Source organism: Mesoplodon bidens, assembly GCF_964165515.1.
Source record: "Mesoplodon bidens genome assembly, chromosome: 14".
Taxonomy (NCBI): Eukaryota; Metazoa; Chordata; class Mammalia; order Artiodactyla; family Ziphiidae; genus Mesoplodon; species Mesoplodon bidens.
The window spans coordinates 17007646-17150878 of NC_138170.1; the positions used below are offsets into that span (position 1 = coordinate 17007646).

Consider the following 143233-nt stretch of genomic DNA (forward strand, 5'->3'; position numbering starts at 1 on the left):
ATGAATCTCAGTTGCTGTGTGGAACTCAAAAGAGAGAAAAGAGCCTGCCTGCGGGGTCTCTTCGGGCTGGGGCCTTCTACCTTCTCTTCCTCGTCCTCCTCGTCCTCCTCGTCCTCCTCGTCCTCCTCGTCCTCCTCATCCTCAGAGGTGGTCTCGGGTTCCACACTGCCCTCCTCCTCAGGGGTGCTCTCGAATTCCACATTGCCCATCCACTGGGCCATGTTGAGATGAAAGACACGGCAGCTGAAGCCCTCCAGGACGCCGAACTTCACGTGCTGCTGGAGGATCTCCAAGGCGGGGAAGACCCGGCAGCAGGCCATGCACCTGAAGCCGGTCTCCATGGTCACCATCCAGTCCGCTGTCTTGGCCCTGGGTGTCTCCTGGACTGCAGGTGGCCCTGATGGGCTGCCTGGCTCTGCCCTTTCCTCATACTCTTTCTCCTCCCCAGTGGGCTCACTGTCAGACAGGAGGCTTTCGGTGGACACATCAGAAGAGGGCTCAGTGGCTACTGTGCACGCATCCTCAGGAAGGGTCACTTCTTCTATCCTCAGCTGCTTTTCAGGCAACTCCAAGGGTTTCTTTGTCTTCCAGGAGACAGCGACACCCTTGTTCACTTGTACCTGCATGTAGTATATTTTCATGCCCCTTTCCTCTTTGTCTGGGTGCAGATCGTTCTTACAGGGTGAAGAGGGTGAGGTGGAGACACAGTGTGATGGGGGAGCGGTCTCCCCTTTTTCCTGAACCTGGGCTAGGGGTGCTCTAGGCTGGGCAGTGTCTCGATGTGATCTCCGGATTCCTGAAAACGGAATTAAAAACATAATAACATGCATGGGCCATGCCGGAAGCTGAGGGAGCAGGTGTGGTAGACGAGAGAGGGACATTTGCATGACGTAGCTATGTCGTGAGCTTGGTGTCTGTTGGCCGTAGGACGGAGCGGTGTATCTGGTGTCATCTGTGGGCTTTTCATGTGCGTGGGGGGGATACTGGAGCGGTGTCTGTATACAGGGGAGTGGAGTATGGTGGTGAGGGCTGTGGTATGTGAGGGATGCGGCTGGATGCGTGTACGACGAGGAGTGTGAGTTTGGGAATATCGGTGGTGCATTCCTTGTGGAATGGGGCTGTGGTGCTTGGGGTTTCTGTGTGCACTGAGAAGGGCTGTGCCTGGAGGCCGGATGTATGTGTGAGCTGTGTGGACCTGAGCTGGATGGTCCTGCTCTCAGGCTGGAGGTGTATGATGCAGAACTCTATCCTTCTCTGGAAGCAAAGGCAAAGACAAAGCCTACATTTTCCTCTGAAGATGCTTAATCTGGTCCCTCTTCCCTCCACCTCAAGCCCAGACCTTTCCGGCCCCTGCTCCTTGACTTCCCCACCATGGTAGTACCAGGATTCACACACACCCCCAGACTCAGCTGGCATCCACGCCCTCGGAACAGCTCAGCCATCCTGCCCAGGCTCCTCCACAGAGCCCTCATCACCTCTGATGACCCTGGGTTTCCTCTCAGCCTCCCTGGGATCTGTGTGCCTCCTGCCTCACAGCCAAGCACCCCTTCACCTGAGGAGCCCCGCGCCCTTACCAGCGTAGCTGAGCTTGCGCGGAGAAGAAGCACAGGAGAAGAATGTAGAGGCAGAGGAGACCTCCCCTGGCCCTGGGCTGCAGCCTTGGTCCACCACAGTGGTTCCAAGGTGAGGGGGATCCTCTTGTGACTTCGAGATTCCTGAGGGAGGAATGAAAGGCTCAGGGTGGGTTCATCAGTCCTCTGTCCAGAAGTATTTACCGAGTGTCTGGCACGTGTCAGGTGCAGTGAATACACACAGTTGAGAGTGTGGTTCCCAGTGGATACTCCAGTATTTAATTCCAATCTGTACTTACTCTGTCACTGTCTTATCGGTAATGTAGGCCTCGGTGGTGACTGTGAGTATGTGGGAAGAGTGAGTGATGTGTATCAGTTAAGTCTGTGGTAAGTGTGGGGTTGGCATGGGGAGCTCAGTGCAGATGTGTCTTATCTGTGTCTGTGGCCTTTGTGTGCATGGTTTCTGTTCACAAGTCAGGAATTCTGGGACATGTAACTTTTCCTCATTACATGGTGTGGCTTGTATTTATGGTGTGTGTTCATTCACCAAGATTCAGTAAGCAGCTACTCCTATGTATCTGGCACTCTTCCATTGTTCTAGTCTCTGGTAATGCTGCACATTCTAGTAGGGGAAGACACAGACTAAACAAAAATACAATAAATATATAATACCTGAGCTGGTGGTAAGTATATAAGGGTTGCCAGACTAAGCGAAGAAAAATACAGGACACCCAGTTAAATTTCAGTTTCAGATAAACCCAGAATAATTTTTTAGTGTAAGTATTCCCATGCAGTATTTGGTCTTACTTAGTTTTAGGGTAAGTATGGCCCATACAATATTTGGGACATACTGATACTGAAAAGTTACTTGTTGTTGATCTGGAATTCAAATTGAACTGGATAGCCCATATTTTCTCTGGCAACCCTGACATGGGTTAGTGAGACTGTGGTTTACTGTGGTTTCTACAAAGCGGGTCTGCCATTACTCAAGAATGTGTTACAAGTGTGGTGTGTATGACACGTGACTGGTTCTTACAGAGGTATTTAGCGATGGCTGAAGTTAGCTGTGTTTGTGCGAGAGTTGAGGAGATACATATATATATATAGTGTGTGTGTGTGTGTGTGTCCTATATATATAGTGTGTGTGTCTATATACATATCTCATCTCCAGCGTTTGGTGTTGGAGGAGAGGATTGTGATACAGGTGGGTTGTATGAGAACGTAGTACAGGAGGGATCCGTGTATATACCTCCATGTGCTGTGTGTGGTTTACTAAGGAAGCTATATGTGGAGTGTGTGATATTTTTGCTATATCAGAGTGTACATGGGTGTATGAGTTACTGTCTCATAAAACACCCCTAACAAGAATTCTGTATACACTCTTACGTACACCGAGTGTCAGCCAGGTCCAGGCAGGGTGACAAGAACTTTACCACGCAGACTTTATATCTGGGAAGCACTCTACACCCATTCATCCCGCACTTCTCTGCACTACCACACAGACACACACACACACACACACACTCACACACATTCACACACACACACACACACACAGGAACATAGAGCAAAATATTCTGAATGGTCAGGGGCAGTCATTGCCTTCCCCAGCCTGTCCCAGCCACTGCCAGGAAATCTGCCTGCTGTCTAGAGCTCCATTCCCAGGGCCCATCCTACAGTCTCCAGGGCCCTGGGCCTGGTAGGAGCTACTGGGCTCTAATCTGGGGCAGAGGCCTCTAGCTGGAGCTCTGGGGTGACCACCCCTCTCCCAGGGCAAGCTACTCGCCTACATTTAATGCACGCAGGCACCCCGTGGCCCGTGGCTCTCAGAGCTCCCCTCAGGACCCTGAGGCCATTTCTCACCCCCGCCCACGCGGTCTCAGTCTCTGGAAAACCCTTCCCTTCCCTTGATCTCCTTTGGGAAATTCTTCCTGTTGAAGGAATAAGACCTCCTTGCTTTCAATATGACACCATCCCTAGACAAACAATCTTCTTTCAAAGTGCATTCCACTTGTCAAGATATTTCTCAACAGGGCCTTCAACTCATGGGGCTTCTCTTTCCACTTTGGTAAAAGAGGCCAAGCAACTCATGGGTCTCTCTCAGCATCCTTGCATCCTTCACATCCCCCACCTCATGACCCCAGGGAACGATCCAAGAGAATAAGAGAGAAATCGGGGACTGAGAAAAGCTGCACCTCTAGGTCTGTGCAAGCAGGATGCAGCCTGCTATGAGTCCGACAAAGCTCCAGGCCCGGCTGCCCCAGGGGAGAGTCCTCAGACCAGCGGAGCTGACCTCCCATCTCCCAGGGGGCATCTGGCCGTTCTGTGCCGTCTCACACCACAGGGACCCTCCGGATGGATACGGCAGCGTCAGTGAGACAAGGTCTCTCGCTCCCTGCTTCACAGGTGACACGTTCTCAGTCCCCCCCATCCTAGAGAAGGTTTAGTTTGGCAGAAACCCATGTGCCCCAGCATGTTGCCCCCCACATACTTCCTCCGTTCTCGGCAGTTTCCTGGGACTCTTCATTTTCCAGATGTTTCCTCTTTTGTCGCCGTTTCATGGTACCAACTAGAAGTCTCCCTTAGAAGATGCCTCAAGAGATGTCCAACTCCTCCTCTTCCCTACAGGTTGGCCCTTGTTGGCTCTTGGGCAATCCGTTGAAATGATTCAATACAAATAAAAATAGTCAAGTCTCCTAAATGGCTGAAAAATTTGTACCACTTAGTGAACCAGCAGTACTGCCTAGTGCTCACCAGGGCTGTTATGTTTGCAAGGTTGCCAGGCGCACAGTGGAATTCTGTGACCTCAGTGATGACATCAGAGCATTCCGTGGACCTAGGTTGAGCACAGTGTCTGCAATAGCACAGGCCCCATTTTCAAGAACATTTCCTTTCTCCCAGCTGAACCTTTCCCGTGAAAGGGAAAGGTTCATACCATATCTATTATAAATTGTATCATACCATGTCTATTATAAAATTCACATTTTGAGTGGAGATCTTTTAATGTCTTTTCTAGAGAGATTTAATATGAATATTTTCAGTGGTCTCCAGTTTCCCTGTGGATTATTGACATTTTAAACTCTGCACTTCAATTTTCCCTCAATACGTGTAATTTTGTCACAGCTATTTCTGTACTTAAAGATGAGGAACTATATAATTGATTTCTTCATTTTTTTCCCATCTCTTTCCAAGGTACTGCATTTGATTGTGTCTTACGAATGAGTGAAAAATGCTAGTCCTTGAGTCAGGACGTTGGGCCCTTTACCAAGTAACTCAACCTATCTGGGCTTCAGCTTCTGTATGTGCCATCAAGAGGCTTGGACTAGCTGACTTTTCAAATGCCGTGTTTCTTTGATTTACTCTCACTTACTGATCTGCTACTTAAGAAGAGGGTCTGTTCTCATAAAGTAACAACAGTCTTTTCCTAACCTTGGGTTGGGTGGAGTTTAACTGTTCGTACTCAGTTTGTTAGTTATATTGCCTTCTACGTATGCTTAGCTCTAAATAATTTATATGGCTCTTGTGACAATTTTTAGATCTTCTTTTTTTCTTATTTTCTTTTACAGTTTCTAATTTGTTATCGCCAGTGTAGAGGAGCCTGATTGACTTTTAAAATTTATTGATCTTGTATGTGTGTGCCTTGTTGAACCGTCTTATTAGTTCCTGCTAGTTTATCTGTGGGTTCTTTTGGGTCTCCTAGATAAATGAGCATATGAAATGTAAATAATGTGTTCTTTGGATAAAGTTTATTTTCTTGCATCTATATATATAGAAGCAATATGTTGAATTGATTTAAATATTTAAATACTTACATACCTGTTATCACAATCTAACATTCTTGATCTTATTTTCTTTCAATCAATATTATGTTTTCAAGATTTATCCACGTGAATCCATATAGATCTAGGTCTTTGATTTTTGACTGCTTGATATTATTTCATCACATGCATATAGCATCATTTATTTTCCATTCAAGCATTATTGGACAATTGGATTGTTTCCCTCCCTTCTCTAGAACAAACAACATTTCCTAGAATATCCCTGAAGATGTCTGACAGTCGAGAAGGGCCAGGCTGCCCGAAGGATTGCTACTTGCTTTTAGCCACCTTCCAACAGGCCGTCTCCAGCCAGCAATTTGAAGCACAGCTGAAATGAAAACTGCCCCAAATGTGAAGACCTTAGGAGCTTCCTAGAAGGTGGGAGGTTAACGATAGGCATCCTGCTGGGATCCCAGGGGAGTCTGAGCTGGCCTGAAGCTCATCTTCCTCCTCCACCTCTCAAGAGAAATGTGGAGGAAAGAAGATTTCAAAAACTCTGAGCAGGCAGAGGGAGAGATATTGGGGGCCGAAGGTGTAACTGAGGTCTTGGAGTGGGCTGTGAGCACGCAGAGCCTCTAGAGAGCCAGGCTCTGCCTTCTGAGAACTTCTCCCCTAAGGCTGCTCATAATTCAGGTGATACCAGCCATATAGAGCCGACTTGGCCCACACTGTCACAGAAAGCCTTATCAGAATCTCTTCTTCTTCATACACTCTTGTGTCTGTTACTTGGTTATTGCCTTTGGTACTCCACTGATGTGAACCACAGTCGCCAGGGGATGGAGGACACTAGTGACCCATCTTGCTCTGTGGCCTCAGTCCACAGCTTGAGGGTAAGGGAAGAGGCCAAATGAAGGTCAAGAAGGAAAGATGGAGTTTGAAGAGAAGACCTGAGTTAAGGGTGTCTTCTCAAGTCTTGATGACTGAAATGTAGCTCCAGTACCTGAAGTCCTGCTTGTTCTCAAGGCTGACCACGGGGCTGGGTGCACTCAGTGAAGGAACCGTATACACTTAGTATTTCCTTGCTTGCTCACACTTGCCCTCCTCTGACACACCCTCTGCAAGACTGATCTTCCCCTGAAACAACTTTCCACCTGCCACTGTCATCTCAGGAACATTTGCTTCCCCTTCCTAGTGTCCCCCTAGAATGCCATTGCAGCCAATTCATAATTGGATAATCATGCTTCTTACCATAGTCTCAGCAACTTCTGAAAACTTTTATTCACTTTATTCCATAGTCTTCACCCATCAATAATCTTCCTTAACTTCCTAGCTGCAGGTTAAGCCATTCGGAATCATTTCTTTTTCTTTCTCTTCTTTGGCAAATCCTTTCTATCTTTTAAGGTCTTTTTCTTGTCTCTCTACCATCCTGCCTTGCTGAACTTCTTTTTTTTCCGTTTAAGTAACCTTTCAATCTCCTTCCCGAATTTCCTCATAAACATTGAGAGTTTATTCCTCACACGTTAGACAGCGGTTTATGAATGGCCAGGCATAATGGACTCAGAATGAGTTGGCACCCCCGAGGTACCTGTCTTGCTGGGGAGCCACAGGTGAAGGGCTGGCTGCTGGACACATGTTTGCATGGAGTCAGGCTGAGTGGCCTCAGGGTGTTTGCTCTGCACTTGTGTGTGTTTCTCCCTAGTTGGTTTCCTTGTCCAGCCACCTGTGACCTCCCTCCATCCAGCCCAGGGAATCCTTCTCATCACAGGGGTAGGATGTTTATCTCATTTTCCATCACATCCTTTCCCCAAAGTTTGGTTGTGAGTTGTTCCCATTCCAAAGACCTTTCCTCTTGGAAGAGAAAAGAGAAAATCTTGTCTCTCCTTTCCTCTCACTTCACTTCTGCTCTATTATCTCCTCCGTCCAGAATGGCCCCCTGACTCAGATGGGTGTAGATCCAAAGATGGCAAGAACTGCCAGCAATTCTGAGATAATAATACGGATGGATCAGGAAAACGTGAAAACCTTTATCCCGCCACATTAAAAAACATTGCGCTTCCAGTGTATTCAGAGTCTCAGTGTAGAAACACAAATGATGTAGAAATTGAATTACACTCAAGTTTTTCTTTCCTGCTTTCCTGTTTTATTCTAATTCTCCAAGTTAACATGATAAACTATTTGTTAGGTAAACTTTCAGACATTCTCTACCCAGGCACACTTTTCTTTTTTTCACATAAGAGTGTGAACTAGGTCACTTTCAACATGCTGTGATTCTGTGATTCACTGTCTCCCACCGAGTCATCCACTGATAAAGTCATCTGTTTCATGGAGAAATATTTCCAATAGCTAATAGCCAATGTCTGTGGAGTGCTTACTCTGTGTCGGTTTCTTGTAACTACTTTACAGATCATTTGTACAACGTACCCATGGACCAGGTACAATTATGACCCCCAAGTGACAGATAAGTGCAGATAAGTACAAATAAATACAGAGGCCAAGTGACTTGCCCAAGACACTGGAGCAAATCAAAATCCATGCCTCTGTAATCATTTTGCCCTATTGCCTCTGTCTGGGAGGCTTGATGATTTGGCAACTAAAACCTTAAATATCATGTTCCATTTTTATATCTGTGACACAAGCGTGGGGCTGTGATATGGGGTAACTAACCTGACTACTTTTGAAAACACTTATGCACCTGGATGAAAGTAAGCCAGGGACTGCAAGCTATAGATTTAAGGTTTCCTACCAACTTTTAAAAATAGCTTCTTGAATGCAATTTATGTAGTGTCAAGTCTAGGATGTAGTCCAAATAGTAACAGAAAAATGGAGATATGTAGAAAAATACTTAAAGTTGACAAGTATTGGGAGTGTAGTATTTTGGGGGCCAGCGTGTAGACCACAGGAAAACTTGCTGTTTCCATCCCAGAGGGAAGAGCCCTACGTTGCAACTGCCAAGGGCCCTGGGGCAGCAAGTGTGCTCACTGCTTCGTAAAGAAGCATCCTCACTTTGATAGAATCATATGGGAGCCTTACATTTGGTTAGCAGTTCTACGTTTTTGATGTAATAATATTTTCAGGGTGTGGGAGGGTATCAAGCTCTGAAAATACCCTTGGAGAGATTTGCTTATTAAGTTTGGCTTTTTCAGTCTCCCTACTACTTCTTTACTAAACACCAGGCGGTTTCCTTCACTTTTCAGAACCATGTTGTTTTTCCCTTGTCTAATGAACTTTGAAATACTTTTGGATGAGCTATGAAGTTTGGGAAAAAATAAACATCTCTTTAAAATAAGGAAGATAATAACAATGACAAGTAGAAAAAGCTCTAAAACAGAGAATATCCTCCATTCTAGCCAATGACTGGGACTGGAAGGTTCGTGCTCACTGTCCAGGACGTAGAAATAAAAGCAGAGGAGGCGCTGAGGCATCTCCTGGATCTCTATGAGCCTCCATCATTTCTGAAGGGTAGGGTTGACAGATAAAATATAGGCTGTTTAGTTAAATCTGAATGTCAGAGAAACAACAAGTACATTTTTAAGATAAGTATGCCCCAAAGAGTTCATAGGATCTACTTATACTAAAAATAATGACTTATTATTCATGTGAAGTTCAAGTTGAACTGGGTATCCTGTACTTATATTTACTAAATCTGACAGCCCTACTGATGATCCACAATGGAGGCAGTTGAGGAGCGGTACATGCTGGCTCTCGGACAGTCAGAAATGGCTTCAGCAGATCCAGGTACAGTATGAAATTCTTTTTGGATGTAGCTCAGAAGCCATGGCCAGCCCTTGACTGCAAGTACTGCCTCGGGTTTCCCTGAGGTGGGGTAAACCTTCCTCTTAATGGCCTTTTGGTAAGTCTGGAAGACCATATCCAAGGGGAGCCCCAAAGTCAGTTTCATCCTCACAACCATGTTTCCAATTCCTGGAATTGGCTGCATGTGACTCACAAGAGCTGAGGAGGTTTGTGGAAATTGGGAGTGTCATAGCTTGAACCCTTTGTAGGTAAAGTTTTGCTGTTGTGAGAGTTTTAACAGGAGCAATGTGAAAGACTCCAGGTCCCCAGGTAGATAGAAACAATCCTGTTCTACTTCTGTGTATGTGACAAGTCTCTAATAGTTCAGAGAGCAAGGATCTGGTCTTAGAAAGACTGATCCAAGGTTGGATGTTTCTGGGGACAAGGCAAGGTCCTGAGTTTCAAGTTCACCTTTTATGGTTGAGGAGACAATAAGGTGGTCAGAAGGGAAATCATGGAGGAGACCTTGGCTTCCTCCATCGTGCAGGCTTGTATATGTGGTTCTATGTAGATTGTGTTTCAAAGGTGGAGCTTGTTTACAACTATGAACATTCTCCGATGTGCTTTTTGGACCTTCATTCCCAGAGCGAGAGCAGTGCCGAGGCTCTAGAAATGCCGTGGATATTCTGAGCTGTCAGTGGCATTTCCCAGGTACTGTTGCCTTGGTGCCGCTCCTTGAAATGTCCAAAGGGATTATCATCTGTTTTGTGGCGGGTCCTAGCATTGTGAAAGGGAGCTGCTGCACCTGGCTCAGAGGATTTCGGATGTGGTGGGAGGAGTAGTAGTGCTACGACTATAAATTGTATCACAGCATATCTATTCCATCTTGAGAGTGGGGTTGGGGGCTTATGAAGGGGGGCTTTTATTGTACTTTTATACATTGTACCCTTGAAACTAATTCAATGTTTTAAAATTAATTAAGTTATTTTGGGCTGCATTGGGTCTTTGTTGCTGCTAGCGGGCGTTCTCTAGTTGCAGTGAGCGGGGGCTACTCTTGGCTGTGGTGCACGGGCTTCTCATTGCAGTGGCTTCTCTTGTTGCGGAGCATGGGCTCTAGGCACGCAGGCTTCCGTAGTTGTGGCACGTGGGCTCGGTAGATGTGGCACACGGGCTCTAGAGCGCAGGCTCAGTAGTTGTGGCGCGCGGGCTGAGTTACTCCGTGGCACGTGGGATCTTCCCAGACCAGGGCTCGAACCCATGTCCCCTGCATTCGCAGGCATATTCTTAACCACTGCTCCACCAGGGAAGCCCAATAATTCAGTTTTTTATAAAGAGAAGATTCCTAATAGTATTCCAAAATTTTAAAAATATGTAGTTGGATAACACTATGAAAAATTAACTGATATATTCTTTTATTATTTCTCTTTGCTCCCTGGATTTTTTTCCCCATCCAGTCAGCTAGGCACTCTGAGTTCACTGCATTAGGAAGGTAAAGACTCAGCAGAAATGAGGGAGAAAAAAAGAAAATTCTCAGCTTTGGAATGTTCACAACGGAGGCCACAGTAGAACAGGTGAGAATTCTGTGAACAAAAACTAAATGTCGTCTCAAATGCAAAAAAGTATTCTCTGCACTGGGAGGCAGGAGAGGGAGGGAGGGAAGGACTGAAGGAGAGAGATCAGTGTGGCCAGGGACATGGAGACTGTGCTTGAGGACGATAGGCCCAGGAAGAGAATCAGAATCTGGAGAAGATTCAGCCTGCACGTGATCATTGCCTCCAGCCAGCACCCTCATCTCAGACGTTGGGAAATTCAGAGAGAGAGTGGGAGTACGTCAGGAGGGCCACGCGCATAGTCTGTGTGGCAGGGGTTGTGGCCATTCCCTATTTGTGAGGAGTCCCCAGCAATTTGCAGGCCTCTTCTGGAAAATGCTGGTGGACGTCTCTAGTGCTTATGTGAAAGCTTGTTCACAAACCTTGAAAGATACAGATGTAGATGACAGATAGATGCATAGATAGAAAAATGTAATTAAATAAAAGCTCCAGGAAAGGTTTGGAAAATGCCCTTTATTGCATAGGACGCTTCTATCGTCATATGATGTTAGACTGACTGCCGGTCCCTTCATCCTCCTTCAGACCACGGCCTTCTGTCTGCTACTCTCCCGAGGGTCCTTTCTTCTCCCTGGAAGGGATAAAACAAATGAGGTAGAACAGGAAGAGACAAGCAGCACTCCAAGCTCTGCTGGTCAGGGTTACCCTCCAGCGTTGCCTTAATGCTCAGAGCCACACACACCACAGTGAGCTTGGCTCCAGATCAACTACCAGGCAACGAAGGTTCTGGAACATTTCCATATCTCGGGGGACCTCATTTCCACGTGACTCTCTTTCATATTCCCCTTTGTCACAGAAGGCTAGGTCCAGTGGTCCGGGTGAGATCTCGGCTCAGGCCCAAGGCTCTCAGACCTCAAAGGTCTGGTCCTGCCAGGGCCCCTGTCCTCTCTGGAGACCACTCCTGGCTCGCTCTGCCGAGAAGGCGCTGCTGGCAGTACGTCCTCTAAGAGTTGAGGTCCGTCGTGCAGACCCTGAGAAAACTCCTAGGAAAAGGCTCCACCTTCTTGTTTACATCAACAGAGCTCAATGCCTTTGGTAGTGCTGGGTGTGTCCCATTTGATGCAACTGCAGAGCCATTAGGTCAGCCAGCACATGTGTGCGGCCCCTTCCCTTAGACTCCTCTGGGCCCTCGTGACATAGGCTCAGAAGACTGCCAGCCTCAAGCCTTACCTCTTCCAAGGCCACACCGTCTCCAGGATCTTCTGTCCCATGAATCTCAGTTGCTGTGTGGAACTCAAAAGAGAGAAAAGAGCCTGCCTGCGGGGTCTCTTCGGGCTGGGGCCTTCTACCTTCTCTTCCTCGTCCTCCTCGTCCTCCTCGTCCTCCTCGTCCTCCTCGTCCTCCTCATCCTCAGAGGTGGTCTCGGGTTCCACACTGCCCTCCTCCTCAGGGGTGCTCTCGAATTCCACATTGCCCATCCACTGGGCCATGTTGAGATGAAAGACACGGCAGCTGAAGCCCTCCAGGACGCCGAACTTCACGTGCTGCTGGAGGATCTCCAAGGCGGGGAAGACCCGGCAGCAGGCCATGCACCTGAAGCCGGTCTCCATGGTCACCATCCAGTCCGCTGTCTTGGCCCTGGGTGTCTCCTGGACTGCAGGTGGCCCTGATGGGCTGCCTGGCTCTGCCCTTTCCTCATACTCTTTCTCCTCCCCAGTGGGCTCACTGTCAGACAGGAGGCTTTCGGTGGACACATCAGAAGAGGGCTCAGTGGCTACTGTGCACGCATCCTCAGGAAGGGTCACTTCTTCTATCCTCAGCTGCTTTTCAGGCAACTCCAAGGGTTTCTTTGTCTTCCAGGAGACAGCGACACCCTTGTTCACTTGTACCTGCATGTAGTATATTTTCATGCCCCTTTCCTCTTTGTCTGGGTGCAGATCGTTCTTACAGGGTGAAGAGGGTGAGGTGGAGACACAGTGTGATGGGGGAGCGGTCTCCCCTTTTTCCTGAACCTGGGCTAGGGGTGCTCTAGGCTGGGCAGTGTCTCGATGTGATCTCCGGATTCCTGAAAACGGAATTAAAAACATAATAACATGCATGGGCCATGCCGGAAGCTGAGGGAGCAGGTGTGGTAGACGAGAGAGGGACATTTGCATGACGTAGCTATGTCGTGAGCTTGGTGTCTGTTGGCCGTAGGACGGAGCGGTGTATCTGGTGTCATCTGTGGGCTTTTCATGTGCGTGGGGGGGATACTGGAGCGGTGTCTGTATACAGGGGAGTGGAGTATGGTGGTGAGGGCTGTGGTATGTGAGGGATGCGGCTGGATGCGTGTACGACGAGGAGTGTGAGTTTGGGAATATCGGTGGTGCATTCCTTGTGGAATGGGGCTGTGGTGCTTGGGGTTTCTGTGTGCACTGAGAAGGGCTGTGCCTGGAGGCCGGATGTATGTGTGAGCTGTGTGGACCTGAGCTGGATGGTCCTGCTCTCAGGCTGGAGGTGTATGATGCAGAACTCTATCCTTCTCTGGAAGCAAAGGCAAAGACAAAGCCTACATTTTCCTCTGAAGATGCTTAATCTGGTCCCTCTTCCCTCCACCTCAAGCCCAGACCTTTCCGGCCCCTGCTCCTTGACTTCCCCACCATGGTAGTACCAGGATTCACACACACCCCCAGACTCAGCTGGCATCCACGCCCTCGGAACAGCTCAGCCATCCTGCCCAGGCTCCTCCACAGAGCCCTCATCACCTCTGATGACCCTGGGTTTCCTCTCAGCCTCCCTGGGATCTGTGTGCCTCCTGCCTCACAGCCAAGCACCCCTTCACCTGAGGAGCCCCGCGCCCTTACCAGCGTAGCTGAGCTTGCGCGGAGAAGAAGCACAGGAGAAGAATGTAGAGGCAGAGGAGACCTCCCCTGGCCCTGGGCTGCAGCCTTGGTCCACCACAGTGGTTCCAAGGTGAGGGGGATCCTCTTGTGACTTCGAGATTCCTGAGGGAGGAATGAAAGGCTCAGGGTGGGTTCATCAGTCCTCTGTCCAGAAGTATTTACCGAGTGTCTGGCACGTGTCAGGTGCAGTGAATACACACAGTTGAGAGTGTGGTTCCCAGTGGATACTCCAGTATTTAATTCCAATCTGTACTTACTCTGTCACTGTCTTATCGGTAATGTAGGCCTCGGTGGTGACTGTGAGTATGTGGGAAGAGTGAGTGATGTGTATCAGTTAAGTCTGTGGTAAGTGTGGGGTTGGCATGGGGAGCTCAGTGCAGATGTGTCTTATCTGTGTCTGTGGCCTTTGTGTGCATGGTTTCTGTTCACAAGTCAGGAATTCTGGGACATGTAACTTTTCCTCATTACATGGTGTGGCTTGTATTTATGGTGTGTGTTCATTCACCAAGATTCAGTAAGCAGCTACTCCTATGTATCTGGCACTCTTCCATTGTTCTAGTCTCTGGTAATGCTGCACATTCTAGTAGGGGAAGACACAGACTAAACAAAAATACAATAAATATATAATACCTGAGCTGGTGGTAAGTATATAAGGGTTGCCAGACTAAGCGAAGAAAAATACAGGACACCCAGTTAAATTTCAGTTTCAGATAAACCCAGAATAATTTTTTAGTGTAAGTATTCCCATGCAGTATTTGGTCTTACTTAGTTTTAGGGTAAGTATGGCCCATACAATATTTGGGACATACTGATACTGAAAAGTTACTTGTTGTTGATCTGGAATTCAAATTGAACTGGATAGCCCATATTTTCTCTGGCAACCCTGACATGGGTTAGTGAGACTGTGGTTTACTGTGGTTTCTACAAAGCGGGTCTGCCATTACTCAAGAATGTGTTACAAGTGTGGTGTGTATGACACGTGACTGGTTCTTACAGAGGTATTTAGCGATGGCTGAAGTTAGCTGTGTTTGTGCGAGAGTTGAGGAGATACATATATATATATAGTGTGTGTGTGTGTGTGTGTCCTATATATATAGTGTGTGTGTCTATATACATATCTCATCTCCAGCGTTTGGTGTTGGAGGAGAGGATTGTGATACAGGTGGGTTGTATGAGAACGTAGTACAGGAGGGATCCGTGTATATACCTCCATGTGCTGTGTGTGGTTTACTAAGGAAGCTATATGTGGAGTGTGTGATATTTTTGCTATATCAGAGTGTACATGGGTGTATGAGTTACTGTCTCATAAAACACCCCTAACAAGAATTCTGTATACACTCTTACGTACACCGAGTGTCAGCCAGGTCCAGGCAGGGTGACAAGAACTTTACCACGCAGACTTTATATCTGGGAAGCACTCTACACCCATTCATCCCGCACTTCTCTGCACTACCACACAGACACACACACACACACACACACACACATTCACACACACACACACACACACAGGAACATAGAGCAAAATATTCTGAATGGTCAGGGGCAGTCATTGCCTTCCCCAGCCTGTCCCAGCCACTGCCAGGAAATCTGCCTGCTGTCTAGAGCTCCATTCCCAGGGCCCATCCTACAGTCTCCAGGGCCCTGGGCCTGGTAGGAGCTACTGGGCTCTAATCTGGGGCAGAGGCCTCTAGCTGGAGCTCTGGGGTGACCACCCCTCTCCCAGGGCAAGCTACTCGCCTACATTTAATGCACGCAGGCACCCCGTGGCCCGTGGCTCTCAGAGCTCCCCTCAGGACCCTGAGGCCATTTCTCACCCCCGCCCACGCGGTCTCAGTCTCTGGAAAACCCTTCCCTTCCCTTGATCTCCTTTGGGAAATTCTTCCTGTTGAAGGAATAAGACCTCCTTGCTTTCAATATGACACCATCCCTAGACAAACAATCTTCTTTCAAAGTGCATTCCACTTGTCAAGATATTTCTCAACAGGGCCTTCAACTCATGGGGCTTCTCTTTCCACTTTGGTAAAAGAGGCCAAGCAACTCATGGGTCTCTCTCAGCATCCTTGCATCCTTCACATCCCCCACCTCATGACCCCAGGGAACGATCCAAGAGAATAAGAGAGAAATCGGGGACTGAGAAAAGCTGCACCTCTAGGTCTGTGCAAGCAGGATGCAGCCTGCTATGAGTCCGACAAAGCTCCAGGCCCGGCTGCCCCAGGGGAGAGTCCTCAGACCAGCGGAGCTGACCTCCCATCTCCCAGGGGGCATCTGGCCGTTCTGTGCCGTCTCACACCACAGGGACCCTCCGGATGGATACGGCAGCGTCAGTGAGACAAGGTCTCTCGCTCCCTGCTTCACAGGTGACACGTTCTCAGTCCCCCCCATCCTAGAGAAGGTTTAGTTTGGCAGAAACCCATGTGCCCCAGCATGTTGCCCCCCACATACTTCCTCCGTTCTCGGCAGTTTCCTGGGACTCTTCATTTTCCAGATGTTTCCTCTTTTGTCGCCGTTTCATGGTACCAACTAGAAGTCTCCCTTAGAAGATGCCTCAAGAGATGTCCAACTCCTCCTCTTCCCTACAGGTTGGCCCTTGTTGGCTCTTGGGCAATCCGTTGAAATGATTCAATACAAATAAAAATAGTCAAGTCTCCTAAATGGCTGAAAAATTTGTACCACTTAGTGAACCAGCAGTACTGCCTAGTGCTCACCAGGGCTGTTATGTTTGCAAGGTTGCCAGGCGCACAGTGGAATTCTGTGACCTCAGTGATGACATCAGAGCATTCCGTGGACCTAGGTTGAGCACAGTGTCTGCAATAGCACAGGCCCCATTTTCAAGAACATTTCCTTTCTCCCAGCTGAACCTTTCCCGTGAAAGGGAAAGGTTCATACCATATCTATTATAAATTGTATCATACCATGTCTATTATAAAATTCACATTTTGAGTGGAGATCTTTTAATGTCTTTTCTAGAGAGATTTAATATGAATATTTTCAGTGGTCTCCAGTTTCCCTGTGGATTATTGACATTTTAAACTCTGCACTTCAATTTTCCCTCAATACGTGTAATTTTGTCACAGCTATTTCTGTACTTAAAGATGAGGAACTATATAATTGATTTCTTCATTTTTTTCCCATCTCTTTCCAAGGTACTGCATTTGATTGTGTCTTACGAATGAGTGAAAAATGCTAGTCCTTGAGTCAGGACGTTGGGCCCTTTACCAAGTAACTCAACCTATCTGGGCTTCAGCTTCTGTATGTGCCATCAAGAGGCTTGGACTAGCTGACTTTTCAAATGCCGTGTTTCTTTGATTTACTCTCACTTACTGATCTGCTACTTAAGAAGAGGGTCTGTTCTCATAAAGTAACAACAGTCTTTTCCTAACCTTGGGTTGGGTGGAGTTTAACTGTTCGTACTCAGTTTGTTAGTTATATTGCCTTCTACGTATGCTTAGCTCTAAATAATTTATATGGCTCTTGTGACAATTTTTAGATCTTCTTTTTTTCTTATTTTCTTTTACAGTTTCTAATTTGTTATCGCCAGTGTAGAGGAGCCTGATTGACTTTTAAAATTTATTGATCTTGTATGTGTGTGCCTTGTTGAACCGTCTTATTAGTTCCTGCTAGTTTATCTGTGGGTTCTTTTGGGTCTCCTAGATAAATGAGCATATGAAATGTAAATAATGTGTTCTTTGGATAAAGTTTATTTTCTTGCATCTATATATATAGAAGCAATATGTTGAATTGATTTAAATATTTAAATACTTACATACCTGTTATCACAATCTAACATTCTTGATCTTATTTTCTTTCAATCAATATTATGTTTTCAAGATTTATCCACGTGAATCCATATAGATCTAGGTCTTTGATTTTTGACTGCTTGATATTATTTCATCACATGCATATAGCATCATTTATTTTCCATTCAAGCATTATTGGACAATTGGATTGTTTCCCTCCCTTCTCTAGAACAAACAACATTTCCTAGAATATCCCTGAAGATGTCTGACAGTCGAGAAGGGCCAGGCTGCCCGAAGGATTGTTACTTGCTTTTAGCCACCTTCCAACAGGCCGTCTCCAGCCAGCAATTTGAAGCACAGCTGAAATGAAAACTGCCCCAAATGTGAAGACCTTAGGAGCTTCCTAGAAGGTGGGAGGTTAACGATAGGCATCCTGCTGGGATCCCAGGGGAGTCTGAGCTGGCCTGAAGCTCATCTTCCTCCTCCACCTCTCAAGAGAAATGTGGAGGAAAGAAGATTTCAAAAACTCTGAGCAGGCAGAGGGAGAGATATTGGGGGCCGAAGGTGTAACTGAGGTCTTGGAGTGGGCTGTGAGCACGCAGAGCCTCTAGAGAGCCAGGCTCTGCCTTCTGAGAACTTCTCCCCTAAGGCTGCTCATAATTCAGGTGATACCAGCCATATAGAGCCGACTTGGCCCACACTGTCACAGAAAGCCTTATCAGAATCTCTTCTTCTTCATACACTCTTGTGTCTGTTACTTGGTTATTGCCTTTGGTACTCCACTGATGTGAACCACAGTCGCCAGGGGATGGAGGACACTAGTGACCCATCTTGCTCTGTGGCCTCAGTCCACAGCTTGAGGGTAAGGGAAGAGGCCAAATGAAGGTCAAGAAGGAAAGATGGAGTTTGAAGAGAAGACCTGAGTTAAGGGTGTCTTCTCAAGTCTTGATGACTGAAATGTAGCTCCAGTACCTGAAGTCCTGCTTGTTCTCAAGGCTGACCACGGGGCTGGGTGCACTCAGTGAAGGAACCGTATACACTTAGTATTTCCTTGCTTGCTCACACTTGCCCTCCTCTGACACACCCTCTGCAAGACTGATCTTCCCCTGAAACAACTTTCCACCTGCCACTGTCATCTCAGGAACATTTGCTTCCCCTTCCTAGTGTCCCCCTAGAATGCCATTGCAGCCAATTCATAATTGGATAATCATGCTTCTTACCATAGTCTCAGCAACTTCTGAAAACTTTTATTCACTTTATTCCATAGTCTTCACCCATCAATAATCTTCCTTAACTTCCTAGCTGCAGGTTAAGCCATTCGGAATCATTTCTTTTTCTTTCTCTTCTTTGGCAAATCCTTTCTATCTTTTAAGGTCTTTTTCTTGTCTCTCTACCATCCTGCCTTGCTGAACTTCTTTTTTTTCCGTTTAAGTAACCTTTCAATCTCCTTCCCGAATTTCCTCATAAACATTGAGAGTTTATTCCTCACACGTTAGACAGCGGTTTATGAATGGCCAGGCATAATGGACTCAGAATGAGTTGGCACCCCCGAGGTACCTGTCTTGCTGGGGAGCCACAGGTGAAGGGCTGGCTGCTGGACACATGTTTGCATGGAGTCAGGCTGAGTGGCCTCAGGGTGTTTGCTCTGCACTTGTGTGTGTTTCTCCCTAGTTGGTTTCCTTGTCCAGCCACCTGTGACCTCCCTCCATCCAGCCCAGGGAATCCTTCTCATCACAGGGGTAGGATGTTTATCTCATTTTCCATCACATCCTTTCCCCAAAGTTTGGTTGTGAGTTGTTCCCATTCCAAAGACCTTTCCTCTTGGAAGAGAAAAGAGAAAATCTTGTCTCTCCTTTCCTCTCACTTCACTTCTGCTCTATTATCTCCTCCGTCCAGAATGGCCCCCTGACTCAGATGGGTGTAGATCCAAAGATGGCAAGAACTGCCAGCAATTCTGAGATAATAATACGGATGGATCAGGAAAACGTGAAAACCTTTATCCCGCCACATTAAAAAACATTGCGCTTCCAGTGTATTCAGAGTCTCAGTGTAGAAACACAAATGATGTAGAAATTGAATTACACTCAAGTTTTTCTTTCCTGCTTTCCTGTTTTATTCTAATTCTCCAAGTTAACATGATAAACTATTTGTTAGGTAAACTTTCAGACATTCTCTACCCAGGCACACTTTTCTTTTTTTCACATAAGAGTGTGAACTAGGTCACTTTCAACATGCTGTGATTCTGTGATTCACTGTCTCCCACCGAGTCATCCACTGATAAAGTCATCTGTTTCATGGAGAAATATTTCCAATAGCTAATAGCCAATGTCTGTGGAGTGCTTACTCTGTGTCGGTTTCTTGTAACTACTTTACAGATCATTTGTACAACGTACCCATGGACCAGGTACAATTATGACCCCCAAGTGACAGATAAGTGCAGATAAGTACAAATAAATACAGAGGCCAAGTGACTTGCCCAAGACACTGGAGCAAATCAAAATCCATGCCTCTGTAATCATTTTGCCCTATTGCCTCTGTCTGGGAGGCTTGATGATTTGGCAACTAAAACCTTAAATATCATGTTCCATTTTTATATCTGTGACACAAGCGTGGGGCTGTGATATGGGGTAACTAACCTGACTACTTTTGAAAACACTTATGCACCTGGATGAAAGTAAGCCAGGGACTGCAAGCTATAGATTTAAGGTTTCCTACCAACTTTTAAAAATAGCTTCTTGAATGCAATTTATGTAGTGTCAAGTCTAGGATGTAGTCCAAATAGTAACAGAAAAATGGAGATATGTAGAAAAATACTTAAAGTTGACAAGTATTGGGAGTGTAGTATTTTGGGGGCCAGCGTGTAGACCACAGGAAAACTTGCTGTTTCCATCCCAGAGGGAAGAGCCCTACGTTGCAACTGCCAAGGGCCCTGGGGCAGCAAGTGTGCTCACTGCTTCGTAAAGAAGCATCCTCACTTTGATAGAATCATATGGGAGCCTTACATTTGGTTAGCAGTTCTACGTTTTTGATGTAATAATATTTTCAGGGTGTGGGAGGGTATCAAGCTCTGAAAATACCCTTGGAGAGATTTGCTTATTAAGTTTGGCTTTTTCAGTCTCCCTACTACTTCTTTACTAAACACCAGGCGGTTTCCTTCACTTTTCAGAACCATGTTGTTTTTCCCTTGTCTAATGAACTTTGAAATACTTTTGGATGAGCTATGAAGTTTGGGAAAAAATAAACATCTCTTTAAAATAAGGAAGATAATAACAATGACAAGTAGAAAAAGCTCTAAAACAGAGAATATCCTCCATTCTAGCCAATGACTGGGACTGGAAGGTTCGTGCTCACTGTCCAGGACGTAGAAATAAAAGCAGAGGAGGCGCTGAGGCATCTCCTGGATCTCTATGAGCCTCCATCATTTCTGAAGGGTAGGGTTGACAGATAAAATATAGGCTGTTTAGTTAAATCTGAATGTCAGAGAAACAACAAGTACATTTTTAAGATAAGTATGCCCCAAAGAGTTCATAGGATCTACTTATACTAAAAATAATGACTTATTATTCATGTGAAGTTCAAGTTGAACTGGGTATCCTGTACTTATATTTACTAAATCTGACAGCCCTACTGATGATCCACAATGGAGGCAGTTGAGGAGCGGTACATGCTGGCTCTCGGACAGTCAGAAATGGCTTCAGCAGATCCAGGTACAGTATGAAATTCTTTTTGGATGTAGCTCAGAAGCCATGGCCAGCCCTTGACTGCAAGTACTGCCTCGGGTTTCCCTGAGGTGGGGTAAACCTTCCTCTTAATGGCCTTTTGGTAAGTCTGGAAGACCATATCCAAGGGGAGCCCCAAAGTCAGTTTCATCCTCACAACCATGTTTCCAATTCCTGGAATTGGCTGCATGTGACTCACAAGAGCTGAGGAGGTTTGTGGAAATTGGGAGTGTCATAGCTTGAACCCTTTGTAGGTAAAGTTTTGCTGTTGTGAGAGTTTTAACAGGAGCAATGTGAAAGACTCCAGGTCCCCAGGTAGATAGAAACAATCCTGTTCTACTTCTGTGTATGTGACAAGTCTCTAATAGTTCAGAGAGCAAGGATCTGGTCTTAGAAAGACTGATCCAAGGTTGGATGTTTCTGGGGACAAGGCAAGGTCCTGAGTTTCAAGTTCACCTTTTATGGTTGAGGAGACAATAAGGTGGTCAGAAGGGAAATCATGGAGGAGACCTTGGCTTCCTCCATCGTGCAGGCTTGTATATGTGGTTCTATGTAGATTGTGTTTCAAAGGTGGAGCTTGTTTACAACTATGAACATTCTCCGATGTGCTTTTTGGACCTTCATTCCCAGAGCGAGAGCAGTGCCGAGGCTCTAGAAATGCCGTGGATATTCTGAGCTGTCAGTGGCATTTCCCAGGTACTGTTGCCTTGGTGCCGCTCCTTGAAATGTCCAAAGGGATTATCATCTGTTTTGTGGCGGGTCCTAGCATTGTGAAAGGGAGCTGCTGCACCTGGCTCAGAGGATTTCGGATGTGGTGGGAGGAGTAGTAGTGCTACGACTATAAATTGTATCACAGCATATCTATTCCATCTTGAGAGTGGGGTTGGGGGCTTATGAAGGGGGGCTTTTATTGTACTTTTATACATTGTACCCTTGAAACTAATTCAATGTTTTAAAATTAATTAAGTTATTTTGGGCTGCATTGGGTCTTTGTTGCTGCTAGCGGGCGTTCTCTAGTTGCAGTGAGCGGGGGCTACTCTTGGCTGTGGTGCACGGGCTTCTCATTGCAGTGGCTTCTCTTGTTGCGGAGCATGGGCTCTAGGCACGCAGGCTTCCGTAGTTGTGGCACGTGGGCTCGGTAGATGTGGCACACGGGCTCTAGAGCGCAGGCTCAGTAGTTGTGGCGCGCGGGCTGAGTTACTCCGTGGCACGTGGGATCTTCCCAGACCAGGGCTCGAACCCATGTCCCCTGCATTCGCAGGCATATTCTTAACCACTGCTCCACCAGGGAAGCCCAATAATTCAGTTTTTTATAAAGAGAAGATTCCTAATAGTATTCCAAAATTTTAAAAATATGTAGTTGGATAACACTATGAAAAATTAACTGATATATTCTTTTATTATTTCTCTTTGCTCCCTGGATTTTTTTCCCCATCCAGTCAGCTAGGCACTCTGAGTTCACTGCATTAGGAAGGTAAAGACTCAGCAGAAATGAGGGAGAAAAAAAGAAAATTCTCAGCTTTGGAATGTTCACAACGGAGGCCACAGTAGAACAGGTGAGAATTCTGTGAACAAAAACTAAATGTCGTCTCAAATGCAAAAAAGTATTCTCTGCACTGGGAGGCAGGAGAGGGAGGGAGGGAAGGACTGAAGGAGAGAGATCAGTGTGGCCAGGGACATGGAGACTGTGCTTGAGGACGATAGGCCCAGGAAGAGAATCAGAATCTGGAGAAGATTCAGCCTGCACGTGATCATTGCCTCCAGCCAGCACCCTCATCTCAGACGTTGGGAAATTCAGAGAGAGAGTGGGAGTACGTCAGGAGGGCCACGCGCATAGTCTGTGTGGCAGGGGTTGTGGCCATTCCCTATTTGTGAGGAGTCCCCAGCAATTTGCAGGCCTCTTCTGGAAAATGCTGGTGGACGTCTCTAGTGCTTATGTGAAAGCTTGTTCACAAACCTTGAAAGATACAGATGTAGATGACAGATAGATGCATAGATAGAAAAATGTAATTAAATAAAAGCTCCAGGAAAGGTTTGGAAAATGCCCTTTATTGCATAGGACGCTTCTATCGTCATATGATGTTAGACTGAGTGCCGGTCCCTTCATCCTCCTTCAGACCACGGCCTTCTGTCTGCTACTCTCCCGAGGGTCCTTTCTTCTCCCTGGAAGGGATAAAACAAATGAGGTAGAACAGGAAGAGACAAGCAGCACTCCAAGCTCTGCTGGTCAGGGTTACCCTCCAGCGTTGCCTTAATGCTCAGAGCCACACACACCACAGTGAGCTTGGCTCCAGATCAACTACCACGCAACGAAGGTTCTGGAACATTTCCATATCTCGGGGGACCTCATTTCCACGTGACTCTCTTTCATATTCCCCTTTGTCACAGAAGGCTAGGTCCAGTGGTCCGGGTGAGATCTCGGCTCAGGCCCAAGGCTCTCAGACCTCAAAGGTCTGGTCCTGCCAGGGCCCCTGTCCTCTCTGGAGACCACTCCTGGCTCGCTCTGCCGAGAAGGCGCTGCTGGCAGTACGTCCTCTAAGAGTTGAGGTCCGTCGTGCAGACCCTGAGAAAACTCCTAGGAAAAGGCTCCACCTTCTTGTTTACGTCAACAGAGCTCAATGCCTTTGGTAGTGCTGGGTGTGTCCCATTTGATGCAACTGCAGAGCCATTAGGTCAGCCAGCACATGTGTGCGGGCCCCTTCCCTTAGACTCCTCTGGGCCCTCGTGACATAGACTCAGAAGACTGCCAGCCTCAAGCCTTACCTCTTCCAAGGCCACACCGTCTCCAGGATCTTCTGTCCCATGAATCTCAGTTGCTGTGTGGAACTCAAAAGAGAGAAAAGAGCCTGCCTGCGGGGTCTCTTCGGGCTGGGGCCTTCTACCTTCTCTTCCTCGTCCTCCTCGTCCTCCTCGTCCTCCTCGTCCTCCTCGTCCTCCTCGTCCTCCTCATCCTCAGAGGTGGTCTCGGGTTCCACACTGCCCTCCTCCTCAGGGGTGCTCTCGAATTCCACATTGCCCATCCACTGGGCCATGTTGAGATGAAAGACACGGCAGCTGAAGCCCTCCAGGACGCCGAACTTCACGTGCTGCTGGAGGATCTCCAAGGCGGGGAAGACCCGGCAGCAGGCCATGCACCTGAAGCCGGTCTCCATGGTCACCATCCAGTCCGCTGTCTTGGCCCTGGGTGTCTCCTGGACTGCAGGTGGCCCTGATGGGCTGCCTGGCTCTGCCCTTTCCTCATACTCTTTCTCCTCCCCAGTGGGCTCACTGTCAGACAGGAGGCTTTCGGTGGACACATCAGAAGAGGGCTCAGTGGCTACTGTGCACGCATCCTCAGGAAGGGTCACTTCTTCTATCCTCAGCTGCTTTTCAGGCAACTCCAAGGGTTTCTTTGTCTTCCAGGAGACAGCGACACCCTTGTTCACTTGTACCTGCATGTAGTATATTTTCATGCCCCTTTCCTCTTTGTCTGGGTGCAGATCGTTCTTACAGGGTGAAGAGGGTGAGGTGGAGACACAGTGTGATGGGGGAGCGGTCTCCCCTTTTTCCTGAACCTGGGCTAGGGGTGCTCTAGGCTGGGCAGTGTCTCGATGTGATCTCCGGATTCCTGAAAACGGAATTAAAAACATAATAACATGCATGGGCCATGCCGGAAGCTGAGGGAGCAGGTGTGGTAGACGAGAGAGGGACATTTGCATGACGTAGCTATGTCGTGAGCTTGGTGTCTGTTGGCCGTAGGACGGAGCGGTGTATCTGGTGTCATCTGTGGGCTTTTCATGTGCGTGGGGGGGATACTGGAGCGGTGTCTGTATACAGGGGAGTGGAGTATGGTGGTGAGGGCTGTGGTATGTGAGGGATGCGGCTGGATGCGTGTACGACGAGGAGTGTGAGTTTGGGAATATCGGTGGTGCATTCCTTGTGGAATGGGGCTGTGGTGCTTGGGGTTTCTGTGTGCACTGAGAAGGGCTGTGCCTGGAGGCCGGATGTATGTGTGAGCTGTGTGGACCTGAGCTGGATGGTCCTGCTCTCAGGCTGGAGGTGTATGATGCAGAACTCTATCCTTCTCTGGAAGCAAAGGCAAAGACAAAGCCTACATTTTCCTCTGAAGATGCTTAATCTGGTCCCTCTTCCCTCCACCTCAAGCCCAGACCTTTCCGGCCCCTGCTCCTTGACTTCCCCACCATGGTAGTACCAGGATTCACACACACCCCCAGACTCAGCTGGCATCCACGCCCTCGGAACAGCTCAGCCATCCTGCCCAGGCTCCTCCACAGAGCCCTCATCACCTCTGATGACCCTGGGTTTCCTCTCAGCCTCCCTGGGATCTGTGTGCCTCCTGCCTCACAGCCAAGCACCCCTTCACCTGAGGAGCCCCGCGCCCTTACCAGCGTAGCTGAGCTTGCGCGGAGAAGAAGCACAGGAGAAGAATGTAGAGGCAGAGGAGACCTCCCCTGGCCCTGGGCTGCAGCCTTGGTCCACCACAGTGGTTCCAAGGTGAGGGGGATCCTCTTGTGACTTCGAGATTCCTGAGGGAGGAATGAAAGGCTCAGGGTGGGTTCATCAGTCCTCTGTCCAGAAGTATTTACCGAGTGTCTGGCACGTGTCAGGTGCAGTGAATACACACAGTTGAGAGTGTGGTTCCCAGTGGATACTCCAGTATTTAATTCCAATCTGTACTTACTCTGTCACTGTCTTATCGGTAATGTAGGCCTCGGTGGTGACTGTGAGTATGTGGGAAGAGTGAGTGATGTGTATCAGTTAAGTCTGTGGTAAGTGTGGGGTTGGCATGGGGAGCTCAGTGCAGATGTGTCTTATCTGTGTCTGTGGCCTTTGTGTGCATGGTTTCTGTTCACAAGTCAGGAATTCTGGGACATGTAACTTTTCCTCATTACATGGTGTGGCTTGTATTTATGGTGTGTGTTCATTCACCAAGATTCAGTAAGCAGCTACTCCTATGTATCTGGCACTCTTCCATTGTTCTAGTCTCTGGTAATGCTGCACATTCTAGTAGGGGAAGACACAGACTAAACAAAAATACAATAAATATATAATACCTGAGCTGGTGGTAAGTATATAAGGGTTGCCAGACTAAGCGAAGAAAAATACAGGACACCCAGTTAAATTTCAGTTTCAGATAAACCCAGAATAATTTTTTAGTGTAAGTATTCCCATGCAGTATTTGGTCTTACTTAGTTTTAGGGTAAGTATGGCCCATACAATATTTGGGACATACTGATACTGAAAAGTTACTTGTTGTTGATCTGGAATTCAAATTGAACTGGATAGCCCATATTTTCTCTGGCAACCCTGACATGGGTTAGTGAGACTGTGGTTTACTGTGGTTTCTACAAAGCGGGTCTGCCATTACTCAAGAATGTGTTACAAGTGTGGTGTGTATGACACGTGACTGGTTCTTACAGAGGTATTTAGCGATGGCTGAAGTTAGCTGTGTTTGTGCGAGAGTTGAGGAGATACATATATATATATAGTGTGTGTGTGTGTGTGTGTCCTATATATATAGTGTGTGTGTCTATATACATATCTCATCTCCAGCGTTTGGTGTTGGAGGAGAGGATTGTGATACAGGTGGGTTGTATGAGAACGTAGTACAGGAGGGATCCGTGTATATACCTCCATGTGCTGTGTGTGGTTTACTAAGGAAGCTATATGTGGAGTGTGTGATATTTTTGCTATATCAGAGTGTACATGGGTGTATGAGTTACTGTCTCATAAAACACCCCTAACAAGAATTCTGTATACACTCTTACGTACACCGAGTGTCAGCCAGGTCCAGGCAGGGTGACAAGAACTTTACCACGCAGACTTTATATCTGGGAAGCACTCTACACCCATTCATCCCGCACTTCTCTGCACTACCACACAGACACACACACACACACACACACACACACATTCACACACACACACACACACACAGGAACATAGAGCAAAATATTCTGAATGGTCAGGGGCAGTCATTGCCTTCCCCAGCCTGTCCCAGCCACTGCCAGGAAATCTGCCTGCTGTCTAGAGCTCCATTCCCAGGGCCCATCCTACAGTCTCCAGGGCCCTGGGCCTGGTAGGAGCTACTGGGCTCTAATCTGGGGCAGAGGCCTCTAGCTGGAGCTCTGGGGTGACCACCCCTCTCCCAGGGCAAGCTACTCGCCTACATTTAATGCACGCAGGCACCCCGTGGCCCGTGGCTCTCAGAGCTCCCCTCAGGACCCTGAGGCCATTTCTCACCCCCGCCCACGCGGTCTCAGTCTCTGGAAAACCCTTCCCTTCCCTTGATCTCCTTTGGGAAATTCTTCCTGTTGAAGGAATAAGACCTCCTTGCTTTCAATATGACACCATCCCTAGACAAACAATCTTCTTTCAAAGTGCATTCCACTTGTCAAGATATTTCTCAACAGGGCCTTCAACTCATGGGGCTTCTCTTTCCACTTTGGTAAAAGAGGCCAAGCAACTCATGGGTCTCTCTCAGCATCCTTGCATCCTTCACATCCCCCACCTCATGACCCCAGGGAACGATCCAAGAGAATAAGAGAGAAATCGGGGACTGAGAAAAGCTGCACCTCTAGGTCTGTGCAAGCAGGATGCAGCCTGCTATGAGTCCGACAAAGCTCCAGGCCCGGCTGCCCCAGGGGAGAGTCCTCAGACCAGCGGAGCTGACCTCCCATCTCCCAGGGGGCATCTGGCCGTTCTGTGCCGTCTCACACCACAGGGACCCTCCGGATGGATACGGCAGCGTCAGTGAGACAAGGTCTCTCGCTCCCTGCTTCACAGGTGACACGTTCTCAGTCCCCCCCATCCTAGAGAAGGTTTAGTTTGGCAGAAACCCATGTGCCCCAGCATGTTGCCCCCCACATACTTCCTCCGTTCTCGGCAGTTTCCTGGGACTCTTCATTTTCCAGATGTTTCCTCTTTTGTCGCCGTTTCATGGTACCAACTAGAAGTCTCCCTTAGAAGATGCCTCAAGAGATGTCCAACTCCTCCTCTTCCCTACAGGTTGGCCCTTGTTGGCTCTTGGGCAATCCGTTGAAATGATTCAATACAAATAAAAATAGTCAAGTCTCCTAAATGGCTGAAAAATTTGTACCACTTAGTGAACCAGCAGTACTGCCTAGTGCTCACCAGGGCTGTTATGTTTGCAAGGTTGCCAGGCGCACAGTGGAATTCTGTGACCTCAGTGATGACATCAGAGCATTCCGTGGACCTAGGTTGAGCACAGTGTCTGCAATAGCACAGGCCCCATTTTCAAGAACATTTCCTTTCTCCCAGCTGAACCTTTCCCGTGAAAGGGAAAGGTTCATACCATATCTATTATAAATTGTATCATACCATGTCTATTATAAAATTCACATTTTGAGTGGAGATCTTTTAATGTCTTTTCTAGAGAGATTTAATATGAATATTTTCAGTGGTCTCCAGTTTCCCTGTGGATTATTGACATTTTAAACTCTGCACTTCAATTTTCCCTCAATACGTGTAATTTTGTCACAGCTATTTCTGTACTTAAAGATGAGGAACTATATAATTGATTTCTTCATTTTTTTCCCATCTCTTTCCAAGGTACTGCATTTGATTGTGTCTTACGAATGAGTGAAAAATGCTAGTCCTTGAGTCAGGACGTTGGGCCCTTTACCAAGTAACTCAACCTATCTGGGCTTCAGCTTCTGTATGTGCCATCAAGAGGCTTGGACTAGCTGACTTTTCAAATGCCGTGTTTCTTTGATTTACTCTCACTTACTGATCTGCTACTTAAGAAGAGGGTCTGTTCTCATAAAGTAACAACAGTCTTTTCCTAACCTTGGGTTGGGTGGAGTTTAACTGTTCGTACTCAGTTTGTTAGTTATATTGCCTTCTACGTATGCTTAGCTCTAAATAATTTATATGGCTCTTGTGACAATTTTTAGATCTTCTTTTTTTCTTATTTTCTTTTACAGTTTCTAATTTGTTATCGCCAGTGTAGAGGAGCCTGATTGACTTTTAAAATTTATTGATCTTGTATGTGTGTGCCTTGTTGAACCGTCTTATTAGTTCCTGCTAGTTTATCTGTGGGTTCTTTTGGGTCTCCTAGATAAATGAGCATATGAAATGTAAATAATGTGTTCTTTGGATAAAGTTTATTTTCTTGCATCTATATATATAGAAGCAATATGTTGAATTGATTTAAATATTTAAATACTTACATACCTGTTATCACAATCTAACATTCTTGATCTTATTTTCTTTCAATCAATATTATGTTTTCAAGATTTATCCACGTGAATCCATATAGATCTAGGTCTTTGATTTTTGACTGCTTGATATTATTTCATCACATGCATATAGCATCATTTATTTTCCATTCAAGCATTATTGGACAATTGGATTGTTTCCCTCCCTTCTCTAGAACAAACAACATTTCCTAGAATATCCCTGAAGATGTCTGACAGTCGAGAAGGGCCAGGCTGCCCGAAGGATTGCTACTTGCTTTTAGCCACCTTCCAACAGGCCGTCTCCAGCCAGCAATTTGAAGCACAGCTGAAATGAAAACTGCCCCAAATGTGAAGACCTTAGGAGCTTCCTAGAAGGTGGGAGGTTAACGATAGGCATCCTGCTGGGATCCCAGGGGAGTCTGAGCTGGCCTGAAGCTCATCTTCCTCCTCCACCTCTCAAGAGAAATGTGGAGGAAAGAAGATTTCAAAAACTCTGAGCAGGCAGAGGGAGAGATATTGGGGGCCGAAGGTGTAACTGAGGTCTTGGAGTGGGCTGTGAGCACGCAGAGCCTCTAGAGAGCCAGGCTCTGCCTTCTGAGAACTTCTCCCCTAAGGCTGCTCATAATTCAGGTGATACCAGCCATATAGAGCCGACTTGGCCCACACTGTCACAGAAAGCCTTATCAGAATCTCTTCTTCTTCATACACTCTTGTGTCTGTTACTTGGTTATTGCCTTTGGTACTCCACTGATGTGAACCACAGTCGCCAGGGGATGGAGGACACTAGTGACCCATCTTGCTCTGTGGCCTCAGTCCACAGCTTGAGGGTAAGGGAAGAGGCCAAATGAAGGTCAAGAAGGAAAGATGGAGTTTGAAGAGAAGACCTGAGTTAAGGGTGTCTTCTCAAGTCTTGATGACTGAAATGTAGCTCCAGTACCTGAAGTCCTGCTTGTTCTCAAGGCTGACCACGGGGCTGGGTGCACTCAGTGAAGGAACCGTATACACTTAGTATTTCCTTGCTTGCTCACACTTGCCCTCCTCTGACACACCCTCTGCAAGACTGATCTTCCCCTGAAACAACTTTCCACCTGCCACTGTCATCTCAGGAACATTTGCTTCCCCTTCCTAGTGTCCCCCTAGAATGCCATTGCAGCCAATTCATAATTGGATAATCATGCTTCTTACCATAGTCTCAGCAACTTCTGAAAACTTTTATTCACTTTATTCCATAGTCTTCACCCATCAATAATCTTCCTTAACTTCCTAGCTGCAGGTTAAGCCATTCGGAATCATTTCTTTTTCTTTCTCTTCTTTGGCAAATCCTTTCTATCTTTTAAGGTCTTTTTCTTGTCTCTCTACCATCCTGCCTTGCTGAACTTCTTTTTTTTCCGTTTAAGTAACCTTTCAATCTCCTTCCCGAATTTCCTCATAAACATTGAGAGTTTATTCCTCACACGTTAGACAGCGGTTTATGAATGGCCAGGCATAATGGACTCAGAATGAGTTGGCACCCCCGAGGTACCTGTCTTGCTGGGGAGCCACAGGTGAAGGGCTGGCTGCTGGACACATGTTTGCATGGAGTCAGGCTGAGTGGCCTCAGGGTGTTTGCTCTGCACTTGTGTGTGTTTCTCCCTAGTTGGTTTCCTTGTCCAGCCACCTGTGACCTCCCTCCATCCAGCCCAGGGAATCCTTCTCATCACAGGGGTAGGATGTTTATCTCATTTTCCATCACATCCTTTCCCCAAAGTTTGGTTGTGAGTTGTTCCCATTCCAAAGACCTTTCCTCTTGGAAGAGAAAAGAGAAAATCTTGTCTCTCCTTTCCTCTCACTTCACTTCTGCTCTATTATCTCCTCCGTCCAGAATGGCCCCCTGACTCAGATGGGTGTAGATCCAAAGATGGCAAGAACTGCCAGCAATTCTGAGATAATAATACGGATGGATCAGGAAAACGTGAAAACCTTTATCCCGCCACATTAAAAAACATTGCGCTTCCAGTGTATTCAGAGTCTCAGTGTAGAAACACAAATGATGTAGAAATTGAATTACACTCAAGTTTTTCTTTCCTGCTTTCCTGTTTTATTCTAATTCTCCAAGTTAACATGATAAACTATTTGTTAGGTAAACTTTCAGACATTCTCTACCCAGGCACACTTTTCTTTTTTTCACATAAGAGTGTGAACTAGGTCACTTTCAACATGCTGTGATTCTGTGATTCACTGTCTCCCACCGAGTCATCCACTGATAAAGTCATCTGTTTCATGGAGAAATATTTCCAATAGCTAATAGCCAATGTCTGTGGAGTGCTTACTCTGTGTCGGTTTCTTGTAACTACTTTACAGATCATTTGTACAACGTACCCATGGACCAGGTACAATTATGACCCCCAAGTGACAGATAAGTGCAGATAAGTACAAATAAATACAGAGGCCAAGTGACTTGCCCAAGACACTGGAGCAAATCAAAATCCATGCCTCTGTAATCATTTTGCCCTATTGCCTCTGTCTGGGAGGCTTGATGATTTGGCAACTAAAACCTTAAATATCATGTTCCATTTTTATATCTGTGACACAAGCGTGGGGCTGTGATATGGGGTAACTAACCTGACTACTTTTGAAAACACTTATGCACCTGGATGAAAGTAAGCCAGGGACTGCAAGCTATAGATTTAAGGTTTCCTACCAACTTTTAAAAATAGCTTCTTGAATGCAATTTATGTAGTGGCAAGTCTAGGATGTAGTCCAAATAGTAACAGAAAAATGGAGATATGTAGAAAAATACTTAAAGTTGACAAGTATTGGGAGTGTAGTATTTTGGGGGCCAGCGTGTAGACCACAGGAAAACTTGCTGTTTCCATCCCAGAGGGAAGAGCCCTACGTTGCAACTGCCAAGGGCCCTGGGGCAGCAAGTGTGCTCACTGCTTCGTAAAGAAGCATCCTCACTTTGATAGAATCATATGGGAGCCTTACATTTGGTTAGCAGTTCTACGTTTTTGATGTAATAATATTTTCAGGGTGTGGGAGGGTATCAAGCTCTGAAAATACCCTTGGAGAGATTTGCTTATTAAGTTTGGCTTTTTCAGTCTCCCTACTACTTCTTTACTAAACACCAGGCGGTTTCCTTCACTTTTCAGAACCATGTTGTTTTTCCCTTGTCTAATGAACTTTGAAATACTTTTGGATGAGCTATGAAGTTTGGGAAAAAATAAACATCTCTTTAAAATAAGGAAGATAATAACAATGACAAGTAGAAAAAGCTCTAAAACAGAGAATATCCTCCATTCTAGCCAATGACTGGGACTGGAAGGTTCGTGCTCACTGTCCAGGACGTAGAAATAAAAGCAGAGGAGGCGCTGAGGCATCTCCTGGATCTCTATGAGCCTCCATCATTTCTGAAGGGTAGGGTTGACAGATAAAATATAGGCTGTTTAGTTAAATCTGAATGTCAGAGAAACAACAAGTACATTTTTAAGATAAGTATGCCCCAAAGAGTTCATAGGATCTACTTATACTAAAAATAATGACTTATTATTCATGTGAAGTTCAAGTTGAACTGGGTATCCTGTACTTATATTTACTAAATCTGACAGCCCTACTGATGATCCACAATGGAGGCAGTTGAGGAGCGGTACATGCTGGCTCTCGGACAGTCAGAAATGGCTTCAGCAGATCCAGGTACAGTATGAAATTCTTTTTGGATGTAGCTCAGAAGCCATGGCCAGCCCTTGACTGCAAGTACTGCCTCGGGTTTCCCTGAGGTGGGGTAAACCTTCCTCTTAATGGCCTTTTGGTAAGTCTGGAAGACCATATCCAAGGGGAGCCCCAAAGTCAGTTTCATCCTCACAACCATGTTTCCAATTCCTGGAATTGGCTGCATGTGACTCACAAGAGCTGAGGAGGTTTGTGGAAATTGGGAGTGTCATAGCTTGAACCCTTTGTAGGTAAAGTTTTGCTGTTGTGAGAGTTTTAACAGGAGCAATGTGAAAGACTCCAGGTCCCCAGGTAGATAGAAACAATCCTGTTCTACTTCTGTGTATGTGACAAGTCTCTAATAGTTCAGAGAGCAAGGATCTGGTCTTAGAAAGACTGATCCAAGGTTGGATGTTTCTGGGGACAAGGCAAGGTCCTGAGTTTCAAGTTCACCTTTTATGGTTGAGGAGACAATAAGGTGGTCAGAAGGGAAATCATGGAGGAGACCTTGGCTTCCTCCATCGTGCAGGCTTGTATATGTGGTTCTATGTAGATTGTGTTTCAAAGGTGGAGCTTGTTTACAACTATGAACATTCTCCGATGTGCTTTTTGGACCTTCATTCCCAGAGCGAGAGCAGTGCCGAGGCTCTAGAAATGCCGTGGATATTCTGAGCTGTCAGTGGCATTTCCCAGGTACTGTTGCCTTGGTGCCGCTCCTTGAAATGTCCAAAGGGATTATCATCTGTTTTGTGGCGGGTCCTAGCATTGTGAAAGGGAGCTGCTGCACCTGGCTCAGAGGATTTCGGATGTGGTGGGAGGAGTAGTAGTGCTACGACTATAAATTGTATCACAGCATATCTATTCCATCTTGAGAGTGGGGTTGGGGGCTTATGAAGGGGGGCTTTTATTGTACTTTTATACATTGTACCCTTGAAACTAATTCAATGTTTTAAAATTAATTAAGTTATTTTGGGCTGCATTGGGTCTTTGTTGCTGCTAGCGGGCGTTCTCTAGTTGCAGTGAGCGGGGGCTACTCTTGGCTGTGGTGCACGGGCTTCTCATTGCAGTGGCTTCTCTTGTTGCGGAGCATGGGCTCTAGGCACGCAGGCTTCCGTAGTTGTGGCACGTGGGCTCGGTAGATGTGGCACACGGGCTCTAGAGCGCAGGCTCAGTAGTTGTGGCGCGCGGGCTGAGTTACTCCGTGGCACGTGGGATCTTCCCAGACCAGGGCTCGAACCCATGTCCCCTGCATTCGCAGGCATATTCTTAACCACTGCTCCACCAGGGAAGCCCAATAATTCAGTTTTTTATAAAGAGAAGATTCCTAATAGTATTCCAAAATTTTAAAAATATGTAGTTGGATAACACTATGAAAAATTAACTGATATATTCTTTTATTATTTCTCTTTGCTCCCTGGATTTTTTTCCCCATCCAGTCAGCTAGGCACTCTGAGTTCACTGCATTAGGAAGGTAAAGACTCAGCAGAAATGAGGGAGAAAAAAAGAAAATTCTCAGCTTTGGAATGTTCACAACGGAGGCCACAGTAGAACAGGTGAGAATTCTGTGAACAAAAACTAAATGTCGTCTCAAATGCAAAAAAGTATTCTCTGCACTGGGAGGCAGGAGAGGGAGGGAGGGAAGGACTGAAGGAGAGAGATCAGTGTGGCCAGGGACATGGAGACTGTGCTTGAGGACGATAGGCCCAGGAAGAGAATCAGAATCTGGAGAAGATTCAGCCTGCACGTGATCATTGCCTCCAGCCAGCACCCTCATCTCAGACGTTGGGAAATTCAGAGAGAGAGTGGGAGTACGTCAGGAGGGCCACGCGCATAGTCTGTGTGGCAGGGGTTGTGGCCATTCCCTATTTGTGAGGAGTCCCCAGCAATTTGCAGGCCTCTTCTGGAAAATGCTGGTGGACGTCTCTAGTGCTTATGTGAAAGCTTGTTCACAAACCTTGAAAGATACAGATGTAGATGACAGATAGATGCATAGATAGAAAAATGTAATTAAATAAAAGCTCCAGGAAAGGTTTGGAAAATGCCCTTTATTGCATAGGACGCTTCTATCGTCATATGATGTTAGACTGAGTGCCGGTCCCTTCATCCTCCTTCAGACCACGGCCTTCTGTCTGCTACTCTCCCGAGGGTCCTTTCTTCTCCCTGGAAGGGATAAAACAAATGAGGTAGAACAGGAAGAGACAAGCAGCACTCCAAGCTCTGCTGGTCAGGGTTACCCTCCAGCGTTGCCTTAATGCTCAGAGCCACACACACCACAGTGAGCTTGGCTCCAGATCAACTACCACGCAACGAAGGTTCTGGAACATTTCCATATCTCGGGGGACCTCATTTCCACGTGACTCTCTTTCATATTCCCCTTTGTCACAGAAGGCTAGGTCCAGTGGTCCGGGTGAGATCTCGGCTCAGGCCCAAGGCTCTCAGACCTCAAAGGTCTGGTCCTGCCAGGGCCCCTGTCCTCTCTGGAGACCACTCCTGGCTCGCTCTGCCGAGAAGGCGCTGCTGGCAGTACGTCCTCTAAGAGTTGAGGTCCGTCGTGCAGACCCTGAGAAAACTCCTAGGAAAAGGCTCCACCTTCTTGTTTACGTCAACAGAGCTCAATGCCTTTGGTAGTGCTGGGTGTGTCCCATTTGATGCAACTGCAGAGCCATTAGGTCAGCCAGCACATGTGTGCGGGCCCCTTCCCTTAGACTCCTCTGGGCCCTCGTGACATAGACTCAGAAGACTGCCAGCCTCAAGCCTTACCTCTTCCAAGGCCACACCGTCTCCAGGATCTTCTGTCCCATGAATCTCAGTTGCTGTGTGGAACTCAAAAGAGAGAAAAGAGCCTGCCTGCGGGGTCTCTTCGGGCTGGGGCCTTCTACCTTCTCTTCCTCGTCCTCCTCGTCCTCCTCGTCCTCCTCGTCCTCCTCGTCCTCCTCGTCCTCCTCATCCTCAGAGGTGGTCTCGGGTTCCACACTGCCCTCCTCCTCAGGGGTGCTCTCGAATTCCACATTGCCCATCCACTGGGCCATGTTGAGATGAAAGACACGGCAGCTGAAGCCCTCCAGGACGCCGAACTTCACGTGCTGCTGGAGGATCTCCAAGGCGGGGAAGACCCGGCAGCAGGCCATGCACCTGAAGCCGGTCTCCATGGTCACCATCCAGTCCGCTGTCTTGGCCCTGGGTGTCTCCTGGACTGCAGGTGGCCCTGATGGGCTGCCTGGCTCTGCCCTTTCCTCATACTCTTTCTCCTCCCCAGTGGGCTCACTGTCAGACAGGAGGCTTTCGGTGGACACATCAGAAGAGGGCTCAGTGGCTACTGTGCACGCATCCTCAGGAAGGGTCACTTCTTCTATCCTCAGCTGCTTTTCAGGCAACTCCAAGGGTTTCTTTGTCTTCCAGGAGACAGCGACACCCTTGTTCACTTGTACCTGCATGTAGTATATTTTCATGCCCCTTTCCTCTTTGTCTGGGTGCAGATCGTTCTTACAGGGTGAAGAGGGTGAGGTGGAGACACAGTGTGATGGGGGAGCGGTCTCCCCTTTTTCCTGAACCTGGGCTAGGGGTGCTCTAGGCTGGGCAGTGTCTCGATGTGATCTCCGGATTCCTGAAAACGGAATTAAAAACATAATAACATGCATGGGCCATGCCGGAAGCTGAGGGAGCAGGTGTGGTAGACGAGAGAGGGACATTTGCATGACGTAGCTATGTCGTGAGCTTGGTGTCTGTTGGCCGTAGGACGGAGCGGTGTATCTGGTGTCATCTGTGGGCTTTTCATGTGCGTGGGGGGGATACTGGAGCGGTGTCTGTATACAGGGGAGTGGAGTATGGTGGTGAGGGCTGTGGTATGTGAGGGATGCGGCTGGATGCGTGTACGACGAGGAGTGTGAGTTTGGGAATATCGGTGGTGCATTCCTTGTGGAATGGGGCTGTGGTGCTTGGGGTTTCTGTGTGCACTGAGAAGGGCTGTGCCTGGAGGCCGGATGTATGTGTGAGCTGTGTGGACCTGAGCTGGATGGTCCTGCTCTCAGGCTGGAGGTGTATGATGCAGAACTCTATCCTTCTCTGGAAGCAAAGGCAAAGACAAAGCCTACATTTTCCTCTGAAGATGCTTAATCTGGTCCCTCTTCCCTCCACCTCAAGCCCAGACCTTTCCGGCCCCTGCTCCTTGACTTCCCCACCATGGTAGTACCAGGATTCACACACACCCCCAGACTCAGCTGGCATCCACGCCCTCGGAACAGCTCAGCCATCCTGCCCAGGCTCCTCCACAGAGCCCTCATCACCTCTGATGACCCTGGGTTTCCTCTCAGCCTCCCTGGGATCTGTGTGCCTCCTGCCTCACAGCCAAGCACCCCTTCACCTGAGGAGCCCCGCGCCCTTACCAGCGTAGCTGAGCTTGCGCGGAGAAGAAGCACAGGAGAAGAATGTAGAGGCAGAGGAGACCTCCCCTGGCCCTGGGCTGCAGCCTTGGTCCACCACAGTGGTTCCAAGGTGAGGGGGATCCTCTTGTGACTTCGAGATTCCTGAGGGAGGAATGAAAGGCTCAGGGTGGGTTCATCAGTCCTCTGTCCAGAAGTATTTACCGAGTGTCTGGCACGTGTCAGGTGCAGTGAATACACACAGTTGAGAGTGTGGTTCCCAGTGGATACTCCAGTATTTAATTCCAATCTGTACTTACTCTGTCACTGTCTTATCGGTAATGTAGGCCTCGGTGGTGACTGTGAGTATGTGGGAAGAGTGAGTGATGTGTATCAGTTAAGCCTGTGGTAAGTGTGGGGTTGGCATGGGGAGCTCGGTGCAGATGTGTCTTATCTGTGTCTGTGGCCTTTGTGTGCATGGTTTCTGTTCACAAGTCAGGAATTCTGGGACATGTAACTTTTCCTCATTACATGGTGTGGCTTGTATTTATGGTGTGTGTTCATTCACCAAGATTCAGTAAGCAGCTACTCCTATGTATCTGGCACTCTTCCATTGTTCTAGTCTCTGGTAATGCTGCACATTCTAGTAGGGGAAGACACAGACTAAACAAAAATACAATAAATATATAATACCTGAGCTGGTGGTAAGTATATAAGGGTTGCCAGACTAAGCGAAGAAAAATACAGGACACCCAGTTAAATTTCAGTTTCAGATAAACCCAGAATAATTTTTTAGTGTAAGTATTCCCATGCAGTATTTGGTCTTACTTAGTTTTAGGGTAAGTATGGCCCATACAATATTTGGGACATACTGATACTGAAAAGTTACTTGTTGTTGATCTGGAATTCAAATTGAACTGGATAGCCCATATTTTCTCTGGCAACCCTGACATGGGTTAGTGAGACTGTGGTTTACTGTGGTTTCTACAAAGCGGGTCTGCCATTACTCAAGAATGTGTTACAAGTGTGGTGTGTATGACACGTGACTGGTTCTTACAGAGGTATTTAGCGATGGCTGAAGTTAGCTGTGTTTGTGCGAGAGTTGAGGAGATACATATATATATATAGTGTGTGTGTGTGTGTGTCCTATATATATAGTGTGTGTGTCTATATACATATCTCATCTCCAGCGTTTGGTGTTGGAGGAGAGGATTGTGATACAGGTGGGTTGTATGAGAACGTAGTACAGGAGGGATCCGTGTATATACCTCCATGTGCTGTGTGTGGTTTACTAAGGAAGCTATATGTGGAGTGTGTGATATTTTTGCTGTATCAGAGTGTACATGGGTGTATGAGTTACTGTCTCATAAAACACCCCTAACAAGAATTCTGTATACACTCTTACGTACACCGAGTGTCAGCCAGGTCCAGGCAGGGTGACAAGAACTTTACCACGCAGACTTTATATCTGGGAAGCACTCTACACCCATTCATCCCGCACTTCTCTGCACTACCACACAGACACACACACACACACACACACACACACATTCACACACACACACACACACACAGGAACATAGAGCAAAATATTCTGAATGGTCAGGGGCAGTCATTGCCTTCCCCAGCCTGTCCCAGCCACTGCCAGGAAATCTGCCTGCTGTCTAGAGCTCCATTCCCAGGGCCCATCCTACAGTCTCCAGGGCCCTGGGCCTGGTAGGAGCTACTGGGCTCTAATCTGGGGCAGAGGCCTCTAGCTGGAGCTCTGGGGTGACCACCCCTCTCCCAGGGCAAGCTACTCGCCTACATTTAATGCACGCAGGCACCCCGTGGCCCGTGGCTCTCAGAGCTCCCCTCAGGACCCTGAGGCCATTTCTCACCCCCGCCCACGCGGTCTCAGTCTCTGGAAAACCCTTCCCTTCCCTTGATCTCCTTTGGGAAATTCTTCCTGTTGAAGGAATAAGACCTCCTTGCTTTCAATATGACACCATCCCTAGACAAACAATCTTCTTTCAAAGTGCATTCCACTTGTCAAGATATTTCTCAACAGGGCCTTCAACTCATGGGGCTTCTCTTTCCACTTTGGTAAAAGAGGCCAAGCAACTCATGGGTCTCTCTCAGCATCCTTGCATCCTTCACATCCCCCACCTCATGACCCCAGGGAACGATCCAAGAGAATAAGAGAGAAATCGGGGACTGAGAAAAGCTGCACCTCTAGGTCTGTGCAAGCAGGATGCAGCCTGCTATGAGTCCGACAAAGCTCCAGGCCCGGCTGCCCCAGGGGAGAGTCCTCAGACCAGCGGAGCTGACCTCCCATCTCCCAGGGGGCATCTGGCCGTTCTGTGCCGTCTCACACCACAGGGACCCTCCGGATGGATACGGCAGCGTCAGTGAGACAAGGTCTCTCGCTCCCTGCTTCACAGGTGACACGTTCTCAGTCCCCCCCATCCTAGACAAGGTTTAGTTTGGCAGAAACCCATGTGCCCCAGCATGTTGCCCCCCACATACCTCCTCCGTTCTCGGCAGTTTCCTGGGACTCTTCATTTTCCAGATGTTTCCTCTTTTGTCGCCGTTTCATGGTACCAACTAGAAGTCTCCCTTAGAAGATGCCTCAAGAGATGTCCAACTCCTCCTCTTCCCTACAGGTTGGCCCTTGTTGGCTCTTGGGCAATCCGTTGAAATGATTCAATACAAATAAAAATAGTCAAGTCTCCTAAATGGCTGAAAAATTTGTACCACTTAGTGAACCAGCAGTACTGCCTAGTGCTCACCAGGGCTGTTATGTTTGCAAGGTTGCCAGGCGCACAGTGGAATTCTGTGACCTCAGTGATGACATCAGAGCATTCCGTGGACCTAGGTTGAGCACAGTGTCTGCAATAGCACAGGCCCCATTTTCAAGAACATTTCCTTTCTCCCAGCTGAACCTTTCCCGTGAAAGGGAAAGGTTCATACCATATCTATTATAAATTGTATCATACCATGTCTATTATAAAATTCACATTTTGAGTGGAGATCTTTTAATGTCTTTTCTAGAGAGATTTAATATGAATATTTTCAGTGGTCTCCAGTTTCCCTGTGGATTATTGACATTTTAAACTCTGCACTTCAATTTTCCCTCAATACGTGTAATTTTGTCACAGCTATTTCTGTACTTAAAGATGAGGAACTATATAATTGATTTCTTCATTTTTTTCCCATCTCTTTCCAAGGTACTGCATTTGATTGTGTCTTACGAATGAGTGAAAAATGCTAGTCCTTGAGTCAGGACGTTGGGCCCTTTACCAAGTAACTCAACCTATCTGGGCTTCAGCTTCTGTATGTGCGATCAAGAGGCTTGGACTAGCTGACTTTTCAAATGCCGTGTTTCTTTGATTCACTCTCACTTACTGATCTGCTACTTAAGAAGAGGGTCTGTTCTCATAAAGTAACAACAGTCTTTTCCTAACCTTGGGTTGGGTGGAGTTTAACTGTTCGTACTCAGTTTGTTAGTTATATTGCCTTCTACGTATGCTTAGCTCTAAATAATTTATATGGCTCTTGTGACAATTTTTAGATCTTCTTTTTTTCTTATTTTCTTTTACAGTTTCTAATTTGTTATCGCCAGTGTAGAGGAGCCTGATTGACTTTTAAAATTTATTGATCTTGTATGTGTGTGCCTTGTTGAACCGTCTTATTAGTTCCTGCTAGTTTATCTGTGGGTTCTTTTGGGTCTCCTAGATAAATGAGCATATGAAATGTAAATAATGTGTTCTTTGGATAAAGTTTATTTTCTTGCATCTATATATATAGAAGCAATATGTTGAATTGATTTAAATATTTAAATACTTACATACCTGTTATCACAATCTAACATTCTTGATCTTATTTTCTTTCAATCAATATTATGTTTTCAAGATTTATCCACGTGAATCCATATAGATCTAGGTCTTTGATTTTTTTTTTTTTTTTTTTTTTTTTTTTTTTGTGGTACGTGGACCTCTCACTGCTGTGGCCTCTCCCGTTGCAGAGCACAGGCTCTGGACGCGCAGACTCAGCAGCCATGGCCCACGGGCCCAACCGCTCCATGGCACGCGGGATCCTCCTGGACCGGGGCACAAACCCGCATCCCCTACATCGGCAGGCGGACTCCCAACCACTGCGCCACCAGGGAAGCCCTAGGTCTTTGATTTTTGACTGCTTGATATTATTTCATCACATGCATATAGCATCATTTATTTTCCATTCAAGCATTATTGGACAATTGGATTGTTTCCCTCCCTTCTCTAGAACAAACAACATTTCCTAGAATATCCCTGAAGATGTCTGACAGTCGAGAAGGGCCAGGCTGCCCGAAGGATTGCTACTTGCTTTTAGCCACCTTCCAACAGGCCGTCTCCAGCCAGCAATTTGAAGCACAGCTGAAATGAAAACTGCCCCAAATGTGAAGACCTTAGGAGCTTCCTAGAAGGTGGGAGGTTAATGATAGGCATCCTGCTGGGATCCCAGGGGAGTCTGAGCTGGCCTGAAGCTCATCTTCCTCCTCCACCTCTCAAGAGAAATGTGGAGGAAAGAAGCCTTCAAAAACTCTGAGCAGGCAGAGGGAGAGATATTGGGGGCCGAAGGTGTAACTGAGGTCTTGGAGTGGGCTGTGAGCACGCAGAGCCTCTAGAGAGCCAGGCTCTGCCTTCTGAGAACTTCTCCCCTAAGGCTGCTCATAATTCAGGTGATACCAGCCATATAGAGCCGACTTGGCCCACACTGTCACAGAAAGCCTTATCAGAATCTCTTCTTCTTCATACACTCTTGTGTCTGTTACTTGGTTATTGCCTTTGGTACTCCACTGATGTGAACCACAGTCGCCAGGGGATGGAGGACACTAGTGACCCATCTTGCTCTGTGGCCTCAGTCCACAGCTTGAGGGTAAGGGAAGAGGCCAAATGAAGGTCAAGAAGGAAAGATGGAGTTTGAAGAGAAGACCTGAGTTAAGGGTGTCTTCTCAAGTCTTGATGACTGAAATGTAGCTCCAGTACCTGAAGTCCTGCTTGTTCTCAAGGCTGACCACGGGGCTGGGTGCACTCAGTGAAGGAACCATATACACTTAGTATTTCCTTGCTTGCTCACACTTGCCCTCCTCTGACACACCCTCTGCAAGACTGATCTTCCCCTGAAACAACTTTCCACCTGCCACTGTCATCTCAGGAACATTTGCTTCCCCTTCCTAGTGTCCCCCTAGAATGCCATTGCAGCCAATTCATAATTGGATAATCATGCTTCTTACCATAGTCTCAGCAACTTCTGAAAACTTTTATTCACTTTATTCCATAGTCTTCACCCATCAATAATCTTCCTTAACTTCCTAGCTGCAGGTTAAGCCATTCGGAATCATTTCTTTTTCTTTCTCTTCTTTGGCAAATCCTTTCTATCTTTTAAGGTCTTTTTCTTGTCTCTCTACCATCCTGCCTTGCTGAACTTCTTTTTTTTCCGTTTAAGTAACCTTTCAATCTCCTTCCCGAATTTCCTCATAAACATTGAGAGTTTATTCCTCACACGTTAGACAGCGGTTTATGAATGGCCAGGCATAATGGACTCAGAATGAGTTGGCACCCCCGAGGTACCTGTCTTGCTGGGGAGCCACAGGTGAAGGGCTGGCTGCTGGACACATGTTTGCATGGAGTCAGGCTGAGTGGCCTCAGGGTGTTTGCTCTGCACTTGTGTGTGTTTCTCCCTAGTTGGTTTCCTTGTCCAGCCACCTGTGACCTCCCTCCATCCAGCCCAGGGAATCCTTCTCATCACAGGGGTAGGATGTTTATCTCATTTTCCATCACATCCTTTCCCCAAAGTTTGGTTGTGAGTTGTTCCCATTCCAAAGACCTTTCCTCTTGGAAGAGAAAAGAGAAAATCTTGTCTCTCCTTTCCTCTCACTTCACTTCTGCTCTATTATCTCCTCCGTCCAGAATGGCCCCCTGACTCAGATGGGTGTAGATCCAAAGATGGCAAGAACTGCCAGCAATTCTGAGATAATAATACGGATGGATCAGGAAAACGTGAAAACCTTTATCCCGCCACATTAAAAAACATTGCGCTTCCAGTGTATTCAGAGTCTCAGTGTAGAAACACAAATGATGTAGAAATTGAATTACACTCAAGTTTTTCTTTCCTGCTTTCCTGTTTTATTCTAATTCTCCAAGTTAACATGATAAACTATTTGTTAGGTAAACTTTCAGACATTCTCTACCCAGGCACACTTTTCTTTTTTTCACATAAGAGTGTGAACTAGGTCACTTTCAACATGCTGTGATTCTGTGATTCACTGTCTCCCACCGAGTCATCCACTGATAAAGTCATCTGTTTCATGGAGAAATATTTCCAATAGCTAATAGCCAATGTCTGTGGAGTGCTTACTCTGTGTCGGTTTCTTGTAACTACTTTACAGATCATTTGTACAACGTACCCATGGACCAGGTACAATTATGACCCCCAAGTGACAGATAAGTGCAGATAAGTACAAATAAATACAGAGGCCAAGTGACTTGCCCAAGACACTGGAGCAAATCAAAATCCATGCCTCTGTAATCATTTTGCCCTATTGCCTCTGTCTGGGAGGCTTGATGATTTGGCAACTAAAACCTTAAATATCATGTTCCATTTTTATATCTGTGACACAAGCGTGGGGCTGTGATATGGGGTAACTAACCTGACTACTTTTGAAAACACTTATGCACCTGGATGAAAGTAAGCCAGGGACTGCAAGCTATAGATTTAAGGTTTCCTACCAACTTTTAAAAATAGCTTCTTGAATGCAATTTATGTAGTGTCAAGTCTAGGATGTAGTCCAAATAGTAACAGAAAAATGGAGATATGTAGAAAAATACTTAAAGTTGACAAGTATTGGGAGTGTAGTATTTTGGGGGCCAGCGTGTAGACCACAGGAAAACTTGCTGTTTCCATCCCAGAGGGAAGAGCCCTACGTTGCAACTGCCAAGGGCCCTGGGGCAGCAAGTGTGCTCACTGCTTCGTAAAGAAGCATCCTCACTTTGATAGAATCATATGGGAGCCTTACATTTGGTTAGCAGTTCTACGTTTTTGATGTAATAATATTTTCAGGGTGTGGGAGGGTATCAAGCTCTGAAAATACCCTTGGAGAGATTTGCTTATTAAGTTTGGCTTTTTCAGTCTCCCTACTACTTCTTTACTAAACACCAGGCGGTTTCCTTCACTTTTCAGAACCATGTTGTTTTTCCCTTGTCTAATGAACTTTGAAATACTTTTGGATGAGCTATGAAGTTTGGGAAAAAATAAACATCTCTTTAAAATAAGGAAGATAATAACAATGACAAGTAGAAAAAGCTCTAAAACAGAGAATATCCTCCATTCTAGCCAATGACTGGGACTGGAAGGTTCGTGCTCACTGTCCAGGACGTAGAAATAAAAGCTGAGGAGGCGCTGAGGCGTCTCCTGGATCTCTATGAGCCTCCATCATTTCTGAAGGGTAGGGTTGACAGATAAAATATAGGCTGTTTAGTTAAATCTGAATGTCAGAGAAACAACAAGTACATTTTTAAGATAAGTATGCCCCAAAGAGTTCATAGGATCTACTTATACTAAAAATAATGACTTATTATTCATGTGAAGTTCAAGTTGAACTGGGTATCCTGTACTTATATTTACTAAATCTGACAGCCCTACTGATGATCCACAATGGAGGCAGTTGAGGAGCGGTACATGCTGGCTCTCGGACAGTCAGAAATGGCTTCAGCAGATCCAGGTACAGTATGAAATTCTTTTTGGATGTAGCTCAGAAGCCATGGCCAGCCCTTGACTGCAAGTACTGCCTCGGGTTTCCCTGAGGTGGGGTAAACCTTCCTCTTAATGGCCTTTTGGTAAGTCTGGAAGACCATATCCAAGGGGAGCCCCAAAGTCAGTTTCATCCTCACAACCATGTTTCCAATTCCTGGAATTGGCTGCATGTGACTCACAAGAGCTGAGGAGGTTTGTGGAAATTGGGAGTGTCATAGCTTGAACCCTTTGTAGGTAAAGTTTTGCTGTTGTGAGAGTTTTAACAGGAGCAATGTGAAAGACTCCAGGTCCCCAGGTAGATAGAAACAATCCTGTTCTACTTCTGTGTATGTGACAAGTCTCTAATAGTTCAGAGAGCAAGGATCTGGTCTTAGAAAGACTGATCCAAGGTTGGATGTTTCTGGGGACAAGGCAAGGTCCTGAGTTTCAAGTTCACCTTTTATGGTTGAGGAGACAATAAGGTGGTCAGAAGGGAAATCATGGAGGAGACCTTGGCTTCCTCCATCGTGCAGGCTTGTATATGTGGTTCTATGTAGATTGTGTTTCAAAGGTGGAGCTTGTTTACAACTATGAACATTCTCCGATGTGCTTTTTGGACCTTCATTCCCAGAGCGAGAGCAGTGCCGAGGCTCTAGAAATGCCATGGATATTCTGAGCTGTCAGTGGCATTTCCCAGGTACTGTTGCCTTGGTGCCGCTCCTTGAAATGTCCAAAGGGATTATCATCTGTCTTGTGGCGGGTCCTAGCATTGTGAAAGGGAGCTGCTGCACCTGGCTCAGAGGATTTCGGATGTGGTGGGAGGAGTAGTAGTGCTACGACTATAAATTGTATCACAGCATATCTATTCCATCTTGAGAGTGGGGTTGGGGGGTTCTGAAGGGGGGCTTTTATTGTACTTTTATACATTGTACCCTTGAAACTAATTCAATTTTTTAAAATTAATTAAGTTATTTTGGGCTGCATTGTGTCTTTGTTGCTGCTAGCGGGCGTTCTCTAGTTGCAGTGAGCGGGGGCTACTCTTGGCTGTGGTGCACGGGCTTCTCATTGCAGTGGCTTCTCTTGTTGCGGAGCATGGGCTCTAGGCACGCAGGCTTCCGTAGTTGTGGCACGTGGGCTCTGTAGATGTGGCACACGGGCTCTAGAGCGCAGGCTCAGTAGTTGTGGCGCGCGGGCTGAGTTACTCCGTGGCACGTGGGATCTTCCCAGACCAGGGCTCGAACCCATGTCCCCTGCATTCGCAGGCATATTCTTAACCACTGCTCCACCAGGGAAGCCCAATAATTCAGTTTTTTATAAAGAGAAGATTCCTAATAGTATTCCAAAATTTTAAAAATATGTAGTTGGATAACACTATGAAAAATTAACTGATATATTCTTTTATTATTTCTCTTTGCTCCCTGGATTTTTTTCCCCATCCAGTCAGCTAGGCACTCTGAGTTCACTGCATTAGGAAGGTAAAGACTCAGCAGAAATGAGGGAGAAAAAAAGAAAATTCTCAGCTTTGGAATGTTCACAACGGAGGCCACAGTAGAACAGGTGAGAATTCTGTGAACAAAAACTAAATGTCGTCTCAAATGCAAAAAAGTATTCTCTGCACTGGGAGGCAGGAGAGGGAGGGAGGGAAGGACTGAAGGAGAGAGATCAGTGTGGCCAGGGACATGGAGACTGTGCTTGAGGACGATAGGCCCAGGAAGAGAATCAGAATCTGGAGAAGATTCAGCCTGCACGTGATCATTGCCTCCAGCCAGCACCCTCATCTCAGACGTTGGGAAATTCAGAGAGAGAGTGGGAGTACGTCAGGAGGGCCACGCGCATAGTCTGTGTGGCAGGGGTTGTGGCCATTCCCTATTTGTGAGGAGTCCCCAGCAATTTGCAGGCCTCTTCTGGAAAATGCTGGTGGACGTCTCTAGTGCTTATGTGAAAGCTTGTTCACAAACCTTGAAAGATACAGATGTAGATGACAGATAGATGCATAGATAGAAAAATGTAATTAAATAAAAGCTCCAGGAAAGGTTTGGAAAATGCCCTTTATTGCATAGGACGCTTCTATCGTCATATGATGTTAGACTGAGTGCCGGTCCCTTCATCCTCCTTCAGACCACGGCCTTCTGTCTGCTACTCTCCCGAGGGTCCTTTCTTCTCCCTGGAAGGGATAAAACAAATGAGGTAGAACAGGAAGAGACAAGCAGCACTCCAAGCTCTGCTGGTCAGGGTTACCCTCCAGCGTTGCCTTAATGCTCAGAGCCACACACACCACAGTGAGCTTGGCTCCAGATCAACTACCAGGCAACGAAGGTTCTGGAACATTTCCATATCTCGGGGGACCTCATTTCCACGTGACTCTCTTTCATATTCCCCTTTGTCACAGAAGGCTAGGTCCAGTGGTCCGGGTGAGATCTCGGCTCAGGCCCAAGGCTCTCAGACCTCAAAGGTCTGGTCCTGCCAGGGCCCCTGTCCTCTCTGGAGACCACTCCTGGCTCGCTCTGCCGAGAAGGCGCTGCTGGCAGTACGTCCTCTAAGAGTTGAGGTCCGTCGTGCAGACCCTGAGAAAACTCCTAGGAAAAGGCTCCACCTTCTTGTTTACGTCAACAGAGCTCAATGCCTTTGTTAGTGCTGGGTGTGTCCCATTTGATGCAACTGCAGAGCCATTAGGTCAGCCAGCACATGTGTGCGGCCCCTTCCCTTAGACTCCTCTGGGCCCTCGTGACATAGGCTCAGAAGACTGCCAGCCTCAAGCCTTACCTCTTCCAAGGCCACACCGTCTCCAGGATCTTCTGTCCCATGAATCTCAGTTGCTGTGTGGAACTCAAAAGAGAGAAAAGAGCCTGCCTGCGGGGTCTCTTCGGGCTGGGGCCTTCTACCTTCTCTTCCTCGTCCTCCTCGTCCTCCTCGTCCTCCTCGTCCTCCTCGTCCTCCTCATCCTCAGAGGTGGTCTCGGGTTCCACACTGCCCTCCTCCTCAGGGGTGCTCTCGAATTCCACATTGCCCATCCACTGGGCCATGTTGAGATGAAAGACACGGCAGCTGAAGCCCTCCAGGACGCCGAACTTCACGTGCTGCTGGAGGATCTCCAAGGCGGGGAAGACCCGGCAGCAGGCCATGCACCTGAAGCCGGTCTCCATGGTCACCATCCAGTCCGCTGTCTTGGCCCTGGGTGTCTCCTGGACTGCAGGTGGCCCTGATGGGCTGCCTGGCTCTGCCCTTTCCTCATACTCTTTCTCCTCCCCAGTGGGCTCACTGTCAGACAGGAGGCTTTCGGTGGACACATCAGAAGAGGGCTCAGTGGCTACTGTGCACGCATCCTCAGGAAGGGTCACTTCTTCTATCCTCAGCTGCTTTTCAGGCAACTCCAAGGGTTTCTTTGTCTTCCAGGAGACAGCGACACCCTTGTTCACTTGTACCTGCATGTAGTATATTTTCATGCCCCTTTCCTCTTTGTCTGGGTGCAGATCGTTCTTACAGGGTGAAGAGGGTGAGGTGGAGACACAGTGTGATGGGGGAGCGGTCTCCCCTTTTTCCTGAACCTGGGCTAGGGGTGCTCTAGGCTGGGCAGTGTCTCGATGTGATCTCCGGATTCCTGAAAACGGAATTAAAAACATAATAACATGCATGGGCCATGCCGGAAGCTGAGGGAGCAGGTGTGGTAGACGAGAGAGGGACATTTGCATGACGTAGCTATGTCGTGAGCTTGGTGTCTGTTGGCCGTAGGACGGAGCGGTGTATCTGGTGTCATCTGTGGGCTTTTCATGTGCGTGGGGGGGATACTGGAGCGGTGTCTGTATACAGGGGAGTGGAGTATGGTGGTGAGGGCTGTGGTATGTGAGGGATGCGGCTGGATGCGTGTACGACGAGGAGTGTGAGTTTGGGAATATCGGTGGTGCATTCCTTGTGGAATGGGGCTGTGGTGCTTGGGGTTTCTGTGTGCACTGAGAAGGGCTGTGCCTGGAGGCCGGATGTATGTGTGAGCTGTGTGGACCTGAGCTGGATGGTCCTGCTCTCAGGCTGGAGGTGTATGATGCAGAACTCTATCCTTCTCTGGAAGCAAAGGCAAAGACAAAGCCTACATTTTCCTCTGAAGATGCTTAATCTGGTCCCTCTTCCCTCCACCTCAAGCCCAGACCTTTCCGGCCCCTGCTCCTTGACTTCCCCACCATGGTAGTACCAGGATTCACACACACCCCCAGACTCAGCTGGCATCCACGCCCTCGGAACAGCTCAGCCATCCTGCCCAGGCTCCTCCACAGAGCCCTCATCACCTCTGATGACCCTGGGTTTCCTCTCAGCCTCCCTGGGATCTGTGTGCCTCCTGCCTCACAGCCAAGCACCCCTTCACCTGAGGAGCCCCGCGCCCTTACCAGCGTAGCTGAGCTTGCGCGGAGAAGAAGCACAGGAGAAGAATGTAGAGGCAGAGGAGACCTCCCCTGGCCCTGGGCTGCAGCCTTGGTCCACCACAGTGGTTCCAAGGTGAGGGGGATCCTCTTGTGACTTCGAGATTCCTGAGGGAGGAATGAAAGGCTCAGGGTGGGTTCATCAGTCCTCTGTCCAGAAGTATTTACCGAGTGTCTGGCACGTGTCAGGTGCAGTGAATACACACAGTTGAGAGTGTGGTTCCCAGTGGATACTCCAGTATTTAATTCCAATCTGTACTTACTCTGTCACTGTCTTATCGGTAATGTAGGCCTCGGTGGTGACTGTGAGTATGTGGGAAGAGTGAGTGATGTGTATCAGTTAAGTCTGTGGTAAGTGTGGGGTTGGCATGGGGAGCTCAGTGCAGATGTGTCTTATCTGTGTCTGTGGCCTTTGTGTGCATGGTTTCTGTTCACAAGTCAGGAATTCTGGGACATGTAACTTTTCCTCATTACATGGTGTGGCTTGTATTTATGGTGTGTGTTCATTCACCAAGATTCAGTAAGCAGCTACTCCTATGTATCTGGCACTCTTCCATTGTTCTAGTCTCTGGTAATGCTGCACATTCTAGTAGGGGAAGACACAGACTAAACAAAAATACAATAAATATATAATACCTGAGCTGGTGGTAAGTATATAAGGGTTGCCAGACTAAGCGAAGAAAAATACAGGACACCCAGTTAAATTTCAGTTTCAGATAAACCCAGAATAATTTTTTAGTGTAAGTATTCCCATGCAGTATTTGGTCTTACTTAGTTTTAGGGTAAGTATGGCCCATACAATATTTGGGACATACTGATACTGAAAAGTTACTTGTTGTTGATCTGGAATTCAAATTGAACTGGATAGCCCATATTTTCTCTGGCAACCCTGACATGGGTTAGTGAGACTGTGGTTTACTGTGGTTTCTACAAAGCGGGTCTGCCATTACTCAAGAATGTGTTACAAGTGTGGTGTGTATGACACGTGACTGGTTCTTACAGAGGTATTTAGCGATGGCTGAAGTTAGCTGTGTTTGTGCGAGAGTTGAGGAGATACATATATATATATAGTGTGTGTGTGTGTGTGTGTCCTATATATATAGTGTGTGTGTCTATATACATATCTCATCTCCAGCGTTTGGTGTTGGAGGAGAGGATTGTGATACAGGTGGGTTGTATGAGAACGTAGTACAGGAGGGATCCGTGTATATACCTCCATGTGCTGTGTGTGGTTTACTAAGGAAGCTATATGTGGAGTGTGTGATATTTTTGCTATATCAGAGTGTACATGGGTGTATGAGTTACTGTCTCATAAAACACCCCTAACAAGAATTCTGTATACACTCTTACGTACACCGAGTGTCAGCCAGGTCCAGGCAGGGTGACAAGAACTTTACCACGCAGACTTTATATCTGGGAAGCACTCTACACCCATTCATCCCGCACTTCTCTGCACTACCACACAGACACACACACACACACACACACACATTCACACACACACACACACACACAGGAACATAGAGCAAAATATTCTGAATGGTCAGGGGCAGTCATTGCCTTCCCCAGCCTGTCCCAGCCACTGCCAGGAAATCTGCCTGCTGTCTAGAGCTCCATTCCCAGGGCCCATCCTACAGTCTCCAGGGCCCTGGGCCTGGTAGGAGCTACTGGGCTCTAATCTGGGGCAGAGGCCTCTAGCTGGAGCTCTGGGGTGACCACCCCTCTCCCAGGGCAAGCTACTCGCCTACATTTAATGCACGCAGGCACCCCGTGGCCCGTGGCTCTCAGAGCTCCCCTCAGGACCCTGAGGCCATTTCTCACCCCCGCCCACGCGGTCTCAGTCTCTGGAAAACGCTTCCCTTCCCTTGATCTCCTTTGGGAAATTCTTCCTGTTGAAGGAATAAGACCTCCTTGCTTTCAATATGACACCATCCCTAGACAAACAATCTTCTTTCAAAGTGCATTCCACTTGTCAAGATATTTCTCAACAGGGCCTTCAACTCATGGGGCTTCTCTTTCCACTTTGGTAAAAGAGGCCAAGCAACTCATGGGTCTCTCTCAGCATCCTTGCATCCTTCACATCCCCCACCTCATGACCCCAGGGAACGATCCAAGAGAATAAGAGAGAAATCGGGGACTGAGAAAAGCTGCACCTCTAGGTCTGTGCAAGCAGGATGCAGCCTGCTATGAGTCCGACAAAGCTCCAGGCCCGGCTGCCCCAGGGGAGAGTCCTCAGACCAGCGGAGCTGACCTCCCATCTCCCAGGGGGCATCTGGCCGTTCTGTGCCGTCTCACACCACAGGGACCCTCCGGATGGATACGGCAGCGTCAGTGAGACAAGGTCTCTCGCTCCCTGCTTCACAGGTGACACGTTCTCAGTCCCCCCCATCCTAGACAAGGTTTAGTTTGGCAGAAACCCATGTGCCCCAGCATGTTGCCCCCCACATACCTCCTCCGTTCTCGGCAGTTTCCTGGGACTCTTCATTTTCCAGATGTTTCCTCTTTTGTCGCCGTTTCATGGTACCAACTAGAAGTCTCCCTTAGAAGATGCCTCAAGAGATGTCCAACTCCTCCTCTTCCCTACAGGTTGGCCCTTGTTGGCTCTTGGGCAATCCGTTGAAATGATTCAATACAAATAAAAATAGTCAAGTCTCCTAAATGGCTGAAAAATTTGTACCACTTAGTGAACCAGCAGTACTGCCTAGTGCTCACCAGGGCTGTTATGTTTGCAAGGTTGCCAGGCGCACAGTGGAATTCTGTGACCTCAGTGATGACATCAGAGCATTCCGTGGACCTAGGTTGAGCACAGTGTCTGCAATAGCACAGGCCCCATTTTCAAGAACATTTCCTTTCTCCCAGCTGAACCTTTCCCGTGAAAGGGAAAGGTTCATACCATATCTATTATAAATTGTATCATACCATGTCTATTATAAAATTCACATTTTGAGTGGAGATCTTTTAATGTCTTTTCTAGAGAGATTTAATATGAATATTTTCAGTGGTCTCCAGTTTCCCTGTGGATTATTGACATTTTAAACTCTGCACTTCAATTTTCCCTCAATACGTGTAATTTTGTCACAGCTATTTCTGTACTTAAAGATGAGGAACTATATAATTGATTTCTTCATTTTTTTCCCATCTCTTTCCAAGGTACTGCATTTGATTGTGTCTTACGAATGAGTGAAAAATGCTAGTCCTTGAGTCAGGACGTTGGGCCCTTTACCAAGTAACTCAACCTATCTGGGCTTCAGCTTCTGTATGTGCGATCAAGAGGCTTGGACTAGCTGACTTTTCAAATGCCGTGTTTCTTTGATTCACTCTCACTTACTGATCTGCTACTTAAGAAGAGGGTCTGTTCTCATAAAGTAACAACAGTCTTTTCCTAACCTTGGGTTGGGTGGAGTTTAACTGTTCGTACTCAGTTTGTTAGTTATATTGCCTTCTACGTATGCTTAGCTCTAAATAATTTATATGGCTCTTGTGACAATTTTTAGATCTTCTTTTTTTCTTATTTTCTTTTACAGTTTCTAATTTGTTATCGCCAGTGTAGAGGAGCCTGATTGACTTTTAAAATTTATTGATCTTGTATGTGTGTGCCTTGTTGAACCGTCTTATTAGTTCCTGCTAGTTTATCTGTGGGTTCTTTTGGGTCTCCTAGATAAATGAGCATATGAAATGTAAATAATGTGTTCTTTGGATAAAGTTTATTTTCTTGCATCTATATATATAGAAGCAATATGTTGAATTGATTTAAATATTTAAATACTTACATACCTGTTATCACAATCTAACATTCTTGATCTTATTTTCTTTCAATCAATATTATGTTTTCAAGATTTATCCACGTGAATCCATATAGATCTAGGTCTTTGATTTTTGACTGCTTGATATTATTTCATCACATGCATATAGCATCATTTATTTTCCATTCAAGCATTATTGGACAATTGGATTGTTTCCCTCCCTTCTCTAGAACAAACAACATTTCCTAGAATATCCCTGAAGATGTCTGACAGTCGAGAAGGGCCAGGCTGCCCGAAGGATTGCTACTTGCTTTTAGCCACCTTCCAACAGGCCGTCTCCAGCCAGCAATTTGAAGCACAGCTGAAATGAAAACTGCCCCAAATGTGAAGACCTTAGGAGCTTCCTAGAAGGTGGGAGGTTAACGATAGGCATCCTGCTGGGATCCCAGGGGAGTCTGAGCTGGCCTGAAGCTCATCTTCCTCCTCCACCTCTCAAGAGAAATGTGGAGGAAAGAAGATTTCAAAAACTCTGAGCAGGCAGAGGGAGAGATATTGGGGGCCGAAGGTGTAACTGAGGTCTTGGAGTGGGCTGTGAGCACGCAGAGCCTCTAGAGAGCCAGGCTCTGCCTTCTGAGAACTTCTCCCCTAAGGCTGCTCATAATTCAGGTGATACCAGCCATATAGAGCCGACTTGGCCCACACTGTCACAGAAAGCCTTATCAGAATCTCTTCTTCTTCATACACTCTTGTGTCTGTTACTTGGTTATTGCCTTTGGTACTCCACTGATGTGAACCACAGTCGCCAGGGGATGGAGGACACTAGTGACCCATCTTGCTCTGTGGCCTCAGTCCACAGCTTGAGGGTAAGGGAAGAGGCCAAATGAAGGTCAAGAAGGAAAGATGGAGTTTGAAGAGAAGACCTGAGTTAAGGGTGTCTTCTCAAGTCTTGATGACTGAAATGTAGCTCCAGTACCTGAAGTCCTGCTTGTTCTCAAGGCTGACCACGGGGCTGGGTGCACTCAGTGAAGGAACCGTATACACTTAGTATTTCCTTGCTTGCTCACACTTGCCCTCCTCTGACACACCCTCTGCAAGACTGCTCTTCCCCTGAAACAACTTTCCACCTGCCACTGTCATCTCAGGAACATTTGCTTCCCCTTCCTAGTGTCCCCCTAGAATGCCATTGCAGCCAATTCATAATTGGATAATCATGCTTCTTACCATAGTCTCAGCAACTTCTGAAAACTTTTATTCACTTTATTCCATAGTCTTCACCCATCAATAATCTTCCTTAACTTCCTAGCTGCAGGTTAAGCCATTCGGAATCATTTCTTTTTCTTTCTCTTCTTTGGCAAATCCTTTCTATCTTTTAAGGTCTTTTTCTTGTCTCTCTACCATCCTGCCTTGCTGAACTTCTTTTTTTTCCGTTTAAGTAACCTTTCAATCTCCTTCCCGAATTTCCTCATAAACATTGAGAGTTTATTCCTCACACGTTAGACAGCGGTTTATGAATGGCCAGGCATAATGGACTCAGAATGAGTTGGCACCCCCGAGGTACCTGTCTTGCTGGGGAGCCACAGGTGAAGGGCTGGCTGCTGGACACATGTTTGCATGGAGTCAGGCTGAGTGGCCTCAGGGTGTTTGCTCTGCACTTGTGTGTGTTTCTCCCTAGTTGGTTTCCTTGTCCAGCCACCTGTGACCTCCCTCCATCCAGCCCAGGGAATCCTTCTCATCACAGGGGTAGGATGTTTATCTCATTTTCCATCACATCCTTTCCCCAAAGTTTGGTTGTGAGTTGTTCCCATTCCAAAGACCTTTCCTCTTGGAAGAGAAAAGAGAAAATCTTGTCTCTCCTTTCCTCTCACTTCACTTCTGCTCTATTATCTCCTCCGTCCAGAATGGCCCCCTGACTCAGATGGGTGTAGATCCAAAGATGGCAAGAACTGCCAGCAATTCTGAGATAATAATACGGATGGATCAGGAAAACGTGAAAACCTTTATCCCGCCACATTAAAAAACATTGCGCTTCCAGTGTATTCAGAGTCTCAGTGTAGAAACACAAATGATGTAGAAATTGAATTACACTCAAGTTTTTCTTTCCTGCTTTCCTGTTTTATTCTAATTCTCCAAGTTAACATGATAAACTATTTGTTAGGTAAACTTTCAGACATTCTCTACCCAGGCACACTTTTCTTTTTTTCACATAAGAGTGTGAACTAGGTCACTTTCAACATGCTGTGATTCTGTGATTCACTGTCTCCCACCGAGTCATCCACTGATAAAGTCATCTGTTTCATGGAGAAATATTTCCAATAGCTAATAGCCAATGTCTGTGGAGTGCTTACTCTGTGTCGGTTTCTTGTAACTACTTTACAGATCATTTGTACAACGTACCCATGGACCAGGTACAATTATGACCCCCAAGTGACAGATAAGTGCAGATAAGTACAAATAAATACAGAGGCCAAGTGACTTGCCCAAGACACTGGAGCAAATCAAAATCCATGCCTCTGTAATCATTTTGCCCTATTGCCTCTGTCTGGGAGGCTTGATGATTTGGCAACTAAAACCTTAAATATCATGTTCCATTTTTATATCTGTGACACAAGCGTGGGGCTGTGATATGGGGTAACTAACCTGACTACTTTTGAAAACACTTATGCACCTGGATGAAAGTAAGCCAGGGACTGCAAGCTATAGATTTAAGGTTTCCTACCAACTTTTAAAAATAGCTTCTTGAATGCAATTTATGTAGTGTCAAGTCTAGGATGTAGTCCAAATAGTAACAGAAAAATGGAGATATGTAGAAAAATACTTAAAGTTGACAAGTATTGGGAGTGTAGTATTTTGGGGGCCAGCGTGTAGACCACAGGAAAACTTGCTGTTTCCATCCCAGAGGGAAGAGCCCTACGTTGCAACTGCCAAGGGCCCTGGGGCAGCAAGTGTGCTCACTGCTTCGTAAAGAAGCATCCTCACTTTGATAGAATCATATGGGAGCCTTACATTTGGTTAGCAGTTCTACGTTTTTGATGTAATAATATTTTCAGGGTGTGGGAGGGTATCAAGCTCTGAAAATACCCTTGGAGAGATTTGCTTATTAAGTTTGGCTTTTTCAGTCTCCCTACTACTTCTTTACTAAACACCAGGCGGTTTCCTTCACTTTTCAGAACCATGTTGTTTTTCCCTTGTCTAATGAACTTTGAAATACTTTTGGATGAGCTATGAAGTTTGGGAAAAAATAAACATCTCTTTAAAATAAGGAAGATATTAACAATGACAAGTAGAAAAAGCTCTAAAACAGAGAATATCCTCCATTCTAGCCAAAGACTGGGGCTGGAAGGTTCGTGCTCACTGTCCAGGACGTAGAAATAAAAGCTGAGGAGGCGCTGAGGCATCTCCTGGATCTCTATGAGCCTCCATCATTTCTGAAGGGTAGGGTTGACAGATAAAATATAGGCTGTTTAGTTAAATCTGAATGTCAGAGAAACAACAAGTACATTTTTAAGATAAGTATGCCCCAAAGAGTTCATAGGATCTACTTATACTAAAAATAATGACTTATTATTCATGTGAAGTTCAAGTTGAACTGGGTATCCTGTACTTATATTTACTAAATCTGACAGCCCTACTGATGATCCACAATGGAGGCAGTTGAGGAGCGGTACATGCTGGCTCTCGGACAGTCAGAAATGGCTTCAGCAGATCCAGGTACAGTATGAAATTCTTTTTGGATGTAGCTCAGAAGCCATGGCCAGCCCTTGACTGCAAGTACTGCCTCGGGTTTCCCTGAGGTGGGGTAAACCTTCCTCTTAATGGCCTTTTGGTAAGTCTGGAAGACCATATCCAAGGGGAGCCCCAAAGTCAGTTTCATCCTCACAACCATGTTTCCAATTCCTGGAATTGGCTGCATGTGACTCACAAGAGCTGAGGAGGTTTGTGGAAATTGGGAGTGTCATAGCTTGAACCCTTTGTAGGTAAAGTTTTGCTGTTGTGAGAGTTTTAACAGGAGCAATGTGAAAGACTCCAGGTCCCCAGGTAGATAGAAACAATCCTGTTCTACTTCTGTGTATGTGACAAGTCTCTAATAGTTCAGAGAGCAAGGATCTGGTCTTAGAAAGACTGATCCAAGGTTGGATGTTTCTGGGGACAAGGCAAGGTCCTGAGTTTCAAGTTCACCTTTTATGGTTGAGGAGACAATAAGGTGGTCAGAAGGGAAATCATGGAGGAGACCTTGGCTTCCTCCATCGTGCAGGCTTGTATATGTGGTTCTATGTAGATTGTGTTTCAAAGGTGGAGCTTGTTTACAACTATGAACATTCTCCGATGTGCTTTTTGGACCTTCATTCCCAGAGCGAGAGCAGTGCCGAGGCTCTAGAAATGCCATGGATATTCTGAGCTGTCAGTGGCATTTCCCAGGTACTGTTGCCTTGGTGTCGCTCCTTGAAATGTCCAAAGGGATTATCATCTGTCTTGTGGCGGGTCCTAGCATTGTGAAAGGGAGCTGCTGCACCTGGCTCAGAGGATTTCGGATGTGGTGGGAGGAGTAGTAGTGCTACGACTATAAATTGTATCACAGCATATCTATTCCATCTTGAGAGTGGGGTTGGGGGGTTCTGAAGGGGGGCTTTTATTGTACTTTTATACATTGTACCCTTGAAACTAATTCAATTTTTTAAAATTAATTAAGTTATTTTGGGCTGCATTGGGTCTTTGTTGCTGCTAGCAGGCGTTCTCTAGTTGCAGTGAGTGGGGGCTACTCTTGGCTGTGGTGCACGGGCTTCTCATTGCAGTGGCTTCTCTTGTTGCGGAGCATGGGCTCTAGGCACGCAGGCTTCCGTAGTTGTGGCACGTGGGCTCGGTAGATGTGGCACACGGGCTCTAGAGCGCAGGCTCAGTAGTTGTGGCGCGCGGGCTGAGTTACTCCGTGGCACGTGGGATCTTCCCAGACCAGGGCTCGAACCCATGTCCCCTGCATTCGCAGGCATATTCTTAACCACTGCTCCACCAGGGAAGCCCAATAATTCAGTTTTTTATAAAGAGAAGATTCCTAATAGTATTCCAAAATTTTAAAAATATGTAGTTGGATAACACTATGAAAAATTAACTGATATATTCTTTTATTATTTCTCTTTGCTCCCTGGATTTTTTTCCCCATCCAGTCAGCTAGGCACTCTGAGTTCACTGCATTAGGAAGGTAAAGACTCAGCAGAAATGAGGGAGAAAAAAAGAAAATTCTCAGCTTTGGAATGTTCACAACGGAGGCCACAGTAGAACAGGTGAGAATTCTGTGAACAAAAACTAAATGTCGTCTCAAATGCAAAAAAGTATTCTCTGCACTGGGAGGCAGGAGAGGGAGGGAGGGAAGGGCTGAAGGAGAGAGATCAGTGTGGCCAGGGACATGGAGACTGTGCTTGAGGACGATAGGCCCAGGAAGAGAATCAGAATCTGGAGAAGATTCAGCCTGCACGTGATCATTGCCTCCAGCCAGCACCCTCATCTCAGACGTTGGGAAATTCAGAGAGAGAGTGGGAGTACGTCAGGAGGGCCACGCGCATAGTCTGTGTGGCAGGGGTTGTGGCCATTCCCTATTTGTGAGGAGTCCCCAGCAATTTGCAGGCCTCTTCTGGAAAATGCTGGCTGACGTCTCAAGCGCTTATGTGAAAGCTTGTTCACAAACCTTGAAAGATACAGATGTAGATGACTGATAGACAGATTCATAGATAGAAAAATGTAATTAACTAAAACATCCATGAAAGGTTTAGAAAATGCCCTTTATTGCATAGGACGCTTCTATTTCATATGATGTTAGACTGACTGCCGGTCCCTTCATCCTCCTTCAGACCACGGCATTCTGTCTGCTACTCTCCCGAGGGTCCTTTCTTCTCCCTGGAAGGGATAAAACAAATGAGGTAGAACAGGAAGAGACAAGAAGCACTCCAAGCTCTGCTGGTCAGGGTTACCCTCCAGCGTTGCCTTAATGCTCAGAGCCACACACACCACAGTGAGCTTGGCTCCAGATCAACTACCAGGCAACGAAGGTTCTGGAACATTTCCATATCTCGGGGGACCTCATTTCCACGTGAATCTCTTTCATATTCCCCTTTGTCACAGAAGGCTAGGTCCAGTGGTCCGGGTGAGATCTCGGCTCAGGCCCAAGGCTCTCAGACCTCAAAGTTCTGGTCCTGCCAGGGCCCCTGTCCTCTCTGGAGACCACTCCTGGCTCTCTCTGCCGAGAAGGTGCTGCTGGCAGTACGTCCTCTAAGAGTTGAGGTCCGTCGTGCAGACCCTGAGAAAACTCCTAGGAAAAGGCTCCACCTTCTTGTTTACGTCAACAGAGCTCAATGCCTTTGTTAGTGCTGGGTGTGTCCCATTTGATGCAACTGCAGAGCCATTAGGTCAGCCAGCACATGTGTGCGGCCCCTTCCCTTAGACTCCTCTGGGCCCTCGTGACATAGGCTCAGAAGACTGCCAGCCTCAAGCCTTACCTCTTCCAAGGCCACACCGTCTTCAGGATCTTCTGTCCCATGAATCTCAGTTGCTGTGTGGAACTCAAAAGAGAGAAAAGAGCCTGCCTGCGGGGTCTCTTCGGGCTGGGGCCTTCTACCTTCTCTTCCTCGTCCTCCTCGTCCTCCTCGTCCTCCTCGTCCTCCTCGTCCTCCTCGTCCTCCTCATCCTCAGAGGTGGTCTCGGGTTCCACACTGCCCTCCTCCTCAGGGGTGCTCTCGAATTTCACATTGCCCATCCTCTGGGCCATGTTGAGATGAAAGACACGGCAGCTGAAGCCCTCCGGGACGCCGAACTTCACGTGCTACTGGAGGATCTCCAAGGCGGGGAAGACCCGGCAGCAGGCCATGCACCTGAAGCCGGTCTCCATAGTCACCATCCAGTCCGCTGTCTTGGCCCTGGGTGTCTCCTGGACTGCAGGTGGCCCTGATGGGCAGCCTGGCTCTGCCCTTTCCTCATACTCTTTCTCCTCCCCAGTGGGCTCACTGTCAGACAGGAGGCTTTCGGTGGACACATCAGAAGAGGGCTCAGTGGCTACTGTGCACGCATCCTCAGGAAGGGTCACTTCTTCTATCCTCAGCTGCTTTTCAGGCAACTCCAAGGGTTTCTTTGTCTTCCAGGAGACAGCGACACCCTTGTTCACTTGTACCTGCATGTAGTATATTTTCATGCCCCTTTCCTCTTTGTCTGGGTGCAGATAGTTCTTACAGGGTGAAGAGGGTGAGGAGGAGACACAGTGTGATGGGGGAGCGGTCTCCCCTTTTTCCTGAACCTGGGCTAGGGGTGCTGTAGGCTGGGCAGTGTCTCGATGTGATCTCCGGATTCCTGAAAATGGAAATTAAATACATAATAACAGGGCCTCCCTGGTGGCGCAGTGGTTGAGAGTCCGCCTGCCGATGCAGGGGACACGGGTTCGTGCCCCGGTCTGGGAGGATCCCATATGCCGCGGAGCGGCTGGGCCCGTGAGCCATGGCCGCTGGGCCTGCGCGTCCGGAGCCTGTGCTCCGCAACGGGAGAGGCCGCGACAGTGAGAGGCCCGCGTACCGCAAAAAGAAAAAAAAAACAAACATAATAACATGCATGGGCCATGCCGGAAGCTGAGGGAACAGGTGTGGTAGACGAGAGAGGGATATTTGCATGACGTAGCTATGTCGTGAGCTTGGTGTCTGTTGGCCGTAGGACGGAGTGGTGTATCTGGTGTCATCTGTGGGCTTTTCATGTGCGTGGGGGGGATACTGGAGCGGTGTCTGTATACAGGGGTGTGGAGTATGGTGGTGAGGGCTGTGGTATGTGAGGAATGCGGCTGGATGCGTGTACGACGAGGAGTGTGAGTTTGGGAATATCGGTGGTGCATTCCTTGTGGAATGGGGCTGTGGTGCAGGAGGAGAGTACTGTGGAGCACGTGCTTGGGGTTGATGTGCACTGAGAAGGGCTGTGCCTGGAGGGCGCGTGTATGTGTGAGCTGTGTGGACCTGAGCTGGATGGTCCTGCTCTCAGGCTGGAGGTGTATGATGCAGAACTCTGTCCTTCTCTGGAAGCAAAGGCAAAGACAAAGCCTACATTTTCCTCTGAAGATGCTTAATCTGGTCCCTCTTCCCTCCACCTCAAGCCCAGACCTTTCCGGCCCCTGCTCCTTGACTTCCCCACCATGGTAGTACCAGGATTCACACACACCCCCAGACTCAGCTGGGATCCACGCCCTCAGAACAGCTCAGCCATCCTGCCCAGGCTCCCCCACAGAGCCCTCATCACCTCTGATGACCCTGGGTTTCCTCTCAGCCTCCCTGGGATCTGTGTGCCTCCTGCCTCACAACCAAGCACCCTCTCACCTGAGGAGTCCCGCTCCCTTACCAGCGTAGATGAGCTTGCATGGAGAAGAAGCACAGGAGAAGAATGTAGAGGCAGAGGAGACCTCCCCTGGCCCTGGGCTGCAGCCTTGGGCCACCACAGTGGATCCAAGGTGAGGGGGATCCTCTTGTGACTTCGAGATTCCTGAGGGAGGAATGAAAGGCTTAGGGTGGGTTCATCAGTCCTCTGTCCAGAAGTATTTACCGAGTGTCTGGCACGTGTCAGGTGCAGTGAATACACACAGTTGAGACTGTGGTTCCCAGTGGATACTCCAGTATGTAATTCAAATCAGTACTTACTCTGTCACTGTCTTGTCGGTAATGTAGGCCTCGGTGGTGACTGTGAGTATGTGGGAAGAGTGAGTGATGTGTATCAGTTAAGTCTGTGGTAAGTGTGGGGTTGGCATGGGGAGCTCGGTGCAGATGTGTCTTATCTGTGTCTGTGGCCTTTGTGTGCATGGTTTCTGTTCACAAGTCAGGAATTCTGGGACATGTAACTTTTCCTCATTACATGGTGTGGCTTGTATTTATGGTGTGTGTTCATTCACCAAGATTCAGTAAGCAGCTACTCCTATGTATCTGGCACTCTTCCATTGTTCTAGTCTCTGGTAATGCTGCACATTCTAGTAGGGGAAGACACAGACTAAACAAAAATGCAATAAATATATAATACCTGAGCTGGTGGTAAGTATATAAGGGTTGCCAGACTAAGCGAAGAAAAATACAGGGCACCCAGTTAAATTTCAGTTTCAGATAAACCCAGAATAATTTTTTAGTGTAAGTATTCCCATGCAGTATTTGGTCTTACTTAGTTTTAGTGTAAATATGGCCCATACAATATTTGGGACATACTGATACTGAAAAATTACTTGTTGTTTATCTGGAATTCAAATTGAACTGGATAGCCCATATTTTCTCTGGCAACCCTGACTTGGGTTAGTGAGACTGTGGTTTACTGTGGTTTGTACAAAGCGGGTCTGGCATTACTCAAGAATGTGTTACAAGTGTGGTGTGTATGACACGTGACTGGTTCTTACAGAGGTATTTAGCGATGGCTGAAGTTAGTTGTGTTTGTGCGAGAGTTGAGGAGATACATATATATATATATATATATATATATATATATATAGTGTGTGTGTGTGTGTGTCCTATATATATAGTGTGTGTGTCTATATACATATCTCATCTCCAGCGTTTCGTGCTGGAGGAGAGGATTGTGATACAGGTGGGTTGTATGAGAACGTAGTACAGGAGGGATCCGTGTATATGCCTCCATGTGCTGTGTGTGGTTTACTAAGGAAGCTATATGTGGGGTGTGTGATATTTTTGCTGTATCAGAGTGTACATGGGTGTATGAGTTACTGTCTCATAAAACACCCCTAACAAGAATTCTGTATACACTCTTACGTACACCGAGTGTTAGCCAGGTCCAGGCAGGGTGACAAGAACTTTACCACGCAGACTTTATATCTGGTAAGCACTCTACCCCCATTCATCCCGCACTTCTCTGCACTACCACACACACACACACACACACACACACACACACACACACACACTCACACACACTCACACACACACACACACACACACAGGGACATAGAGCAAAATATTCTGAATGGTCAGGGGCAGTCATTGCCTTCCCCAGCCTGTCCCAGCCACTGCCAGGAAATCTGCCTGCTGTCTAGAGCTCCATTCCCAGGGCCCAGCCTACAGTCTCCAGGGCCCTGGGCCTGGTAGGAGCTACTGGGCTCTAATCTGGGGCAGAGGCCTCTAGCTGGAGCTCTGGGGTGACCACCCCTCTCCCAGGGCAAGCTACTCGCCTACATTTAATGCACGCAGGCACCCCGTGGCCCGTGGCTCTCAGAGCTCCCCTCAGGACCCTGAGGCCATTTCTCACCCCCGCCCACGCGGTCTCAGTCTCTGGAAAACCCTTCCCTTCCCTTGATCTCCTTTGGGAAATTCTTCCTGTTGAAGGAATAAGACCTCCTTTCTTTCAATATGACACCATCCCTAGACAAACAATCTTCTTTCAAAGTGCATTCCACTTGTCAAGATATTTCTCAACAGGGCCTTCAACTCATGGGGCTTCTCTTTCCACTTTGGTAAAAGAGGCCAAGCAACTCATGGGTCTCTCTCAGCATCCTTGCATCCTTCACATCCCCCACCTCATGACCCCAGGGAACGATCCAAGAGAATAAGAGAGAAATCGGGGACTGAGAAAAGCTGCACCTCTAGGTCTGTGCAAGCAGGATGCAGCCTGCTATGAGTCCGACAAAGCTCCAGGCCCGGCTGCCCCAGGGGAGAGTCCTCAGACCAGCGGAGCTGACCTCCCATCTCCCAGGGGGCATCTGGCCGTTCTCACACCACAGGGACCCTCCGGATGGATACGGCAGCGTCAGTGAGACAAGGTCTCTCGCTCCCTGCTTCACAGGTGACACGTTCTCAGTCCCCCCCATCCTAGACAAGGTTTAGTTTGGCAGAAACCCATGTGCCCCAGCATGTTGCCCCCCACATACCTCCTCCGTTCTCGGCAGTTTCCTGGGACTCTTCATTTTCCAGATGTTTCCTCTTTTGTCGCCGTTTCATGGTACCAACTAGAAGTCTCCCTTAGAAGATGCCTCAAGAGATGTCCAACTCCTCCTCTTCCCTACAGGTTGGCCCTTGTTGGCTCTTGGGCAATCCGTTGAAATGATTCAATACAAACAAAAATAGTCAAGTCTCCTAAATGGCTGAAAAACTTGTACCACTTAGTGAACCAGCAGTACTGCCTAGTGCTCACCAGGGCTGTTATGTTTGCAAGGTTGCCAGGCGCATAGCGGAATTCTGTGACCTCAGTGATGACATCAGAGCATTCGGTGGACCTAGGTTGAGCACAGTGTCTGCAATAGCACAGGCCCCATTTTCAAGAATATTTCCTTTTTCCCAGCCGAACCTTTCCCGTGAAAGGGAAAGGTTCATACCATATCTATTATTAATTGTATCATACCATGTCTATTATAAAATTCACATTTTAATTGGAGATCTTTTAATGTCTTTTCTAGAGGGATTTAATATGAATATTTTAAATGGTCTCCAGTTTCCCTGTGGATTACTGACATTTTAAACTCTGCACTTCAATTTTCCCTCAATACGTGTAATTTTGTCACGGCTATTTCTGTACTTAAAGATGAGGAACTATATAATTGATATCTTCATTTTTTTCCCCATCTCTTTCCAAGGTACTGCATTTGATTGTGTCTTATGAATGAGTGAAAAATGCTACTCCTTGAGTGGACATTGGGCCCTTTACCAAGTAACTCAACCTATCTGGGCTTCAGCTTCTGTATGTGCGATCAAGAGGCTTGGACTAGCTGACTTTTCAAATGCTGTGTTTCTTTGATTCACTCTCACTTACTGATCTGCTACTTAAGAAGAGGGTCTGTTCTCATAAAGTAACAACAGTCTTTTCCTAACCTTGGGTTGGGTGGAGTTTAACTGTTCGTACTCAGTTTGTTAGTTATATTGCCTTCTACGTATGCTTAGCTCTAAATAATTTATATGGCTCTTGTGACAATTTTTAGATCTTCTTTTTTTCTTATTTTCTTTTACAGTTTCTAATTTGTTATCGCCAGTGTAGAGGAGCCTGATTGATTTTTAAAATTTATTGATCTTGTATGTGTGTGCCTTGTTCAACCGTCTTATTGGTTACTGCTAGTTTATCTGTGGGTTCTTTTGGGTCTCCTAGATAAATGAGCATATTAAATGTAAATAATGTGTTCTTTGGATAAAGTTTATTTTATTTTATTTTTTTTATTAGTTTCTGCTTTATAACAAAGTGAATCAGTTATACATATACATCTGTTCCCATAGCCCTTATCTCATGCATCTCCCTCCCTCCCACCCTCCCCATCCCATCCCTCCAGGCGGTCATAAAGAAAGGATTTCTAGTAAAAAAAAAAAAAAAAAAAAAAAAAAAAAGCTAGATGCATGGAGGTTCCCTGTGGGAAAGAGCTTGGGAGCATGGGTTTTGGGCATACCTGTTTCTAAGGCAGACAGTTCTATATATGGAATGAAAAAATACAAATTTTGAAGTTGTATACAGAAATGGTATCTAAAGCTATGGGAATGAAAGAGGTTGCTTATGGTGAATGTATAGTGTGAGACAAAGCAACTACAACACTTTGGAGCTGGGCAGCGCAGGGGGAGCTGGCTAAGGGGAATTAAGAGTTGGCAGAGTTGGTGGAAAACCAAGACAGGATAATGTCAAGATTGCCCACAAAAGTCTTTAAGGTGGAGGCAGTCAGCTGAAAGTGTAGATGAGGACTTGAAAGGTTCACTGGATCTAGCACCATGAATGGCACTAGTGACCTTAGCAAAACCACTTTTTTCTTTAATAGGGTCTTGGCTCAAATATTTACAGACTGGTTTTTCACCTCCATGAATGTCCAACAGGACATTTGATAGTGTGTTGGACGCTGAATTTGGGATGTCCTTCATTGTATGTGATGCCCCATGCATTGCAGGATGTCAAATGTCATAGCACAATCCAGTCATTGAGATGATAACAAACGCAAACATTAATTACTCTGATTGAGAACTATTGCTGCTAAGACATCAGAGAATTGGAATCCCAAAATCCAAGGCAAGCCATAGTTTTAGCAGCACACCTGGGAATGGAAATCCACAGTCTTCCTGGAAGGGGTGGAATGGAACAAGTTTAATCAGGACAACAGCCTCACTTAGGTGTTTATTTGTTTTATGGAAGAATTCTACAAGCAGAATCCTAAAGTGAACATTTTTCAGAGTTCTGCCGTTGTTTCTGATGAGAAACTTTCCATATAAAAATAATATAGTTCCGGAGAAATAAGGATGTTAGGAGACCTTAGATTCAACATACCTATAAAATAAGACCTATAATACATGCATTGGTATTGCATCTAATGGTGTTGTCATTGATGCCAGTAACAATAGTTATCATTTACTGAGCTGTTGTGTAAGTGGCTTAGTTGAGATTCCCTAGAAGCTGCTTGAGACAAGGACCCAGATGCACATGATTTTTGAGAGTGTGCTCTTTAAGGTAAGCCTGTAAGGGAGTCAGGGAAGCAGAAGGAATCATCGAAGAATGAGCGCTCAGATAAATTCATGGCCTGACTCACAGGGTGCTCTGGAGGGATTATACTGCAGAGTTGTCCCACTGTCCCACTTTGAGGCAAGAGGTGGGACTATCGTAGCCCTAGGCCAGTCAGGCATTGGTTGCCGCCTCCAAGCCAAAGTCGTTAGGCTGGTGGGCAGGGAGGCAGGGTGAATCACTCTGGTGTGCCTGTGCCTGCTAGCTCCTTCATTCACACCAGCTGGAGAATGGATGATGAATTAAGGGTAAAGGGGACCTGGGTGGGGTGCTCACAGTCTTTATTACAATGCCAGACACCTAACATATATTATTTCCCTTTTATTTTGAAACAATCTCAAATTTACAGCAAAGTTGCAAGCATAGTACAAATGGCTTTCCCTCTCCTCCCAACCATTTGAGAGTAAGTAGCTGACCTAATTCTCCATCATCCTTGAGTACTTTTTTAATGATTTACAGAATTTTATTATTTAAAAAAATTTTTTTAATTGAGATATAATTGACATATGACATTATATTAGTTCCAGGTGTGCAACATAATGATTTCATATATATTGCAAAGTGATCACTGTAAGAAGTTAACATCTATCAACACATAGTTATTTTTTTTCCTTGTGATGAGAACTTTTAAGATATATTCACTTAGCAACTTTCAAGTATACAGTACAGTATTTTTATAGTCACCATGCTGTACATTTACATCCCCAGGACTTACTTATCTTATAACTGAAAGTTTGTACATTTTAATCATCTTCACCCATTTTGCTCACCCTGCAAAAAGCACTTTTGGTGGAATAACAGGACAGAATCCATGTTGGAGTAGGTTGGAAAACAAATGGGAAGTGAGGAAGTGGATACTGGATGTGTAGCAACTCCACAAAGAAGCTCAACTCTGAAGGGGAGTAGACAGCATGAGAGATGGAAGATGAGATGGAGGTCGTCTTTGAGTGTCAGCAGAAGGATCGAGTGGAGAAGCTGAAGAAGTAGGAGAGGGGTTAAGGATGACCACAGGATGGAAGTCTAGGAGCAGGGAGGACGGATCTATTCTTGAAATACACTTCGGTAGGAAATTAGGGGGGAAAAAATTGTACCACCTCAGATTCCAGAGAAATGGAATTTAGAAAGATGTAATATAAGCAAAGGGCAACAGAATTGCGTGGCTCTTTTTAATGATAGCTTGGAAAACTCCTACTGGGACTAACTCTGCACGGAATCCATTCCCACCTGCATAATCCAAGAAAGACTAATTACTCAGAGTGACTTCAATCAAGAGGGTAATAGTAAGTAAATAAGGAGCCACTGTGTCTTTATTGTAGCTTTATATGGAGCCCTGGTCATCGTATCGGCATCACCAAATTGTGAACACTGGAGCTTCTTACTCCAAGATGCAAGTCTTGATGGTTTCTATTCTAAGCCAAAAGAGAGATTGATTTCTGTGGAAGACTGAAACAGATGACCACAAATTCTTTGGGCTCCTTTCATCAAGAGGTGGGGTCCATTTCTCCACCCCTTGACTCTGGGCTGCCTTTGCTGGTGCTTTGGACAACAGAATGTGGCCAAAGTGCTCCTTCCAAGGTTAGCCCTGAACGGAGGTGCCCCATCAGCCAGCCAGCACCAGCCGCCAAGGGCGTGAATAAGGCCGTCCTGGACCACCCCGCTCAGCCAGCCTGTGCTGAATGAAGGAAGCCACGTGAGCAAGCCTTGACCATATAAATGTTAGAATAAATCGTTGTGTTAAGCCACTGGCGTTTGAGGCAGTTTGTTACGCAGCTGTAGTTACCTGGAACTTTGCCTGTCGGGGGAATTTCCCATCTGGCTAAGCCACAAGAATTTTCTTGCCAGCTGCACCGAGGGACACCCCAAGTGGTAACGTTCATTGCCCTCAGTGTGTTTGTTCTCCGACCCACTTCTTCCTACCTGTTACCATCTCTGTATTGGGAATACCAGCGTTTATTCCTTTAAATGCCATTTATCTTTTAAAACCGATTTTAGTTTCGTCCCCTTCCAAGTGGAGTTGCCTGCCCTTTGGACTATGAGACGTGCAAAGCCCCGCGCAATGCCTGGATGTTCAGTAAAGAACATCCGACCCGACTGCTCTAGGTACCAAGGGGGCGCCTCTCCAGACTGACTCAACCCCGCTCCTACCTGTTCCCCGCTAACGCTCTGGGCTGCCACGCAGGGAACCTCCATCTGCCCTGGGGCTCTAGGACTTTCGATATTATTGATACTATTATTCGAACGTGGGCGGCGTCCCTGCCTCTCCTCTGGTTCGGCGCCAGCTCGGCCGGTCGGAAGGACCCTCCGGCACCCCCCGGCCCCGCCCCCACACAGCGCTTCCGGTGCCCCGCCCCCCGCGGGCCGGGGTGACGGGCGGGTCGGCTGCGTGCGCAGCAGGACGGGACTGTGGGTCGCACGCGTCCTTCCCCCACGGGCCCGCGCGCTGCTTGGCCGCGACCGGAAGCCTCAGGTGCGTGAAACCGGAGGCGGGGCAAGGCGGGGCGGGGCAGGCAGCGTGGGCCCCGAGGACAGGCAGCGGGCGGGGACCTGAGACCCTGGGGCGGTGCGCACGGCTGGCGCTGCACGCCCTGAAGTGTCCGGTCAGAGCTTGGGAAGACCTAGCTCCACGGTTAGGAACGGATTATCCGGAACACTGGAGGGTCAAAGAATTAGACATGTTGGGTGCCAGCCCTGTGCGCGCCCACCGAGAACCAAAAAGGCGAAATCAAACAGGCACACGGCTGTCCTGAGACTGGATAAGTTATGTACTAAGAGGTGGCAAGATGGCAAGATAAAACTTGGGGAGGATGTTTTGAAGGAGCTGGGCCTGCCTAGGAGGGTAGGTGGGGTCCTGTTATTTTTTGCTTTCTGTTCGATGATGGAGAAGCAGGTTTGGTAAATGCAAAGTGGTGGTAGAAGTGTCCCCCCCACCCCGGAACATGGAAATATGATTGTCCTCTGATTAAAAAACGATAAAAATTAATAATTAAAAGGTAAGAGTAGAGATGGGCCAAGTTAAAGAGACAAAATTTTATCAGGCCTTCAGGACTTGACAGTATCCTGACAACTAAAAAAGACTGTACATCATGCAGCTGGAGGTCTGACCTGTTTTTGAAGCATGGAGTAACAGAGAGGTGCGCCTGACCGGATGAATCCAGGCCTCCTCTGGGAGAGACAGGGTGTCCTGGCGTTAACAGTGGGATCTCTCCGGAGCCCAGGAGCTGAGAGGCGCTTTCCTCAAGGCTCATTCCACCAGACAGTGAAGTCGTATAACTCCATCCTTTTGTCCGGATTCAGTATTCACCAAGCAAACTTATGATGAGAGGGTAGTTGGACAGGCCGATCTGAATATCCGGTTGATAGCCTATAGTTCTCTTTGTAAATTAATAAATTGGCATTCAGGTTTTCTCAGACATCCCTGTGTTCCCACTTTCTCTCACTCTGTGTGTGATTCTTTCTTGTCCTACGAGGCTCAGTGGAAATGTTACATCCTCACAGGGTCCTATTTGTTTATGTGTTCAGGTGCCTAGAACAGTTTCTGGCACATAGTAGGCGCTCAGCCTAACTCCCTCGACTTTCAGTCTGCTTCTCTCTTTTTTTTTTAATTGGAGTATAGTTGCTTTACAATGTTGTGTTAGTCTATGCTGTACAGAAAAGTGAATCCGCTATACGTATCCATATATCCCCTCTTTTTTGGATTTCCTTCCTATTTAGGTCACCAAAGAGCACTGAGTAGAGTTCCCTGTGCTATACAGTCGGTTCTCATTAGTTATCTGTTTTATACATAGTAGTGTATATATCTCAGTCCCAATCTATCCCACCCCCCCTTTCCCCCTTGGTGTCCATAGGTTTGTTCTCTACATCTCTGTTGATATTTCTGCTTTGCAAATAAGGTCATCTGTACCATTTTTCTAGATTCCACATATATACGTTAATATACGATATTTGTTTTTCTCTTTCTGACTTACTCTCAGTCTGCTTTTTTGGTCACTTTTTTGATGAAGCCTAGCCTGACAACCCTATATGAAATTGCAGCCTGGGGACTTCGCTGGCGGTTCAGTGGTTAAGGCTTGGTGCTTCCACTGCAGGGGGCATGGGTTCAATCCTTTGTAGGGGAACAAAGATCCCACATGCCTCGGGGCCAAAATGAATGAATGAATAAATAAATAAATAATAAATTAAATTAAATTAAATAGCAGCCCAGTTCCTCTCACATACACGTTTCCTACGTTCCCTTTCCTTTTTCATATGGTCCTCATCACCTTCCTGGATTTGGTTTACTGATGAATCCCAAGTGCCAAGAACAATGTCTGTTGCATAGTAGATGCAAGCTCTCTTGAATTAATATCTTTGCTGTGTTTCACTCACACCGTATCCACAATGCCTGGATGAATACAGATATTTTGAGCACTATTAATACATTAATTGGATCAATTCTGGAGCCCTTAGTTACCATCTTTTCAGCTCTGTGCCATTGGCTGCTGGTAGCCAAAGACTCTTAAGTTCAGTGCAGTCAAAATGGACCAGTTATCTTCACCCCATATCTCCTCTTCCTATGAAATCTGTCCTAGGAAATGTCACCTCTTTCCACCCATTTCCCAGGCCAGAAGTCAGGGTATGCATAAAATTAATAAAAGAGGTAACATCCTGTGTACTTTCTATGTGCCAGGCACTCTTATAAGCACTTTACATGTATTAGTTCATTTAATCCTGATATGAGTCCTGTCATTACCCACATATTACAGATAAGGGATCTGCGGCACAGAAAAGTCAACTAATCTGCCTTAGCTGGGAAGAGACAGAGTTGGGATTTGAATGCTGGCTCGTAATCATACCATAAAGGACCCTTGACTTCTTTCTCTCACCCTCACTGAACCAATTACCAAATAGCAAGATTCTCCCTGCTTAAATCTCTAGGCAATGTCTCTGAAGTATACATCTGTAAAACTCTTCAGCACCTCCTCATCACCCTCAGGGTGAAGTTCAAGTATTTAACATGGATCTTTTTGGCTGGAGGCTTGTGGGATCTTATTCCCGGACCAGGGATCAAACCCATGCCCGCTGCAGTGAAGGCACAGAGTCCTAACCACTGGACCACCAGGGAAGTCCCTAACGTGTATTTTAAGTCTCTTCATAATCTGATCTCTACTTCTGCCTCCTTATCTCTTGCAGCTCCCCATTCCTGCACTCTTAAATACCAGCCAATTGAATTAAATTCTTCGAATTCTTTGAATGGGTCTTCTTTTCCTCCAAGCTATTGTACTTTGTTGGAATACTTTTCCTTACCCCTTCTATGTCTCAACTTCAATGTCACTTCCAATCATGAGAAGGTTAAATGGCCTTCTAATGTACTTACCCTGTCATAGCACTTATGACACCGTATTTTAATTATCACCTTCCTTGGTTTTTAGTGTCTCCCACTAGATAGTGAGTTCCTTGAAGGCAAGGACCAGTCTGTGACCTTAATGTTCTCATGTCCATCCCTTCTCAGTGTCTGCTACCCTCGTTCAGGCCCTCATTATCTCTAACTGGGACAACTGCATGGGTCGGTTAAACCGTCTCCCTGCCCCTAGTCTATCTGTTTTTAATCCATGCTCAACACTGCCAGCAGAAGCAGTTTTGTATAATGGCTGACTTAACACTTTCCCACTTAAAACACCTCACTAGATCCAGCTGCTTTTAGAAAAAGGCCAAATGCTTTAGAATTACATGAATTTGTCTCCTCCCCTTCTTTATTCTACCTTGTGCCTAGTAGGCACTCCATAAACATTTGTTCAGCGAAGGAGGGACTGTATCAAATTTGGTCAAACAGAACCAAGAACAAAGAGTTTAACCAAAGAAACGGCATCTGGCTGCAGAGGCTTCCTAGGACAGCACAGCCAAAGATTTCGGTGGAGCTGGAAGACTGGTAGTGGAACTCCTTTGAGGAGGGAGTCCCCAAGACATGCCTTACTGTTGGAGGACTCTCTGTCTTTGCATTTGCCTGGAACATGCTACTCCCATCAACGTGGTAAAAAACATCAGATTTCGAGACTCAGTTCAAGTATCCCTTCCTCTGTTACACCTCTCCTGACCTTTCTAGATAGAGTGTAAATTGGTTCAGCTTTTCTGTAGCATAATTTATCAAGATATGTCAAGAGTGATGAAAATATGAAGACTTGTTACCCTAGGAATTGTGCATCTAGGATATAACTACAAAAGAATGTGGCCTAGTTCTGGGCTTTAATAACCCAGTCCTTCCCAGGTCTTTAACCTAAAGGAAAATTATGACCATTCTAAGAAATGAAATCGGAATAGAATGGTTTCTTTACAACCATAACTAGTCAAAATACTTCATTATTATAGCTAGTATTTTCAGCCTTTTCATCAGCACTGCTAACACAAATAATGTGTAAAGTGTCAAAACATAATAAAATTGTTCCTAGCCTTTCTATTTATCCTTGCTACTCTGACCACCTCTCCCCTGACTTCAGGGGGTCCATCCTAATTTAATATTGATCTAAATAAAACAGGCTGCCAGTAAACATGTATCTCAAAGTTAAATAGGAATTATTTTTAAAGTACTACAAGGACATAATTAAAGCTTTTCAGACAGATGTTCATGAATACATTGTTAATAACATAGAAAAACTAGAGACAATCTAAACTTACAAACTGAGAGATTGGTTGAGTAAACGGTGGTGTTATCTTGACAATGGAATGTAACACAACATTAAAACGGATGTAAAAATAGGTTTAACATTGAATGAAATGAGTATGGTTCCACTTTTGGTGGGGAAAAGTGTGTGTGTGTATTTTACACATGCACATAAAAAAAATGGGTACACACTGAAGTGTTAATTGGGATTATCTCCGGGTGGTCATGTTATATGGTTTCTTTTATTTTGCTCTTTTTGCTTGTCTGTATTTTCTCATTTTTCTCAAATAATGTGTATTACCTGTGAATTCAAAATAATTTGTTTGTCTTTGAGATATATTACATAATGTATTTTCAGCTTTATTATTTGAAAAATCTGTGCCCTTATTCCACTTCAACTAAAACAGTTTGAGGTTTGTCTCATTTATTTCCTTTGAGTACTCTGTTGTACAATTTTTGCTAAAGACTAATGATAAGGCTAAAAGGCAAGAAAAGCAACCAGACTGGATACTTAAATAAGTTTGGATTAAATAACCAAGAACTGATAGCTACAAACTAGAATTTAATTTTCTTTTTCTCAATCATTAATTTGTTTGTCTTCCATTTTTAAAAGCATGCTGATCCCATTTTCAATGAAGAATTGCTTCCAGTTACTTTGTAACCTCAAGGTCCCAGCAGCTGGTTTTAAAGACACAGTTAAAAGTGGACTCATTTTGCAGTCAGTTTCCAATGATGTTTACCAAAACCTGGCTGTAGAAGACTGGATCCATGACCATATGAATCTAGAAGCCAAGCCGGTTCTTTTCTTTTGGAGGAATTCTCCCTCTGTTGTAATTGGTCGGCATCAGAACCCTTGGCAGGAATGTAACCTGAATCTGATGAGAGAAGAAGGTGTAAAACTAGCTCGGAGGAGAAGTGGAGGAGGAACAGTCTACCATGATATGGGTAACATCAACTTGACTTTTTTTACAACCAAAAAAAAGTACAATAGGATGGAGAATCTAAAATTAGTTGTTAAAGCTCTGAAGGCTGTCCAGCCGCAGCTGGATGTGCAGGCTACCAAAAGGTTTGACCTTTTACTTGATGGACAGTTTAAAATCTCAGGAACAGCTTCCAAGATTGGCCAGACCGCTGCTTATCACCACTGCACTTTGCTATGCAGTACCAATGGGACCTTCTTGTCATCTTTGCTGAAGAGCCCTTACCAAGGGATCAGGAGCACTGCCACTGCGAGCACACCTGCCTTAGTAAAAAATCTTATGGAAAAAGATCCCACTCTGACCTGTGAAGTAGTGATAAATGCTATTGCCACAGAGTATGCTGCATCTCATCAAATCGATAATCACATTCACCTAATAAACCCAACAGACGAGACACTGTTTCCTGGAATAAACAGCATAGCCAAAGAACTACAGGCCTGGGAGTGGATATATGGCAAAACTCCAAAGTTCAGTGTAAACACTTCCTTCAATGTGTTATATGAACATTCACACTTGGAAATTAAAGTATTCCTAGACATAAAGAACGGAAGAATTGAAATCTGTAATATTGAAGCACCTGACCATTGGTTGCCGCTGGAAATACGTGACAAGTTAAATTCAGGTTTTATTGGTAGTAAATTTTGCCCAATTGAAACGACTGTGCTTACAAGTATATTACATAGAACATGTCCAGAAGATGATGAACTACACAGTAAATGGAATATGCTCTGTGAAAAAATTAAGGGAATAATGTGATTCCAAGTAAATTTCTTAATATTGACAATTTCAATGAGAGAATTTAAAATGTTTACAGTACATTGTATGTCTCTTAAAATAAAAAAGATCTAGTCTCCTTCAGTAACTTCTCCCTATTTGAAATTGTCTATCACCTATCCTAGTCCATATTTTCCATTGACCTCTAAGATACTCTCTCTCTGTCTTTATTGATTTTAATACCTGGCTGCATCTGTATTTCACCTCCTTTCTCTGTTACCATCTTGGGGTTGTATACCATATGGGACACTCTGACCTCAGAGTTAGTTCTCTTTCTTACCACTAGGGAATATAACCCCAGCTTCTTGCCACCTGATACCTTAAACTCTAAAATTCTCCCATTTCATTGTTTCCTTATCCTTCCATCCTCTCCCATTAAATCAAGCTTATTGCACTTTTCTAAGCCAATAACTTTTCCTCAGTCTCTTGCTTCAACTCCATTTCTTACCAGCATTCTCATTTGTTTCTCTTGACCTATCATAGCCACCCTTTTTTTTTTCCAACAATTGATTTCCACTCCTATACCCAGATGGCAGGCAATGCTAGAAGAAAATACACATCATCTATAGTTTTCAACTTGTATTTCTTTGTTCTGTTGGTGCCAGATTCGACTCACCCGTTGACTCCCCCTCATTCTTCAGAGGCCTTATTCATAAATGTTCCCACTCTTCCTAAGCTCAGAATTCCATTACTCTTGATCTGGTCACAAACCTTGATTTATAACTTGAGAGAGTGGAGGCTTTCAGAAATGAGCTCCTTCAGCGCCCCTGTGTTCTCTACTTCAACTTTTCTCATTTCATTCAATCTCAAAGAATTGGCTTGAGAATTGGCTTGTGGCTTTTTCCTCTCCAGCTTGTTTGTGCTTTGTATGTACTATCAGTTATTTATCTCCTTTATCTTGCCTAACTCTCTCTCGACTTTTACTGGATCTTTAGCCTTAGTGAATAGACATGCTCATGTCTCCCCTTTCCCGAAGACTCCTGCTCAAGGCTTTACTCTGTTTATCTCCTACTCTGTTTATCTCCATCATTTCATTGCCAAACTTCTTCAAAGGGTACCACCACTGCCAACCATTTCCTGTCTCTACAGTTCACTCACATACTCCTCTTATTTCTACAGTAGTTCCTACATGTTTATTGAGTGTCTACTCAGGTACTTTGCTAGTTGTTGGATGTTCGTGGTGAGTGAAAGCGACATGCTCACTGAGCTTAAGAACTGACAGTTTATAGTAGTGGTTTCAAACTTTTTAAAAACTGGAGTAGGGCTTCCCTGGTGGCGCAGTGGTTGGGAGTCTGCCTGCCGATGCAGGGGATGCGGGTTCGTGTCCCAGTCCGGGAAGATCCCGCATGCCGCGGAGTGGCTGGGCCCGTGGGCCGTAGCCGCTGGGCCTGTGCGTCTGGAGTCTGTGCTCCACAATGGGAGAGGCCAGAACAGTGAGAGGCCCGTGTACAGAAAAAAAAAAAAAAAAAAAAAAAAAAACTGGAGTAAAAAATGTATTTTGTACTGTGCACCAGCACACACATATGTTGCCTATACCTAACAAGTTTCACAATACGATGCTTATCCTTTACTACTTACTTATCTGATATTTTATATTCAATTTTATTTCTTTAAAAATTGACTTTATGACCCATTAATAGGTCAAGACTTGAGTTTTTTAAAACTAGGGAAAGAAATCAGTAAATGCTTACAAAATGAGAAAAGTATGAAAGAAAAGTCCAGGCAGTTAGACAATACGGGCTCCCTAGCTAGAGCGATCAGGGACCTGACATTGAAGCTGAGCCCTGAGGAATGAGAAGTGGAGCAGGCAGGAGAGTAATACGGATTTACCGGTTATCTATTGCTACGTAACAAGCCACTCCAAAACTTGGTAGCTTAAAATAACAAGTCATTTATTCAGTCCAAGATCAAGGTGACAGCAGGTTTGGTTTCTTCTTCTTTTTAAAAAAAATTGTTTTTTAATTTGGCCACACCTGGCAGCTTGTGGGATCGTAGCTCCCTGACCAGGAATTGAACCCGGGCCCTAACAGTGAAAGCGCCAAGTCCTAACCACTGGACCGACAGGGAATTCCCAGGTTTGATTTCTTCTGAGGCCTGTCTCCTTGACTTACAGGTGGCAACTTCTTGCTGTGCCCTCACATAGTCTTTCCTCTGTGTGCGTATCTGTGTCCAGATGTCCATTTCTTATAAGGACACCAGTCATGTTGGATTAGGGCCACCCTTAAGACATCATTTTAACTTATTTCTTTGAAGACCTTATTTCCAAATATGGTTACATTCTGAGGTACCAGGGGCTGGGATTTCAACGTGTGAATTTCTTGGGGGGGGGGGCTGCGGTTTGCACAATTCAACACATAACAGGGGTTTCAGGACTCAGAGACCTTCAGACATCTTCGCCTGAAACAACCAGTGTTTGGCTATCACATTAATTTCAGTCCTCTTAGGAGATCTTCTCCTTTCATGTATCTCAGTGGATCCAGATCTCATCCTTGTTTCTGAGTGGCTGTGGGGAGCAGGGGTGGACATACAGGGTTTTGCTGCAGCTGGTTATTTCAAAATGGGAGCAGGGTAAGGGAAGGGGATTTTTCAAGTTGCTCCTGGGACAAACACAGGTGCCAGGCTAGCTGTTCTTCATTTGAGGCAGGTTTCATGGGCAGGCCCCATTGTTCTTTGCAATATTAAATACCAAGTAAACAAAATTCTGAAGGGGTTGTTCATGGGCCCGTTTTTAAGCACTACATTTGTCACAACAACTGAAAATTATTTTCTAAGAAAGGTATAAAAACCCTGACATGATGTGCTTGGTGCCATAAAGCAGCCATGATTTTCTGATACCCTTTGTTTCTCGAGAGAGAGGACGACATCAGGTGAAGGCTTCAGGTTCCAAAAGGGAAATCTGACGGGCACTCCTGGAACACATGGATTAAAGGCATGTTTTGCAGGTCGATTCTGCAGAACTTTCTGTATGTCTGCATATGAGGATGAAGGGGAGGGAGGAATCAAGAATGACTCCTAGATTTCTTACTTAAGCAACTAGACGGATGGGGGTACACGGGAGCAGTGGGGGAGTGTGTATCCAAAGTTCAGTTGGGACCTGTTATGTTTGAAATGCTTGTGTTTCTGAGATGCCAGGTGAAATACCAAATAGGCAGCTGAATATGTGAGATTAGAATTCCAAGAAGTCTTGGCTTAATACTTGACAGCATATAAATAGTATCGTATATCATGAAAATGGATAATTGTGGACTTTTGTAATTCATCTAAAGTTTAAAGGGTTTAGCATCCAAGACCCCCATGTTTGGGGAATCCTCCAACTTACAAATCTTGGTGGGAGGTGGAGCCCACCTTTTGGAGGAGGCCGTCAAGGGGATGTGACCGCCAGCTGTCCTTCAAACTGGACCCAGGCAATCAGAGGCTCCTAACCTCCTCCCCTGTCCTTGGAATGTATGTTCTGCCCACTGTTCCTGTACCAGGAGTCCACCAGGTCTGGCTTAACTCAAGCTTTCCCCTGTTGCCATGCAAAGCAGGCTGCCACCATAAGGGCATTAGAGAAGCTGAGTACCATTTATGGATACCCTTGTCCAACAGACAGTGACTGGGCAGTCACATTTTAAAGGTCATGATATGCAAGTGTAAAACAAAGAATGTTGCCCACCATCCAGCTCTACAAGGCTCAAGTCATTAGCCACTGCAGTCGCTGACTGATGGTGCACCCTGAAAGGAATTCAGGACGAAAAACAGGATGAGAACGTATATGCTTTGGAAAAACGGGCCCCTTAGATAGTTAGATACATCTCAGGAAGATTTTTAAAAGGAATTCAGGATGAAAAACAGGATGAGAATATATATGCTTTGGAAAAACGGGCCCCTTAGATAGTTAGATATATCTCAGGAAGATTTTTAGAGAACCCAGATTCTTGCATCTTCGCATACACAGAAAAAGCACTAACATCAGTAACTAATATATCTGTTCCTCATGACCAGCACTAACCTTCTACTGAGATGTATACTTGACTGCACGGTTTCCCTGGCCAAAATTGCATATATACTGGCTTCTTCCCCTGTGTCTTGGGGAGCAGTCCCCTCTGGGCTACCAAGAGGCTGTTTCCCAAGCTATAGTCCTCACTAAGTTTTCCGAATAAAACTGAAACTAACAACTCTTATGTTGTGCCTTTTTCTTTCAGTCAACATAAGATTGGGTGAAGGAACATGACACTGATGGAGGTTCTGTCTCTCCTACAAGCTACAACCAGCAGAGTCGGTAGAAAGGAAGAATGAAACATTAAAGCAGCAGATTGAATTACTCACAGGTAAAACCCACCTTGGCCAGACGGACTAAAGTACTATCCCAGGCTTTAAGATACCTGAGTGATCAACCAGTAGGGCCTGCTGCCCCACAGGCCAGATGGGAGACCCTTGCTCAGACACACGATACCCACATTAAGGTATGGAAATTGCAGGAGACAGCCATTTCCCTCTCACTGTGGATCTACGAGCTATGCTGCGGAGAACACCAAGCCCCATCACACCTGGGAAGGGAGTTTGCAATGGGATTTGTAATGGGACATCCCACCAAGATGGGTGAGTTACTTTGCATCCCTGTTTGAGGAGGAATGACTCATTCTCCACTGGGATGCTGATGTTCTGCTGCAAACCAGACCCATCCAGGTACTACACCTGGAACAGGACACACATCTTTGAAAAAGGGGAGAAGGTGGGAGTCCTGGCCTGGCAGGTCCTGCCCTGTCCATCTCCTCACACCTGATAGTGCTTCCTCCCCTAGCCAACATGGAAGGTACACACAACTAGGTCAAGTTCCTAAAGCTGCAGCCACATTAACATCTAATTATCAGGCCACAAGTGTAATTCTTTTTTACTTATTTATTAATTTTTTTTCCCCATAAGTGTAATTCTTATAGGGGAAGACTTCCCCATACAAGTTCCTACTAAAAAAAAGGTTACTACCTAGTACCTAGTTTAGGAGAGAACTCCAATATTTAAAAGGTAGGGTGGAGGAGAAGCAAAGTGTGTTACATGGAAGTTGAGATTCAAGAAGGGAGCGGCCAGGGACTTCACTGGTGGTGCAGTGGTTACGAATCCGCCTGCCAATGCAGGGGACTTGGGTTCGAGCCCTGGTCCAGGAAGATTCCACATGCTGTGGAGCACCTAAGCCCGTGCGCCACAACTACTGAGCCTGTGCTCTAGAGCCCGCGAGCCACGACTACTGAAGCCCGTGCACCTAGAGCCTGTGCTCCGCAACAAGAGAAGCCACCGCAATGAGAAGCCTGCTCGCTGCAACGAAGAGTAGCCCCCACTCGCTGTAACGAAGAGTAGCCCCCACTCGCCATAACTAGAGAAAGCCCGTGTGCAGCAGCGAAGACCCAATGCAGCCAAAAATAAATAAAATGAAATACAAATAAATTTTAAAATGCTGTGAATTCAGAACACAATGATAAAAAAAAATTACAAAAAAAAAAAAAAAGGAGTGGCCAGCTGGGTCTAATACTCCTGAAACAAGTAACACGAGGGTTAAAAAGTGTCCATTGGATATGGTGGTATGGAGGTCACTGCTGACCTTGATAAGAGCAATTTCAGTGGAGTGACTGGGTAGCCGGATAGAAGTGAATTGAAGTGTGAATAGGTGGTGAGGAAAGGGGAAAAAACTGGATAGAGAACTCCAAGAAATTTGTTCATGAAGAACAAAGAAACAGGGTGTATCTGGATGGGAATGTATGTACCGCAGGAACCACCCAGTAGAGAGAGATTGCTCAAAGGACCAAATCCTTGGTCAGGTCAAACTTGCTGAAAATGTGGCAATATTCCTTATATGTTAGGACTATTAACCCTTTTCCTATATGTTGTAAATTTGATCTCATATGTTTTTAACTTTTTTATGGTTCCCTTTATTCAAGTTTTAAATATTTATATGATCATTTGCTCTTTACTTTCCTTGATAATTCCTGGGTTTTGTGTTATGCTTAGTACATTCAGTGGAGTTAAAAAAAAAGTGTTTGGATATTTCATTTCATTAGCTCTTTAACCCATTTAGAATAATTTCTCTATGTGGCATAAGGTAGAGATCTAATGTTACCTTTTGCAAACTTTTATTGGCTAGTCTACTCGTTTCCCACTAATTTGAAAGACCTTTATTATCTATTATGTGCCTATATATATATATATATATATATATAAATGTAAATAGGTAAATGTCTGCTAAAGACACAATTGTAACGAAATTATCGGTGGTTATTTTTTTCTGGTTGTTAGACCCACAAGCCCATCTGTCTCTTAAGAGTACTCTAATTCATGATTTTTCTTCCTGGACTCTACATTCTCAGGGACAAGATTAAAGCATCCAATTCATCTTCTTAATAGGTGCTCATTACGTGTTGATTCACTCTCCAACAGGCAAATAGAGAAAATCTGGTAAAATGTTTAAATTAACCATATGACTTGAAGCACTATAACTCTACTGAGTAATATATTTATAAAAATACTTAGGATTGGTCACACAACTGAACAATGAATCCATAAATTAGTAGGAATGTAAAAGTTTATTGTTAAATTCATACGTTATAGGAATGATCTGTCCAAAGTAAAAAAAAAATCGAATATTCATTTAAAATAGAAATATATAATGTAAATTAGGCTACTACCCATCATATTTTTTTTGTGTGCTTATTATGAAAAATGTCCACTGTCGTTTCATGACATGGTCTTAAATCAAAATCACAATATCCAAGGGAAAAACGACTCTAAGAAGAGAAGAAAAGAAATTTTTTTAACAAAAAGGACCAAAGCCATTTTGTTAAAATAAAAAGAGTGCTACACAGTCGCTCATAAGACTATATCCTACCTGTGGTTTCTTAAAATAATCAAGTCCCCTTCCGATCTTAATCATCCATCCATTGTTGAACCTATTGAAATTAGTATATAGTATTACACTCCAGACATTTAAGTCAGACAATGACCAAAGCTATAATGTATTAAGTGTCAGCTAAATTTCCCCCTAACAAATAAAATCACTTCCTCCAGTGGCAAGAGTTGAACCAAACCTGGGTTTACCTATGGGCTGTGTCTACAGTGAAACAAAACGTCCATTAGCTGATAAAGAGTTTAACAATTCAATTAAACCTTCCTCCTGAATTTCACCTTGCTGATAAAGCTTCCCAGTTCCGCTAAGAAGTGGCTTCCAAGTGTACTCAGGCAGACTGTGGTGATGTTTCAGGGGTTCCCCTGCCTAGAGGTGGGGGACATAAGCAGGGGGAGACCTGGCAGGCATGACACAACGTCCTGTCATGCCTACTAGAATATTTAAAAGACCATGAGAAGTAAAACCACATTAAATAAATATTAGTATCACTAGAAAAGGAAATTATCCCAATGCCATAACACTGTGTATAGCTGAATGACAGAAAAGTACTTCCTCTTCTCACATGACACAGAACATGTAAATTTTATTCCATTAGGAAGTAGGAAACTCACATACAGGACAAAATAAGCCAGATTTTTTTTTTTCTTCAAAAGTGAAAAGATATGAAAATTGAGCTTTATTTAAATCTTTAATATTTAAATTGAATATTGTATGTAATTATATATAACTTATTATGAGAAATAAAAATAAGTATTTTTCAACTGCATAAAAATTAAAATATTACTATACACTAACCTAATTTCCCGGTCGTGTATCAAAGAAGAGTATTCTAATTCCAACTGCACTCCATGATTCCTGAGTGACTCTCTTATTTCTTCCAGGCCACTACTTTGCTGTTCTTTCCCACTGCCCTGTTAATAGGAAAAATACAACTTTTTGCCTCAGTTATTAATATTTTAAATTATTCCTAAACTATGCAATGTGTATCATAGGTAAATTAAAATGAAAAGATTCTATACTAGTTTCATTGTCCATTATTGCAAACAAGCAACCAAAGAAGATGAAGTAGTTTAAGAGCAACTGTTTTTATCAAAATAATTGTTTTTTTCTCTAACGTGAACATAACACAACTCTGTCCTATCTCCTAAAATGTATTTTATTACATTAGCATTCTGTGGCTTGGCAAATCTGTAAATATATATATATATATTTTTTTTTTGCGGTACGCGGGCTTCTCACTGTTGTGGCCTCTCCCGCTGCGGAACACAGGCTCCGGACGCGCAGGCTCAGTGACCATGGCTCACGGGCCCAGCCGCTCCACGGCATGTGGGATCTTCCTGGACCGGGGCACGAACCCGTGTCCCCTGCATCGGCAGGCGGACTCTCAACCACTGCGCCACCAGGGAAGCCCTGTGTAAATATTTTTTATAATTTCTAGAGATGCATGCTTTTTCATAGTAAATTCTTCAGCATGGCACAGGACTCGTTTACTATTAAACCCAGATATCTTTAGTTTTTCTGTAAAAGGAAGTGAAAGTGAATAAACCTATATTCAATTAAAGAATAAATAAAATGTATTTTAATGGTGCTGTTTCGTTACTCAGATGGGGCTTCCTTCTTCTCAAATTAATCCTAGAAATATGAATTCTTTAGAAGCATTCCTATTTAAATCAAAATCAAGATGACAGAAATTGTCAATAATGCAGACAGTGTGATTGCCTCATAGAATATCCAAGAAACTGAGAAACTACTTGAACAAGAGAGTTTAGCAAAGTGGCCAAATACAAGATATGACATACTGAAATCAACAGCATTTTTCCCAAGGTGTTTTATGCTGGTTGTTAGAGAATAAGTTCATTCCCAGTGAAACAGCTCTAGCTGAAGCATGATATCCAGGTTTGCCTCGAACTACACCCTGCAACTGAGTAAAGTTCATGACGTTAAGAGACAGTAAATGCCTTCAGATACCTACTTCATCCAGAGAGGTGAGGAGATGAATAGTTTTTATCTTACATGTTCTCTTAACCAGCATCTCACAAAATCGAAGGAAGTTATACAGCTGAAAGACATTAGGAGGCGTTATTACTAACTTGTACATTTAAAACAATAACGTTTCATCGTACGGGAGTACATTTCACCTACCTGATGAGTGTGTCTAATGTAAGGATCTTCTATCCAAACTTCCGTAACTGTTTCATTCAGGTATTCTTGAAAAAGTGACTCATAACTGAAACCTGTTGCGTTCTCTTCTATTTTAATTTGCTTGTGATATTTTCCAGCTACAAAACACAAGCTTCAATAATAAAATCAGGGACTACTTCCTTTCTTTTTATACATACTATATTTATATCCAGTAATAAATCAGCATCAGATACAAGTTAATTTTTTTTTAACTCATGCAGTCAGCAACATTTTCGAATGCCTGCTCCATGCCAGGCACACTGCAAGATGCTACACACGCAAACGTAAATTCCATGTGGGATTTTTTGCCTTCATGGAGGCCGGGCAAGTGGGAAAGTCCAGAGATTTGAAACAGGTTCTTGAACTAAATCCTATAGACCAGGCAGTTTATTCAACAGGGAACCATATGTATAAAGATATCTAATATTCCTGCCACCATGAGTAGAACCACAAGCTATGATTCAGTGGCCATCTGGTCCTTCTCTTCAGATTTAAGTCTTTTTATGTCTTGCAACTGAATAGCTGAAGTATTAAATATATAAATGCAATATAATATGGAGTCTAGGAGTCTTTCTTAGAACTTGTGTAGAGACTGCGTTAAGCAGAAATTTATAGTACTTCTTAATAACCCAAGCCAAAGCCTAGAATGCGACAGCGTCAGCAGGGTAGTTCCATTGTTTTTGTTTATTCAAAATGGCTAATTATTGAATAAGTTATCGAAGACCTTTACGGTTTTTTTAAAAATATGACCCTTAATGGTAGTTCCTAATTTATATGGTGGTTACACTTTTAAACCTTGTTTGAAAACCAGTAGTTTGGATTCTGTTCCTAATATTTCCAAAGATAGAACGTTACCAACCGTGCATCGGTTTTCAAGCCAAGCTAGCCACACAGGTTAATTTAACCCACAGTATTCAAACCACAATGCTGATGGTACTATATTTCATCCAAGTTTTAGAGGGAAATTGCATTGTAGATTCAATTTGGGGTGAAGGAAACAATTTTATTCCCACTCAACAGAGGACCTCAATGGGGGTAGTCAGGGTGTGCGCTAGTACAGAATACCAGGAAGAGGTGGGGAGAGGGCTGGAGTAAAGAGCAGCTGAGGGCCGGGGGCACTGGGTTTTTTGAGGGCAGTAGTTCCACTGACTGTAGAAAGCAGCAGCTGTGCCCTTCAGGTGGCAATGGCCATTTGTTTCTATATGTTTGTAAACTGGATCCTCATGAGTAGAGAACCAATTATAAATAGGGAACCATACCTCCTGCACCTCTAATCATTAGAAATACCTAACTCCTGAACTGTTTTGACGCACAACGAAAATCTCAAAGAAGTCCCGGGAGTTTCTTGAGCTACTTTAATATTTTGGTCATTTTATAAAGGGAAATACAAATAAAATACAGGATTTATATTCAGTATTCCTCTGTAGTATTATTGAAACTGGAGTCTACACATGAGCTTCACGGGGATCTATGAACTCCTTAAAATGGCATGCCAAGTTCTGCAGTACGTCGAGCTGTCCTCAGATTCTCAGGAGGGTATCTGACCCCCACCTTCCCCCGACCAGGGAAGAAAAAGGTTAAGAACAGCTCATGTGCAGACCAAAGGAAACGCAGAGTAGACCTGCAAGCTCCAAAGGGCACAGCCAGAAACACTGGGTGAAATGGGCTTTATCACAATAGCACATACACACACTCTCCAAAACAGCCTCTTTACCTTCTTTTTCTTGATCCAAGTATTTCTTTATGTTTTCTGCTCTATCCATGTAGTCAGAAATTCTTTTTCTGAGATTACATTTCTTTGTTACATCTTTGGTGCCTACAAATTTAAAAAATACACTTTCAAGTTTCAAAACAGGCTTCCCATTTGGTACAAGCAGTATTTCCCATTTCCCAAGTTTTCCACGGATTTCCTGTCCTTTGGCATGGTCTGTCTTGGTCCTAAAATGCACAGATAATAGGCCCAAATTTAGCTTGATCATGTAGGGCCTTCATTTTTTTCACTAAGCATTTGAAGCAGCTTTATTTAGGAGTGGGGACTCAGACACCGTGTCTCACTGCTGAGACTTCAAATCTGGTGAGGAAACAAAGGTGGCTTATTACATGTCACTGAGTCTGAGCACTATTTTGTCCTAATTACCCATAAGTTTGAAATCTAAGCATAATCAAAAGAGAGCAAACAATATCTATCTATCTTTCTTCCACAAAACTAGCTTCTGTTCCAGACTTCCCCTTTATGGTTTATGCTGAATCATTTTCCCAGCCACCCCAAAAATGGAAGGTATTTTTGAATATACATTATCAAATAAAGTCTTACTCCAAGCCCCACCCCCAATCAGTCACCAAATCAATTCCTGGCTCCTTCCTTCCTCCCTTTTAATATTGCTTTTATTTTCCATTATAATTTCATTTTTAAACCCTGAGTTTTTTTTTTTTTTTTTTTTTTTTTTTTTTTTTTGCTGTACGCGGGCCTCTCACTGCTGTGGCCTCTCCCGCTGCGGAGCACAGGCTCCGGACACACAGGCTCCGCGGCCATGGCTCGCGGGCCCAGCCGCTGCGCGGCATGTGGGATCTTCCGGGATAGGGGCACGAACCCGTGTCCCCTGCATCGGCAGGCGGACTCTCAACCACTGCGCCACCAGGGAAGCCCCTAAACCCTGAGTTTTAAAACATTTTATTTTGAATTAACTATGTATTTATGGAAAAGCTACAAAAATGGCACAGAATCCCTTCACCCAGATGCCCCTAGTATTAACATATCACACAACCATGGTACAGTTATCAGAGTAAGTAACTTAATATTGACACGACACTATTAGCTCATCTACAAACCTAAAGAAAGTTAGTGGGAAAATTCGTTTTCTGGTCCAGGATCCCACATACCATGTAGTTGTTATGTCTCTTTAGCCTCCTACGATCTGTAACAGTTCTTTTAGTGTGTCTCTGCCTTTTATGATCTTGACATTTAGGAAGAGTACGTGGTCAGTTATTTTGTAGAATGTCTCTCATTTGGGGCTGTTGTGTTTTCTCATGATTAGACAGACTGAGGTTATGCATTTTTTTAGCAAGAAAATCATAGAAGTGTTGCACCCTTCTCAGTGGGTACATGATGTTGATGTGTCTTATTCCTGGTGACGCTGACTTTGATCACTTGGTTAAGGTGGAGTTCACAGATTTCTCCACTGGAAAAATCACTATTTTCTCTTTTGTATGGAATCGCTATCTTGTGGGAAGATATCCTGTCTCTCTCCACTCTTCATCCGCTAATTTTAGCATCCGTTGATGGTCTTTGCCTGCAACAATTTTTACTGCAGTGTTTGCCAAATGGTGATTTTCTATTTCCATCATTCCTTTTTAATTTATTAATTGGAATTCCACTGTAAGGAAGAGCTGCCTCTGCTCTCCCATCTACTTACCTATTCAACTATTGATTTATATCAATATGGACTCATGGATATATCTTTTATTCTATGGGTTGTAATCCAATACTATCAATATTTTCTTGCTCAAATTTTCTTGCTCAAATTTTAAGAGTTCCATCATGTTGGCTCTTTGTCCTTTTGACATAACCCCTCATTTTTTGAGCACTTCCTTACTTTTTGGTGCAAAATGTTTTATTTTCCCTGCCCCAGCCCTGGAATCAACCATTTCTCCAAGGAGCCCTGGTTCCTTTTATTGGAGAATGGTATCAAGAAATCATATTTTGGGTACTAACTGTGCTCACTGCTACTCAGGGAGTCTTATCACTACCTCTAGACCCTTTCCGTCAATGCAGGTAGAAAGTACGTGGAGGTTTACTAACACACACATACAACTCTATTTCTATGTCTGTCCATCTGTATCTATATTAAAAAACCATGAATTCATGCTGATAACTTTGATCCCACAGGGTTCATTCTAACCTTCCTCCTTTCCTTACCTGTAACTTCTTTTATTATCCACAATATATTTACTGGCTTGTTCAAGCCTAGTATAGACATAAAATAGTTTGAGAATTCCTAACCCATACCATTGTGAGAAAATAATTTACCAATTAAAATAATACAATGTTTGTATACTGTTCACTTTGTCTTTAACTTTACAGAATACAGCCAAAATACTATTTTCCAAAGATGCTCAGGTTACCTATTTCTTTCGCTCTCCCTTATGTATAACAATTGAATAACTTAGAGAAGTTATTCACTCCCTCCTCATCCTGCTACCCTACTCCCATTTCTCCCTTCTATCCACCTCTTTCCCACCCACCGCATATTAATTTCATTAGTTTCTGGTTTTATCCTTCCTGTGTTTCTTTTCAACAAATGAGTAGACACGTGAAAATCTTCTTATATCTTTGTCTTTACATGCAGGTTACCATACTATAGCTACTCTTTGTCCTTTGCAGTTTTCACTAAACAGTATATCCTGGGAATCACTCCGTATCACTTCACAAAGATCTTCCTCAACCCTCTTTACAGCAGTATAGTACTCCATTGTTTGGCTGTACCATGGTTTATGCAACCACTCTCCTACCCAGGGGCATTTAAGTTGTTTCCAACACTTTGTTGATATCCATATAATTACTGAAATCTTTCCCTTTCAAGTTCTTCTACTGCCAAAATTAATATCATTTAGACCCCCACTTTCTCATGCCTATACTACAGTAGCATAAGAAAATCCTAATATACCCATATATCATCCATAAATCTCTTGTGGAGAATCCTGTTTTTTTGTCCTAAGGTGATATGAGAACTCATACTCTTCCACTACGTTGATATATGTGCCTCTAAACTCAAAAACTTTGAACTTTTTGTCAGGATTCAGCACTTTACAGATTCTTTACAAAGAGGCAGTATGAAAAGTGGTTAACAGCAAAGCATCTGGAGTCAGTCTGTTCTAGTTCAAAACTTGCTTTGTCACTTTTGCCTATGTGACCTTGACCAGTTATTCAACCTCTCTGCAACCTCATCTGTAGCACAGAAAGAGTAACAGTACCTTAGAGCGTTGTGGAGATGATTAATTATGAAAGAGACTTGCATGTAGGAAATACTCAATAAATGTTGTCAATATGATTATCATCTACATAATTTTTTCCATACACCTCCCTCTCAGCTTCCTTTAGAACATTTTATCTAACATCTCTTTTCTTAAGCTCTACTGTTACTTTGCTCCTGCCTATAAATATACTCTATATTCCCTGTCCTCTACAAATATAGTACTCCTTTCTTTTTTTTTTTTTTTTTTTTTTTTTTTTTTAATTTTATTATTTGGCTGCGTTGGGTCTTAGTTGTGGCGCAGGGGCTCAGTCGCCCCGCAGCATGTGGGATCTTACTTCCCCGACCAGGGATCGAACCCACGTCCCCTGCACTGGAAGGCAGACCCCCAACCACTGGACCACCAGGGAAGTCCCAGTACTCCTTTCTTAATCATCATCCTTGATCGGAGTTTGATACTATAGACCCATTCTTCAAACATGCCTTGGTTTTCCAGGCTTGAAATCATACAGCCATCTTCAATTCCCATTCCAACATCTAATCACGTGCCAGTGCCAGTAATTCAATGTCCAAACTGTCCCCTCCCTTTCCTAATACTGGTGTCACCCCCCTGGTTCATTCAGGCCCTTATCACCTCTCATCTTGACTTCTGCAGGAGCTCCTTAATTGGTCTGCTTGACTTCAGTCTTCAGGTTAATGTCTCTCCTATACTCTTGCCATATGCACTCATTTGCTCAAGAAATATTTACTGAGAACTTACCACATGCCAGGCATTGTTCTAAGCACTGGAGACGTAGCAGTTAAGTCCTCCCCTATCATTCAAATGAGAGGAAAGACAACAATAAAAATAAATTGGTAGGACTTCCCTGGTGGCACAGTGGTTAAGAATCCGCCTGCCATGCACAGGACACGGGTTCAATCCCTGGCCCGGGAAGATCCCACATGCCACGGAGCAACTAAGCTCATGCGCCACAACTACCGAGCCTGCGCTCTAGAGCCCACGAGTCACAACTACTGAGCCCGCGTGCCACAACTACTGAAGCCCACGTGCCTAGAGGCCGTGCTCCACAACAAGAGAAGCCACCACAATGAAGCCCGCGCGCTGTAACAAAGAGTAGCCCCCGCTTGTCGCAACTAGAGAAAGCCCACGCGCAGTAACAAAGACCCAACGCAGCCAAATAAATAAACAAATAAATAAGCAATGGGAAATTCACAATAGTCACAAGGTAGAAGCAATCTAAGTGTTCACTGACAGATGAATGGATTTAAAGTAAATAAATAAATAAATTGGTAAAACACGTATGTTAGATTGTGGTAAGTGCTATTAAATAAAATAAAGCAAGGAAGAAGGATAAGGGAGTCCTGGGATGGGGGTTGTAATTTTACACTGGGGGTCAGAGAATGTCCTCACAAATAAGGTGATATTTGTGTAAAGACCTGGAAGAGGAGCGGGAGTAGGTCATGCAAATATCTGGGAGAAAAGCATATTCCTAAGAGAGCCGAGCCCTGAAATGCAACTTTAATTACGTCACTCCTTTGTAAAAACTTTAAATGGTTTCTCCTTGTCAATGGAATGAGTTAAAATCTCCTGGCAGTCAAGGCCCTCTGCAGTGTGCTCCAAGCCCCAGTCTACCTTTAATCTTTACTTCTCACTCTTTCTCCACAGACCTATGCCAAAGCGAACTGAACCACTTACTTGGTAAAACAGTACGGACAGAATTGGAACACTTTCAGCTGAATTTCTGAAATTCTACTCATCCCTCCAAAACCCCTATCAAAAACCACCCACACCTTTCCATCCCCCAATGACTGTTAACTGTTTAAATCCTCATTGCACTTGTCCATATGGCTCCTGGCACTTCTTCCCTGTGTTAGAGTTATTTGCATTTACATCTTAACCTGCAAGATCACGTCACTGTCTCTCTAAGCCCCACAGGATCAGTGGAGCACACAGGCGCAGAACTCCTGTGATGATGCTGCTTCAGCGTCGAACAATGTACACCATCTCTCTTTCTGAGAGTCAGTAGAGACTTTAAAGCCTTGGCTTTCAACTGTGACTCTACCAATTGTGGCAGAACTGGAAAGCGAACTTTATTTTTTATGCTGTAAAACGAGGATAACATCACCTCCTACTTCATAAGGCAATTGTAAGAATGAATTGAGATCATGCTTTTAACGTGCTCTGCACACTGCCTGGCACTCAGCACTTACAAATGATGTTACTCTCATTATCATCACCATCATCACCGTCATCATCATCATCATCATCATATGGTCCCTGCCCAAGGTAGAGTTTTACCATTCTGAGAAAAGTGCTGAACATTGAAAAGCAGCCTCTACTATCTCAAAGCTTCTGAAACAAATCAGAGACACTCAGGCTAAAAAGCACAGAGGGGAGATCTGAGGCCAGACTAAGAACCCCAGGGGCTGGGGAGCAGGGGCTGGTCTTAAGTCAATTTAATACATAATTACTAGGTGTTTACTACCTGCCAGGGATTGTATTGGGTGTTAAGGGTTATCTGTGTACCTCTCAACATTGAATAACCATGTAACACAAAGTCTTAGCTGTCTCCTCTCACAATCCTATACATTTCTCACGCCGAATTTCAGTATACCCATTTCTCATAAAAAAAAAATCTTGTTTTTAAACTTTTAATGAAGGGACTTCCCTGGCGGTCCAGTGGTTAAGAGTATGGAAGCGCGGGTTCGACCCCTGGTCCGGGAACTAAGATCCCACATGCTGCGGGTCACGGCCAAAAAAAAAAAAAAATTTAATGAAAATGTTTAATGAGAAAAGGAAAAGGGTGTAACGAACACCCTTATTACCCACCACCTAGATTTAAAAATTGTTAGCATTTTGCCATATTTGCTTCAACTTTCTTTTAAAGTAAAATCAAATTCAGACATCATGACAATTCTTCCCCAAACACTTCTTCAGGCTACATCTCTAAAATTAAGAACAGATTTCGAAAAATACCATACTGCCTAACAAAGTTAATTTTAATGCTACCCAATCCATATTCAACCTTTCCAACTTGATCCCAAAATGTCTTTTACAGCTCATTCAAACCCAAATCCTTTCAAGGCTTATCTATTACATTTGGTTATGTCTCTTAAAATTCTAGGATAGTAACCCCTCTTTTATTGACGACATCAATCTACTAAAGATATCAAAGAAATCAGTCCACCTGTCCTGTAGACTACCCTACGTTCTGTATTTTAAGGCTTTCTCGCTGTGCACAGTAAGCGTTTTAATCTTTCACTGCCGCCCAGACACAGCAGATTGCAGCTCCTTTTCCTCTAGTCCTCCCTCCGCGGCTCACTGCTCACCTTTCAGAACCTGCAGGAGCATATCAATCCCCTCCTGGTAACACACCAGAGCCTGCGGGTACCGGGACTCGGACTCTAGTTCCAACGCCCGCTTTATCACAGTGACTGCAGCTGTGCTTCCGGAGTCCTGGCCCAGGAGAGACCCCGCCATAATGCCAGAAACTCCCTTCCGCCCCAACCTCCCCCTAGGCGGGCAGTTCTGCAGCGCTCCCGGGAGCGGTCACGAGACTCCAGTGCGCCTGCGCTCTCTTTTTATGGCGCCTGAGTGGGAGGGACTCGGCCGGAACTAAAATGCCAGGGTGTGTGCACTGTGAAGGCCGGGTTTGAGTGTGGCACTCTGGGTCCTTTCTCTGCTCCGGTTCCCCTGAGTGGTGAGCTTCGGGCTGAAAGACATTTAGGAATTGCTGGTGAGTGGGGAATGAGTGGCCGAAAGTAGTGCATTTTTGCCAGGAGTACATATCTGGGAACCCTGTGCAGATGCGGATTTATTTTCTCCATTCAATTCTGTGTTTACGGGTCACAGTAACCTGAATGGAACTACGTCGAGGTACTGTCCCTTGGGCTCCCGAAAAGCCACTGGCCGGCTGGATCCCGTTTCCCAGTTTGTGGAGTCCCGGGACGCGGCATGTGGAGCCCCGCCTCCTGGAGCTCGAGGGCAGAGCCGCCTCGGCTGGGCAGTCTGGCGGGAAAGGGAGTTCAAGTATGTTTTAACATTTAATGTGCTTCTGCTTTATGCATAACTTCGGCTTTCCTCTGGGGTCAGCCTAACTTGAATTGTTGATGGAGATACAAAATTGCCTAATTTAAAAATTGCCGCATTTTAGAACGTAAATCCTCTGAAGTTGGCAGTTAAAATATTTACCGTTTTACTAAAAGCCGTGATTTTGCAACCGCGTTTTGATCGACACCTACCCAGAGCTGCTTTTTCCGCGGTTTTTTGTTTAGTTTTGTTTATTCCAAGAGGCACTTCGGACGCCTACCTAGAAGGCATTAGGAGTTCAAAGAGACATTTCTTGCCTTCAGAGTTGTCGATTTATTGAAAGGGAAATCCTATGTTCTGCATTTTCAGTAGTGCCCCCCCCATTTACCATTATGTCTCTTTAGAAAAGGAATTAGTTTTTTTTATTTTTTATTTTTTTATTTTTTTATTTTTGCGGTATGCGGGCCTCTCACTGTTGTGGCCTCTCCCGTTGCGGAGCACAGGCTCCGGACGCGCAGGCCCAGCGGCCATGGCTCACGGGCCCAGCCGCTCCGCTGCATATGGGATCCTCCCAGACCGGGGCACGAACCCGTATCCCCTGCATCCGCAGGCGGACTCTCAACCACTGCGCCACCAGGGAGGCCCAGTTTTTTTTAAATAACAGTTACACGCATGGTCATTGTAAAAGAGTAACAACAAACCTATCAGACATTACCGGGGTGTGGGACGTCGGGGAGGGGCGGAAATAGCCCTGGTAGCCAACCCTCCTCTCCCTGGGTATGCTAACGTTTCTCTGATAGCCTTCCAGAGTTCTTCTCTGTTCACACACACATTCACAGACATCTTTTTTTTTTTTAATTAATGGAAGTGGGATCATACTTCTCATATGGTGCATTTATTTTCCTGCTTTTGTCTTTGCAAGAGAAACTTAATTGTACGGTGAAAGACAGTATAATTGCTTCAAGGTCCAAGAGTTATGTGCCTAATTATTAAGAATAACCGTTATTGAAACTTACAACTTTTGACTGTCACACATTCTGAAGTATGTAAATGACACTTCATTCATTCAGCAAAAATTAATTGAGTGGCTGCTACGTGGCAGTGCTGCTTTAGGTAGATGCTTGGGATACATCTGTGAATAGACAGAGCAAGCCTAAAACAAAAGAAAATTTTAAAATCTTTGCGCTTGTGGAACCAACATGCTGTTGGGTGGGAACAGACAGTAAACCACAAACCTAACAAAAAATTAAATTATGTTAGAAGATGTTAAATGCTATGGAAAGAAAATCAAGGAGAGTAAGAGAGATTGGGAGTGCTGACAATTGTAGTGTGGGTCAAAATGTTAAATAATGGAATCAGGGTAGAACTCATTGAGAAGATGAGATTTAGGCCAGAAATTGTAGGATGTAAGAGAGTTAACTATGTGGATAGCAGGGGCATTCCAGGAGAGGGAACAGTCAGTCAAGGGAGTATGCCTGCCTGGCAGGTTCCAGGACCTGCAACGGGGCCAGTGTGTGTAGCGATTGAGCAAGAGTATGGAGGTGAAATCCTCAAGGCGCGGGTTTAGCACTGGCTGTCACTCTGATTGAAATGGAGAGGCATTGGAGCTTTTTAGTCTTGTAATAAATAAACTTTTAATTTTGGAATAACTACATTTATGGAAACGCTATGAAAATAGTATGGAGTTCCTACATACCCCCCACACCAAGTTTCCCCTTTTACTAACATCTTACATTAGTATGGTACATTCGTTATAATTGATGAGCCAGTATTGATACATTATCAACTAAAGGTCATACTTCATTCAGATTTTCTTAGTTTTTACCTGATGTCCTTTTACTGTTCCAGAATCCCATCCAAGATACCACATTATGTTTAGTTGTCAAATGCCTCTCTTGACTATGACAGTTTGACTATGACTTTCCTTGGTTTTGATGACCTTGACAGTTTCGAGGCAGTCAGGGATTTGAGGAGGTCCTAGTCAAGTATTTTGTACAATGTTCTTCAATTGGAGTTTGTCTCATATTATTCTGTTAGAGAAGTGTTAGGGGTTTTTGGAAGGAAGACATAGAGGTGAAGTGCCATCGTCATTCCATCATATCAAGGATACATGCTATCAACTTGACTTTTATCACAATTGATGTTAATCTTGATCACCTCCATGACATAATGTTTGTTAAATTCCTCTAATATAATGGTATTTCCCCCCCTTTCTATACTATATTCTGGTAGCAAGTGTTTAAGTATAGCCCATGCCTCAGGGTTGATAGCTTTACTCCACCTCTTTGAGAGGCGAGTATCTACATAAATTATTTGAAATTCTTCTGTAAGGGAGATTTGTTTCTTCTCCCTCATTAATTAATTTATTCATCTATTTATATCAGTATGGACTCATGGTTAGTTTATGTTTTGGATTATAAACCAATACTTTGTTACTTATTTTGTTGCTCATATTATTTCAGCTGTAGCCACTGGGTAGCTCTTTTATTTGGCTTCTGGTCCCTTTGACATACCCACATCATTTTGATTTTTTGAGTAGTTCCTTTCTAGCACTAGGTGCTCCAGACTCATCATTATATATTCCCTGCTACAGCCATATAATCAGCCATTTCTCCAAGGAGTCCTGGTTGTTTTTTTTAGAGAATGCCATTAGAAACTAAGATCTGGGCACTGGGCATGCTCATCGCTACTGGGATGCCATTGCCTTTAGGTCCTCTCAGCTAACAGAGCTAACCCATGTGTGTATATGTATCTATAATTATTTCTATATCCAGCATATCTATATTAAGCTAAACATGAGTTCCAACATTAATCCTCTGTCATTGGATCACATGGATCATTGTAGTCTTCCTCTCTGGCCTGTGTGTAACCTCCTACTCTAATAATGAGAAACCTGGCTCATTGGAAGGTTTTGAGCTGAGGAGTTGACATTATCTGATTTCGGACTTAATGAGATGATTGCTGCTGTGGAGAAAAGACCTTGGGGAAGTTAGAATAGAAGCAGGAAGGCCAGTTAGGAGGCTCTTGTTGAAATCTAAGTGATAAGAGAAAGATTTAACAAAGAGTGAAGCTAAATAAGTTGGGTTAGTACCTAACGCTTAACTTGGGAGGAATGAGTATGGTAGAGAAAATAATTTAGCGTTGTCTATTTGATTGGAGGGCCGGAGGATTAAGCGTCTCTTCTAAAGAAGCCTTGATACAAGGGATCTAAACAACCGGCCAAGAAAACTGGATGATTTGAACTAGAAATTGCTCTGCTGTATTGTAATGTTTGAGGTCTGAAGTCTGAATGGCAGTTATGAAATTCTGATGTACTTCTGAATTCTGAGTTGAGCGGACCATGGATCTAACCCATTAACTGATTCAGACATTCATCAACAAACACTGGGTGCCTACTCTCCATCAGATGGTGTACCAGATGCTGAGAGTAGAAGACGAACAAGACAAAATTCTTGTTTTCAGGGCGCTAAGGATATAGTAGTTAACTCTTCTAAAACTGATACGTAATTAGTTTTGAGGGACTGGTTCGGTTGCTGAGACTTTTTCTGAAGTCAGGCCCTCCTAATGGGACATCTCGCATTGATTCCAGTAGCTTCATTGCTTTGTCCACACCACAGGAAAGACCTGCAGAGCTTGAGTGAGCCAGAATCTGGTGGGCACTGAAATACAGCACTTGCCCTATTTTGGCATGTTAGCGTATTCTTATTATAGCTTTGTAATAATTTAATGATATTATAATAGTAAAAACTACCATTTATTGAGGGCTTCTTATGTGCCAAGTACTGTTTTAGGTGTTTTCAGAGTAATTCATTTGCAAGATAGGTATTATTTTCTTTCTGTTCTTTGAGGGAAAAAATTGAAACATACAAATTAAGTAACCTGTCCAAAATATACATGTAGTTCATGAACTTAATCTTTCTGCATTCAGTTTAAGTTTAAGTCAGTAGGCTATAATTGTTTTTTGTCTAAATAAACATGACTTTTAGTTTATAAATGCAATGCATGTTCGTTAAGAATAGTCTAAAAATATAAATAAGCAAAAGAGAACATTCTTCTTTATTTAACAGAAGGGTGTTATGATTTAGTGAAAATGTGCTGTATTAGGTATTAGGAGGTTTGGGTTCCAGACCATATACTCTCTTGAAAGCTGGATGCCCTTCGGTAAATGATTGAACTCTCTGGGATTCATTTTCCTCATAAATAAAGTAAGAGCGTTGTCAGTTCTAATTAGGAGTTTGGATTTCTTCAGTCTCTTCCAGCTTTTCAATTTTTTTTTGATTCTATAGCAAAGCATTCTTTATATCTGCCCTTGCTGTTGAAGATTTTTTAAATGATAGTAACCTCCATTGCCTATTTTTGTTGAATCAGCCTAGGGTGTAATTTAACTCTTTGGTGAAAATGGGATATGGTTAATGTATAATTACTTCCTATGGTTTTCTTGAACTCTCAATAAAACATCTATTGTAACTTAATTCTTGTCCTTTGTGTATTAAAACAATCAAGATTTTGCTGTTAAACTTCATCCAGTTTTTCAGTTCGAGCTATCCATTTCTAAGACATACCTGACCCACAGATCTGTTTTCTACTTCTCACAGCCCCTAAGGAGAACAGTCACCACACTCATGGCAGGGATTTTGCGCTCAATAGTTCAGAGGCCCCCAGGCAGACTACAAGTAAGTATTTCTTTTCAAGAATTATCTTTTTTTTTCCTATTCCTTAAGAACTTTTTCTCTCTTTTCTAATTAACAAAACATACAGGCAAGTTAAAAATTTAAGTTTCTTTATATATATATATATATATATATATATATATATATACATATATATATATATGTATATATACTTTTTTAACGTCAAGGGTTAATTTTATTTGTGGTATATCTGCTGTTTTATCCCTAAAGATCTGAAATCACAAAAGACCTTTTCCTGGAGACAATGCTGGTAAAAAATGTCTAGTGTTGATTCCCCATGGCCCACCTTAATCTTTTGAAAGTTTTAGATGTTTTTTTTCCTTCAGTTATGAAAAGTCCATTTTCAGTAATAGAAAATTAGAAAAATGTAGAAAAGCAGAAAGAAGAGAAACAATTTCCCAGAGACCATTAATGTTTGTACTTTCATGTATTTCCTTCCAGTCTTTCTTTTAGAAATTTCAGTGGTGCAGCCTAATCTATTCATGAGGTCCAGAGTCTAGATAGGACCTGCTGCTGCCTTTAGATAATAATAATGCCAGGTGCTTTACGCACTTACCTTAACCTCAGATTAATCCTGGGTGGTAAGTATTATTTCCTTTTTATAGCCGAGGAAACCGACCTCCGAGAGGATAAGTATCTCATATGTCACAGCTGGTACGTACAGAGCATGATTAGAGGCCCAATGTTCCTGATATGTCAAAGCCCATGTCCTTCACCAGTCTCCCCCTAACCCCCAATTCCCTCCTGCTTATTTTCCCATTGTTTATACCATCTCTGCAGTACAGGGAGGGCATGAAGGGAATGATTATTTCCCACCCAGAGGAGTTTACTGGTATGAAGGATTAGCAGTGAATCCTTTTTCTTCGGCAGCCTGAGAGAAACACAACTGGAAGATTGTAGAAAGGGAACAAGAGATAGGAAATAGGAGTTGATGGCATTCTTGGGACTAGAAAGAAAACTGGAAACTCATTTTGGCTTTCTTTTACACTGTATTGCTGAAGCTGAATTATTGTATGTTGTCTAGAGCACACTGACAAACTACAACCTACAAGCCAAATTCAGCCCACCACCTATTTTTGTAAAAGTTTTATTGAAACATAGCCACACCAATTTGTTTACATATTGTCGACAACTGCTTTCACCCTCCTGTGGCAGAGCTGAGACTTGGCTGTGGAAACTGTGTAGCCCCAGAGCTGGAAATATTTACTGTCTGGTTCTTTATGGAAGAATATTGCCAACTGCTGGTCTAGAAGTTTATATTTAATGTGCTTTTTCTTTATGTTAGTGGTAAGATGAGATGTATTCATTCAGCTAGGGGGCTGAGATAAATGTTTAATAATTACAGGTTAGGTGAGAACAGATTTTGTCACCTAAAAATTGGTAGGTTATGATTTCTGTACTAGATAGAGTTCTAAAAATCAAATGTTTTATGGCATATTTTAGATGATGACAAAAGGTGTGGAGCCCCTTGTTTGTACAGATTGGATTCGTCACAAATTTACGAAGTCAAGAATTCCAGATAAAGTAAGTTTTTACGTTACTGTTTTTGAAAAACATGTTACTGTTACCGAGTCCAAGCTCATTCTGCTCACCGCAGGACAGGCCAATAAATTGGGAGATGAGGTGTTAGGGCAAGGAATAGCGACTCTTATTTGGAAAGCCGGCAGACAGAGAAGATGGCAGACTAGTGTACCCAAAAACCATCGTATTGAGGTCTGGATGCCAGTTTCTTTTATAGAACAGACGGGGAGGAGGTGAGGAAGTAAAGTAAAAAGACCATTTGTCTTGGAAAATCTCCTCCCTCAACCTGCATGGGGAAGGGATGTGTTAATTTCTTCTTTTCTGTAGCCATTCACAGGTGGACAGGGTCAGAATATCTGTCTGTGAGCTGAACAAAGGCCTTTTAGTTTAACAGGCAGAGGGGCAGGGTTCCTTGTGGCAGGCCATTATCTATGCTTACAGCTATAACAAAAGCAATGAAACGCAAAGGTTAAAGTAAAAGAAACAGAACCAACATGGAGTCAGAATTCTCTCTTCCCTGTTACATTATGTTTTGAAGGTACCGATTTTTGTAATATTGAAAACTTTCACATTAAATTATTTGTGGGTATAGGTAGAAGCGTAGAGTTTAAAATGTAGGATTTATGTGGGAGGGATAAATTGGAAGATTGGGGTTGACATATACACACTACTATATATAAAATAGATAACTAATAAGAACCTACTGTATAACACAGGGAACTCTACTTAATACTCTATAATGGCCTATACGGGAAAAGAATCTAAAAAAAGGAGTGACTATATGTATATGTATAACTGATTCATTTTGCTGTGCACCTGGTATTAGCACAACATTGTAAATCAACTGTACTCCAATAAAAATTTTAAAAATAAAAAAAATTATTTTTAATTAAACATAGTAGGATTTATGTAAATGATTATTAAAAATAAATATGTGCCACTGACCTTTTAAGTACTGGGTTTTGGTCTCAGAATCTGTTTAGTCCTGCTTATGGCTTCTCCCTTGATATTTTGTGTTTTCATATCACCATTGTCCTGAGACAACAGTGTTTCTTCCTCCTGCTCAGACTGTCTGTGTGGCTCTTGGTTTTCACTTTCTCTATCAGCCATTGCTAATTTGGATCTTCTCTGCTAGATTTGTGTCTACCTATCATTCTTTTAGAAAACACTGACTAAGCCCTCAATAGATTTCTGTTTTGTTTTGATTTCTCCAGTTTTTTTGTACTGTGGTAAAATACATGCAACATAAAATTTAAACACTTTTAAGTGTACATTTCAGTGGTATTAAGTACATTCATATTGTCTTGTGACCATCACAGCCACCATCTCCAGAATGCTTCATCTTGCAAAACTGGAACTCTGTACTCATTAAACATTAACTCCTCATACCTTCTCCCCCCAGTCCCTGGTAACCACCATTCTCCACTGATTTTTTTAAAAGCTAAAATAGTACTATCATTGACTATTTAGATACCTTTAATGTGCTTGATGTTCTTTTATCAGAAATCTCTTTTTTTTCAAGTCATCGTCCACAACTGCATTGTCTTATATGTTTTCATGTTTCTTAGACTGTAAACTTCTGGAAGAAATGATAGATACATATGTTAGCATTTGTTTAACATGTCGGGGGAGTGATTTTGATCGCTGGTTATAGTGAGCCTGAAAACTTTTAAACTTTATAGAAATGACTCTGAGATTTGCATCTCCAGCCCTTTGCCTATCTTCTGAACTTACTCCTATATTCTCCTGTAGTTTCTAGACCTTGCTGCTTAGATAACCTGTAGGTATTTCAAGTTATCCAAAATTAGACTAATTGTCTTACAAATGAGGTTGTCCTCCAAACAACCAAACTAAAAGAGGGTGCTTGTCCTGTATTAGTGATGTCAGTTAATGCTACCATCCTCTACCTGATTTCCCAGACTAGAAGCCTCTAAGTCAATCTCAACCCTATCTTCTCCCTCACCCACCACAAATCCATCTATTTTATTACCTAAAGTCCCCAAATCAGCCTCTTTCTGTTACAGCTGCTGTAATTCAGACTCTTAAACCATGGCTCTAAGTGTTTCCTGAGTTTCCTTGTATCAGTCTCCACCTCCAGTTCATTTGAAAGAGTTTTCTTTCTGAATCTATTTTTGAAATGTCATTTTGCTTCAAACCTCCAATAGCCTTATATCCATTCTGGAAATTTCTATAGACTCAGCATAGTTAAGCTTAGTTTAACTTCTCCCCGTGCATTGCTTTTCCTATTTTTTTCTACCTTAGTCACACAGAACCACTTACTTTTCCTGAATGTTTCATGTTCCTCACACTGTTTCTTTAATTCGTCTCTCCTTTTCTTTGGCACACCTACCCCATCAAAATCTCTAGAAAAATACCCTTCATCCTACCCACCTGGAGGCAAATACTGCTAACACCCTCCACATACTTTTCTGTTAAATATTTTTGAAGATGTGCATCATCTTGGCTATAATGCTTCTCCAGCTGCTTTCATCATTTAGCAATGTAATGTGAACCCTCTGTGGATAAGTTAATGATTGAATAATATCTTTTTTGATTAAAGTACCGTCTTTTTTTTTTGGCCTTTCTCAGTCTGATTCCCCAGAGGTATGACTCTTGACCTAATGTTTTTGACACCTTTATACATATAAGGATAAATATATATATATGTATATATATGTATACACATACACACATACACACACATATATATATAATTGTTAGAATCATATTTAGAATTTAGGGGAGAGACCTTCAAGATGGAGGAGGAGTAACACGTGGAGATCACCTTCCTCCCCACAAATACATCAGAAATACATCTACATGTGGAACAACTCCTACGGAACACCTACTGCACACTGGCAGAAGACCTCAGACTTCCCAAAAGGCAAGAAGCTCCCCACGTAACTGGCTGTGTGGCTGACAGGGTCTTCGTGCTCCGGCCAGGTGTCAGGCCTGTACCTCTGAGTTGGGAGAGCCGAGTTCAGGACATTGGTCCACCAGAGACCTCCTGGCTCCACGTAATATCAAACGGCGAAAGCTCTCCCAGAGATCTCAATCTCAAACCGAACACCCAGCTCCACTCAACGACCAGCAAGCTACAGTGCTGGACACCCTATGCCAAACATCTAGCAAGACAGGAACACAACTGCACCCATTAGCAGAGAGGCTGCCTAAAATCATAATAAGGTCACAGACACCCCAAAACACACCAGCAGACATGGTCCTGCCCGCCAGAAAGACAAGATCCAGCCTCATCCACCAGAACACAGGCAACAGTCCCCTCCACCAGGAAGCCTACACAACCCACTGAACCAACCTTAGCCACTGGGGGCAGACACCAAAAACAACAGGAACTATGAACCTGCAGCCTGTGAAAAGGAGACCCCAAACACAGTAAGTTAAGCAAAATGAGAAGACACAGAAACACACAGAAGATGAAGGAGCAAGGTGAAAACCCACCAGACCAAACAAATGAAGAGGAAATAGGCAGTCTGCCTGAAAAAGGATTCAGAGTAATGATAGTAAAGATGATGCAAAATCTTGGAAGTAGAATAGAGAAAATACAAGAAACATTTAACAAGGACCTAGAAGAACTAAAGAGCAAACAAACAAGATGAACAACACAATAAATGAAATTAAAAATTCTCCAGAAGGAATCAATGGCGGAATAACTGAGGCAGAAGAACACATAAGTGACCTGGAAGATAAAATAGTGGAAATAACTACTGCAGAGCAGAATAAAGAAAAAAGACTGAAAAGAATTGAGGACAGTCTCAAAGACCTCTGGGACAACATTAAACTCACCAACATTCAAATTATAGGGGTCCCAGAAGAAGAAGAGAAAACAAAAGGGACTGAGAAAATATTTGAAGAGATTATAGTTGAAAACGTCCCTAATATGGGAAAGGAAATAGTCAGTCAAGTCCAGGAAGCGCAGAGAGTCCCATACAGGATAAATCCAAGGAGAAACACGCCAAGACACAAATTAATCAAAATATCAAAAATTAAATACAAAGAAAAAAAAAGCAGCAAGGGAAAAACAACAAATAACATACAAGGGAATCCCCATAAGGTTCAACAGAAACTCTGCAAGCCAGAAGGGAGTGTCAGGACATATTTAAAGTGATGAAAGGGAAAAACCTACAACCAAGATTATTCTATCCAGCAAAGATTTCATTAAGATTCGACAGAGAAATTGAAGCCTTTACAGACAAGCAAAAGCTAAGAGAACTCAGCACCACCAAACCAGCTTTACAACAAATGCTAAAGGAACTTCTCTAGGCAGGAAACACAAGAAAAGAAAAAGACCTATAATAACAAACCCAAAACAATTAAGAAAATGGTAATAGGAACATACGTATCGATAACTATCTTAAATGTAAATGGATTAAATGCTCCAACCAAAAGACACAGGCTGGCTGAATGGTTACAGAAACAAGACCCGTATATATACTGTCTACAAGAGACCTACTTCAGACCTAGGGACACATACAGACTGAAAGTGAGGGGATGGAAAAAGATATTCCATGGAAATGGAAATCAAAAGAAAGCTGGAGTAGCAATTCTCATATCAGACAAAATAGACTTTAAAATAAAGACTATTGGGGGGCTTCCCTGGTGGCACAGTGGTTGAGAGTCCGCCTGCCAATGCAGGGGACACAGGTTCATGCCCTGGTCTGGGAAGATCCCACATGCCACGGAGCGGCTGGGCCCGTGAGCCATGGCCACTGAGCCTGCGCATCCGGAGCCTGTGCTCCACAACGGGAGAGGCCACAACAGTGAGAGGCCCACGTAAAATTAATTAATTAATTAATTTAAAATAATAGTAAAATAAAATAAAATGAAGACTATCATAAGAGACAAAGAAGGACACTACATAATGATCAACGGATCAATCCAAGAAGAAGATATAACAAGTGTAAATATTTATGCACCCACCATAGGAGCACCTCAATACATAAAGCAAATAGTAACATCCATAAAAGGAGAAATCGACAGTAACACAATCATAGTAGGGGACTTTAACACCCCACTTTCACCAATGGACAGATCATCCAAAATGAAAATAAATAAGGAAACACAAGCTTTAAATTATACATTAAACAAGATGGACTTAATTGATATTTATAGGACATTCCATCCAAAAACAACAGAATACACTTTCTTCTCAAGTGCTCATGGCACATTCTCCAGGATAGATCATATATTGGGTCACAAATCAAGCCTTGGTAAATTTAAGAAAATTGAAATTGTATCAGTATCTTTTCTGACCACAAAGCTATGAGATTAGATATCAATTACAAGAAGAAATCTAAAAAATACAAACACATGGAGGCCAAACATTACACTACTTAATAACCAAGAGATCACTGAACAAATTAAAGAGGAAATCAAAAAATACCTAGAAACAAATGATAATGAAAACACGACCCAAAACCTATGGGATGCAGCAAAAGCAGTTCTAAGAGGGAAGTTTATAACAATACAATCCTACCTCAAGAAACAAGAAACATCTCAAATAAACAACCTAACCTTACACCTAAAGCAATTAGAGAAAGAAGAGCAAAAAAACCCCAAAGTTAGCAGAAGGAAAGAAATCATAAATATCAGATCAGAAATAAATGAAAAAGAAATAAAGGAAACAGTAGCAAATGCAGTAAAACTAAAAGCTGGTTCTTTGAGAAGATAAACAAAATTGATAAACCATTAGCCAGACTCATCAAGAAAAAAAGGGAAAAGACTCAAATCAACAGAATTAGAAATGAAAAAGAAGTAACAACTCACACTGCAGAAATACAAAGGATCATGAGGGATTGCTATAAGCAACTCTATGCCGATAAAATGGACAACCTGGAAGAAATGGACAAATTCTTAGAAAGGTATAACCTTCCAAGACTGAACCAGGAAGAAATAGAAAATATGAACAGGCCAACCACAAGTAATGAAATTGAAACTGTGATTAAAAACCTTACAACAAACAAAAGTCCAGGACCAGATGGCTTCACAGGTGAATTCTATCAAACATTTAGAGAAGAGCTAACACCTATCCTTCTCAAACTCTTCCAAAAATTGCGGAGGAAGGAACATTCCGAAATTCATTCTATGAGGCCGCCATCACCCTGATACCAAAACCAGACAAAGATATTACAAAAAAAGAAAATTAAAGACCAATATCACTGATGAACGTAGACGCAAAAATCCTCAACAAAGTACTAGCAAACAGAATCCAACAACACATTAAAAGGATTATACACCATGATCAAGTGGGATTATCCCAGGGATGCAAGGATTCTTCAGTATATGCAAATCAACCAGTGTGATACACCATATTAACTAATTGAAGGATAAAGACCATATGCTCATCTCAATAGATGCAGAAAAAGCTTTTGACAAAATTCAACACCCATTTATGATAAAAATCCTCCAGTAAGTAGGCATAGAGGGAACTTACCTCAACATAATAAAGGCCATATATGACAAGCCCACAGCCAACATCATTCTCAGTGGTGAAAAACTGAAACCATTTCCTCTAAGATCAGGAACAAGACAAGGTTGTCCACTCTCACCACTATTATTCAACATAGTTTTGGAAGTTTTAGCTACAGCAATCAGAGAAGAAAAAGAAATAAAAGGAATCCAAATGTAAAAGAAGTAAAGCTGTCACTGTTTACAGATGACATGATACTATACATAGAGAATCCTAAACATGCTACCAGAAAACTACTAGAACTAATCAATGAATTTGGTAGAGTAGCAGGATACAAAATTAATGCACAGAAATTTCTGGCATTCCTGTACACTAATGATGAAAAATCTGAAAGAGAAATTAAGGAGACACTCCCATTTACCATTGCAACAAAAAGAATAAAATACCATGGAATAAACCTACCTAAGGAGACAAAAGACCTGTACGCAGAAAACTATAAGACACTGTTGAAAGAATTTAAAGATGATACAAACAGATGGAGAGATATACCATGTTCTTAGAATGGAAGAATCAGTATTGTGAAAATGACTGTACTACTCAAAGCAATCTACAGATTCAATGCAATCCCTATCAAACTACCACTGGCATTTTTCACAGAACTAGAACAAAAAATTTCACAATTTGTATGGAAACACAAAAGACCCCGAGTAGCCAAAGCAATCTTGAGAACGAAAAATGGAGCTGGAGGAATCAGGCTCCTGGGCCTTAGACTATACTACAAAGCTACAGTAATCAAGACAATATGGTACTGGCACAAAAACAGAAATATAGATCAATGACACAGCATAGAAAGCCCAGAGATAAACCCACGCACATATGGTCACCTTATTTTTGATAAAGGAGGCAAGAGTATACAATGGAGAAAAGACAGCCTCTTCAATAAGTGGTGCTGGGAAAACTGGACAGGTACATGTAAAAGAATGAAATCAGAATACTCCCTAACACCATACACAAAAATAAACTCAAAATGGATTAAACGCCTAAATGTAAGGCCAGACACTATAAAACTCTTAGAGGAAAACATAGGCAGAACACTGTATGACATAAATCACAGCAAGATCCTTTTTGACCCACCTCCTAGAGAAATGGACATAAAAACAAAACTAAAGAAATGGGACCTAATGAAACTTAAAAGCTTTTGCACAGCAATGGAAAATATAAACAAGATGAAAAGGCAACCCTCAGAACGGGAGAAAATATTTGCAAACGAAGCAGCTGACAAAGGATTAATCTCCAAAATATACAAGCAGCTCATGCAGCGCAATATCAAAAAAAACAAACAACCCAATCCAGAAATGGGCAGAAGACCTAAGTAGACATTTCTCCAAAGAAGGTATACAGATTGCCAGCAAACACATGAAAGAATGCTCAACATCGCTAATCCTTAGAGAAATGCAAATCAAAACTACAATGAGGTATCACCTCACACCAGTCATAATGGCCATCATCAAAAAAATCTACAAACAATAAATGCTGGAGAGGGTGTGGAGGAAATGGAACCATCTTGTGCTGTTGGTGGGAATGTAAATTGATACAGTCACTATGGAGAACAGTATGGAGGTTCCTTAAAAAACTAAAAGTAGAACTACCATATGACCCACCAATCCTACTACTGGGCATATAACCTGAGAAAACCATAATTCAAAAAGAGTCACGTACCACATTGTTCATCGCAGCTCTATGTACAATAGCCAGGATATTGATGCAACCTAAGTGTCCATCAATAGGTGAATGGATAAAGAAGATGTGGCACATATATACAATGGAATATTACTCAGCCATAACGAGAAACGAAATTGAGTTATTTGTAATGAGGTGGATGGACCTAGAGACTGTCATGCAGAGTGAAGTAAGTCAGAAAGAGAAAAACAAATACTATATGCTAAAACATATATATGGAATCTAAAAAAAAACAGGGGTTTTGAAGAACCTAGGGGCAGGACAGGAATAACTGCGCAGACATAGGAAATGGACTTGAGGATGTGGGGAGTGGGAGGGGTAAGCTGAGGTGAAGTGAGTGGCATGGACATATATACACTACCAAATGTAAAATAGATAGCTACTGGGAAGCAGCTGCATAGCACAGGGAGATCAGCTCGGTGGTTTGTGACCCCCTAGATGGGTGGGATAGGGAGGATGGGAGGGAAATGCAAGAGGGAGGAGATATGGGGATATATGTATATGTATAGCTGATTCACTTTCTTATAAAGCAGAAACTAACCATTGTAAAGCAATTATACTGCAATAAAGATGTTAAAAACAATAAAAAGTAAAATTTAGGATCATATTCTTAGAATTAGTAGTTACAGAATATATCATATATACACACTCATCATGGTGTAGATGAAAGAAATACAAGATCCTGTTACACAGTGGTGTGGAAATTTGGTTTTTTTGCTCAATATATTATGACCATCCTTCAATGTTAGTACTTACAAAGATAGTAAACCTTATTTGTTTTAATGGTAGCATTATAGCCAGTAGGATTCATCATAATTTATTTGCATCGTATTTTATTTAGTTATATTATTTTTAGTTTTATTTAGAATGTATGCATCATAATTTATTTAGCTATTCTCTTGAGGAATATAGATCTGGCCTTTAAAATTTTCAGTATTGGGCTTCCCTGGTGGCGCAGTGGTTGAGAGTCCGCCTGCCGATGCAGGGGACACAGGTTCATGCCCCGGTCCGGGAAGATCCCACATGCCGCGGAGCGGCTGGGCTCGTGAGCCATGGCCGCTGAGCCTGCGCGTCCGGAGCCTGTGCTCCACAACGGGAGAGGCCACAACAGTGAGAGGCCCGCTTACCGCAAAAAAAAAAAAAAAAATTCAGTATTACAAATAGTGTTACACATACATCCTTATTCGGGGTTGCAGTGAATACGTACTTTTTATAATACTCATGTGTTATTGTCATTGTAAGTTTTTGTTTGTCCCCCTACTTGAATGGGGGAGGGAATGCAGCCCAAGGCCCAGCTCATAGAATGCAATATATTCTCTTGACATTTGAACTCTTTAGTGTCATCTGGTTGCTCCTGCTTTTCTCTTAATAAAAGCAAAACATAACAAACCCTTGCCTGTGTGGTATTTTTCTTAGAGTTTGAAATTCTTAGACTCCATCTATCTGAGTAATCAGCCTGGTAGAAATGTTCAATTTGAGGGTTAGGATTATAGAGCTATTAGGGATGAGATCATTATGTAGTTGTTTGAAGTTTTTTTAAGGAAAAAACAATAAAGGAGGTACATAGAAGCTGTGTAAATTGAAAATTCACGGTTTATAATTCTTCCTTTCCAGGTTTTTCAGCCTTCACCTGAAGATCATGAAAAATATGGTGGGGATCCACAGCAACCTCATAAACTGCATATTGTTACCAGAATAAAAAGTACAAAAAGACGTCCATATTGGGAGAAAGATATAATAAAGATGCTTGGGTTACAAAAAGTATGTAATTATTTTAGTCATCTTTAGTGTTGTTTAAATTTGCTTTAAATTTTCCACTTTTAAAACTTTGTTTAAATGTATTATTTCATGTAATATATTTGGAAGTTTGATTTAGACAGAATGAGCCTACATCTTAACCTTTTCCTGTAACATAGGACCATCTGTGCTTTTGAAATTGATCCATAACGTTGTTTCCTTTGTTTGTAGGCACATACTCCTCAAGTTCACAAGAATATCCCTTCGGTGAATGCAAAACTGAAAGTGGTTAAACATTTGATAAGGTTTGTTGTTTGTTATTCCATCAGTTTCTTAAGACGTGTTACCTAGTATAACTCTAAAAGCATTCCCTTATGTCACAGAATCAAGCCCCTGAAGCTGCCACAAGGTCTCCCAACAGAGGAGGACATGTCCAGCACGTGCCTCAAGAGCACTGGAGAGCTGGTGGTGGGGTGGCTTCAGAACCCCACAGACCAGGAAGTGAATAAGTCCTGATGGCCTCACGGCTTCAGAGTAAAAAGTGCAAGTCATTTCTATTTAAAGATGGTGAGAAAGTGTTCTCATTAAAATATGTTTTAAATTCTAGTCATTTTCACTGGCTAAACATGGTGTGATTCTTCCTTAGGTAGGCTTGGAGGTTTTAGTGCTATTAATTGGTTTAATTCTTTCCCCTTTCCCTCCAGTAGTTTCACTGGAAAATGGGTAAGGATGGCAGTGTTTGAACATGTGGGTTCAGATGTCACCTTAGCAATCGTCGTTACCTTTTTTTAAAAATTGTTTTCTCGTTTAATTGAATTCAACACATTCTATGAGTGGCCCTTTGAGTGAAGAGTGTGTTATGTGTTGGAGAAATCCAGAGCTGACCAGAATGCGGTCCCTGCCCTAAAGGAGCTTAGTCTGTTCCCCTGGAGAACAGAGATTCAGCCAGAAGCATTAGACACTGGGTGCAGCTGGACCGGCTGCTCCGTGCTGTGGTGTCTATAAATACGTATGTGGACTTGGCTTCATTTTTTCCTTAAATTTAATACCCAAAATAGTATCTGTTTTCTAATTATAAATCTCATTTGGCCTAACCTTTATTGATGTTCCTTGAATTCCTAGAAACCTCTGCCAGCAGTTGAGGTTGCTATTTAAAAGAAAAAAGAGAAGGGAAAAGTCATTTAGGGAAAGTTGTTTTATTTCCTTTTATTCTATTTCAGATACCTGGAGGGGTGGGGAGAAGTAAGAATTTTAAGAGAGGTTCAGTACTGGGAAATTCTGTGGCAGCTACCTAAAGATGATGCTGAGGACTCAGGATTCTATTGCCCTTTGTTTTCCTTGTCTCGTAAAATTTGGCTCAGGCAGCAGTGACATTGGCATACTCACTGCTTGTGGTCCCAGCATCTGTCCTGTCATAGAGTTTTGGCATCAAGGAGAAGTGCTGTGTGAAGTGAAGCCAGATATCATTAATTAATAAGCTTCAAGGCAATCACACTTTCAATTCCACAATTATTGAATATCCAGTATATGTACGGCCTGGAGAGGAGATAAAGCAGAAGGACACTAACTTCGAAGGGCTGGGTCTAACTGGAGAGAGACCTGTGTGCCTCAACAGAAGCTGTCCTTGCTGGAGTTGGATTGAGGCCAGCTGTATAAATATTGATAAAAGCAGCCCCTGCTAATGTTTTGCTGCCTCTTTTACTAGGCTAATATTAATGTTTAAAACGGGGAAAAGACCATTGGTTAATTTTTACCCAAAGAGTCTAATAAAGTTTTGGTAAGTAATTTTAACCTCTGCTGCTCATGACTAGAGGAAAATATCTGAATGATAAGTTGGATATTTAGAAATGAAATTGCCCAGAAGAGGAAAAGCCTGTAGGGAGATGAGCATAGGCTAGAGCATTTGTTTTCTGTTGTCACGTAACGTATTAACCACAGTCTCAGCCGCTTAAAACCACACGTGCTCATCACCCTGCTGTTTCTCTGGGTCAGGACTCTGGGCACAGCTTAGCTCGCTGATCTGCTTAGGGTCTCACAAGGCTTCAAGAAAGACATCAGCCAAAGCTGGGTTCTCCTCAGGTCCTTGACAGGGCAGGTATCTGCTTCCAAGCTTTCCCAGGTTGTTGGCAGAAGTCATTTCCTTATGGTTATAAAATTCATGGCAAGTTGCTTCTTCAAAACCAACACTGGAGTGAGAGACTTTAGCAAGATGGGTGCTACCCTCTTAGGTAATCATATAAAATGCAGTGGCCTAGATTCTGTCTTCTTTGTTGCATTCCATTGGTTGGAAGCAAGTCACAGGTCCAGCCCACACTCAAGGAAGAGGGGAATTCCACAAAGGTGTGACCACCAGGGGCCAGGATCAGGGAGGCCTCTGTAAAGTCGACCTGCCAAGCCCAGTTAGTCCATCCTTAAGTTGGACCCAGGGGATTCCCCAGAATGGTACTCCTTTGCCTCCCATCATTTCAAACCTTACAAGGACTTCTTCTGTCCTGTCTTTGTGTCTCAGAGAATTGCTTTATTTCAGAAGGTTTTTCTGGCCACTCCTTGGTGACCATTGGCCTTTGGTCAGGCTCAGGGGAGACAAAAAGTTACCCAAGCACTATTTTTAAGGGCCATTCCAGTTCTCAAGTTCTTCTCAATCTAAATGGTGCCTCTTTCAGGCCAAACACGTGTTTTCTTCATCTTTTCTTGTTAACAATACTAACTAGTATGCTTATCATTCTGTCACAGTTTCACCAAGGACAATTTGGAATTGCGCTGGCCATTTTAGGGAGCTTTTGACACAAGCAACATTGTATGTTTGGGAGGTACTTTAGAACAAAAAAGAACAAAAAGTGAAGAAACCTCCATGAAGACATTATTTGTCTTGTTTTTCTTTTAAAAAAAAAGACCATTTTATTTAATGTAGAGGATATTTAATATCCTGTCCTTCCTTTCTATACTTTGAGAAGTATTAAGTACTGGCTTTTTGATCACACAGCTTGATAAAAATATCAGGGGTCCAAGTTACTGTCTAAACCATCTGTCGCTCTCTTTTTATGTATTTGTGTCAAAATCTGTTTTATACATTTAAACTTTTCTCAGCTTTAAGACGTTGGTAAACAATTAATTAATTAAAACTGGAGGTCTGGACAGTTTCTAAATAAGAAACTGATACAAAACATTAGTCACTAAATAAAATTTTTACCCTTATTTCTCAGAACGGCAATCCATTAACAAACGATGAAAATGCCTTTGAATAATATTATTTATGTTTCTTTTTCCCTCAAAATTATTAAAATGGTATGAAATGAGTACTCATGGAGAAAAAAATAGCCAAACAATTCATTTTCTGTTCTCTAATTTTCTTTATTTTCTGGAGAAAAGAAAAATAGTTGATCACTTCAGTTAAAGAGAATATAAACAGTTAATTATACCAGGCACAGTAATTACAGAGAAATACAAATAGGTATTTAACATAATGGATATGATTTTCTGCTTATTAACATGGTAAATTTAGTGATATGTACATTTTTATTTAATATACTGATAAATTATGTTTTTTTTATTTTATTTTTTTTATTAGTTTCTGCTAATTTACAGGGATGTGGGAACAGATGTAAATTATGTTTTAAATCTATAGGTATTCAATATAAGCTTTAAATGTCTTAAATATATTTACACATACCTAAGTACTTGCATATAAAGGTATATTAGTAATTACTACAATCTGTGCATGAATAATGTAAAATAAAAGTAAAAATAGAATTTGGGTAAACTAAGGCATTTTTCATCAAATTATTTCCTATTTTGGGGTACTTATCACATATCTTGTCTTCTATAAAAACTAGTCTTGATTTTGCCTTTCCCAAAATCATACCTAGATTCAAAATAATAACATTGTTAGGATGAATTTTATGCCTACACTATCTGTGGATTTTCTAAAGTGGCCATTAGATGGCATAAATAAAGATTTGCTGTTAACCACATAAAAGTAAGGGCAATTTGAATGATTAAGTTTGTCCAAAGTTTCTTCAAACTTCAATTCTATTGCGAGAATTTTTGTCTACCAAGCTTATTTTCTTTTAATTAATTTATTTATTTATACTTTGGCTGCATTGGGTCTTCGTTGCTGCACGCGGGCTTTCTCCATGTGCGGCGAGCAGGGGCTACTCTTCATTGTGGTGCGTGGGCTTCTCATTGCGGTGGCTTCTCTTGTTGCAGAGCACGGGCTCTAGTCTCACGGGCTTCAGTAGTTGTGGCACGTGGGCTCAGTGGTTGTGGGTCGCGGGCTCTAGAGTGCAGGCTCAGTAGTTGTGGTGCACAGGCTTAGTTGCTCCACGGCATATGGGATCTTCCCGGACCAGGGCTCGAACTGTCCCCTGCATTGGCAGGCGGATTCTTAACCACTGTGCCGCCAGGGAAGTCCCTACCAAACTTAATATTAAAACAATCCTGACAAATTAAAAAAGGAGTTGATCTTCCTAGGTTAGTTATATACAAGTAAGGTCTATTAAATATCTTTCAATTAATATGTTTTTCAAGTTAAAAGAAACATAGTCCTTGGACACAAAGACTGGTACAATAAAACTATCTTCCAAAAGTTTCCTCCATTGTTCTGGATTCACAAATCCTCCCCTTGCCTCACCCCCTTTCCTTTTATTATAAATCTGAACAGGCACTAGGGAACTGCTTCAGTTAAATGGAAATCACCAGAGGCCCTTTGCTTATTTCAGTCTTTCTTTAGCTCCAGTAGCCAAAACATATATATATCCATCTTGTCTAAGAACCACAGCAGTGACAACAAAAGTGTGAAAACTTCAGCTGGTTTAGTTCTAGGGTCTCCACTCATCTTAATGGTTTCCCATGCTGTGCTGTATAGATTCTTCCATTGACAGTAAGCTCTCAGCATCTTTCAGCTAGTCACCTAACCTATGAAGTACTGGTGCTTTTCTGTCATGCATCACTGCCCCTCTCTAAACCCAGCCACCCCCTTCCCTCTCCCACAAAGGGACAGCCCATAATTGCTTGCCTCAGGGAGCTATCCATACCCTGCACTGACCTTCTGAAGACTCCCTTGGATAACTCTGATTTAATTGTGTATGTAGATTACTCATACTTAGAAAGTAAAATTAAAAGTGTCATCAGACTCAATTTACCCTTGAATTATAAGGTTTTCTCAAAAATTGTACCCATTCAATACCCTCTCCCAGATCTGCCAAATAACAAAAGTAAAATATACTGATAGGATAGGTGGATGATTTGGAGATAGTCCATGACATTGAAATGCTTTAGAAACAAATGCCCATCACACGAGCCCCTATAAAATTGACAGTGAATTAAAGAGCTTTGACATGCTTTTCTATATGTAAGGAGGTGACCATGATAAAAAGTGACATTTAGCAAATAGTGTGATATTAAAAATATCAAAAAGTAGTGATATTACCCATAAAGCAGAGAAAAATTGGCAACAGTATTGAACCAGCATTAGTAGGGTAATTTTAAAGATACCACTGAGGAGTTTTCCACTGCACATCCTACCTGCCAACAACACAATCCTGACAAGACTGGACAGGATGCTCAAGGCCCCTTTGAACACCTTGATTTCCTCTAAGCTGGTGGAGGGTGGTTTGTACTTCTTGCTGCATTTATGAACTACAGGGCAAGCACAACTGTGGATATTAGGATAAACAAAAAATCCATCCGATTCTCTAAAAGACCCAGCTGGATTCTGGGACATGCTTTCATTGCCTGGGTTTTATAATCTGGGACCCTGGCTTTAAGTCTTTTCACAAGACTCATGATCCTTTTGTTTCTGGTCATTGCCTGTGTTACAGTTGGTCAGTGTATCCTGTCCAACAACTTATATGCTGCCGTGCAGTCGTTGGCACATCAGATAACTCAACAACTCATCCTACAACTAACCCTAGTCCAACAAAGACTATGCCCTCTGGACATCCTCCTGGTCTTAACTGACAAAATCTTGACCAGTGAAAATCTGGACGTCGTGGATTAATGCTTTGTGGTCTGACTTTGTCTGCCCTTGACTGAGAGGGGCATTAGAAAAGAGCAGCTCTGACAGCCAGGAGCTGGCCTGGAAAGCCTTGGTGTGTCTAGGAGACGGCTCAGCACTGACAGGTGTTTCCTACTGAACGTAAGCAATTTCACAGGTCACCAACATCAGATGAAGCTGTTCTGTGACTGATGGATCAAGGCGAAAACAAGCTCACTCCATAATCACATCCGAGCGCAGACGAAAACACAAGCAGTGTTCAAGCTGGAAAAATGAGGCACATCCCCTATTCTGGGTAATGTGGGGCCTGCTGCTCCTCGTCACACAGCTTTAGCCTCGCTTCATTCCTCTCACCTTCTAGATGAGATTCATGAAGACACCAATCATAGAGCCATCTCTCTTTTCCTGACAGCATCCACTCCAGAGCAAACCGTGCTGCTTTGAACACTCGTCAAAATCATCTAATAAGAGCTCAGATCCTTTAAAGTCCATCCCAAAGAACTTTTCATGAGATGCAATAAAGGGAACTTATCCAGCTCCAGGTGTGTCTGGTGGTCTGTGGCCAGCCTGCACTCCCGATACTAATTCTTGTGGCTCTCAGGTCTAAGCTGCTGAGGATCATTCTACTCAGCCTCGACCTCCTTATAGTATCTCTTTGCTCCTTCCTTCACCACAGGTAACCCAGTCTGCTGGTTTCCCAGCCTGGAGAGCTTGCCAGAAAAAAACTCAAGTGGATTTGTTATAAAGCAGAAACTAACACACCATTGTAAAGCAATTATACTCCAATAAAGATGTAAAAAAAAAAAAAAAAAAAAACCTCAGGTGGCACCAGTCCTGCTTTCTCTTCTGTGCAGGAGGTCATCATTTCCCTGCTTTCTGTGTTCCTTTTTCCCAGGAAGGCTGGTACAATTCCAGGGCCTCAGGACAGCTTGGCCTGACATGTCAAGGGAATCTCTAGGGAAGAGAATGTGGGATAAAGCCTTGGGGGTGAGAAATGGGGTGCGGGAAACAGGACAGGAGAAACCGTCAGGTGCCGCTACCCCTGCCAGGACACCTTGCCCTTGTTCCGCCCTAACTGAGGCTTGTACCCTGTCCCCTGCAGCCCCAGGGAGTCCCGGGCAAGCTCCTTGATAAGGGCAACTGTCAGCAACTGTGTGTCGTTATCCTAGCTGTGAGGTGTTTTCATATATGTACATGTAGGTCTTCCAAAGCTGGCATTCTGCTATTTGGGGAGCTTGGAGAAGATACTGCATCCTCTGTGCCCACTTCAGTGTTCACGGTCCTCTTTCTGAGCCCCCATAACCCCAGCCTCCACCTTCTCAGAGGGCACTACAAGGTCTCCCAGCCTCTGCTGGAGTGCCTTCCACAGGCCCGTTTCCCTTCACTGCAACCGTCCAGGCTCCCTGTAGGTCTCCCTCACTGTCTCCCTCCTCACCGGCGGGCCCTGCCCCCTACCACACTTTTCCACCGCATCACTGGCTCTTGTTCTGCCACCAGGGCCCTCTCTGTCAAGGCCCCTCCATTCTCACTGGCATTCCCACCCCCAAGGCTGGCCTTACCACTTTGCTCAGGAGTCCCCTGGCCACTGTGTCCTCATAATCGTCACTTGTCCTCTTTCACTCCCACTCAGCCCCACCGGCTTCTTCGTCTTGGCCACCAGGGTCTTCTCTGTCCTTAGACCCACCTCCTCCCCACTTCCCCCCCTTGTTCATCATCAACCTTGGGCTTCTTTCTGACACCAGAGCCCTTCTGGCCCCTGGACCGCAGTCCTAGTGGACCATCTCCCCAGCTCCCACCAGAGCACGCTCTTGTTCCCCAACTAGATACCACTTTGTCTCTGGGGGTCTATTCTGTAACCCCACGTTCATAGCAGCATTATTTAACAATAGCCAAAACATGGAAACAAGCTAAGTGTCTATCAATGGATGAATGGATAAACCAAATGAAGCATAGATATACATATATATATATACATACATTATATATATATTCAATATATATATATTATTCAGCCATAAAGAGAAGGAAATTCTGTCATTTCCAACAACATGAATGGACCTTGACAGCATTATGCTAAGTGAAATAAGTCAGACAAAGACTAATACTATATGATCCCACTTATGTGGAATCTAAAAAGAAACCTCATAGAAAAAGAGACCAGATTTGTTGTTACCATAGGCAAGAGGTGGGGGAGTGGGAATTGGATGAAAGTGGTCAAAAGGCCTAAACTTCCAGTTGTAAGACAAATACTAGGGAAGTAATGTACAATGTGAGGACTATAGTTAACACTGCTGTGTGATGCATTCTGAAAGTTGGTAAGAAAGTAGATCCTAAAAATTCTCATCACGTTAAATTCTTTTTTGTGTGTGCATCCGTATGAGATGATGGATGTTAACTAAACTTTTTAAGCATTCCACAATATGTGTAAGTCAGATCATTATGCTGTACACCTTAAACATACAGTGTTGTAGGTCAATTGTATCTTAATAAAACTGGAAAAAAACTGAACTAAAATGAATAAAAGAAAAAAAGAAATGCAGTCATCGAATTAAGGCCTTGAGTCTTCAGGAATACCCAGGGAAGGGTCAGCTGTTCAGAAGAGTTACCTCCAAGCCACGCTCCGCTCTCCTCAGGTCATCAGTTCAGTCTGATGGGGGAAGCAAGTGGGAAAGTGATGGTTCTCAGGGAGCAGCAGCCTGTCTGGAGCACAGAGGGAGGTGGTGCCCCAGAGAGGGAGGTGGTGCCCCAGGGAGGGAGCTGGGATTGGGTAGAAGAGGTGCAGGGCAGAGCCCCTGAAAGAGGGCACCTGGAAAGGCACATTTTGCCCACTTAAAACTTGCCACAGAGTATGCGTTGGGATCATTTTTGTGCTATAAAATAAAACAGCCCCTTAATCTCCTGTGATGTTTTACAGCCAAAATCCAACAGCCAACTGAACCAGTCTGCACGGCTTTGCTGTCCTACCTGCATCAGCCTGAATCCCAATCCGTTTCCTGTATCTCCCCAGGCATCTCTGAGGGCCCACCCAGCATGGCTCTCCCAGGAGATGATGGCTGCAATGCTCTTTGAGTCCACACAAAACCATTTCCCAGCTTCTTGGATGCTGGCTTTGTTGGCTAACATCCTTCGAAGATCCTTTGCTTCAGTCTTTCGGAGGCAGTGACCCCTGAGGACAGGAGAAGAGAGAGGGTGCTGTCTTCAAAATGGAGCTTGCATACCCAAGGGAGAGAGCGTGGTACACTGGGGTGAGGGAAATAAGTACTGGAAATTCTGTTTCCATTTGTTTTTTCATCGAATCCTTCAAATTTATCTTTTTGTAATATTTCATAATGTATGTAAAATATCAGAGTACAGGAAATTTGTAAAATGAACAAATATATCCGTGTATCCTTAAAAAATTCTTCACTAGTAGTGATGTGCAATTAAGAAAGTTTTGATATATGTGCCCTATGTAATCTGCTTTGAAGAGCCCATCTACATGAGGGCACTGAAGGAAACATACTGTCACCATTACTAGCAATAAAAACAATGATAACTACTGTTTCTGGGCACTGAATCAGTTGCTTTATATTTATTTCCTCATTCAGTTCCCATGATAAAAGTTCAGCATGTTTTCTTCAGAGTCATCACCCTGGGGAGGATCCTACTTAGTCCACCAGGTTGGAAATTCTTCCTTTGGGCCAGTGTGGTGTCCATCTGAGTTAAATCAGGCTCATTAAACCTCTACATTTGAATAAAAACAACGTTGCCCGGGTTAATCACCTGGTTCTTTGCGTGTTAGCTTTTTGCAACATGTGACTCCAGAGAACTTTTGGGGGGTTCCAGATATCACATCTACCTTCACAGGTAATCTGCCTTCATGGGTGATATTTTAACATTGCTTCCTAGGCAATTCCAAAAGAAGAATGTTTTAAATTATGCTGGAAATTTCCAGGGTGACTGATCGAAGGGGTGGGGGAGGACAAGGTTTCTTTGCGTTTATAAGCTCTTGAAATTTTACATTTCAGAATTAGCCACAACGTTATACATGTCTGAAACCTAGTAGGCCTTTATTTTACATACAAAATGAAGGAGGTGTACAAGGGAAGAAAAGATGCAGAGAAAGAAATAATTTCCAACCAACATTTGATTGATCCCTTGCGTTACTGCAGACGTTTAATCAGCCACGTACCTTATGGGGTCAACTAGAAATTGTGAGGGCAGAAGTGGGAATCGGTGAATCCATGATGCAGACAGAACACTGTTACTACACACATAGGACATCACGGGGATTAAGGGCACATGCTCCAGAGCCTGGCATCCCTGGGTTCAAACCCTAGTACTGGCTGTGGGAACTTGGCAAGTAATTTAACTTTGCTGTGTCTTATCCATTTTCTCATCCATTAAATGAGGATGATAATAGCATTTTTATCATGGGAATTAAATGAGGAAATAAATGTAAAGCAACTGATTCAGTCCCCAGAGATAATAGCTATCATTGTTTTTATTGCTAGTAATGGTGACAGTATGTTTCCTTCAGAAATGAACACAGTCACTTAACCTTTTTATACCATTTGACCTCTGCCCCTAGCATATTAAGGACCAGGCTATCAGTGAATCCAGGCTGCTGGGGAGAACCTTGGACTGGCCCCTACTTTTGCCAACGTGTTGAGGAAGGCAATGAATCTTAAGATTCCTTGACGTCCTAGCTTGGGAAGTAGGCCTCCTTACTCTCCCGACTATTAGCACCTGGGAGGCAGACGACACCTGCTAGCACTGGGCTTGCCCCCAGAGTAGGGCTCATTTCCTGAGCGGTTATGCAATTGAATTAGATCCATAACCCTGCCATGTCCATAAGAATTTGATCTCACGGGAAAGACTTGATTTGAAAGTTTTACGAACTGGACTCATATCTGTGTGCTGATTTGGGGTGTTCGGTGCCTAAAATGTTTATGCCCCTGTGCAAACACGATAGTTACTATTCACACCTGAGATCATTTTTCCCTCTCTTTGGGAGGTTATCACTGATGCTCCCTTAATCTCGAACTTGGTGTAGATCACCAAAACACCCATCCAGTTCCCTCCGTCTCAAACACCAGCTGAAAATTAGGCAGAGAAATGAGAGTGTGTGTTGGCCGGGGCAGAGTTGCTCTCCTCAGGGCCGAACTTGCCTACTGGGAATTCCAGCAAAGTGGTCACATGGAGGTTTCTGGACCCAACTCCAGACCCCCACATTGCACCAGAAGGGAACAGGCCAAGACTTTGAGGCCAGGCCCAGAAAAGGGAAGAAGCTGCACACAGAACGAAGAACGTCTAAGCGAAATGGTCCATATCGTGCCTAAAGCAGCTATGGCCCAGTTTTCTTCATCATCATGAGTTTTAATCATTGAATGTACTTTGCCATTAAGGAGGTCCTCTATTGGTCTCTCCTGTTGTTTCAACAGCAGCTTTGTGTGCAAAGAGGTCTTATTAGTAAAGGTATGCAGATGGATTCACTCATTGAATATTGATCAATGCTGGTAAATTAATCTTATTCCCTAATGGATGTACTCCATACTCTGGTCTAATTCATGTCCTCTGACCACCCCCCCACCGCCGTGCTGAGCCACCTCCCACAGAGCACGCACTCTCGGGTGAACCTTCGGCTCTTGGCTCTTCTTTGAGCAGAAGGCTTCTCTCTTTTCAGAATGCATCTTCCATACTCTGAAGATACCTGTGGCTCTCACAACCTCCCCCTCCAACTCTGCTCTCACTGTGGGTACTGGACCTCAGGACCTTTCAGAGGTCTTCACTGGTGATGACAGTCAAGACGTCCTGAGATCTCCACAGAGTGGACACTCTCCCCAGATACCCCAAGAAGACCCCAAGACCCAGAACCATCCACAGACTCCACAGCCTCATGCTCCTCACCTGTCTTCAAAGTATGCTGAGAAGGAGACAAAATGAGAACAGACCCTATCTCTTAGCACTACTCTGTAAATAAGAGCATAGATAGATAGACAGATAAAAACTAAAACAACCCATGCACTGCACCTAGGGGAAAGTCTTTGTAAGCACCATGGTGTTGAGCAGCTGTGAGGAAAGCTGTGTTTTCTTCACCCATAAACCCCACAACAATACCTTCAGAACTGTATTGCGTTTAAGTTGTATCTTCTTCCCCTAAGATACTCTGACAAAACATTCTAGAATCCAGGACAACCCCAAGATCAGTTCATTATATTCTTGCAAGAAAATCAAAGTAAAAATGTGTGTACATAATCAAATTTAACCTAATTATTATGCTTTTATAAATTTCATAAAGTATAAGGACACATATTGGAACACACTGTTCTATCTGATCATTTTTATTTTAGATCCGTGGACACAAAGCTCAAAGGACACCTGAGCAGGGACTCTTCTCTTTAGAGAGAACTTCAAACAATCCTCAAAGATGTAAGTGATAAGGAATTTTTGTTCTTTACTTGTGAAAATGCTAATCCAGACTCTCTGGCTCCAATTCCTTAAGTTGGAAATAACACATAATAACAATAACTTAACTAAGAGTTCACTTTGTAAAACATCTTCGTCTTCATTTTAGAATCCAGTGTGGGAAAGAGACAGGAAGTAGTGACAGAAGGCTGGGAAATGGAGGCAGCGGGAGGGGACGCCAAGCCCATGGCAGAGCCTTAGCAATGGAGAGGTTGGTGTAGACCCAAGAATTCAGAAGGGGCGGACGACCTGGGGAACAGGTGGGGGAGCATAGATCCTGCAGAAGGAAGGACCAGGATGTGAGCAACGGAGTGAAGGACATGGTTGGAGAGAAATTTAGGCAGGAGAGAAGAGGATGTGGTTAGGAATGGAGCCATGTAGAGCCACGAAGAGAAGCCAAACCCATAGCTTTTCATGGCGTCAGCTTGGTGTGATCAAACAGGTGAGACGACATGCTCACAGCCATGGCTCCTAGAACACTCCATATAGTTTGGCCAGTTTCAAATTACAGCGAACAGCCTACAGCGACTTACTTCATTCTTTAAAAATGAGAAAAGCTATTTTTCCTACATTCAAAATGGATTTGGCAAAGCCAAGCCCTGGAGTGGGGTTGCTACTCTTTGCTGCTCTTAAATTAGAGCTTGTCAATCAAGTAGGAGTTCACCCCCAGACAACCAGCAAAGAAAGACAAGCAGGTGGAACAGAAATGAGCAGCAAACCGTCCATACCCAGACTCCGCTCGCTCCCTGTGTGCAGCTCATCTCAGGAGGCCAGAGCCTGCGGGTCAGGCAGGCGTTTCAAGCTCAAAGGCACAATCAGAAACCACGCCTCTCCCATCCCTTTCTGCCCTTCATATTTTCAAAGCTTCATCCAAGTTTTAACTTTTCATCTTACTAAAAGTAAACAGCATAGCTTTTTTGAGGAACCTATTGAGTGAACCCAAGCAGCAGGAATGTCCACGTGGCATGATAATTCCTTTGAGACTTTAATTTGTGTTTTGTTTTTTGTGTTTTCTGTCCCTCATTGGCCAGGCCTTCCTTTGTGTTCCTTTGACTGAGGTCAGCCTCTGTTCCAGGTATTTGTTTTTAAAAGCGTGAAGTTATTAAGGGGTATTAAGCTAGAGGGAGGGAAGACAAGTGTTTTAAAGAGTGGAGAAAAGAGAGGCTCTGCACCGCACACCCAAGCAGGCGCCTTCCTACATCCCTAGACATTTCAGGATGCTCAGCTGATTTCCATCTGCCAGGATCTGCATCTCAGTGTCAACGGTCTCATTCCCTTGGAAGTTCAGAAAAGTGTGCCACCTATTTGCATGGCAGACCAAAGGAGCAAAGAATTAAGCTGCTCTCCTCCCAACAGGCAGATACCCCAGTCAATGGCTCTTAGAAGTTGATGTATAAATACCCCAGCTTCTTGGCCCTTGTGTATAATAATTCTGCAGTGTGTTTTGCACAATCCCTTAATGTTTGCTTGGAGGATTGAGCTCCAGTGCCCACTGTGGTAGCCGGCTTGATGATACACTTTTTATTGGCTTTCTTCCCTTCCCTGTATCCCCCAGCCACTTCATATCAGCATTCCGTGAACCTCTCAAATGAACCACCTGCACCTGAACTTGTTTCAGGGTCTGCTTCTATGGGAACCAAACTAAGACACCTTAAATATTGACTCTCCTCTAGAACATCTGGTATCTCAGTCATAAAAAGAATACTGGGGGAATAGATTCAGAGTATGAGTCATCATACTATTTCTTGTTTTTCAAATTATTTGGAAATTATCTCACCTGGGTGTACTTTTTTGCTTTAGTAGTGACATTGAAGGAGTTGGCAATTAGATGGAGTACATGCTGTGGTTTCTCCCACCAGAGATATCATTCTTGAGCGAAGTGAACATCTAAAGAATGTCCTGGATTGCCCACATGCAGAGATAATAATCAAAATATTTAACCAGTTCAGCATGGTCCTCAACCAATCATAAAAGATGCTGGTCTACATGCTGCAGGGCTGCCTCACCACCTGACCATAGGCTCTGCCCAGTGAAACACAGGGGTCCCAGTTCTGCCTGGGTCAAATCTGCAGGTAGGGTTGAGAGGTCACTGAGCAGAGAAGGGTTTACTTGGCTTTCTCCAAGGGGGCTCAGAGGTAGGTGGGTATGATTTTGATTCCTCCTCAGAAAAAGAAGTGACGTGTAGAAACATTTATTGAACATCTCTGAAGGGAGCTAAAGGTCCAGCAGGGGCCACATCGGCAGGGACTTTGAGAGCTTTACATTCCAATGTATTATTTGTGTTTTCTTCTGAGTATGGAAGTAAAGCCACAAACTGCATCAGGTTTCCTTCTGGAAGAATGTCTCTTCTCCATTGTGGGTGGTCTGGGCAAGACCAAAAAGCAAAGCAGCCAGCCTGTAGGTGTGTATATGATCCAAGGTAAGTCCATAAGTCTCTCCTGGAACTATAAAAGTGAAGCAGAATGATGAAAGGATGGGAGAAAATGTCATTGGTTTTCATTTACACAGTGAGAGTGCTCATTCATTCATGCAGTAGGGATGCTATAAAGTATGGTCAACTGCTTCCTGCTACCCAGACCCCAGAGTTGCCTGGTTACTCTTCTTGTCCTTGACCCTCTCATTGGCTCTGTGAGCCTTTTGATAGCCTTTCGGTAATTTCCTTTTACTGCTTAAAATTTCCAGAGCTGGTTAATTTTACTTACACCTAAAGAACCATAACAAAATTGGCTCCTATATGCTTATCTTCAGCCATGTTTGGTGGAGAATGGACCTCTTGAAAGATTGTGTGGCAGCAACTACTGAAAAGGGAAGAAAAGAAGCCAGTCCCTGGATCTTTAGCAAACAAGAGGAAGAAGACACAAGAGGTAGGTGTGGGCCTGAGGGACACAGTGTACGTCCCTTGAGGAAGATCAGCTTCACCACAGTTGGCTCTCAGGTACCCAGGGAGCTAGAATTCCACCCTGGGTTCTCCATGGCCTCCCAGGTTGACTGGCTTGGGAGTCAGGCATTCCTCACAAGCAAAGCCCTAGTAGCTTGAGCAGATACTAGGAAAAAGACAAAGGCTCAGATCAGGCTCTCTTCTTGTTAGCAATTCTGGTAAGACAGGGAGTAGGTGGGCATTGAAATCATGGGCTAGGACTTCCCTGGAAGTCCAATGGTTAAGACTCCATGCTTCCACTGCAGGGGGGTATGGGTTTGATCCCTGGTTGGGGAACTAAGATCCCACATGCCGTGTGGTATAACCAAGAAAAAAAAAAAAAGTAAAGAAATCATGGACTAAAATGAGTCCTTGCTGCAATATGTAGACTTACTCTTAAGAATATGCTAAGAATATGTCACTTACTATGATATTTACTGCACAATAATTATGCATATGTTTATGCATATTTCATGGGAACCGTAATGTGAACTGGGTGGATTTTCCTTTTTTATGCTTATTTGCATGAAGAAAAGTGAGAAATGAATTTTCTGTCATAAGTGCAACCATTCCTTTGCCAGTGTTGGGTACAACACAACCATATCAAACCCTCAAAGAAGAGCCATCTGAGCACCTGCCAACGTGGCCCACCCACAGAGCTTTGCCTAGAAGCCATGTCTCTTATAGAATTTAGCTCGAGCTATAATATCACTGATGAAGTCACTGTCTATGTCCACGGGGGTGGCAATGGCTTCAGTTCCTGACTTGAAGGCTGAGAGACCACCTGAAATGAAACCATAGGTTCAGATTAAAAGATTAACTTTCAGCAGAAATAAGATATGAGCATTCCCGGGATGTCAGCCCTCCAGGGAAATCTTCCAAAGCAGACAGTCCCAGATCCTCTTTCCCCCTTTCCTCTCCTCCTGAAAGGATCCATTTCCTCAAGAATCACTGAAAAAATTCCAGATTGGTTTCCTTCTCTTTCTCTTTTTCTGAAGACTTTTGTTTTTCTTGCTGCAAAAGTCAGATTTGTTTCTTATTTAGTGCAGGCCTGGCAAAACTAGATCCCCAGTAAATCTTCAGTCTAAAACTGCTTGTAACATTCTCTCAGTCATTCAAGAACTCACTCATTTATTCATTCATTCATTCATTCAATAAAATTTTTTAAGCACCTACTATGGACCAGGATGTGTGCCACACTGAGTGCACGGTGCACAGTGATGCTCAAGACATACTCATTCCTTTCTAGGTGTATGTGTGCAATATGCATGTTTGTTCATAGGTGTATTATCCCCTAGAAGGTTAATCTTCAGTAGTTACTCATGTGTTTACCATAATTGTGCTCTGCTCGGATGTCTAGAGGTAAAGACCCCTGGTCCTGATCCCTGCCTTCAAGGACTTTGAAATAGAAAATAGAAACTGTTTATTTGAAATTAAGGCCATAAAATGTAAAACTGTTTATTTGAAATTAAGGCCATAAAAGGAGAGAGGTATATACATACCATGGGCCTATAGGAGGCAGACTTAATAAGAATTGGTATGGCTGGATGTGAAGGGAGAAGGAACCAGAGAACCTAAGAAAAAAATGTTTTTTCTGGCTGGGATGACTGGGTATATTATAGTGCCTTTCGCAGAGATAGAAAATACAGAAGAAAAAGCAAATTTATAGTGGGAGGCTAGTGAGTTAGTTCAGTCTGGGAGATGCTGAACCTGAGGGGGTCTGTGATCAGCCGAGTAGGGATTTCCACCTGGACACATCATGGTACCTAAAGCCCTGGTGTCACTGAGGATGCTCAGAGAGTGAAAACTTGTTCAAAAAATTCAGAAAGTGGGTAACAGCTTCTTGCACCAGGGGAAAAAAACCCATCAGAGGAAGGCAAACATATTCTTTTAAACAATCGCACTAACTCTCAAGGTATCACTCAATGGCTCAATAACAAATGAGATGTAATAAGAACCCCCAACGTCTGGCAGAAGGGGAATGGAAATTGGGAATGAAGAACACTCTAAGGAACTCAGTGCTTCAGAGAACACTAGGGGTCCTCCCAGGCCCACTGCTGACCCTATGGACACAGGCCCAGGGAGGCCCAAGGTACACCCGGCCTTCTGGGCTCTCACTCACTGCTCTTCTAAACAAAGCACTGGTCTACCTTTGAGGTATTGAGCCACACTCCACGTGGGGAATATTTTCTGGATTGCCTTAATTCTGTCTGTGAGAATCCCAACAGCCTGCAAAAGGTGTTCTTTGCTGTCCCAGGTACCAACAGGTTGATGGATTTTTTTTTTTATCAAGCTAGAAAATTCAGATAAGAAGGTCAACATCTGGATGGAGCAACACATTTTTCTGCTGTCCTGATTTCTCCTCTTTATGTTCAAGGTCATAGACACTGGCCTTATCCCCTTTCTTTATTCCCACAGAATCAATTCTAAAAGTCCTTTCACAGAAAAGAGAATCAGAGAAACACAGTAGGATTTGGGAGAAGTGGATGTGGCATAGTTTTAGTTAAGCACTCAAATATAAAAAAAAAAAGAAAAAGTTGTTTCAAAACAAATAATGAGCACCCAAAGTCTAGATATTTGCAGTCAAAAATAACTGGAAGGCTAGAAGTCTGGGTTTCTCAGACAATTTAAAATAAAGCCTGGGGGAGTTCCCTGGCAGTCCAGTGGTTGGGACTCAGTGCTTTCACTGCCGGGGCCTGGGTTCAATCCCTAGTGGGGGAACTAAGGTCCCTCAAGCCGTGTGGCATGGAATAGAATAGAATAGGGGAAAACCTGGAAGCAAATATCCTGATAATTTGGGTCCCCTTCCTCCAATTTGCCTAAAGGACAAGTTGGTTCAAATAGGGTTTCATTATAATGTTTTGATCTACATGGATAAAATTTACTATTTCATGAACCTCAAAGGGATACCTGTAATAGTACCCTTTATAAGATTTTCTCAATTTAAGTACATTGTATAATATTCATTACAAATTATAATTACAAAACTCATAAGATACTTAAAAAAAGATATCCAATAACTGGTATATCTTGACACCTTACAGAAATCCCAGTGGCAATTATGCAAATACCAGTGTTTTGAAGCCTAGGATAAATGCAGATAGATTGCCAGTTTGGGTTAGCTTCTGTGAGGAAGCATGAAGTGGGGCTGATTGAAAGTTTCTAGCTGAGTACCTGCATCAAGCCAAATTTAAGTCCTTTGTGGTCCCAGGCGTCTTGCCAGACGGTTCCGCCATGGCTTTCTCTGGAACTGATGGCTGCAATGAGAGTAGGGTCCATGCAGTGCCTCAGCCCGACTTCTTTGATTAGAATTTGGTAAGACGTGAAGACCTTCAAATCCATCTCAGCAAACATTTCAGAACCACGGATGCCTACACCAATAGAAAATAAACTGTTTCCTCCACTCCAGAAGAGACCCCTTTTTCAAAGTTTAATAAGTTAGCCACAGGTCCTGACTGTGGCCCACAGGCTTGGGACAACCATTTTAGGACATTTTTTGATCTCTGATTGCATAAATCTGGAGAGGTCCTCCGCCCCAGATGGATACCACTTCTGCTTTCTTTCTTGCTCTCTCTTCGGCCATATCTGGTGCATTGGGAAAAGTCTTGGACTAGAAAGCAGCCAACCTATGTTTGAGTTTGGTTCTGACACTACCTAGCCCTGGGCCCTTGGGAAGTCTCTCCTCCTTGCTGAGCCTCGGTTGTCTGATCTGTCAATTGGGAAGGTAGGATTAGATTGACCTTGTAGTTGCTTCTAGCTCTGACATGCTAATACTGAGACAACATGAAGAAAACTTCAGAACAGAATTACACAAGAGAGGACATACAGAGAGCGTTGCTTAAAATGTTCATGCTGTAACCTGAAATAGACACAACAACAAACGAGAAAACAAAGCCAGAATTTGATACTTTATTTAAGCAATCATTTCAATATGTAGAAATAAACACATCTCTACCAGGTTTGGAAAGGATGAAGGGAAAATGAAAAGAAGCAGCTTGATAGGGGAGTCAGGGTTCTGTTTTTCTCTCTCTCTCTCTCTTTTTTTTTTTTTTTTTGCGATATGCGGGCCTCTCACTGTTGTGGCCTCTCCCGCCGCGGAGCACAGGCTCCGGACACGCAGGCCCAGCAGCCATGGCTCACGGGCCCAGCCACTCCGCGGCATGCGGGATCCTCCTGGACCGGGGCACGAACCCATGTCCCCTGCATCGGCAGGCGGACTCTCAACCACTGTGCCACCAGGAAAGCCCTCTCTCATTTTTAATTTTGATATTACTGCTATAATAATGAACTTCTCAAAATTAAGCTACTTCCTAAGAAAGAATCTGAAAATGATGAAAGGGGGCTAGCCAAAGGCTTGCCTGGCTTTACACTCACTGCAGGCAATCAACCTGGTGATATCACAGGTAGCACCAGAGGTCTCCATGGTCATGATGTCACTGTAGCAACCATGGTACAGGCGGGAATGTGGGCGAGGGTTCATTGAATGGGTGAAGGAGCGTGAGCCCCTGGAAGTGCCTGCGGGGCACAATGATCATTCACATGAAGCCTGCGAGAAAATACTGCTCGGAGTTGCTCTCATGAACATCACTCAACCAACAGCAAAGCCATAGGCTTAATCCTCCCCAAGCCCCTCCCCAAGCCCCTCCCCCAAGACCCCCAGAATGGCTCACCAGACAAAACAGAAGATTCCCCCTTCCCACTCCAACCTTAAAAAGTTTAATACAGCACTTAATTCTAAATGTTGTGTAAAGTATTATGACAGTCAGTTCTTATAGGTCTCAAAAACATTTGCTGCAATCTTGATCAGGGTGAAAATTGCCAGTAGAGCTTTTGTTTCTTGTTTTGGGTTTTTTTTTTTTTTTTTTTTTTTTTTTTACGGTACGCGGGCCTCTCACTGTTGTGGCCTCTCCCGTTGCGGAGCACAGGCTCCGACGCGCAGGCTCAGCGGCCATGGCTCACAGGCCTAGCCGCTCCGCGGCATGTGGGATCTTCCCGGATCGGGACACGAGCCCGTGTCCCCTGCATCGGCAGGCGGACTCTCAACCACTGCGCCACCAGGGAAGCCCTGGGTTTTTTAATAATTGTATACCCACACATACATACATATACATGAAATATTTTTATTGTTGTTAGCTTTACAAAAACAGGGTCATATTATTCACACTTTTCATTTTTTTAATTTAATTTTATTTATTTTTTTATACAGCAAGTTCTTATTAGTCATCCATTTTATACACATCAGTGTATACATGTCAATCCCAATCACCCAGTTCATCCCACCCCCACCCCCACCTCCCGCTGCTTTCCTGCCTTGGTGTCCATACGTTTGTTCCCTACATCTGTGTCTCAATTTCTGCCCTGCAAGCAGGTTCATCTGTACCATTTTTCTAGGTTCACATATATGCATTAATATACAATATTTGTTTTTCTCTTTCTGACTTACTTCACTCTGTATGACAGTCTCTAGATTCATCCATGTCTCTACAAATGACCCAATTTCATTCCTTTTTATGGCTGAGTAATATTCCATTGTATATATGTACCACATCTTTTTTATCCATTCATCTGTCGATGGGCATTTAGGTTGCTTCCATGACCTGGCTCTTGTAAATAGTGCAGCAGTGAACATTGGGGTGCATGTGTCTTTTTGAATTATGGTTTCCTCTGGGTATATGCCCAGTAGTGGGATTGCTGGGTCACATGATAATTCTATTTGTAGTTTTTTAAGGAACCTCCATACTGTTCTCCATAGTGGCTGTATCAATTTACATCCCACCAACAGTGAAAGAGGGTTCCCTTTTCTCCACACCCTCTCCAGCATTTGTTGTTTGTAGATTTTCTGATGATGCCCATTCTAACTGGTGTGAGGTGATACCTCATTGTAGTTTTTTTTTTTTACATCTTTCTTGGAGTATAATTGCTTTACAATGGTGTGTTAGTTTCTGCTTTATAACAAAGTGAATCAGTTATACATGCACATATGTTCCCATATCTCTTCCCTCTTGCATCTCCCTCCCTCCCACTCTCCCTATCCCACCCCTCTAGGTGGACACAAAGCACCGAGCTGATCTCCCTGTGCTATGCGGCTGCTTCCCACTAGCTATCTACCTTACATTTGGTAGTGTATATATGTCCATGCCTCTCTCTCGCTTTGTCACAGCTTACCCTTCCCCCTCCCCATATCCTCAAGTCCATTCTCTAGTAGGTCTGTGTCTTTATTCCTGTCTTACCCCTAGGTTCTTCATGGCATTTTTTTTCTTAAATTCCATAGATATGTGTTAGCATACGGTATTTGTCTTTCTCTTTCTGACTTACTTCACTCTGTATGACAGACTCTAGGTCTATCCACCTCATTTCAGATAGCTCAATTTCATTTCTTTTTATGGCTGAGTAATATTCCATTGTATATATATGCCACATCTTCTTTATCCATTCATCCGATGACGGACACTTAGGTTGTTTCCATCTCTGGGCTATTGTAAATAGAGCTGCAATGAACATTTTGGTGCATGACTCTTTTTGAATTATGGTTTTCTCAGGGTATATGCCCAGTAGTGGGATTGCTGGGTCATATGGTATTTCTATTTGTAGTTTTTTAAGGAACCTCCATACTGTTCTCCATAGTGGCTGTACCAATTCACATTCCCACCAGCAGTGCAAGAATGTTCCCTTTTCTCCACACCCTCTCCAGCATTTATTGTTTCTAGATTTTTTGTTGATGGCCATTCTGACCGGTGTGAGATGATATCTCATTGTAGTTTTGATTTGCATTTCTCTAATGATTAATGATGTTGAGCATTCTTTCATGTGTTTGTTGGCAGTCTGTGTATCTTCTTTGGAGAAATGTCTATTTAAGTCTTCTGCCCATTTTTGGATTGGGTTGTTTGTTTTTTTTGTTATTGAGCTGCATGAGCTGCTTATAAATTTTGGAGATTAATCCTTTGTCAGTTGCTTCATTTGCAAATATTTTCTCCCATTCTGAGAGTTGTCTTTTGGTCTTGTTTATGGTTTCCTTTGCTGTGCAAAAGCTTTGAAGTTTCATTAGGTCCCATTTGTTTATTTTTGTTTTTATGTCCATTTCTCTAGGAGGTGGGTCAAAAAGGATCTTGCTGTGATTTATGTCCTAGAGTGTTCTGCCTATGTTTTCCTCTAAGAGTTTGATAGTTTCTGGCCTTACATTTAGGTCTTTAATCCATTTTGAGCTTATTTTTGTGTATGGTGTTAGGGAGTGACCTAATCTCATACTTTTACATGTACCTGTCCAGTTTTCCCAGCACCACTTATTGAAGAGGCTGTCTTTTCTCCACTGTACATTCCTGCCTCCTTTATTAAAGATAAGGCGACCATGTGTGCGTGGGTTTATCTCTGGGTTTTCTATCCTGTTCCATTGATCTATCTTTCTGTTTTTGTGCCAGTACCATACTATCTTGATTACTGTAGCTTTGTAGTATAGTCTGAAGTCAAGGAGCCTGATTCCTCCAGCTCCGTTTTTCGTTCTCAAGATTGTTGTGGCTATCTGGGGTCTTTTGTGTTTCCATACAAATTGTGAAATTTTTTGTTCTAGTTCTGTGAAAAATGCCAGGGATTGCATTGAATCTGTAGATTGCTTTGGGTAGTAGAGTCATTTTCACAATGTTGATTCTTCCAATCCAAGAACATGGTATATCTCTCCATCTATTTGTATCATCTTTAATTTCTTTCATCAGTGTCTTATAATTTTCTGCATACAGGTCTTTTGTCTCCTTAGGTAGGTTTATTCCTAGCTATTTTATTCTTTTTGTTGCAATGGTAAATGGGAGTGTTTTCTTGATTTCACTTTCAGATTTTTCATCATTAATGTATAGGAATGCCAGAGATTTCTGTGCATTAATTTTGTATCCTGCAACCTTATCAAATTCATTGATTAGTTCTAGTAGTTTTCTGGTGGCATCTTTAGGAGTTTCTGTGTATAGTATCATGTCATCTGCAAACAGTGACAGTTTTATTTCTTCTTTTCCAATTTGTATTCCTTTTATTTCTTTTTCTTCTCTGATTGCTGTCTAGGATTTCCAAAACTATGTTGAATAAGAGTGGTGAGAGTGGACATCCTTGTCTTGTTCCTGATCTTTGTGGAAATGCTTTCAGTTTTTCACCATCCCACTGTCTTTTAGAGATCACACACCTGGTCTCAGGACTTAATGAAGCTCAGGTTCTTTATGTCTCATCGCAGAAAGAATTCAGTGAGAGGCAAAGTGATAGGTTATAATTAGATTTATTTAGAGAGGTACACATTCCCTAGACAGAACGTGGCCCATCTCAAAAGGTGAGAATGGCCACAGGGCATGGGGTCATCTCAGAAAGTGAGAGCAGCCCTGGGAGAAACACACTCCATGGAGTGTGGGCCATCTCAGAAGATGAGAGGCCCCAAAATATGGGGTGGTTAATTTTTATGGGCTGGGTAATTTCATAGGCTAATGAGTGAGAAGATTATTCCAATTATTTTGGAGAAAAGGCAGAGATTTCCAGGAATTGGGCCACTGCCCACTTTTTGGCCTTTTATGGTTGGCCTTAGAACAGTCATGGCACCCCTGGGTATGTCATTTAGCTAATGTATTACAATGAACATATAATGAGGCTCAAAGTCTGCTGGAAGTCGAACCTTCTGCCATCTTGGACCTCGTTGGTTCTAACCAGTTTTTGTCGTGTCCTCAGTGGCTATGTCATTTTTATAAAGGTTGTGCCCTTCCCTCTTTTTGCAAAACTATTCCCCCCAGCAGATGGGACTGGCTACCCTCTTACCCTTTTTCTCATCAAAAGTTTTCAATTAAAATTTGAAACTATGATTTTTATCAAAGAAATCAGTGATAGAGTTGCCACATAAAATAACCATATGCCCAGTTGTATTTGAATTTCAAATAGACAACACATAATATTTTAGTATAAATGTCTTCTAAATATTGCATGGGACTTACACTAAAAAAAATCATTTTTTATCTGGAATTCAAATTTAACTGGGATTCTGATATTTTTATTTGCTAAGTCTGACAATGCAAGCCAGTGAGACACAGGATTCATTTCACAGAAGTCCACATTACAGCTCACATCCGTGGAAATACCTTTAAAGAGACACAGCCTTTTATTTGCACACACCAGACCACAAAATGCAGATAATAATTCTTTAATGTGATTCATGTTATTTTGATGACATTTGGGTCAAACTCAGATTCAGAATTACTGGCCTCATTGGCTAATTTTATCTGTGTAACAACTGAAGCTGCCTGCATGATAATGATCTTGGGTCTGAGCTGAAGCGTTGGAAGCCCTGTCTTTTGAAGTATTTGGCTTGTGCAAGGACATCATTGCAGAAGCCACAGCTCAGGTCCTGACTGCTTCAGGTGTAGTCACAGAGTCCACCTGGAATTTGTGAGATGGGTTAATGCCAAGCCCACAGCCCCTCGCTGTGGCAGGGTGCTCAGCAGTTAACTCAGATTCTCTTTCCTAGTTGCTTTTTAGGAGGCAACTCAGGTTTGGGAGAATCTGGTGCAATGAATTATGTTTGTACCTTTTAACTCCATGCTGGGAAACCAACCCATGGGTTACACAAAGCTCTCAGGTGCTGGTCAGTGGTCCAGGTTGGAAACCTCCTCAGGATTTCTTTGATTCTAACAGTCAGGACCTCAGTCATCTGGGAAACCTGGGCCTTGCTGATCCAGGAGGTGGGGCATGAAGGCCAGGGTCCTGTGAGGAGAGAGGCAGAGGGTAATGCAGCTTTCTGGGATCAGGGCTACTTTTTCATTTCCCTTTTTCTCTCCTCCCCTTTGGCAGAACCATTGCCACCTTCAATCTCCCTGAGGATAAATAGTAAAGCTACAAGTTTAGGCAAAGGGAGGGACGAGCAGACATTTCACAGCTGTTTTCAGGGTAATGGTGAGAGGCAGAGTTGGAAACCAGAGGTGACAGATGTAGCGTAGGGACCAGTCTGATGCCCTCTTTCAGTGCTGTAAGCATAAACCTTCTAAACAGGTCAGAAAGGGGATTTTCTATCTGGACTTGTAACTCTCCTTTCAGATAATCTGAATGTCTAAAGGTAACTTTTCTACACTTTCTTGTACACCATGTGGGTTTCACCATATGTAGGAGAAATGTCTGACTCTGGGGAGTTCTTTCTTCATCATCAAAGGAGATGGACTCATCCTTTACAAAGGAAGCAGAATAGGGCAGGAGAAATGATGCCTGCCCTGACATCACCAATGATGTCCTCGGTCCCAGTACTGCATTTTCCAGCTGCAGGGTGACTTTGCGGCAATGACTTTTTCCTCGCAAATCCACTTCCTCGCTTGTAAAGGGCAGATGACTTGCCTCCCCCACCGACTTCATCTCATCAGTTTATTGGATGGGTCCCCACATCAAAATAAGGTAAAGTATTTGAAAGTACTTTTAAATTGTCAAGCGTCATGTACTTTGAGAAGCCAATTTAAAGATCATTGAGGAGTACGTTTTCCTAAAACCTTAAAGTATGAGTGCAATACTTATAGGTTTCTCCACAGCGACAACAGTGTGAAATTCATAGGAAAAAACATGTCCTCGTTACGTCCCTTGCATCACCAATTCAGCCAGCAGAGAGTTAATTCGGCAGTGGGGTTAATGAACGACCCGTTCCCTGGAAGTTTCTATCAGGCAGAAAATGATACCAGGCAGAATTAGTGCAAAACTGAAATTGATCCTCATAACTAAGAATTGTGCAGAAATAAGACAAGAGAAAGGGAATTCACTATTTGTTGAGAATCTACCAGATACCAAGTGCTTCTTCACATTATTTCATTGAATCTTCATAACAATTCTCTGAGATGGCATTTTATAGATGAGGAAACTGAGACCTAGGGAGAGTAAATGATTTATCCAAGGTCACATGGTTACAAAATAACAGAGCAAGGATTCAATCTGTGATCTCTCTCTCTTGCACCATCGCCTTACTGGAAATCCAGAATAGGCTTTGGTTGCTGACAGCCTGGAAACACAGCATAATTTACTTTGAAAAGAAATTGTGGCTCTAAACGAAGCAGAAATGTTGCTGATCACATCTCCCAGGTGGAGCTGTGGTTCTCACAACTCCAGGGAGCATCTTTTACTCCGTATTCTATGGAGTGGTGCTCCAGGGGTGCCATCAGCAATAACGAATGTGAAGGAGTCCCTTGGGGTTGTGACAAGCCACACGTCATGATTGGTGGCAGGTTACCTGCACCACCCTGGCTCCATCGCCCATACTGTCCGCATTGACCAGGACGTTGCCACCATGAGACTCCTGGACAAGACACCAGCGATCACGGCAGGGTCCATGCAGTACTTTAGGCCAACTGTACACATGATGGGTTGATATCACAGGAGGTATGGCATGTCTATTTCAGCCGGCCTTTCAGAAGCACGAACTCTTAAAGCAAACACAGAAGGAAGGAGGCAGCTTGGTGTGACTTGTGCTGAGACAGGAGTTCAAGAAGAGAGAGAAAATACACTCCAGGGACCTGGTCAGTGGTCTAGGACTGAGAAGCCCAAGTTTTGGTCTGAAATCCCTTGTGGCCATTGCTAGACCTGAGATTATGATTCTCCTCCTTTGAGCTTGCATCCACATCCCCTGAGGAGTGTCCTTTGTGCTCCTCAGCCGGGCTCTCAGGGGCTGCTCTGGCCCACCCTGGAAAACTCCATGGGCACAGACACCATCAGCTCCATCCTAAGCATCCCAGAGTGACCCAATAAAATGTACCTGTCCATCAGCTACCATGTGACAGAATATGAGAGAAAAGTTCTCCCAACTCTTCAAGGAGTCCTTGGAGAGTTTCCCTGGCAGGTTTCCTCATTCCTGCCCACCTTTCTGCCCTAAAGTGACACCCAGAATCATGTGAGCTTAAACTTTTATGAAATAACGAGAAATGGCAAAATGAAGACCAGTACTAATTTACCTGGCTAGCCCACTTTCCTGGTTTCACAAGCACTCTCATCCACCTTACATCAAACAAAGCTGTCAACACTGTAAAGTAAGTGCTATTCTCACCCTTCCAGTGGATGCTCAGGAGACCTGAGTGACTTGTTGAAGTCCCAGAGCTAACACTCAGACAAGCTCTGTGGACCCCACGTCCAGTGCTCTCGCCATCACTCCGCTGCGTGGGGCTGTGGGAAGTAGTGGGAACCTAAAGGATATGCTGAGAGGATCAAAACTGTGGGGAAGGACAGGGAGGCTTGGGGTGGCATCTCAAGGGAAGGGACAAAATCCTGTGGAAGCCACGCTTGCCAAAGGAGTCACCTTCTGAGAGAAAGAGGAAGAAGAGGAGGAGGGCAAGGTGGACAGTGAGATGATCAATACCACAGTATTTCAGGCCTCGACATCTTCCAATCCCGCAAGAAGCCCCAGGGGTGTAGAGGGTCTGGAGGTCTCCATAGCGTCCCCAACTGCTGCTTTCAGATGAGCCTACAAATGGAGAAAATGTCAGCCTAAGACATTGAACTAGTAGTTCTGATCCTGCTTCTATCCATCATGAAGTGATGTTAATAAAAATAACTGGGGCTTCCCTGGTAGCACAGTTGTTGAGAGTCCGCCTGCCGATGCAGGTGATACGGGTTCGTGCCCCGGTCCGGGAAGATCCCACATGCCGAGGAGCGGCTGGGCCCGTGAGCCATGGCCACTGAGCCTGCGCGTCCGGAGCCTGTGCTCCACAACGGGAGAGGCCACAACAGTGAGAGGCCCACGTACCGCAAAAAAAATATAATAATGATAATAACTATACTAAAATCAATGACAAGAGGAACTCAATTTGCCATGGAAACACTTTTGAAATTTACAGTATGGCAACTAAGTGATCACAGATACTAACTTCTTACCTCCTCTTCCATGGACTCAAGAACAGTTGGAGCAGTTATACTACTTGCAAAGCTCTGGGGCTGAAGAGTGCTTTTGGGTGGGTGTCTTAGAATCAAAGCAGAGATTCTGTGTTCCCTGTAAACTAGTCCTCATCTTGTGTCTTAGGTGAGCTCGGCACTTCTCCCTCAAATACTCCTAACTCATTGGTCTGGTGAGATACTTGTGTTTGCTCTGGAGAGACATGTAGTATGAAGCCTGGTCCTCCCTGGGATCTCAACCCAGACCCAAAGTAAAGGCACAGCTGGTAAACTGGGACTTGGAGTTGGCTTCCCCTGCTCTTGTGTGCACTTCTAGGTGGGAGCCTAAGACAACAAAGCGGGGAGGATACGTTGTGAGGTCCAGGACCAGGTCTCTATGCCGGGGCTCCCTCTTTCCCCTTCTTCCCTTTCTCTCTTTGCCCTTCCATCTCTCTCCCTAACTTTCATTGTCATTCTAGTCACTGAAGAGGAGGGCATTGTCTAGAATTTATAATTCACACCACAAGGAGGGCACATGAGCCAGCAACAAGTTACCTACAGGTGGCAGGAAGCTGCCCCTTGACAGAATCATCTCACTATTATCAGCCTGTAAGGACTTCTTATTAGATTACTCTTTTTGATTAATTTAATCTTTGACTAAATTAGATTATATCCTCAAATCTTAATGATATGCAGATCTTTGTAAATATACCTGTTGCACATCATCATCTGTGTACTGTAGGTTTATGTAAATGCATTTTAAAGTTCTGTTTTCTTACTAAGAGCTTCATGGGATTGACATCTGAAAATACTGGTATTTTGGAGTAAATACTTCTATTTTAAAATCTTGTGATGAGTAATCTAAGAGAAATGAGGAAATGAAATGACTTGGTCTTTTATGAGTGTACTAAAAATTAAATGAGCCAACAGTTCCTTGTTTATTTTTTAATCAGCGCACTTTTTATCTTTATAATTGGTGACAAATACCCTTAATAGTAGTTGGTTGTGTCACTCATTACTCCTTGCCCTGTAGTCTCTCCCTAATCACATTATATGCTCCCCAAAGTTTCTTTTTCTTTTCTCTTGTAACAGTCTTTATTTTAAAGTCCATTTTGTCTGATATGAGTATTGCTACTCCAGATTTCTTTTGATTTCTATTTGCATGGAATACCTTTTTCCATCCCCTCACTTTCAGTCTGTATGTGTCCCTAGATCTGAAGTGGGTCTCTTGTAGATAGCAAATATATGGGTCTTGTTTTTGTATCCATTCACCCAATCTATGTCTTTTGGTTGGAGCATTTAATCCATTTATGTTTAAGGTAATTATTGATAATGTATGTTCTTATTGCCATTTTGTTAATTGTTTTGGATTTGTTTTTGTAAGTCCTTTTTCTTCCCTTCCTCTTTTGTTCTCTTGTGATTGTTGACTAACTTTAGTGTTGTGTTTGGATTCCTTTTTCTTTTTTTGTGTGTATCTATTATAGATTTTCGGTTTGCAGTTACCATGAGGATTTGATATAGCAGTCTGTATATAAGCAAGATTGTGTTAAGTTGCTGGTCTTTTAATTTCAGATGCATTTCCAATATCCTGCATTTGTGCTGTCCTCACAATTGCTGATTTTTTTTTTTTTTTTTTTTTTTGGTATGCAGGCCTCTCACTGTTGCGGCCTCTCCCGTTGCGGAGCACAGGCTCCGGACGCACAGGCTCAGCAGCCATGGCTCACGGGCCTAGCCACTCTGCGGCATGTGGGCTCTTCCTGGACCAGGGCATGAACCCATGTCCCCTGCATCGGCAGGCGGACTCTCAACCACTGCACCGCCAGGGAAGCCCAACAATTGCTGATTTTGATATCAAATTTGTGTGCAGATGATTTCCTACCTTTACTGTATGTTTACCTTTACCGGTGAGCTTTTCCATTTGTAATTTTTGGTTTCTAGTTGTGGCCTTTTATTTTCCACCTAGAGAAGTTCCTTCAGCCTTTGTTGCAAAGCTGGTCTGGTGGTGCTGAATTCTGTTAGCTTTTGCTTGTCTGTAAAGCTTTTGATTTCTCTGTTGAATCTAAATGAGAGCCTTGCTGGGTAGAGTATTCTTGGTTGTAGGTTCTTCCCTTTGATCACTTGAAATATATCGTGTCACTCCCTTCTGGCCTGCAGAGGTTCTGCTGAGAAATCAGCTGAAAACCTTATGGGAGTTCCCTTGTACGTTATTTGTTGTTTTTCCTTTGTTGCTTTTAATATTTTTTCTTTGTCTTTAATTTTTGTCAGTTTGATTACTATGTGTCTTGGCATGTTCCTCCTTGGGCTTATCTTGCCTGGAACTCTCTGCGCTTCCTGGACTTGGGTGACTATTTCCTTTTCCATGTTAGGAAGTTTTCAGCTATTATCTCTTCGAATATTTTCTCAGGTCCTTTCTCTCTCCTCCTTCTGGGACCCCTATAATGTGAATGTTGGTGCACTAGATGTTGTCCCAGAGATCTCTCAGACTGTCCTCATTTATTTTCATTCTTTTTTCTTTATTCTATTCCACCACAGTGATTTCCACCATTCTGTCTTCCAGCTCACTTATCTATTCTTCTGCCTCAGTTATTCTGCTACTGATTCCTTCTAGTGTATTTTTCATTTCAGTTATTGTATTGTTCATCTGTTGCTTGTTCTTTAGTTCTTCTAGGTCTTTGTTAAACATTTCTTGTATCTTCTTGATCTGTGCCTCCATTCTTTTTCCAAGATTGTGGATCATCTTTATTACCACTACTGTGAATTCTTTTTCAGGTAGATTGGCTATCTCCACTTCCCTTAGTCATTCTTCTGGAGTTTTATCTTGTTCCTTCATCTGGAACATATTCCTCTACCATCTCATTTTGTCTAACTTTCTGTGATTGCAGTTTCCTCCACAGGCTGCAGGGTTGCAGCTTTTCTTGCTTCTGCTGTCTGCCCCCTGGTAATAAGGCTGTCTAAGAGGCTTGTGCAGGCTTCCTGGTGGGAGAGACTGGTACTTGCCCACTGGTGGGTGGAGCTTGGTCTTGTCCCTCTGGCGGGCAGGGATGTGTCAGGGGGTGTGGTTTATTGGACAGCTGTGTGTTCAGGAAGACTTTAAGCAGCCTGTCTGCTGTTGGGTGGGCCTGTGTTCCCACCCTGTTGGTTGTTTGGCCTGAAGCATCCCAGCACTGGAGCCTACAGGCTGTAGAGTGGAGCCAGGTGTTGGTGAGAAAATGGTGGCCTCCAAGAGGGCTCACACCAATGAGTACTCCCCAGAACTGCTACTGCCAGTGTCCTTGTCCCTGCAGTGAGCCAGAGCTGCCCCCCACACCTCCACAGGACACCCTCCAATACTAGTAAGTAAGTCTGGTCCAGTCTCTTATGAGGTCACTGCTTTTTATCCTGGGTCCTGGTGTGCACAAGACCATGTGTGCACCCTCCAAGAGTGGAGTTTCTGTTTCCCCCAGTCTTGTGGAATTCCTGTGATCAAACCCTGTTGGCCTTCAAAGCCAGATTCACTGGGGGCTCCTCCTCCCATTACCAGACCCCAAGCTGGAGAGCCTCATGTGGGGCTCAGAACTTTCACTCCTGTGGGAGAACTTCTATGGTATAATTATTTTCCAGTTTGTGGGTCGCCCACCTGGAGTGTATGGGTCTTGATTTTATCATGATTGCACCCCTCCTACTGTCTCATTGTGGCTTCTTCTTTGTCTTTGGATGTAGGGTATCTTTAGCACTTTTTTGTTGATGGTTGTTCAGCAGTTAGTTGTGATTTTGGTGTTTCCATAAGACGAGGTGAGCTCATGTCTTTCTACTCTGCCATCTTGTCTCCTTCACCCAAAGTTCTTTATAGTCCCAAAATTCCTTGTAAAATTTTAAAAAATATTTGTTGAATGGATGGTTCAAGAAAGAAAGGAATGAATGTAAAGCTGGCCCTATCGGAGAAGTTTTTGAAATTCAGAGCCAGGAAAAAAAATTGCTTCTCTTGAGGAACTATGCTTCCTACTTTTCTTTGTCCAAAAAAAAAAAAAATTACCTTTTCCTCTTTGCCCCAGTTGCAACAAACCTTAGGACCAAATCTGAAATTCAAGCATGGCAATGATGTCAGCCTCAGTGGTTAGCTGAGTCCCATCTCCTTGATCCCAGTGTTGCTAGTTTTTTATTGAATTACATTAGTTTTACAATGGTAAATCACGTCAATGCTTCTGTAGAATTATATGGTCTATTAATAAATTCAATAAATACTTCTGGTGAAAGAATTTTTATAGAGAAACAGTGAGCATTTTTCAATGATATGGATTTAAAGTCTGGCCCAAGCAATGCTGCTGTAAGTCCACCCCACATTCTGGAGAACCTCCTCCTTTTGTGAGGCACCTGGCAAGAGGCTGCTTGTCAGTGGCTGTTAGCAACTCCAGGATTTGTTGAACAGCTTGGTGGGAAAAAGAACATTTTCCACTGCAGTTTTAAGTATCAGAAGTACCACTATGTTCCCATGCTTATCTTTCCCATCTCCAAGGTCATTTGGGAAAAATACAACACACTCACCAGTAAAGGCAAGAAGGCCCAGAAGTAGCCACAGCACAGACATATTGATGACTTGGCACTATGGATCCTAAAATGATTTTAAAATAGAAATTAGCTCAAAGATATGAAGATATCAATTGTTGTCATAACATTATGTAGTGTTTCTATGGAAAGATGTGAAAAGAATGAATGTGTGTCCCCCTGTCTGAACTAAGAAAATTAATTATTTGAATCATAATGAAATAAGCCAGAGTGGGACATGTACTCCATCCATCCTTTTAATTAGCTTAAAAATGATGAGACTCCTGCTCAGCCCACAGGGACTCAACATACTGTTGAGTTACCAAATACAGGTTCTTTTAAGAAACCAAGATACTTTGATTCTCAACGCTGAGAAATATGGTGATCTGACTGCAGATCTTGAAAAGCCAATTTCTGATGCATTTACCTTATCCCAATAGCCTCTTCATTATCAAAAGATAATACCCAAAGTAGAATTTCTTATCAGTGCTTCTCTTACTTTGGGTTCTTTTTCCTTCAGTTAAGAGGAAAGGTTACACTTTCCTTGGTGCCTTGCCATAGTCTTTGCTTTGGTTAGAAGGAGTTGGAAGACATTCCCCACTGCTCTAAGCCCCCAGCCTGGGAATCTCAGACCCCTTTTGTCACCTTGAGCCATGTTTCCCGTTCTCCCTCTGTAGGACTCCTAGGCAGGAACAAACCTGGGCCGGAGCCTGGGGAGACCAATAAACAGGCTATTTCCACCAGCAAAGTCAAATCCTCATGAAGTCAGGTCATGATAGGGGTCCAGGATTGAACTCATATGGGGGTCAGCAGACAAGAGATCGGACAACTGGTCACCATCAAGCGCTTGCTCTCAAATACTTTCTCATCCCAGCCATTCCTCTAATCACCTTCCTCGTGTACAAAGAGCCCTGGTTCCCCCACTAGCTACCAAATGAATATACAAATGCCACCCAGACTAGCTTGCCGCTGACCCCAGGGGATGCCTGAGGAGCCAGCCACCTGCCCCCAAAGCCTCCACCTTCCATGAGCCCCTTCTACTGCTGGCTGCTCCCATCATCTCCCTTGGTCAGCTGAGCTTGGCTATGATCCTTTTGAGTTATTACTATCATTACAAGTGGGGTGTGTATATTGGCACTTTCATAATGCTTTTCTCATCTGTTTTGTTTGAAGGTTAGTATTATGGGTGGTTCCTTCCAAACACCCAGGAAGAGAATATGTCAAGATGAAGAAGAGGTATTAAGGAAGTCATTTGAATTAACAAAAAGCCATGCTTTTTGTTTTTCTTCCCTACAACATTGAGATGGTCTATCTGATTTCCCTTAGTTGAGTAGAAAATGTCGTGCCCAGTCCAGAACACCAGAAAGATACAGGAACTTTGAATT

At 43.9% G+C, this 143233-nt stretch overlaps 4 protein-coding genes across 9 annotated transcripts; 1 reads left to right on the forward strand and 3 right to left on the reverse strand.

The window, feature by feature from the left end:
• Positions 1–58165: 58165 nt before the first annotated feature.
• Positions 58166–118095, forward strand: MRPL30 (mitochondrial ribosomal protein L30). 5 transcript variants are annotated; one of them, XR_014017463.1, is made up of 8 exons: positions 92579–92713; positions 92830–93006; positions 97602–97679; positions 99141–99221; positions 109000–109146; positions 109354–109427; positions 109506–109689; positions 118032–118095. XR_014017463.1 is itself a non-coding variant. In XM_081254387.1 (7 exons), exons 3-7 carry the CDS (start codon positions 97629–97631, stop codon positions 109636–109638), a joined length of 486 nt encoding a protein of 161 aa, XP_081110513.1. In that variant the 5' UTR covers positions 58166–58378; positions 79136–79261; positions 97602–97628; the 3' UTR covers positions 109639–109728. The 5 variants fall into 5 exon arrangements, 4 of the variants coding, with proteins under 4 accessions (XP_081110513.1, XP_081110512.1, XP_081110511.1 ...); XM_081254387.1 differs by lacking the exons at positions 92579–92713; positions 92830–93006; positions 118032–118095 and adding exons at positions 58166–58378; positions 79136–79261 and having other exon boundaries at positions 109506–109728; XM_081254386.1 differs by lacking the exons at positions 92579–92713; positions 92830–93006; positions 118032–118095 and adding exons at positions 68896–69030; positions 79136–79261 and having other exon boundaries at positions 109506–109728.
• Positions 73858–92513, reverse strand: MITD1 (microtubule interacting and trafficking domain containing 1). Of its 2 annotated transcripts, none has more exons than XM_081254383.1 (7): positions 92307–92513; positions 85721–85822; positions 83968–84104; positions 83798–83884; positions 82621–82736; positions 81808–81868; positions 73858–74072 (listed from the first exon to the last, which is right to left on the reverse strand). In XM_081254383.1, exons 1-7 carry the CDS (start codon positions 92455–92457, stop codon positions 73980–73982), a joined length of 747 nt encoding a protein of 248 aa, XP_081110509.1. In that variant the 5' UTR covers positions 92458–92513; the 3' UTR covers positions 73858–73979. The 2 variants fall into 2 exon arrangements, with proteins under 2 accessions (XP_081110509.1, XP_081110508.1); XM_081254382.1 differs by lacking the exon at positions 73858–74072 and adding an exon at positions 81482–81706.
• Positions 118096–125146: 7051 nt separating the features above from the next.
• On the reverse strand, positions 125147–133129 carry LYG2 (lysozyme g2; the record flags this gene model as incomplete). Its single annotated transcript, XM_081253874.1, is given in 6 exon segments — positions 125147–125265; positions 126632–126767; positions 126769–126774; positions 127656–127852; positions 128856–128996; positions 133120–133129. Coding segments are annotated over 6 exon segments (609 nt in total).
• A 584-nt stretch (positions 133130–133713) lies between these two features.
• Positions 133714–141891, reverse strand: LYG1 (lysozyme g1; the record flags this gene model as incomplete). The annotated part of the gene is given in 8 exon segments (XM_081253875.1): positions 133714–133846; positions 134063–134183; positions 134186–134198; positions 135697–135762; positions 135768–135836; positions 135840–135886; positions 136816–136920; positions 141849–141891. Coding segments are annotated over 8 exon segments (597 nt in total).
• Positions 141892–143233: the final 1342 nt, after the last annotated feature.

Bases quoted from the DNA above. Each gene is read 5' to 3' on its own strand.
- MITD1 (XM_081254382.1), bottom strand. From the start codon at position 92,457: ATGGCGGGGTCTCTCCTGGGCCAGGACTCCGGAAGCACAGCTGCAGTC. The intron at 84,105-85,720 runs GTAAAGAGGCTG...TGTGTTTTGTAG, and splicing joins CTTGGATCAAGAAAAAGAAG to CTGGAAAATATCACAAGCAA. The intron at 83,885-83,967 runs GTAGGTGAAATG...AATGTCTTTCAG, and splicing joins ACATTAGACACACTCATCAG to CTGTATAACTTCCTTCGATT.
- MRPL30 (XM_081254384.1), top strand. From the start codon at position 92,932: ATGTGGAGCCCCGCCTCCTGGAGCTCGAGGGCAGAGCCGCCTCGGCTG. The intron at 93,007-97,601 runs GTATGTTTTAAC...TACTTCTCACAG, and splicing joins TGGCGGGAAAGGGAGTTCAA to CCCCTAAGGAGAACAGTCAC. The intron at 97,680-99,140 runs GTAAGTATTTCT...GGCATATTTTAG, and splicing joins GGCCCCCAGGCAGACTACAA to ATGATGACAAAAGGTGTGGA.